The sequence below is a fragment of the Tinamus guttatus genome, unplaced genomic scaffold, assembly GCF_059628265.1.
Source record: "Tinamus guttatus ecotype Peru unplaced genomic scaffold, ASM5962826v1 Tinamus_guttatus_pri_ptg000240l, whole genome shotgun sequence".
In the NCBI taxonomy this organism is placed as follows: Eukaryota; Metazoa; Chordata; class Aves; order Tinamiformes; family Tinamidae; genus Tinamus; species Tinamus guttatus.
Genome location: NW_028288774.1, coordinates 1 through 133,342, shown reverse-complemented (window position 1 = coordinate 133,342; position 133,342 = coordinate 1). Strand labels below are relative to the sequence as shown.

The 133,342-nt window shown below is 40.9% G+C and overlaps 5 protein-coding genes across 6 annotated transcripts; 2 read left to right on the top strand and 3 right to left on the bottom strand.

Annotated features, from left to right (window-relative positions):
* The first annotated feature begins 77,130 nt into the window (after positions 1-77,130).
* Positions 77,131-94,434, top strand: C1QTNF4 (C1q and TNF related 4). Its single transcript, XM_088525709.1, has 2 exons — positions 77,131-77,187; positions 92,895-94,434. Exon 2 carries the CDS (start codon positions 92,903-92,905, stop codon positions 94,001-94,003), a length of 1,101 nt encoding a protein of 366 aa, XP_088381835.1. The 5' UTR covers positions 77,131-77,187; positions 92,895-92,902; the 3' UTR covers positions 94,004-94,434.
* A 2,392-nt stretch (positions 94,435-96,826) lies between these two features.
* On the bottom strand, positions 96,827-100,347 carry FAM180B (family with sequence similarity 180 member B). Its single transcript, XM_010218320.2, has 3 exons — positions 99,772-100,347; positions 98,064-98,143; positions 96,827-97,503 (listed from the first exon to the last, which is right to left on the bottom strand). Exons 1-3 carry the CDS (start codon positions 99,887-99,889, stop codon positions 97,051-97,053), a joined length of 651 nt encoding a protein of 216 aa, XP_010216622.2. The 5' UTR covers positions 99,890-100,347; the 3' UTR covers positions 96,827-97,050.
* A 3,363-nt stretch (positions 100,348-103,710) lies between these two features.
* On the bottom strand, positions 103,711-109,949 carry NDUFS3 (NADH:ubiquinone oxidoreductase core subunit S3). Its single transcript, XM_088525691.1, has 8 exons — positions 109,903-109,949; positions 108,521-108,758; positions 108,196-108,274; positions 107,561-107,658; positions 107,138-107,287; positions 105,704-105,829; positions 105,210-105,329; positions 103,711-103,981 (listed from the first exon to the last, which is right to left on the bottom strand). The coding sequence occupies exons 1-8, from the start codon at positions 109,947-109,949 to the stop codon at positions 103,814-103,816; spliced, it is 1,026 nt and encodes a 341-aa protein (XP_088381817.1). The 3' UTR covers positions 103,711-103,813.
* Positions 108,543-113,778, top strand: KBTBD4 (kelch repeat and BTB domain containing 4). Of its 2 annotated transcripts, none has more exons than XM_088525707.1 (4): positions 108,543-108,556; positions 109,919-110,539; positions 112,016-112,122; positions 112,654-113,778. In XM_088525707.1, exons 2-4 carry the CDS (start codon positions 109,948-109,950, stop codon positions 113,512-113,514), a joined length of 1,560 nt encoding a protein of 519 aa, XP_088381833.1. In that variant the 5' UTR covers positions 108,543-108,556; positions 109,919-109,947; the 3' UTR covers positions 113,515-113,778. The 2 variants fall into 2 exon arrangements, with proteins under 2 accessions (XP_088381833.1, XP_088381832.1); XM_088525706.1 differs by having other exon boundaries at positions 108,554-108,584.
* A 696-nt stretch (positions 113,779-114,474) lies between these two features.
* Positions 114,475-116,038, bottom strand: PTPMT1 (protein tyrosine phosphatase mitochondrial 1). Its single transcript, XM_088525930.1, has 4 exons — positions 115,866-116,038; positions 115,700-115,780; positions 115,415-115,606; positions 114,475-114,735 (listed from the first exon to the last, which is right to left on the bottom strand). Exons 1-4 carry the CDS (start codon positions 116,034-116,036, stop codon positions 114,595-114,597), a joined length of 585 nt encoding a protein of 194 aa, XP_088382056.1. The 5' UTR covers positions 116,037-116,038; the 3' UTR covers positions 114,475-114,594.
* Positions 116,039-133,342: the final 17,304 nt, after the last annotated feature.

Here is a 133,342-nt window from a genome sequence, read left to right as displayed (position 1 = left end):
AACACTTTCAATTTCCAGCTTAAAGCAGATGAAACCATAACAAATATTGCACAAGGAATGTTTATCTGTATCCAAAGCACTTGAATAAAGTGTTTATATAAATCAGTGTAAACTTGTTCTTTCTTGACACTTCCACTTTTACGATGCCTCACTTTGAATTCTGATTGGTTTTGATGTGGCATATAATTTTGCTTCTGACTATGTATTGGTTTTATAGCAAGCAAAGCCTTAAAGGTCAAAAAGTGTTAAGTGCAAATACTATTAAAATGAGCTGGGCAGGTCATGTAATCAAAAAAATCACATTGTGGATGCTCAATAAATATCAGATATCTGTGGTTATGTGGAAGTTATTGCTGTCTAGGGATATTCTTTCCGACTGAGTGAAGCAGGGGACAGCTTCACTATCACAGCAGCAGCTTCCTCGGCAAACAGAGATGATCAGTTCATAAATTTGGAAAGACAGTATTCTAAATACAAAGGTGAAATTAGTTTCTGTATATTTAATTGCAAAATCCAGCTACAAATAATAGAGCTGTGTAAACATAAGCATTTGCCCCCATAGATGAGTAATTAAAGATAAATTATCCAAAATGTGTGTTTTGAATAATCTAAAATTATGTGTAATAAAGGTGCTTCAAGTTTAAAATTCAAGAATACAAACTGCACTGCAAGCATGGCTGGCAACAGTGCAGACTCTTGAAGTCTGCCCAACACTTCCAGTTTTAAGAATCTGCTTCAGCTGCTTATTCCAGAAACACTTGATTTTGTTAGCTACTAACAATTTTGACAGGCATTTTCAAACGTCCATCCCTTTTCTCTGAAGTGTCTTAAGTTTTGGATTAAGAATTTCAAATTTTTCAGGATTACTCCAGTGATAAGAAAGTGCCTTCGTCTTTTCCTCTAAAAATCTTCTTGTATTTAGCCAAGCTATTCTTATAAGGAGCAAGGGGCATATGTAATTTTTAAAATCAGATTTTTCACATACTCAGAAGTATCATATAAATAAATCATATGTTGCAGCAGTGCTTTGCGACTGAATTTCCCAAAGTCATCAACTATACTGCATATGATCTACTCCAATTTGAGCAGGACCTCATCTGAAACTGATTTTCTGGACTGGATGTGTAACGAGTATAAAAGAAGGAGGTCTTCCCTCTTGTATTTTTGATATTTGCCCTACATCTGTTACATCTGGAAAAGTTTACACATCCTTACAGAGAGATGCAATTGTTTTTCCAGTCTAAAAGACTAGGAGAGACAGCATTTCTAGTGTTGACTAGCAATTACAAAAGTCTAAATATGTAAATGAGGGATTTCTAAGATGTCAATTGCTGCAATGTTTGAAAGTTTTCCTTGCTTAGCTTTTATTTAATAACCAACTACAAGACACTCAAAAGAGTCTAGTGTCTACATTATTTGTAGACTACATTAAGGCAATATTAATTTTCTCTTCTAGACACTATTTTCCTCTACAAAATAGTGGTGATGTGTTTGCTCCTCATCAACACATTTTTACAAGAAAATTTGCTAGCTTTATTCTACTCCTGCTTTTGTCAATAGAGGGAAGGGGGACGTGAAATTTATTTTTGAATGCTTAGCTATGCAATTATGTTTTCTACGTAATTTTTGTGTTTTGTATATGCCCACAAGTAAATAAACAAAGCTCTTGGGTATTCAGTATTTTTGTAAGCAAGCTCACCCATTTTCTTGCTAACTCCCAGTAATTTTTTCCACATTGATGGTTTGGCTTTGCATGGCACTGGACATTATAATTCCTACTGTGGGTTTGCTCTCTGACTCAGACCAAGTTCTCTACCCCAACAAATTCTGTTAAATAAATTTATCATTTCTTTGTGCAATTGCCCATTGGACAACAAGACCTTATCAGAGAGCGTCACCTGCGTACGTGCCGGGGTGGGGTGGCTCCATTAGTTTTCCAAACAGTGGATTTCCTGTGAAGGTAAGCTTACGCTCAAGAATGGCCTGGTCTGTTTTACAACCTGGCACAGAAGCAGAGGACACTATCTGTGGCCTATAAGGAAAAAGTTGTCACCTATTCAAACAATGCCCCCAGCTGTCCTCTTTCCCAGCATTGTCTTCCCAAATGATTTATGCACATACTTGCCAAGGATGATGAGCTAATAAAAGCTTTGCCTGTGAAAAGACATCTGTAACACTGGTCCGGTATTGTCACATGAAGCTCTGGTGAGTTCTGCACACCAATGCTTCTGGAAACCAAAATCAGGCAAGCCAAATACTTTTAATTCAGTTAAACTTTTGTTATTTTCTTTTGCTTTTGGCTAATTTCAGTGCAGTTATTACATCAGTAGCTGCAGGTGAAATAGTTCTTAGATTTCCCACAGGCAGTTCATTGTTACTACATCTACCACTGCTTGGCACAATAGGAGCAAAGCAAACAAGCAAGTAAAATCCATTTATCAGAACCATTTACTTATCAGCCCATCCTAGAATCACACATCCCACATATAACCTGAATGACCAGTTTTTCCTTCCTTTGCCAAGTACGTTAAGAAAGTGGATCTACCTCCCAGCAAGAACCAGATAAACCAGGTGATGTATCCTACCTGGAAACTAAAGTCGTACGCAGGGATTTCAGGTGGGTTTCATTCCTGTTTCTAGCAACAGCAGCACAAAACAAAGAAAAAAAATATGGTTAGAAAGACAAGTAAAAAGCATAACAGTGTATATCCCAAAATAAATAACCTTGACACAATCATAAGGCATCTGTCAAAAGAAACACTTCTACCAGCAGGAACTACAGCAGGCCCTTCTCCAGCAGCAAGGAGCCAGCTCAGCAGCTGATCCTCCTGTCAGCTGTAGCCTGGCTTAACTAGAGCATTTGATCTGTCTTCCTCCAAGAAGCAAAGGGGAATTCCCAGCACTAAAATAATTCCAGGTAATTGAGGTAAAACATCCACTTGCAACTCCGGCAATGGGTCTTCCTACCCTGATAGACATATCCAGAACCTTCTTTCTTAATTATTAAGCTCCTTTCTCCCTGGAAAAAAACTCCAGCTAGTTCAAAACATTCCAGACTCTGCTGGGAACCAAAGGTTGTTATGAGCGTGTCACTCCGGTACGCCCCCTCTGTGCTGGCTCCCTGCCAAATGCCAAGGTTGTTCAAGGGTTTTTCTTCTAACATCCAGCATTCCCACTCTGCAGGAGCTTCCTCTGCCCTATTCCCTGAGCTCCCATGGTGCCCTGGGGGAGAAAAAAAACACTTTTCTCAGTAATGATAAAGAACTCACTTCCACCAAAAAAAGAAAAAAAAAGTCACTGCAAGTCACTGCACTCTTATCAGTTTTCAGAACTGACAATGTAATTTCTTAATTTTCTCTGGATTCTTTTCATACTCAGCTACTTGTAACCTTAAAGAATGAAAAGTGAGATTCAAAATAGTAATAAATGCCAAATTACTCAGACTTCTGTCTAGTAATTGGGAATTAATTTTCTTCTGCATAATTTGAGGGACTGAAGCTGATTTTTGGCACTAACCTTTACATTAACTCAAGTTATGACTTCACAACACTTGTGACAGACGGCCACAAATTTTTTCTGTATTAGTAATCTAGAGTTATTGTTCATAGTTCTTAAATAAACATTTAACTATGTTTGTATCTTATTATTTATGCTGGTCTTAATTTCTTCTTTTTTGCCAGTTATGTCATATTAAGACCACTTGTTGCAATGCCTTTTGTAACATGAAAAGCAGCAGAACATGAATTCATTTGGGATTTCTGATTACTACCAAAGGTAGTTACTGATTTGGCCAAGGTTAAAAGAGGGCTAAAAGATCTACTTTTTCTTTCCAAACAAATGTGGATTTAAGTAGTGTACTAATGGTTTGCTGATGAATAATAAGTTCTCTACTCCACAAGGCTTTCTCAATTCTGGATTAAAATCTAGATTTGAATATGCTTAAAAAAAAAAGAGATTAAAATGCATTGAATCAAAAATGGTAGCATAAAATTTTGGTTCGTATAGAGAATCCTGGGAAAAGCACTTTATTAATCTGATGTCTATACATCAAAGTGTGTGATGTGAGATTTCCCTGCTCAGAATGAGGGAGTCCCTTCTGTGCTCTTCTCTTCCCTTGCATATTGCAAGTGACAGACTGAGCTAATAACACAGAAAGATATAATCCATCCTGTTTTATATTAGCAAAGCTAAACCAAAATTCTTACCACCAGTTTCACCAAGATGTATTTTCCTTGGCAGAGTGGCTGCAGAACTGCTAACAGATGGCAACACATTTTACAATACCTCGAGCAAAGCAATCTTAAACAACCAACATGGCATCTACTTATATCATATTCATATGAGACTTGCCATTTGTTTGAACTAACAGTTGCCTCCAGGGAAAGGTGGAGGGCAGCTCTGTCATAGCAGACATCATAGATGAAAAGTTTCTGTAATCTTTTACAAACTTAATTTAAAACCAATTATTATTTTCTTTTGATGTTTCTGCTTCCCATTGAACCTATGGCCAAGTTCATGTGCGATAATAGAAATAGGAGTGCCAGGAGAGTGGACTGGTGGAAAGTAACATATATATAGATACAGCTTCATCACTGAAAAGTCAAAAGTGTTTTAAATGGCAAAACAGATTTCACGGCAGCAGCATTTACACAGCAGTTTTTAATCATTAAAAGATTCCTCTACAGCTACTCCCTGAACTATCATCTCCATCCAGAGGGCTTCAAACCTCCTTTTATTAATATGAGTTTTATTTTTACTCCTTCTTTCACAGCTGTGCAACATACAGAACTGTACACAAATAAAATGTTGCAATTATAGAATTAAATAGTACACTTATTTCTACATTCTACATACTTATAAACAGCACATAGTCAAGACCAGAAAATGATCTGGAAGCCTAAGCAACAAAGAAATGTTTTCTAGAAGTAGTCAGAGTCCTAGAAACTTCTTAACACTTCTTAGGAAAAAATAAGCCTGTGCCCATTCTGCACATCCTGGAACAGTGAATCAGTTTCTCTTCCCCCCTAAACAGAAAATACAAGTCATGTCTCATGTGCCAGTGGCTTTATCTGAGCTCTGTGTAGCAGGCAACCAATACCTCATGCTCCCACCATCAGCACAGCCATAAAAACACATATGAACCTTTGACTATTTCATCTCCTGCAATGATAGAGCCATGTCATAAACCAAATCCTTTCACACAGTTATAAAAATTCTTCATCAGAACATGTATAAGGACATTTCAAATCTCTATTTTTAAATAGTTTCAAATGATTCAAAATATCCACCCACGTGAACCAAAAAGCTACTACTACCAGTATTACTATTAGTGAGCAAGTGGAAAGAAAGAGTCATGCCATTTTGCTATGCAAAGTGTCAGTCGGCTCCTTCCTGCAAGAAATGGAACTATGTGAAGTGTATTTTGCAGGATAATCCTACAAATTGTGTTTTGGTTAAACAAGCTGCTCAGTGTAACCAGAGCATGTATTAGCACCACCAGCACTGTAAAATCGACCAAGAAATCCTGGCCTAACATACTGTTCTAATACACTCGAATTTATTCTGCCCCCATTCTCCATTCACTTTTGGTTTCTCTTGAAATATTGTACAAAGCAACTGGTAACTCTCAGCTTAATTACTTTGAAGAACGTGTGACTGATACTATGCCAGAGAAATGCAGTTCCACAGGACAACCCCTTCTACCGACTGACACGATTTATGCAGAATATAGTCACCTAACAGGGTGAATATGTTAGAAATACCTTACAGATTGTTCATGATTACAGCTGCAGTAGATGAACTGAATAAAGCTACCTTGTTTCTCCTACCAGCTCTGCTGATGATTTGTTGGGTGAACTTTGATAGCCAGCGTTATTACTCTGTTCGCCACGACTTCCTCATGCCCTCGTCTCCCCAAGGGCGAGATAACACCCGCCTCCCAAGCAGTGAGTCAGAGCTTGCAAAAAAGCTCCCTAGCTGGTGGCTCTCAGAGGACAGCAAGGGAATATATAAGCCGTGACAAATCCTGCTAGTATAGTTTCTTTTGGAATAACAATGTCCATAGGATTTTTGACACAAGTTATTGCAAATTCTTATTTCTGTTAGCATGAAAAACTTATTTTTTATTGGTGTTTTTTCAATTGTATTGTTTTTTGTTTGCTGTTGTAACTTTTACTGGCAACTGTAAATGGAGGTGAACTGCTTAACTTTTGCAAGAGTTCCTTGTCCTTTCGCAGCACATCAATTCTTTGTGACTCTTAGCAGACCACTTGCTTCAAATTTTATTTCCATAGATGTTGTATTGTGTGGCAATGCCAACTTTCTCTGGTTCTTACCAAGAACCCACACTATGAAGGCTGTGACTTTAGGCTTTATTGCATGGGTGGAACATTTTTTCAGCTGTAGAATGCAGATGTTACTTATTTAATAAGCCTCACGCAGCACTAGGTAAATGACACTTGTGTATTATTTTGGAAAAGGCGCTGGGATCCTGCAGGGTGAGCAGTTAAAAATATTAGCTGCTGCACAGATGGCATTACGTAACAGACCTTGGGAAAGATTGAGTCAGTTTAGAAGTCAAAATAGAATATAAAGCTGCTTTTCCCAAAATGCTGCTGCGCGCACACCAAGGGAACCCCCCTGGCTACCCACTCTCCTAAGGAACACGGCAGCAATGTGGACACAGAGCAGTGAAGGTACCATTCTGGTGTGCCTATAAATCCGAGCAGCATTGAGCTCCCTGCAGCTCATTGCACCTGGCACACCATGCACAATTTAAAATAAGTGCTCACAAATTAAAGGATCAGGTACCTCACAAGGTGGTTTATTCGAGAGCTTGGGCCCAGCTGGAGGTATGTTCCTGGCAGGACTTTGGTAACGAAGCCGTCATGTTCTTTGACCACGAAGGGGAAGATCTGGCCTGGAGTCCACACTGAGGGGTGTGTTTGAAAACGTGTTTGTAGAAGTGTAGTACTCTGTGCCAACAACAGGAAGGAGGAAAACTCACAGAAAATACTCTTGTTTCTTGCATATAGCTCATTGCCTAAGCAACTAGTAGGATCCGTTGCTCTGCATATATTGTGACCTGCCCTGGTCTCATGCCATTCCTTGTATTTGCTAAAAGCAGTGCAGCTGTCTATATGGTTCCCTATGAAGCTGAGACTATTCAATCTACTGTAAGGAAACACACTTCTGCAACACAGAAATATACGTGATTTCTCTAAGCTGCACAGGAATTGCCTGCCTTCAGAGAAGAGCACAAGAACTGCAACTAGCTGTTATCATATAACCTGCCACCCAGGTTGATATATTAAGTGATTCCCTTCAATATTCATTAACTATAGACAGATTTAACCACTGAAGTATGAGAGGCTATATCCCTAATAAAACTTTAATTTCAGGGCTTACATAAAAGCGTCTTATTACAACTGAACCTTTGGATCTCTGAATGAAAGGAAAATACAACCTATCAGCAAATTCTTCAGGTTGCTACCTTCTGTCCTAAATTTATTGGCCTAAAGTAATGCTAAATTCTTTTTCATAAATGCACAAAATCTGACTGGAGAGGCAGCCATGCCTCAAACATCAAATATAGTTTGGCATGAGGGAGATTGGAATGTAAAACTCAGCTGTATGACTTGTTTCTGGTTAAGTGCTATCTTGTTCAGAATGCATAAGTAAAAAAAAAATTTTTTTGTTGCATGATTGTCCTGGATGATTCATCAGAACTATGAGGAATGAGCATGTGTAGATCAGAGTTAATATTTATATGTTGAATTCATGCAATAGGAGTGTGACAAGCCTTCAAAGCAAAGCAACCCCAGCTATGCACTCGTCCTGTTGATCAGTTAGCTGGTGCCCGTCTTATTGCAACATTCACTGCAATGTTGTTATTCCCCGAAGCTCTAGCTGGCAGTTTTAAGGCATGATGTAACACGCCTTGCCTGGGTGGAATGCTGCCCAGCTCTGAAGTAGTTTGCTTGGTTTAGTTTTCACTTACTGTGACTTCTGCATAAACAATCTGCATGTTGATTTTTACGACAGCAGTTAGGAGAGCAGGCTACGCCTATGCCTTACCCTGTTTCTTCCTGAGGCTCCTTGTATATTTAGTTAGCTGTACTTTCCGTAATTTACAGTCTCTTTCTTCAGATCATTTCAGACCAAATCCCCATTTACTTTGAACACTACTGCATGTCCCTCCTAAGCATGCAAAATCTAAAGGACTTTTTATGTATAGTGTTTACTTGCCCAACCTGCAGGTACAATGGTTGCCATCACACTGTTGTTGACATAGAAATATTGGGTGTTCTTGTACTACCCAAGGAATTAGCTATATGAGGCACTATTAGGAATACACTGTTTTCAACACACAACTCAAAATCGGACTTCTCACCAAAGCAGGGATATTGGACCAATTTCAACTGAGAACTAGGCCTAAACTCAGAAAGATTAGAACACAGCTATACACTGTGTTACAAACTTCTTTTTGCCATGCTGTTTTTACCATACCTTTTTACCATATCATTACCACTCATCTTGAGCATTTTAAACACTGGTTATTTTTAAATGAAGTTAAAAATCTTCAAAAGAAGGTAAAAACACCTCCAAACACCTATCAAATTTACTTCACTGATGGTAAACAAAAAGACAAATCCCAGGTCGTAGCCTGATATAGTCTAACCAGATATACCTTCTTTGAAATCAGCAGGGGTGCAGATTTACACCAGAACGAAAGCTGACACAATGGCTATATAGGAATATACAGAAATTTTATGTCTTGACTCAACAGAAATTGTGAGATTAACTGTTCCAAAAGCTACTAAATAAATTATATTGCCAAAGAGCAAAAGCCATTAATTTAGCAATAACAAAAAAAAAGCTAGAGGAAATGCTTCAATCTGGAAACTGCTTTAAATTAACTTGGACACTTCAGTCTGGCAAAGAAAAGCAGCTGACAGGAGCCAGGTTCAAAGCAAACAAGAAAGGCAGCTCTTCACGTGACAGGAGGTGGCCCTGCACAACTCCTTGCCAAAAGATGCTGTAGATAATAACAGCCTACATGAGTACATGGAGACATCCTCTAGAGACTGCTAAATACCTCCAAGCCACACTCCGCTCAAGTGCCAGACCTAAAAGTAGTTGAGAGTGCAGGAATATATTAGGGGGAAGGATTAAACCTGCCTGCCTTGTTCCTATTCCTCCCCAGGCACCTGTGGATGGTCCCTGCTGCAAGTGCAGGCAGCCAGCTTCTGTGCTTACCCAGACTTCTCCGCACAAGCTCTTATGCAAAACAAAAGTATCCATGCTATATTTCTGAGAAAACAGATGCTTAACTCCTTAACTCCTCCACTTCACCCATTACTAGGCTTAACCACCTTTCTCTGTTTAGATTAGAGCATCATACTACCAAATAAATCTGTTTTTCAGTTTGTTGCTAAATCAGGGCCCCCATAGTCATAGCATAGTACATCTTGAAAACTGTTGTTTTGTTTTGTTTTTTTAAAAAAATCAAATGAATTGTCTTCAATTGCTACTTTGAAATACTAGCAACCTCCCTGTCTAACACCGTTACAGTCTAACGGGTTGATTTCTAACTAATCCCAAAGAGTTCATCATACTATATATGACACACAGATTACACAACAGTTTAGTATTAAAAGGCATCCTCACCTTGAATTCTGCTTAGTCACATTAGTCATGATGGAATTATGCAATTACACAAATGCTCATAAAAATTTGTATGATGGTGTGGTATAAAATTATCTTCACGTGCTGCCAAGAGAAACATGTGGAGAGAGAGAGAAATCATTATTCTAGGATTTTATTTATTTATCTTTTATGCACCGAGATCGAGTTTTCCAATTGCTTCACTTATGAAGCCAGGTGACTGCATTATCACTAGTTTCACTGCAGCGTGTTTAGGGGAAACTATAAAACTAGCTAAGGACAAGTGATGGGCTTGTCCACCAGGGGTAATCATTGCACAATAAAGCATGAGATAGCTTCCAAGAGTGCTAGCCAGCTTGCAATAATTATTCTGGTATATTCTAACATACAGGCAAAACCTAATGTCACCATGTCTTATGTCTGATAATTTATGCTGTTCCTGAGTCATAAGTAAATGCCAAGCCCTATGAGAAACATCATAATCTCTCCTTTCCAACTGCCAAATGCCTTCTCTCTATTGCTTAAAAATCATCATCTTTAGTCACATAAAGTCTTTCCATCTTCATGCACAGGAAAAAAAATGTATTTTCCTGTACAAACAGAAGTTTTTTTTTGAGAGGGAAGTCCACACATATACAAGAAGCTTTTATTGTTTGGTAAATTTATTTGTAATTATTAATAAAAGTTCAGGGAGATATGCTACTTTAACAATCTGAATGTAGATTTCCTTATATTTACCTCATTTTCTGTGGGATATTCTTCCACAACTGCACTTTCATGCGAAAATACAGTGGCTCCTTGGCTAGTAATCCCGGGAGGGGAAGAGCAGTGGAGCCTCTAGCAACAGGACCACACCGAATTTGCATCCCTAGGGGGATGCAGAAAGACCAGGCAAAAGACCAGGTCAAGAGCAAGGCTTTGTTGAAGAATTTGTTTTTGCAAGAGGTCCTTCAAACTCCAGATGAGTTTTCAGGAGAGCCTCATACAGATTTGCATCTGACATCTTAATGAGGTAGCAACAGGCATGCACGTGCTCTGAACAGGCAGACCTCCTGCAGACTCCGTGATTCTTCTTGCAAGTGCCATCAATAAACTAACTCCCTTTTAAATCAGGGCCTCATCAATTCAAAATTCAATTACACAAAGCAGATTCAGTGGCCTGAATGGCCCCACCACAATCCTACCTTCCTCAACAGTCCAGACAAATCTAAAATGAAAAAAAGTATGAATTAAATCCGTTGCCCATATTCTGGTACAAACTGGGTCAAAATCTCCTTCTATAATAAGAATATCAAACCATTTTTCCCCTTCAGGCAGTGTCCATTTGCAGATTAGCTGCACAGTAAAATCAGTTCTACAGAAGAGATTTAGCTAAGAGTCTGTGTGCAAACCAATACTATGTTTTGACTATTTAAAAATGCTCAGGTAGTATCTGTTCTTGCTCAGACCATGAAATAAAATAAGAATGGTCGGGATGCTGGGATGAGGATAAACTTAATCCCTTATATTTCTCTTTTTTGCAAGGTGTTTCATCATTGTAATTCACAGACATATATCCTATTTGCAGATGTTGATTATTTATAGACAGCCCATTGTAGGATTATGGCCCAGAGAAGCCTTGTTGTGAAAAAGGTGTGTAACATGCAGAGAGACAATCATAAAAGTCATAAAAGACTGACTTTAATGACAAACACTGTTGTCATTAAAATCACCACATTTGGCAATATCTTTCAACAACCTGGGTTTCACCACAGTAGTCAGTAGACAGATTATTTGTTAAATTGTATTACTATATTAGTGTTATGCTCTATAGCAAAGCAGAAAAGATGACAGAGAAGAGCTAATTGCCAAAAAGAAAAAAATTAACAAGTGGGGAGAAAATGCAGACCCTTGGTCATATTTCTGGACTATGAACAAGAGAGATGAAGTGCATATATACACCAGAGAATAAAATGAGGTACCCAGCCTGTGTTAGTTATTAAAAGCAGAAATTTTAATAACCAGCCTGGAAAAGATTGTATGTGTAAACCAAAATTTTTGTACATGCTCTAAAATAAAATATGAATAATTTTGCAACAATAATTTCTGTCTTCCTCTTGTGTGCAAATTAATTATTGTGAGTGCATTTGATTAATCAATTATTCATAATATTGAATCTGGAAAACATGCTTTTATGCAATAACATGGAGTTCTAGAGAAGCTTGAGATCACAATTACTTTAAGTTCAACATAAAAAGGTTTCATTCCATTTTAATTTACTGTTCAGAGTTTTGCTATAATTCTGTGCCAACAGGCAATGAGGGACCACTAAAATGCAACTAGTCCTGCTGGCAGAATTCTGAAATGAATTCAACATAAAGGTCTGTTCCTCTAATGCTAATTTAGTGAAGTTATAAACTGAAAGCAGAAACAGATTTTAATGAGATAATGGTGGAGTTTTAAGCTGCTTTTATGTTCTGCTGTTGGAGATCTGAGGCAAAATATTCCACCTAAGTGATCTCACTTTACCTGATTTACAGGAGAACTTCTAGTGAGGAAAAGAAAGTCTACATGTTTAAAAGTAAATGTTAGCAAAGTGGTACCAAAAATAGACTTTGCTGAAAATAAGTACATAGAAAAAGTGAAGGTAGGTTTGGCACTTAATCCCAGGGCAATGAAATTTCTGGGGAGACATAAGCATTTAAGATGATAGGGTGCTTCTAAAATGTTTTCACTAAAGTGTCTGTGGTCAAAGAATGAACATTGTGATAATTTATGTTCAAAACTGGTGCTATCTAGATGAAATGAAGCAAATACCTTGAGAAAAGTGTAAATTAATTCAGGTTGTCTACAATGTCTGTGCCTGGTGAGTTTCACTTGAAAAATTCATATTTGGAAGGTTCTTATTGACAAAATAAGTAGACATTTTTTAAAAACTATGTTTAAATGTACCCATAATTGCTTTCTTTTTCCCCTGCACTTCACATAGTTAATGTTTTCTAACTGAAGCAGGCATTTTTAAATTACTTGTCTGCATAGTCTCTAGAAAAATGGTGACCTGGTGGACTTCTCCAGACTTCATCACAATTACTATTAGCCTAAATTGTGATTGACTTTCACAGGCCATTTTATCTTGTACAATTTCATATTTCCCTACAAGCAACGCATACAAAGCAATTGTTTCATAACAGCAAATAATCGTTTGACCAAAACACTGAATTTTGATGGCAAATATGTAAATATATATTTCCTTGACTGGGAGCAGTATCCTTCAAGGCTAGGTAATATAAATTTCAAGTATAAATGGCCATCTCCACAATAAAATTTGAAATATATGTTGAATAATTTTGAGGGGAGAAGCTTTCTCGTTTAGCCTAGGTATGGCTTGCAGACTAAAGTCCAGGTAACAAAACTATTATTTCTAAACTCTCCACATTTTAGTCAGAAGTGAGGTTATCATCTTCTTTAAGTATGATGTGCTTATTTCATTTTGGTGCAAGATTTACAATTTCATATGATAGCACTCAAGTAAACAGTATTTTTCTTTCTCCTATTTGCTTGTCTTTTTTTTTTTTTTGCTCATTATAGATATGAAATTAGCTGCCACACTTACTATTACTCAGCAATTTTACTGATTGTTGAAATGAAGGTTTCTTTTGCGTGATATTTCTGCAGTACTTCACAGTGTTGACTGAAAATTACTGAAAAAAATTTACAATGGAAATTGCTCAGGGCAAAATCAAGCTCTCAGTACAGCATCTATTGTATAGATATCATGCAGCATTTCAGCATCCTAATTTCACTCTTAAGGAGGCAGCTGTGTGGGGGATCTTTAGGATTTTTGAAATTTAATGATTGAAAACTCTGCTAGAAAGAGGGCTTATGTGCTACTGGATTGAAAATGAAGAGCATCTCTCATAGGCAGGCTCACAGGAGAACATTTTTGTTCTCTACTTACTCTCATTATCCATCACACAACTATAAAAGGCTCCTATCCTTGATCTCCTGCACCAGGTGTGTTTTTATTCTTAGGATATAAGAAATTCTCTATGCAAGTATGTGATTTAGGATCTTACTTATGAAATTTTCAGCTTTATCCATTTTTGGTATTTCTGAAAGAGCGTGGTTGGATGTCTAGAATGAAAGAATAATTTATCCTGCTTTTTTTTTTTTTTTTTTTTCCATTTCTCTTCCTGCTATTTTTTATTAACCAGAGGACTCTTATGCCAAGTGTTGATATTCTTCTAATCACATGGCCCCAAAATATCACTTAGTAGCTAATATTTAAAAAGTTGTTGAAAGTAAAATAGGCAGAATAAGGAGAGCATGACTTGTAAGCCATGCAGCCTTCTTATTGAATAAACTCTAGTGCAGAACAGCTCTAAGTGGTTCAGAAATGAATTCTCTCAACCTGTAACAAGAGAGATTTGTGTGTTTTGGTGATTGGATCAGATATGAAGATTTGTATGAAGATTTACCAACCAAGGCTATCAGATGGGCATCTGAATTTTTATTGTGGCTACATATTAATTTTATGAAATTTCATCATAATATTACCTTCTTTCTAGAAAAATGTAATCAATAGTCTTTCTGTTTTTTGGGGGGGGATTTTGTTTGTTTGTTTTTTGGTTTTTCTGTCTTGCATTTAAAATATTTTTTTCAGTTAGAGAGGTCAAGAATGCAAGGAAAAGAGTGTTCAGATATGGTGGTAGTGCCCCAGAGCATCGAACTGGAAGTCACATAAGAGCCCTCAGATAATAGCAAACAAAAAGGATCAACATTAAGGAAAAAGACATTCTATGAATGAGAACTTGAAGAATGGCAGAGCCATATTTTGGAGGACACTAACTCAAGAGGCAGAAAGAAGGTCAAACCAAAGTTGCGTGACTAAAAATTCCTACAACGCATTGTGATTAATGAAGTCAATCAAGATAAAAGAAATTTGAAATAAAAAATAAAAATAGACTTCAAAATTAAGTAAGCAAGCAATGGACAGTAGATCATCACAATGATCTTGAATCTCTTCAAACCATGATGATTCTATGATCACATGAAAGAGTGAAAAATGTGAAAATCAGTGAGCAAGAGTATTCCTTATGCCTGTCTTTTTTTATATATATAAAAAAAAGAGAGAGATTTGTGTCTCTTGATCTGATTTTCTATTGTCCAGGAAAATGTGAGCTCTGACTGAAGTTTTTCCTGGTGTTGAGCTTTAATAACTACTTCTCTGCTTCTCACATGCTGCAGTGCTTCCTTCAGCCGAAACAAGTACAGAGCTTTCTTCTCCAGACAGTCATCAATGATTATGAAACTTCTGGGAAACTGGTACTTTTAAGACCTTTACACTGTTGTCACTGAGGTTGCAAATTACTAGTGGGTTCAAAAAAGGGTCATTGGGTTTGAATGCTCACATAAACATACACACCAGCTGAATCAAATAAGCCTTAAGAAATAAGACAAATTGGGTGGAACAAATTCCAAAGGAGGAAGAGTTGTGGTCATTGAGTGGAAAGGAGATGAATGAGGCAAGACAAAGAAAACTGACTATGTTATGGCTTCAGGACAAATGGTTAAAGAGGATGTAAGATATACTGAGACAGTATTTGATAGAAAGAGAGCTTAGAAGAAGGTAGAAATAAGAGATTTATTGAAAAGCAGGAGGGAAGAGACAGGAAGTTAAAAGAGACTGGCTTGAAGACTTCTGAAAAAGGAGCAGGAGAAGGAAAGGGGAGCTGTAACCGAGACTCCCCAAAGACAGGCAAAAAGAAAAGAGATGTTTAAAAGGCAGGAGAGATCTCAGCAAAGTGCAGGAAGAGATATGAGATAAGACAAAAAGTGAGAATAAGCAGCAGCGGGAGCTACGGTAGTGCAACAAGACTGAAGGGGCAGAAGGCCACAGCTGGCCAAGGACCGAGATGTGGATATGGCAAAAGGGAAAGTTGACATGAGGATGGACTGTGTGAAGAAGATTCAGTAATGGGCATTAGATCACTTCTGCCTTGCAACTGTGTGCCAGAGCCCAGGGAGGAAGCCTGGAAGGGGCTGGCAGGCCCGCTCAGCTGTTACAGGCCGGGGAAGCTGCCACGGGGCAGGTGGAGCATAACGAAAATGCTATTGAATTAAGCCTGGTAATTATACAGCAAGAGAACTAAAGATAATGATGTGTCTGTGCATCAGCATCTTTGGGAGTATCAATTCATCACTGTTCCAGTCCAAGCTGGTTGCAAATCCTCCAGTGAGGCAGAGTGTCATTGGAGCAGGCTGGTACTCTGGAATCGGCAGCTTGGATGAATCCTAGGGCAGCATTCCAGGGGCTCGCCAGATATCCAGCTCCCACACACAAGGGAGCCAGCTGGCTCCAGGGCCCAGAAGCACTGAACACCACAGGGCAGCCCAACAGGCAGACCCATCCCAGTAATACCTGGAATACCTTGGAAGACTGGCAGACCCTGAGTAAAATTAACACAATTGTGGAAGCCACAGCTGCAATGCACTATTCCAACTTACTTTAAAAAAAAAATCTTTCCCAGTCCAAACAAATTTTGATATATCAGGATTTTCTACAGACCAATAATGCTAAGATTTGGCCAACTTTGCCAGCCATGTCCTGCTTGCTGGATCACAGGTTTTCCAGTCCTGTTGAATTGTTAAAAGGCTTTGACACTTGGTAATTTGTGCATCATCCTCCCACACATCACTGGTTTGAAAATGGACATAAAACCTTTCTGCTGTGAAAGGAGCCTTTTGAAGTGAAAGACCTGTAGAGGGGAAAAGACTCTCTGCCTGGCTCTAGGCCACATCACCAGAAGTGCAGAACAGACAACCACTAAGTCGAGAGTCTGCAAATATTCAGCACTCATATTCAGTGGATGATATGTGGTGCTCAGCTAGGATAGTTTTTGAAAATTTCAACCAACAAACTTCTGTACTTCAATTTACCGTTCTGTACATGTGGAATGGATTTCTTCTCTCTGAGGCAACACAATTTTAATGTAGTCATAAGCCCAAAGATGACAAAGTATTATTTTTGCCTGTGAAAGTGAGCCTTTTCTTCAAAACAGTATTCAACAAAGAATCCTTCTTTGGCTAGACAAAACTTACATTAAAAACCAAACTTCCCAAACATGCAAAAGACATCACAGGAAGAAAAATGGTGATTTTTCTTCTAAACTTTGCTTCAGTCAATTTGTCTCCCACTCCCTATTTATAGCCAGCCATTTTACTTGCCGTACTGACATGTTTCTCTAGCCTGACTTTACTGGAATGTCCTGTTCCTGACACAGCCAGAGTTTAGCCACAGCAATGTTACCAGAGCCCACATGAGAAGGAAAAACAACAACAACAACAACAACAACAACAACAACAACAACAACAACAAAACCAAGCAAACAAACCCTACAGACTTGCCTCTCTGTCAGCCACCACTGAAACAGATGTTAAAAACTGTTTTAGACCATAGGGATTTATTTCTTGTTGTGACAAGCTGCAGGAGCTCTATTGCATATTCCTCCTCTCAGAAAGAGGTTAGCTGCTTTAACACAACCTTTCTTTGTTGTCGTCTTAATTGTGCTTTCAGTATCTCCGTGGCGTAGACCAGGTCTAAAGTTCTTATCATATTCCACATGTTATGGTTTAAAAAGAAATATTTTTATTGGAAGATAAAATGCCCTACTTCTCTATTTTTTAGGACGGAATAAAAAATGGAAAACAACAAAACAATCAGATGTTCAGTTGCAAGTACTATCTAACTGTAAGCTAATCTTTACTAGTACTATCTAGAGATTCCCCTTATATCACATTTCAGGTGTCCACAAAAACAATCATTCTTATAGATAGAAACATTTTCTGCCTGTATTATTCATATGGATAGTGTTATATCCAGATGAGCTTTGGAACCGGGGATTTTTACAGCAAATTTCTTGTCTATGACAAAACAGAAATAAAGTCCAAGCCTACAGTCCCTTGCTCCAAGAGGTTTACCTGAAAAAGATTCATTTGCTGAAATAGCCACTTGTGCTCTCATGGATTTCATGAACAATCCTAGCAAGTCTTGATAATCCTGTGGTACGTAGCCTTGGACAGGTAGCTTTCCAAGGAAGCTATTTGCACCGGTCAGTCCAGAATGGTATGAGAGAGGTACAAAGGATGCAAATGGACTAATGACAGAGATATTTCAAGTATAACTGTACAAAAGTGTTCCACCTGCCACTGACTCTGCTCTTTTTCTTCCTGTTCCCAGCAGTGTGAATCTTTTAATCAATAGATAGCTAGGACTGTACTGATCTTTCATCTTCAAGAAGCACACACAGCTGTGCAGGAAATGGAGGCAGAAAATACAAAACCCATAGCTAAATAAGATTATGGCCATTTTGAGTTAAATCTCTTGCAGAAAATCACAAGTAACTATTAAAAAGCCCACAAAATTAAACAGGGAAACAGCAAGAGCCAACATGAAAAATAAAAAGTATGTTAGAAGAGAAAATGATGGCTAAGTATAGCATAGTAGTGTCCTGCTGCTACGCATATTTTTTCTCTTTTTTTTTATGACTTTATCAGCTATAAATAAACTGTAGCAGTTCTTGTAGCACACGCAATTCTGCAAAAACAATTTGCTTGCCCTCATCGGAACAAAAGATGTGTTGTGCAAAGGTGGAGAGGATGGTGTGACAGTTGATATTTGCTGAAACTGAAATCTGCCACGTAACCACAGAACAGGTGCAGTGTGGCAGCAACGGTACAAGCATCTCCCCTGACTCTGTCATTAGCGTGCTTCTACTTTGATTGCTCATAAAGCTTTCCACATTCTTAACTTCTTGGTTACCAAATGTGATATTCATACTGGTCTGCTATAATTGCATTGACTAATCAAATACAAAGATAAATCGATACACCCTTTTAAGTGATGTAACCTGCTGGAGGAAACGGCACAGGTAAGGAGACAGAGAGATTTTCCAGGAAGTACAGGGAGCCACTCCCAGCAATTGGCAAAAATTACTCAAAGAGAAGTAGGTTTTACATTTACTTTTACAGTCAGGGCTTTCTGTTATTCTCTTGCCTAGTTGGCCTTCATATTCAGCTCCCAAACAAGCTCCCCTAATCTTCCTCTGAGAGCCATGATTGTCAGAAGCAGTGCATCTCTTTAAGGCTTAGTTTCTCCTTAGCAGCATATTCCTGCAGTCATGAAAGAGGCCCAGAATTTGCATTTCAGGTAGCTGAGACTTCAACAGTGACTTTTACCTTCATCAAAGGAACAGTAATGCTTTTTTTCTAACTGTATTTTAGGACAGTTCAGAAATCAGTCCTCATTTACCACTTCCTACTCTGTTCAGCCACGTGATCCCTTGCTATTGTAGTAGGCTGCCTCCACCAGCACAGGGCAAGCGATGCTTGGCCTGCTCGACACTGTGTCAGCCCTCAAAAGCGGCCTTATTTACCACACTGTCAGGTCCTCTCAGGGACATGGGAAAACAAAAAAGAAAAAAGAAAAAGAAAAAAGAATACAAGAGACCACACACACACACCAAAAAAAAAAAAAATGTGGGGAATAATAATTCATAATAATTCTAGCCAAACCTGGAGTACACTTGGTCTCTCACGACAGCATGTAAGCTGTCAAAGCACAGAGCATTAGCACTTCAGTCACAGACATCTAACTAGGCAAAGACACCAGCATTTCATCTCCCTGCTATCTGCCTCCTGCAGAAATGCTCAGATTAGCTGGAAATGCAGAATTTGTGTTAGTGAAAAATTTTACTTAAGCTCTCATTTATTTTTTTTTTGGCGCAGTACAATATTGACAGTTTAAGTCTAAGGCAAGTCAAGAAAAGTGTCTTGAAGAAGCATAGATACTTGCTTTTTTAAAAAATCTGGAAGAACAATTAGTTGTTGCTCGTTCCAACAAGCACTTTTTGCAGATCAAAGTGTTCTGTTTTCACAACTACTTTGACTATGATGAAAACAGAAGACACTGATCTAGAAAAGAGATAAAATATTTCAACGATTACTAAGCAGTAGTCTTAATTCATTCTTTTTTAAATATATATTGCTGCTTTCCAAATCCTGGCACAATGCATTAATAGTATAAATTGTTCATTACTAGTTAATATTTTTGTGTTTTTTTCTAGCCTTTAAGATAAGAACATCCTATACTCAGTGAAATTTCAGAATTCTGAAATGAACTTATTTCAAACTAGCTTTCACTTCACATTTTCCTGTGAACTTAAATTTCAGTGAAACTTCTCAAAGAATGTTCCTTGGAAACATCCTTTTTTTCCCTGCCAAATTGCACTTTCTGAGTAATTCTATCCCTTTGCAGAATTCTCCATTCTTCCTTCTAGAGATTTTTACTTGGAGGGTCAGATCCTGGTTGGAACTCGAAAAACCCCTATTCAGCTTTCTGAGAATGAAAGGACTGTTGTATTGAAATAACAGGTTCTGAATGTGGATGTTGGGCATGGCAGTAGAAGCTCAACAGCACTTTCGTCTTTTAAGCACAAATAACCAGTAGAAACTCCTGCTTCACACCAAGTTCAGAGAAACTGGGGAGCATCTACTCCCTACATACGCTTCTCAGAAGAAAAAGCTCCCAGACTTTGGTCTTGCACCAACTCTTCTCTGTGCCATTTCATGAATGCCTCCAGCCTTAGTAACCATCTTGCAAGTCAATGGCCTCTACTTCAGGTAAAGAGAAGCATGATGCTATTACCTTTCTGATATGTTAAACAATATATTGGGGTTCTAGCAGACTAATGATCTTGATGTTCTCCTCAGAAGAGAATTTCTGAATTTGGTATCACTTGAAAGCTAGAAAGAGATGCAATCTTCATACATTCTCCAAGTGCACATAAGTCGACCAAACAGTAAACTGTCTAAGTGTCAGGACATGGCAGAAAAGATGGTACACTTGGTTGACATTCAGGAAATGTACTCATGGATACTTGTATCTATCTTTCCGTCCCATCATGCCTCATCGATGCTATATATCAAAATGGCAAATAAGTTCCAGGTACTTCTGAATCTCACTGACTGCCCTGAGAGCTGGGCAGAATTTTCTATACAGAACATTACAATTGAAAAATTCTTACTCATTGATCCCCAAATGCTTCACTTAACATATTTCACGCTTGACAGGTGCCCACCAACCAACATCTGGATTCCTGGCAGTCTTCAAGTGGTCACAGAGCTCCCAGATTCACAGTTCTGGAAGCAGCCAGCCTTGCCAGAGGTTGGCATAGCCATACCCATAACTCATTTCCCAGATCCCTGACGTGTCTGTAAGCCTTGTGTGCTCCAGCTCACTTCCCAGACTCTGTTGCAGAGCTGACTCTGAGCCTAAAAGCCATGGGTTAGACTCCCAGATTTCATAGCCATCTCACAGGTCAGGCTAGACACACACATTCCTGTAGACTGCTGGTCAAACTGGTGGGCCATAGGAGGCATGAGGATGGAAGGTGAGTATTTTCCAGTCCTGGGATATTTGCAGGGAACACAGTTCCAAGATCAGCAGCCCTAACAGTGGCTGAGTGGAAATGACGTCTTGTCCCTTACAGATAAGCTTATTGCTACGAAGGGTTTCAGTGACATTACTGCTTCAAGTAAGATACATCTCAATTTTTCTACATTTTGAGTAGCTATGCTAGCAAAACTAGTTTATGGTTTAAACCAAGCCTTGCTTCAAAGCAGAAGCATGCTACAGTCATCCAAAGACACCCAGGAATTGCATGACATTTCCCAAAGGCTGCGTGCAGCTGCTTTCTTATTATTTCTGTGTGGGAATTTCTGCCTTCATAAAGATCAGTGCAGCTTCTATGTTGTGTAATGACCTTTACAGAAACAATGGCAGAATTGCATAAGGTCAGGAAGCATTCTTAACTTTAACACTTCTGGTAGAGTTTTACAATAGACCAACACAGCAATTCAAGAGACGAGAAAGTAAGACGATAAAAAACAGTATTAGCCTAATAATGATCACCATTCAATGCCCTTAAAACAACGTTATATGTGGTAGGCTAAGTAAAGTATTACTTTCACTGTGAAAAGAAAGCAAAGCTAAATGGACTTTTCACCCATGAACTTGGAACAAAAAATTGTGGAAAAAATAAATAGATGACTAGATATCCTGCATCCAAGGGTTTTATGTTCAACTAACATACCTCTATTAATGAGTTTACAACATTTACAAGAGCACTTTGTATTGTTTTATTATGGTATTACTAATGATATCGTTCAAAATTTGTGTTCACTCTATGAACACAGCATTACTTCAGCTATCCAAACATCTCTCACACCTATAAAGTAAATTTTCTTTCTGTTAACCTCTCATTCACCAGGCAATTGTTTTCTATGCTATTTCACAAAAGAAAGTCTCAAATTTAAGACAGTCAATTATTCTTTATGTTTTGTAAGTAAGAACTTCATATCAGATTGAAAATATATTACAATATTTCTGTACCAAAAGTATTTATTATTCACTTATTTTGATCAAGAGTTAACCTACTTTCAGTTCATAACATCCCTATTACATTTACCAGTGCAAGAAGATGAAAACTAACACTTAGGTGGGCCAATTGTTCCTAATGTTTTGAGTCTGCTGTGGTTGGATTGGGATGCTCTAAGCTAAATACTGTAATTCAACACCAGAATTATCTTATTTGAATTTCAGTTTACTGAAGCTGAAATGTGAGTGTACAGTGCCTCTATCCATCTGAAAGGATTCACCTTCACTAGGATTTAGAGGTTGTATTGCCTGACTTTCTGCTGGAAAAGGACATTGTCCTATGAACCTCAGTTGATAAAGGCTACTGAGAAATTACTGAAAAATGCCCTTCTTAGTTTTCCTAGCCCTGCTCAGTTCCAGGCATTGCAATACTTTTCCTGCTTCCATGATATAGTGCTGAAACAGGGTGGAGTTCATGTAATTCATGCTCCTGAATGAGGTTTTACTGCCTCAGCCTTTCTCTACAGTATATGTTGACAGAAGTTGACTCAAACAGAAATTAAATATAGTTATGCCTCAGCACGACCATTTGCACATGTGAGGAAGGTGATGAAAAATGAAATAAAAGTACTTTATAGTTATTTTACTTTTTAATATATTCAGAAGATGTCTCCTACTGATATTCCCCTTTTTAAAATTCAATTGAGAGCCAGAATTTTTCTCATTGCTTTGTATTTTCACCAGAAAAATACTACAGTGATTATAGAGTAGGATTCTGCAACACTTTCAACAGCTTTCAACAGTGCAATTACAAGGACATTGGTGAGAATTGGACCCAAACACACTGAAGCCAAATGAACTATGCCAATTTACCCAAACTGATTACCCAGATTTACTCTTTACCTAATATTTCATGTCTCTCATGTTTAAGCTTCCCAAACATATTGGGCTGTAACTGGCTGACAAGTCTACAACTGAATACAAAGCATCTTTTCATTTGAAATCATATCAGGTTAAAAAAAAAAATCTTCTAATCAGCCATTCTAAATGAGCACAAAGAACTTAATGCAAAGAAAATTATGAAAAGATTTTGTCTCATCAACGTAACTGGCATTTGAAGACAGACCTGTGCTTTACTACTACTATGGTGATTACTGCTCAATGCTACATATTTTCATGTCAGCTTTCCACATACTTGTGATGATCTTTGTCAATTGTGATTTACCAGAAATCGGTTCCAAAATACTAGATACCAATAAAGTTGAGTGTTCTTTGTCCATAAAAACATTTTCAGAAGCTTTTTTCCTTGTCAGTGCTCACAAATCCTACTTGAACAAAGCTTCACCCTTATACATAATAACCGACAAAATAAAAAAAATGCACTGTCTCTTTACAAGGGAGCTTAGTAATTTCTCAGGTAAAGCAGTAGGGCTTAATTTTGATATGACATATACTGGTATTTGTATTGCTTTTCTTGTCCCATTTCATTCAGGGGCAGGGGACTTGCTGTCTGAGGAAGGAATGGCAACATGATGTTGACATTTCTTATTACTCACTCTCCCCAAACCTCACACTATCTGGCTTGCATAGGAATACACATGACTAATAATGCGGGCTAGTTCCAAGAGATTAAGAATGTGAAAATGGTATCAATGACACTGATAGCAGGACAAACCCAAGCAGCTAACCTGTTTGGCAAATAAATACTCTAGAAACAGAGAATCAGTCAGATATAGTGAGTCTGCATGATTTCAAACAAATGCCTCTGAACAACCACACCATACTTTAAGCACAAAAATTGAATATTCAGAAAGCAAGGCTATTAACTACTAGAATACTTTAGGAGATATAATCTGGCAAAGAAGAAAACAACAGTTTGTTGTGCCACAGAAGCTAGTACGAAACAGACATCAAAAGGTCTAGATTTTAATAGAATGAAAGAAGAACTAACCAACCTCAGCAATAAAACTGAATCACAACAAAGAGGAGACACTAACAAATGGATATGCTGGTAAATACTGTAAACTATTTAAGATAAAACCAGTCTTCTGGTTATAAGAATATTTCAGTCTCCTTTAATGACAGAGGTTTACTGATGATCCCTTATCTCAACGATGCAGATTCAATACTTAAACCAAAAGGAATTTATTAAATCCAGAGTCCTAGAGACCTCCCTCTTTAGTGTAAATGAGAGATTCTGAATAAAATGCTGTCATCCATTTTGGCAGACAATTCTATTTACTCTAGCACAAGAACCCACAGCACATTTTCTAAAATAAAGAAGCTCTTTTAGGTATTATAAAAGAAGATTTCTCCATGTGAAGAAACACACCTTGTACATGAAGAATATTTTGAAGAATTGATTTTGAAAGGCATGTTTAAATGAGGCTTGAGATTATCAATAAAAATTCTCCAGCCAATTCTGGAGTGAAAAAAAGAAAAACTGAATTAAAATGATAATATGGGAGAACAAGACAAAAATATTCCTCATCTCTGATGTTTGATTTAATTACAAGATTATTATTAATAACATTCAAAGACACTGAAGAAACTTAGGAAATAAATACAATGACAATAGAAACTACTTTTTCTAAAAGTTGTAAGAGTTGACCTAAAAGCCCACCCTATGAAGTTTACTGTACACATACTCCAATGTCACAGACTCTAATTTTGGGTCCATAAAACGTTTAACAGAACAAATGCTTACTGAATGTAGTGAGAATTAAAATGAAATATTTAATCAGTGATTCAATGTTTATAGTGAAGAATAACTTCAATGAAATATTAATGCCTTAGCTAAAAACAAATGTAGAGGCTCAACAGATGGTCACTTTTATCTGATAACATTCGAAAACTCAGAAATTAATTTCTTGCCCCACCCTGGTCAACACCATCAAACCAACAGATTTGGCCAAAAAATCCGGAAGATTTCTATGGCTAAGAACCAAACATAGTAATCTAGAATATGTAAAACGGAGAAGGGGTAGGATGGAAATAGCACATTTCAAACGATATGTTAGGGTCACATGTGCTGGACCCTCTGTGGGATGGGGGATGCTCTGTGGCAATAAGAGGCAATCTTTAGTAGATAAAGACAAATCATAAAAATCACAAAACAATTCCCATTATCCTCCAGAATTTTGACACCCATGAAATATCACCTGTTAATTAAAATCACATTTACTAATTGGTCATATAGGAAACAAGCCATCAGGTTAAAAAAACAGAAGTGTCTCAGAGTGAAAATAAAATACTTTGACTGAAGGAGTGTGTTAAGGTAAAGTGGAGTGGGGTGAGGTAGGACAGAGCATTCAATAGAAATGTATACTGTTTGCTTACATTATTAATAATATTTCCAGACAAGAAACAAACTAGGCCAGCTTTATTAGAAAGTATAATGCAAAAGCTGAAGTTTCCATGATCAAGATTATGTATACAATATATGATTCATGGCTGTTTTTAAAAGACAAACTGCATAAAAGCTATTATTTAGTCTAGACTGTAAATATGAAATAACAGAAAAAGACAGAGAAGAGATCATTCAGATGATAAATATGGGCTCCCAAACTAACCAGCACAGGAAGATGCAGTACTACCTAGTTTACTGAATGTGTATTTCTCCATTGTTATCTCACAAAATACATAATGTTGCCACAGATGTCTGTATGAAATGCAAAATAGTCTGGTCTGCCTTCATACATACAATATGGGAATAGTAGACAGTAAAAATATTTTGAAAAATCCATTTTGAAAGCAATAAAAAAGTCACCAGAGACCTAGCTTGAACAGGACTTGCAGACATGTGCATTGGAATTTGGTCAATTCAGAAGATTTAAGATAGGTGGAAGAAAGCTACTCTGGTTGCTGCTCTTCACAGGAAAAAAAGTCTTAAAACAACGGACCCAGGCAACAGCTCCCACTATATATATCATTGGAAAAAATATTAATAAAATATCTTATAATGAAAGATTTGGCATATTTTGTGGTAATAGTGTCAAACTCACAAAACTGCGTAGAAGTGGTAATATACCTTGCAAAAAATAAAGCAACACAGCAGAAATACTAAGCTCATGGAGAAGCTTTGATACAGGTATGATAATCTTGTGAAATAAAAAGCAAAGAAACTTCCAAGGGAAAAATAAGTGAATTTTATTATCATCCTCTAACTTCCTTACTGCCTTTTCTTTCCAAAGCATTTCCATCTCCTCCATACTAGAAAAAAGTCAGCTCTGCAATAAAGAACTTAGAAAGCTAATGCAAATGGTTAAGTGCCTATATCAAGGTAGGGTTTTGTTCATATTATTAATCATGTAAAAAAATATGACTTAATACCTTAATACCACAGCAATTTAATCTGAACTTTTTTATTGTGAATTTCTAAAACACATTTTCTGTTTTTATTTTGAAAATCTTTTTCATTTTTTAGCTGAAGTATTCTTTTCTTGGCTTCTCTTTTTCTTCTTCCCACTGAAGTGCTTAAACTTACAGAACACTGGTAAATAGCTAATACGAAAAGCAATGCAAAGAGAAATTAACTAAGTGGTGCAGAACAAAACTGGTCTGTCCCACTGGTCAAACTTTACATAGGCACAAGGTTCTTATATATGCCAAAATTTATACTTGAAAACTGCAGTTTCATACATACTTTCTCAGGAGCTTGTACAAGTCAAGTCAGTAAAAGCATCACAGCAACGTATGAAAAGCAGATGTTAAATGAGAATAAGGATGCAAACACAGGCAAACACAGCCTGGCCAGAGGACTGGACATGGGGCAGGGGAGGTCTCCAGTTCCTCTCTTCTCACCAAGAGAACAACTATTTGACAGAAACTTTCATTAATCTTTGCTGAAGTTATACTCATTTTAGGCCTAGCCTTACACAGTCTGATCTTCCCTTCTTTGCACAGCGAGAACAAAGTCGCAACCTTGTCTGTTAAGAAAGTAGAGATGAGCACAAGCGCCCTGTACCAAGTTCAGCCTTTCTACGTGTGAGCTTTGCATCCCAATAGCAAACAAATTAGAACAGGGGAGGTACCTCTACTCTGCAGCACTGGCCCATGCAGGATAAATGCCATGTTATTGCTATAACTGCCACATCTTGTCATCAGTGAAAGGAGCTCTCTCTCCCCGTCTCACACACATACACACCAAACCACCTGTCTGCATGGCTCTGACAGCCAAGGAAGTTCAAAAAAGCTTACAAATTCTTCTGGGATTATCTGAACTCTATCTTGCGAATGCCTCATTTCAATAGTTTTATTACAAGCAGAAGGATTTATGAGTGCATAGACTATGTAGAAGGTAACATGCAGTTTATCAGAAATAAAAAAGAATCAAAAAGATTTATGACATAGCCATCATACAAGTGTAGTGCACTTCCCAGCTAAGCACAGAACTTTGCTTCAGCCAATGAGATGCATGCTCTGAAGTCGAGAGCACCACATCTCCCACCCAAAAAGGCCAAGAAGGTAAAAATTGGCATGCACGATGGCTTCAAAGAACAGACAAGGTGTCCTTGCCTTACATTTTGTGTTACATGACACAACAGTGCAAACTACACTTTAAAAAAACAACCCTGAATTAGCCACCTTAAGACTCAGTGTATCAGTGTCTTTCCCGTCCAGTTCTTCTCTTTTAATGATTAATTAAGGAATCCAGTATCATCCGCTTCTCCTTCCTATCACCCCCAACTCCCAGAATACAGGCCACCATCCTTCATGAAAGCTATAAAAGCATCTACAGGTGATTCTGTTCTATAGAGCTCTCACTGTCTACTGCTCTCTGCCATCTCTGTAAACCAGCAGGCAAAGAAGTGCAAAATGTTTGTTTTATCTGGTTCTAATACATAGGTTCATCCAGCATGTTATTGAGAAAAGGCAAGCTAATGCAACAGACTGATTTTGGAATGAGAAAAGAAGACTGTGATGATCCTACTTTTTAGAAGGATTAATTCAGTAATTCCAAGCTGATCTCAAAGAAAGTCCCTTTCCCATGTATGAAGACTTTCATGTTCCTACATAACTTTTCACAGCAGAAAAATGATGTTGTTATTTATGCCCCTTCTATAGCAACCCACTGACTGTCCCAAAGTCCAGGAGTGCCCTTAAGGGTCTAAAGTCCCCATGAGCCCCAGCATCCCTGCGCCAGAAAATTTCTGCATTACTATCAGTTGAGATAGAGAACGGGTTTCGGTGCACCTGAAACAAGACAACACCTTTCACTCAAATAAGCATGAAAGAAAGGGATAGCTGTGAGTTATATTCTATGAGTCCAACATCTGCAAGGAAAGAATGAATCCTCCTGAACTAAGGGTTAAGGAGAACACTTGAGGGCTATGTACCCTCAAATAGATTATGCTACAGCTGCCACTACAGCAGCTACTCTTCCAAGTGCTTTCTTCTAGCCAATCTTTTTTTGGTCCATCATCACCTGTCTTGATAGGTTTAGCGTCACCCAAATACTCTTCACCATGACCTAACCCTTTATAAGGAACAGACCACTGGAAAAAAAGCTTGTACATCATTTATGTATTTGTAACTGTTTGCAGAGAGTGCACATGCTCTATCTTTTGATTCACAAACAGAAGTTTGTATAGAGAAAAACATTAAGTCCACTATTTTTGCCGTTTGCTTCTTTATAGCAACAATTTTTCAAAAGACTGCAATTTCAGAGAAGCAAGGCCATTCTTGATATACCAAACTGAATTCATACACAGATTAAAAAGATCCAGAATAATCTCTAATATAATGAATCTAACACAGCCTCCTCCTCCCTCCAACCATTCTCCAGTGCAGAGATGAGCATAAAAGCCCTTATTATAGGACTGCTTCAAGAGAATTGCTCAGTAAGAGCCCTTTTATAGGGCTGCTATAGAGGTAATATTAAAGATGAGGGGAAAAAAATCACTTCTAGCTAATAGATAGAACAAAAATAAAACAGAAAACAGTTTTTATTTTCTTCTGCAGTATCTTTCTGTTCAGAAAAGGCAGTGACCTTGGCAGTAGGGCTCCAGCCACACTAGCAAGAGCAGGTTTCCATGCCCAGCTTCTGATGAATAATTACAAGATGTAAGAAGTATCTGCTGTTGCACAAAGATTGAATTTCATTAACATGAAACAAACAAACCAGGGTTCAGAATGCTGCAAAATAGATCAAAAGATCCATTCTTCCTTTGACGAAACAAGAAAGAGCTTTTCATACTTCGGAAGAGCCACAATGATGACACTAACACAGAATTGCGAGTTTGTCAGTCACAGCCTGAAAGGTGATAGTATTAGCCACTTAAAGGAGAGCTGGGCCTGAGTCCTGACTAGTGATAAATGTGTGATAAAGCACTTTCACCAACAAACAGTAGAATACATAAAATGCATGGAGATTTCCTTGTCAGATTATCGTATTCTCAAACAGAAAAAAAAATAGCTCTCTAAAAGCTAGCTCTCCCCCATCACCACCACAAGTTTTCCTAAATTTACTCTAAGCACTAGTAAGTAGTTCTAGAGGTTTCTTCATAGCTCTTTTGTCTACATTGCAAGAGCATTTATTGATTAAAGGAACTTTTTAACTCATCTCTTTCTCATTTGAACACAAGCTAAGGTAATAGTCTCCAAGTGAATTAAGGGCTGGACATAAAATCATTTTCTCTTTGGATATTCTTCTACAAAACCAGTGCTTTCGTTTATTTTTTCACGGAAAACCCTGACTCTTGAAATTGATAGTCTAATAAAATTCTTTCTCTCTTAAAGTGAAGTATTAAATGCTTCAGTGTTTCCAAAGTAAAAAAACAAACAAAAAGTAGTTTCAAAACATAGAGCCCAAGCAAAGTATTTTGTTTTGGCTCAGTGTAATGTCAAAGCATGACTCTCTGAATAAGCACATGCTTCACACACACACCTTGTCCTGTACATGCTGGGCTCTCAATCAGCCTACATCTACTGTGAGGCATGTCAACCTCCCTTCTTGCTCTTCTCCATAATGCAGGTACTATTAACCTTGATAGACAATCTAGGGACTAAAAAGAACTTCCTAAATATATCTTATTGCCAATGAGGAGAAGAGGGAAAAAAAAGTTAACTCTTGGATTTTTCTTCTCTTATTGAAAACCAGAAAACCATCTGCAAAAAGAAACTCTCAAAATTTGTTTGGCTAAAACTCTTCCCTTCTTTTCTTTTTCTTAGCCTTCTAGTTTTATAACACTAGTATGAGCTCTGTTTAGATATGGGATTTGATTATTAAGCTATCTGAACAGCTGAGGAATAGCACAAGACAGCGGGGAATTCTTTTACTAGCACGCCAAGCTCTTGGTAGAGAGGATATTTAGATCTCACATAATAAACAAGGAATCAACTTGTAAGCTTGCTCCTGAGACAGCTCTTGCTGATTCCTGAATGCTTCATCGATGCTTCTGAAAAACTGCTTCTGTACTTAAAGCATGTTATATGTTCCTACTGTGCCAGAAGGCAAATGCAAAGGTACCTGCATTTTGGAATTTGTTAGTCACTAGTCACACCTATGGTTTTAAAGCAAGACAAATCTCAGCAATTTTATCTTAAATGTTTTTGTTAAAGCATTAGCTGAATATATCAATAATGCCAAGCAAGAGAAGATGCTCCACATGTTCCATTCCCCACTGTCCAAAAGCTCTGTAGAAGGTCTACAACAGGCAATATGATGTGCGAGTAAAGGAATTCACTTGAATCAGCTGAACATGTGTTTTTTTGTTTGTTTGTTTTCCATCAAGTAATTATCTGCAACAGTATTTGACTGATGCTGTATCTTTTGTAAATTCCTATTGTCATTACTCTCAATCTGACCAACGCTATTTAAAATGTTGTGCTATACTGCAGTTTATTGCACTGGATTTTTAGATGCTGTAGAGACACAGTGAATAGCATCAAACCTGCTCTACTCTATGCACTTTGCTTTAATTCATCATGAATCCTGCATTTACATATTTTGAATTAAATACTAATGGTATTAATAATAGTAATAATTAATTATAATTTAAAGAAAAACTATGTAAAGCAATGAACTAAACCAGTTTCATAAGTGCAGGTTTGAGCTTCAGCCGAAAGATTTGCCAAACTGCCTTAATGGTGACTATGGGAACAAGTGATGGATAAGAGGTGATAAAGGCTGTGTTACCAGTGCACTTAGGAGACCATTAAATATTAAGCAATGCTTTCACAATAGAACCTTTTTATTCAGTCATTCCCACAGGCAGCTGGAGGCCCAGAATAACACACCCATTTGATGAGGAAAGGCAGCCAACAGACTCGGGATCATAGGAGCTGCTCTTTTATACTCTGAGGATTCTCCTTTTGACCATATAAGAGGTACCACATATTGGGAACTGTAGTCTTTGTAAGCGACATTTCATCGACATAGCAGGTGGTGTCATTTGCTTTATTTTTTTTATGAAAATATTAATTCTTACAATGTAAAATTTTAGTGCATATGCTACCTGCAAATCTATGAAAAGATACAGAAAAACAGTCTTGGATGATTACTTCTCATGCTTTGATATTTCTTGGGTCTAGAAATGGCTGATACTATCATGCAGAAAGCTGTTATACCTGCATGCACTTTCATATGTTTGAATGATCCCCACCTGCAAAATGGGACCAAGATTTCCTTATTCCCACTTTTAGTTAGACTGTCTGTCACGGCAGCATAATCTCCAGCATCTACTGTAACAAAAATCCAAATTCTGTTGCATCTCCTTGGCAGCAATTTAACACAGTATCTAAGAGCTGTATTCTCTTAATTGCAATATTCCCACCACTGATGAATTGCATTTGTATACAACACTAGCATAACATTTTGAGAATAACTGCAATCACTTACAAGGAAACTTTTATTCTATCTTCATTTTTATCATCAACTTTGAGTGATTTTACCCTCTTTTAGTACAGCTTAGTCAAATCCCTAAAGGTTCATGGTCTTGTTTTATTGGCAGCATATGTCAGCTAACATTAGATCTGATCAGTTTAAAAAGCATATAAAATAGAGCTATCACATATCTTTTTTTTTAATAATCACTTTCAGCCATTGGGCTATCACAATCTCATATGTGAAAAATATCATATAGGCAAAATCATGGCTTTGGCTGATTTACAGCCAAGTACAAGTAATGAAAGTCTTTGTCACTTTAGCCAAACTACTGTCTCTGCAGGTGCTGTTCTACACAAAATAGGATCTGGTTCTGAAACGAAAGACTCTGGCAGAGTGCGTGGTGCCACTGAGCTTATGCTATGCAGGGGAATCAAGGCAGATAATCAGATTTCTAGCTTTTAACCCTGGATGAGCAGAAGTCAGTTCCAATTCAAAAAAAAAAAAAAAACACTTTAGGGCACTGCTTATAAATTCCTTACAAACCAATTTTCTAGCCTGCAAACACTAGACTATGTTTTGTTCTAGTTCGCCCACCCTACTCCTATCTTCAATATATTCCTGAAGCCAAAGGCAGGGATTAGATATTACAATTATGGTGCTTATCCATGCAACCATGGCACAGGAACCAGAGCTGACTCACATGCCTCTACTCTAGTTTAAACAGATCTTATCAGTGACTGAAAACCTGGCCCTTCATTTAAATGTTTTTCCTCTTGTGAAAAAAAGCATTTCCAGGTGGAAAGGTTTCTTACCTAGATCCTGCTAGGATCATGCAAACAGATCAGACAAAGAGCTTCTTACCCTAAGAAGGGCTTAGCTTGAGCATGGGATCTTATCATGCCCAGACTGTCCCAAGCACCTTGCAGCAGTGACACAGAGCAGAAGTTACAGCTGCACACTACACTAAGCACAAGCAGCGATGAAGCAGTGGGGAGAAAATGTGACAGGAAACAAGAGAAATGCAACAGTAACACCCAAGTTACAAGGCAGGATGTGGGCACAGCAGGGCTTAGTGCATCGAATGAAAGGAAATTGAGCTCTGGTTGCTTCGTGGCTGTAGCAGGTTTAGTTCTCATGGAGATGTGAACATGGTAAGTGACAGCAGGAAAGTATTCCTGCCACACTGAGTGTATAGCCAACCCACTGATTACTGTATAGCCCAGAAATATGTCAAGTTTAAATCTATGCTGGATAGAGCTAGCAATATTGACTTTACACAGTGGAGGTCAGAACAGGAGCAAACCCAGCTAAGGAGATGAAAAACGAGCCCAGGCTGGGCTATATGTTGCACTGGACCAATAGCAAAATAAACCAATTTAAAAGTAGTTAGAACATCTCTGACTCAGGAGCCTTACAAAAAGGGATCAGCAGGCTAAACTTTAGCAGGTGTTACTAGCCAAGGCAGAGATCCATACCCGTTCCAGAGCTAGCACTTATATTATGGACTGGAGACCATGCACCACAATCTATTGAGAAGCTTACGTGCCCTTAGAAGCTGATAAAAGGGCATCTCTCCCTGCACACAGGACACCATTTTCTCCAGCAATGTTTGTACAGATTCAAGGAGAGTCATCTTTCAGAGGGACAGTAGGAACTTCTGATTTTCTACTGTTGCCTGAGGCAAGGTAGTAGATTATTTCTCTAAAAGCAAAATTATCCAAACTCAGGTAATGCCATCATTAATTCAAGTGGACTGTGGGGAAAAAAATGTGGCAATAACAACAAACCATTGGACTTAGCATTGGCCTCTGATTCTATGAGGGGTTGCCACATAAAAGTAGCATGGTCTTCATTGCCTAGATTTCTGAAAATATGAATGCAAGTTACCTAATATTAGCCTTTGACTTGAGAGAGTATTACTCTTGGACTGAAATCTTAGAGGCATAAGCAAAATTCACATCTTGCAGGTGAAGTATTCGCGTCTGGACATTTCCCTCTGGCTACTGCACACCCAGTAAAAGCATTCTATAAGATTCCCAAGCAATAGCACTGAAGGTTTTTTACTGATTAATTCTACAGGGATTGAAGGCTACTGAAGAACCACAAAGATTACAAACCCTATTAATTAGCATCCTGCCTATGTCTGCCAAAGAAGAGATTAATGTTCTTCGTTCCATTTTCTGGAGTTTGACTCATCCACTTTTAAGACAGATAAGATCCCATTATATTGCAAAGAATTCCAATTCTGAGCTCCATCCACAGCATTGCAACTACCAATTGAGACGTGGTGAAAGACACAGGGGTTCCAGGGAAGTTGTATCTCTTTCCTGATATTTCTCTGTTTTATTTCTTGTTCCTCTTCATTTCTGTGATCTCTTGCATGAGATAACAGGACGTGCTGCTTACTACTTCATCTGCTCCTGTGACATAATCCTCTGCAACATCACTACTCACAGTTGGAATACCTATGTGACAATGAAGATTCTGGCAGCAGGTAGTGGGCAGCACCAGGAATGAGTGAAATTGAAAAGAAACTGAGCAATATAACCATTCCTTCTAGAGAGAAAGAAAAAAAAAGAAGAAGGAATGCTGATAAACCAATGGGAATGAATATCTTTTCAATAAAGTGAAAGAATTTGAAGCCATGATTTCAAATCTGTCCAGATCTACCTGTCTACCCAACTCTGTTGCAGCACTTTGACCGAGCCATTTAATTTCTCCATATTCTCAGCTGCAAAGTGGGAGAATTGTGTTCATGATGAACATGTTCCATTTCCACCTTGAGACAGGGCTTATAACTCACATACTGCTAAAGCATTTTAAAACTTCCAGAACCAAGTTTAGAAGTAAAATAATTTTTTTCCTTAATATAATGTGCTTCCAACAGTGCTCAGTATTTTCTTAAAGGGCCTTTGTATGATAATGTAACATTTTACAGTCCACATGCAGACAATTGAAAAAAATGACCAACTTTTTTTTTTTTTTTTTTTGGTGGGAGGGGAGGGAAAGGGCAGGGGAGGCAGATGGGAGAAGATATTCTGATTAAAACACATTTCTGGGGGAGCTGAGATCCAAGAACTGAGTGTGGATACAAAGATGATTCAAGAGCTGGAGGTGCTACTGAAGTACTAGAATTAAGGCCTTAACTAGGCATTCAGGCAGCATCAGTACTAGACTCCAACACCAACGAGAACCAGTATAGCCTGTTTCATCTGTAAAGTACTTATCAATATCCCCCAGAACATTTTCCACAACATGCTGCATCATGGTTCTAAGTGAATGACAGCAAATAACAATCAAAAAACTCACTGATGCTGCTTAACTTCTCAAATGTCACTTGTCCCATTTTGTAAACAGGACATACAATATTGAATTTTAATAAAATCTGTTTATAATGGCTTGTATGCAAATTTGTTGATAACTAGTGCAATGAAGCCAGCAGAGTTTTAACCACCACTTTATTGGTAGCAGTAAGAGGTCTTAACAAGGTTTTGAAATTGCAGTCTACAACGTGCAGATTCATCTCCGACCATAGCACCTTTGCTGTTTGAGCAGAAATACTTCCTGTGATTTAATTCACTGGCACCAAGTATATCAGCTGTTACATATACAGCTTTTCCATTTATTCTATGCATGGCATAAAGTGTGATATATGACAGGCAACAGGAGATGAGTCGTATCCCCAAAACAGAGATACAAGAGGCAATTCACAATCTCCAAAACAGGACTATATCCAAAACAGGTCTATGCTACCTGTATTCACAATCATTCCTACCAAAACAATTGTTTTTTCAACATACATCCCTTCAGTTATAACCTGACACCCATCTACTATCCATGCAGTTCTGCAATAACACCAACAAAAGGACAAATTTAGGTCCCCTCAGACATTTCACTTCATCACTCCTTCCCTCCTCTTTTCTACATAATAATCACATTTATAGAACTATGGTTGAGAGCTTTTGCCACAAAGGATAAGGAAGCAGGAAGACGGGTTGGGCAGCAAACTGAACAGACACTAATGGAGATCTGTTCATGATTCACCACTTCACTGTCTATGCTGTAAGTCACTGCTTTGCAACTAATGCTTTCTCCATCTGCTCCCCTTGGTGTGAAGTCCAGGAGCCTTGAAAAATACAGGTATTTAAAAAGCACACAGAAAAAAAATCATATCTAGCCTATTTCCGAGACTTAAGCTAGAATCATGTGAACATAAATTCCAGCCAGTCTTTGCAAGCTGAAGAAGAAAAAGGGAAGAAAACTAAAAGTCATTTTAAAGGAGTTATTTTTCACTTAGACTGAAAATGCAGTCTGCTTCTAGGCAGCTCCCTTCATGTATGCCTTCGCCTGTAAGTACCCAAGTCAAATACAGTAAGACAGTTATTCCTTCTCCTTCCACCTTGCATTTCTTGGATGCTGTATTCCTTAGCACTGTCCTCAAAGATAAAACATGAACCATAGAACAACCAGTGATTCAAGCCCAGCTGTGTTCCTGCTCTACCAAGAAAGTAGGTTACTCAGCTTTGTTATGGAACGGTTTGCTTCTTCCTGTGCATAAGGAGAGCCAACCAGGTTGACAGAACAAGGACTTCAGTGGAGAGCAGCAGGCTGCTTACATGATTTCCCATTACCACAGAGTCTGTCAGAGCAGTGAGATGTTTATTCTACTGGAAAGAAAATCAGGTCTGATGATGCTCTAACCTTCCAACTGAATTACCTACAACATAAGAAATCTATTCCCCTAACTGCTTTCGGTTTGGGCCTGTCTTTCGAAGGAAATCAGTTGACATATTCATACTGATATGCATCCATTCCAAAAAATCTTACCAATCAAGTTTATTAGAGACTATTGATCTCAAAGATCTTGCTAGTTTTCACAGAATCACAGGATGGTTGGGGTTTGGAAGGGACCTCTAGAGATCATTTATTCCAACACCCCTGCTCAAGCAGGAACACCTAGAACACATGGCACAGGGTCGCATGCAGGCAGGTTTTGAAGATTTCCAGGGAAGGAGACTCCACAACCTCTCTGGGCAGCCTGTTCCAGTACTCTCACCCTCACTAGAAATAAATTCTTCCTTATATGGAGACGAAACTTCCTGTGTTTCAGTTTGTACCCATTACCCCTTGGTCTGTCATTGCCAACCATCGAGAAGAGTTAGTCCCCCTCCTCCCTACATTCTTCCCTAAGGTACTTACACATACTGATCACATCTCCTCTCAAATTTCTCTTCTCTAGGCTAAGCAGACCCAGCTCACTTAGTCCTTCCTCGTAAGATAGATGCTCCAGTCCCTTAATCATTCTTGTTGCTCTACGCTGGGCCCTCTCTAGAAGCTCAATGTCCCTCTTATACTGAGGAGCCTAGAACTGCACCCAATACTCCAGATGCAGCCTCACCAGAGCGGAGCAGAGGGGCAGGATCCCCTCCCTTGACCTGCTGGCAATGCTCCTCCTGATACAGGCCGGATGCCATTGGCCTTCTTGGCCACAAGGGCCTATTGCTGCCTCATGGTTAACTTGTTGCCAACCAGAACTCCCAAACCATCCTCCGCGGAGCTGTTTTCCAGCAGGTCAACCCCTAATCTGTACTGGTGCCTGGGGTTATTCCTCCCCAGGTGCAGGACCCTGCACTTATCCTTGTTCAACCTCATGAGGCTCCTCTTTGCCCGACACTCCAACCTGTCTAGCTCCCTCTGAATGGCAGTACAGCCCTTTAGAGCATCAGCCACTCATCCCAGTTTGGTGTTGTCCACAAAATAGTCCAGAAAAAAAAAAAATCACAAAACTGGTTTTGTGAAACTAGTCAGTCAGAGAAAGAAATGCTGCATTGTCCCCCACTAATGGGTAGGTAGCAAGAAGCTTAGCTTCAGCCATTACAGACAAAGGGTCTATGGGGGAGTTTAAGACAAAAACCTCTGGGAAACCAAATTTCATTGGTTTTGATGCTGCCGGAGAAGCAAAAGTTCGACCTTTTCATGTCAGGTGAGAGATAAAAAGACTGTTAATGATCCCTTTTATTGCATGAGCCTATTATAGCCTTCTCATAAATCGATCACAGTCCATTGGAAAACAATTTATATTTCTTATCTCATATGCCTGTTCTTAAAGGCTGCCCCAGAACATCATGGTTCTGAATATCAGAATTCTGGAAACTCAAAGGAAGTAGTATGAAATGGCTAAGAACAAACAATCTGCTCTTTAGCTGGAACATCTCTCACTTCTGCCTTTCCCAGGCCCCATTACCTATTTCTGGAACCTATGCCCTCTCACTCTTTGTTTACCTAGGCTAAGGCAGACATGCTCTCTTGATTCTCTCTGATGCCATGCATTCTCAGCTCCCCTCATTATCTATATTGTTTTACTTCTTGTCTCCCAAACACACTTGTTTAGAATTCTACAATCCTGTACCGCAGTATTACCACTGTGTCTCATCTTGCTTGATGAAAGTCCTAAGATTGGATCTATTTTTTTAATGGTTCTGCCACACCAACAACTCAGTCATCCTGTGTCTTTGTCTTCCTTTGTCATTTCCAACTCATCAACTCTGAACACGTTCCAAATTTTATGGTTAGTAATTCTATACATGATCTTAAACTTTGAAATATTAAATATCAACCTGTTCCAAAGGCTCAGATCCTCAATGTCATTTGGGTCTTTCTGTATCATATCCTATTTTGTCATCCAATAGTATCACTGTTCTTCAGGTCACTAGTAAGTTTGGTTAGCTTTCTCCAGTTTGTGTTAACATTATAATGAAAACTATAAATAGGATTGGTCCCAAAACTGAACCTTTAGAAGCTTTCTTACTAGTTTCCCTCTAGCCTGGTTCTCCATCACAATTCCTCCTTGTCCTAATTTTGATGGATATACAGTCCTGTTAATCAGTCTCCCTCATGGCAAATTTTTCCATATTCAAAGACTCATGCTGTTTTCAGTGTTTCCACTTCAGTCCACTACAAATTACTCCTATATAATAGATAGAATAATTCCAGTCTATATCTTAGGATTACATTAGTCACAGTGGTCAGTTTTGCATTAATAGGATCCAATACAACCAGCTTGCCAGCCACAAATGATAGTTAACATTTTTCACCTCCATAGACCTTGATTGTACAGTACAGACTAAGAGGACCCTAAGGCTTGCATTCAATGGGAGTGATTGCTTTGGGGAAGAATGGTTTAATCTGAGCATTCTTTCCCATAGCTTCATTATTGTCTTATCTAACTTCAGCCAGAGCCAGCTGTTCATCTCTTCAGGGCAACTGAGAGCTCTGCGATGCTAATGGTTTCAATTATTGCCAGGCAATCTAGAACAGGGTTTCACCTAAACAATGCTGGAATTTTAAGCCTTCCTATCATCCCAGCATTTTTTCTGATGGATCCATACATACACTTACAGAGGAGATGAGCTTTCAGGCTACACATATAAAGAGAGAATATTACCACTGTTCTTGAGCTTTCAAATTCAGAATCAGAATAGCATGATTACTGCAGCTCTGTTCCTATGGGTTTGTAGAGAAGACTAGATGGATGAGAAACAGAAAATAGAAAATTTTAAGTAGTATTTGACTACCTAAAAAAAAATGGAAGTGAAAATAGATGAAGTGCATGAAAAATAAATCAATTAAAGAATACTAAAAATAACTCTCCTTCTACCTCATTCAATTTTAAGAAACCTAGTAGGTGCTTATTAATTATTATTGCTTTGACCCCTAAAAAGAAGAGTGGTGTTTTTGATGTTATGACATCCTTTAACCAAAAGCTCAGTTATCTGGCAAGTTAAGTGAGTAACCAATACAAGTACACTTCTCAAAATAACACAAGAGAAGGAAAAGATAAAAGATTGATCAGACTTCCTTTGATAGCATTATCATTCATCAAAAAATACACAAGTGTTTCCTCTCAGTAGTTTTTCCTGAGAATTCACATAATAAAATTATGAAAAATAATTATCTTTAATACTTTTAGACAAAATCATTTTGATATGGTATTTGCAATGCACTTTTCCAACAGACAGAGAGCCATAAATTTCCCCAAAAAGTGTTGTTAGCACCCAGCTTCTATTTCAATCCATGGAAGTTAACAACTATCCACCTTATAAAATGCAATCTATTCATGCATTTCAGAATGAACTTAAAACTTTCCAGTAAAGTATATTTTGTACAAGTTTTCAATGATCAACTTATTTATGATCGAAACTAAACCACAATTTTTCAAAACACGAAAACAGACAAAAAGATAGAGGAGCTGGGGCTCTTTTATCAAAAATGCTTCTATAAATATAGGAAACAATTTTTGAAAGTTATCACTGTTACCTTTTCACATTGCCCAGTCAACTACTGCCTTCAAGCTCACTGAGCTTGTCTTTTGGCCTAAGTGGAAGACACATACTCATTTGCAAACACTATCAAAGACAGAATATCACGCTATATAGAGTCTTATTTTGACCTACTGTACCTGTTGTTATATTCTTATGTTTATATTATTATACACAGCATTTTACATTTTGATACATGAGGCTCCATCCCAAAAGTTGACTGGAGCAGGAAAAAACATTAATTCTGGAATGTTGGTGTAACTACAGCAATAGCTTCTTTGAGATGCAAGATGGTAGACTCAAACTCTATTTAGCCATGCAAGTTACATTGCTTGTCTGAGGAATTAACACACTTGTAACTTAAACAAAGCCCTCCAACTTATGTTCTATAGAAATCCAGATTAATATTTTACGTTTTATTACTATTCTTTTGGTAAATTATTCAAAAGCATAGCACTACAAAGCACACATGAAGTCCAAAGTGTCAGGTCAATTAGTTGGTTAAGCATTAGGTAGAATTTCAAATATTTGTTTCAAATTACATAGGAAAAACGTTATGATCAGGGAGCAAAAAGAAGGCAGGTTAGACATAAATGTTATCTAATTCATATTATTTTTAAAATATCCACTTAAATCAAATATTTGAGCATTACCATCCCAAGTGTTTGACTATACTTCCCATAGCAAGTAATGTTGCTGAAACAGAAATGTAGGCTACTGTGTGCTAGAAGTGGGGGGGAAGATGACAAGTAACTGAGGACTTCATTTCTGTAAGCCTTTATTATGATTGGAGGAACAAACAGAATAGCTTCAGAAGCTACTACTTTATTAAAGATTGTTTAAAACTCGAAAATTTTGGGCAGCTTGTAATTTTAGTGAAAAAGCACAATTTGCTGATGCAGACTAGATCCCTGCTATTGCTAGGCTCCTCTCTATTGAAGATTTTCAATTGATGCCTCCAGACCACTGAAACTTTTTAAGTCCCATATGTAAGGAACAATGTTTCCCTTTGAGGGCTCCTTAACAACACAGCAGAACGCATCAGCAAAGACAGCCAGCCCAAATATCACTCTTCTGAACTGAATCCTTCTTCAGTTCTCCCACTCCTTACATAGTTCCAGTCATTCTGGCAGTACATACATATCATTGCAGCATGTAAACATCCTCAGCATCCTTAGCTCCTAACTGCTCTGTCAGTTTCACTATACCTCTGGGTGCTCCAGTTTAGGGATGAAGTGTTTCAGTATTTCAATGGCAAGTGGCACTGTACTTATTCACAATTTTCTTTAATGACTATTGATACGGTCCCCTCATTTCTCCTCAGTCCTTGATTATTCCCTTGCCAACATTGACACACCTAGCCACAGTGCACTGAACAGTTAATAAATAACCCTGAAGCAATAAAAGGGAATGAGAAGGTAAAGCTCCTCAGTGTCATCAGTCAATACTAAGATTAGAATCCAACCTATTCATCCAGGAGCTATTTAGTGTCCACCTGTGCAACACATGTGCTTTTGTCTTTTCTTTTTGGCCTTGAAAGAAGCAACTTAATCTTTTAAGCTATGAATCTAAAAAACCCTGACAATGCAGATCAAATGTATTAAATCACAACCTCTTATAATGGCTACTCACCACCACAATCAGCCCGCGTGAATCTCAGGACCCTGCTTATCTTTGCAGAGTTTGATACCAGTCATACCTAAATCAAAACGTATATTTCACAGCATCCTGGGAGCTCTTGGCTCTCCCAAGCTTCAAAAGTAAGAACCTTTGAATTCCAGTCCCCCGATAACATCTTCTAGAACTTTACTACTTTTAGAGAACTCAGGGAGAGACAGCCACTACTCCTACAACCACTCTGTGGGGGAGCACCCAGTCACACTAATATAACCTAATTACTCTAATTATCTAATTACCCTCACCTTATTAGTATAATTAATTTAACCATGGTAGTGCCAAATGGTCCTGTCCTGTCCTGTCCTGTCCTGTCCTGTCCTGTCCTGTCCTGTCCTGTCCTGTCCTGTCCTGTCCTGTCCTGTCCTGTCCTGTCCTGTCCTGTCCTGTCCTGTCCTGTCCTGTCCTGTCCTGAAATTGGGTACTTTGGGATTGCAGCATAAAGATATGCCAACAGTACAGTTCATGGACTAACTAAACAACTTCCTGACATATTTTGAGCAAGAGAAGCATATAGATTTCCCATCATTTTCCACTCCCTTTTTTCAAGAATGTTATATCTTGTTCTCCAAAGCATTAGGTATTGACAGAGCTAAGGACCAAACGGGCAGTGCAATGATTTGCTGAAGTATTTCACATAATAAATATTTCTAGTACTTGGCATTTCTTCAGTTATTCAAGATACTCTTGAAGTTCTTCACGTGAAGGATGAAAAAAAAGTTCACAACAAATAGGTAAAGTACAAAAGTCCCTCCTGCACAATTGGAAAACAAAGGAACACAATGCTACTGTCTCTAACCACAGAGTAAAATAGTAGCATCATCTGGATTATACATCTACATTCAAAGGCAAAATCTTTTATAGTCATGTTCCCGGATAGCAAGTCATAGTGCCAGTTGCCACCACTAGCAACTTCTGAGCCGACAAACTTCATGCCACTCTGACATGACTCACTCCATGCCCGCTGTCTCTCAGTCTAGTATTTCGAACACGGGCAAGAAAACACGAAAACACCCTCTATGAGGTATACAATGTGACTTTAGGATCCAGTGTTTATGCTCTCCCCAGGCATAAGCCCTAAAGAGATATTTGGTTAGCCACAAAAATGTCACTGAAATATGGAGTCTTGCGGGCAATCACTGATTAGTTAAGGGAGCACAACAAAAAGAAAACAGACGTTCTTATGAGAACCTGCGTAATTTTCCTTTACTTCTTTCAGAACATTTTGACAAGCCACACATCCTTTGGCAGACTGCTTTCTGTTTTGCGCCACTGTGAAACATAAACATTAATCTCTGCTCCTCAGGCATCTTTCCATACTGTGGGAAGCAATAGCTAAGAATACAGAAGCCTCACTCTGGCACTGCTCTATTTCTAACTGCTATCTGGAGGTGAATTTATACATTAAAAGATGGTGTAAACCACAAAGATGATGACACTATTCCCATCGAATTTCATCTTCTGAGTGTCCTTGCAGAAATCTGTATGCTGACAGCTTTGGTCAGGTTGTGGGTTTCCTTTTTCTTTCCATTGCCTGTGCTTGTAGGAAATTGCATCCTTTTGAATCATTTAATAACACTGTCTAGTACTTTGAAGCATTATCCATTCTCCTTTTTGGCACATGCAATGTCGCCAGTATGCCAATTCAGCAGCTTGGCTGCTATTAGATAACTGTTGTTTACATGTCCTTCTTTACTGCATTACATATGACAGTTTCTTTAAATGAAACATTTCTTAAGCCATAATGGAACATGAAACAACCCACTGGAATGCAAGAACAAAGAATCAAGTACAAAACCCAGCCTCTGCCTTGCTGCACTGCTTTATTGCTACTACATTATGCACCAGTGTGATAGACCTGGGCCAAGCTGCAGTGTGTTGTGTCCCTAAAGCAACCATCCTGCGCCAGAAACACAGTAGGCACTGCTGCATAATATCTTCTGCAAACGCTGCAGGGGATTGTTCTACTTAGCCCAGAATTTCCAGGCAAGCTTCCTCTAACTACCCCAAAGAAGGACACAGCTTGCACACTGCATTTTATCACATTAACATTTCTAGTTGATTCTAATTGCTCTGTGCCTTACAAAAATAGATGTCAGGCTTTGGGGAGACCTGTGGACCTTATTTCTTCATAATGGTTCACTGTAGCTCCACAAGGATGCACAGCTTTCCCAATAGAGTCAGGGTACTTAGCTTTGCAACTCCAACATTATTTTGCATGGGAAATTCATATCAAAACAAAGACTATATATGCACAGATCTCATGAAACTATAGTAAAGCACGATAGCAGGAGGAGTTTTCCAATAAATTAAGAGGGATCAAAAAACAATTTCAAAAGTCTATCAAAAACTTTGAAGACTCTGGTGCAACAGAGTTTAGCTCCAAACTTTCACTTGATTTTCATTTCACAAGAAATAAACCTGATTGAGGTTCTACAAAAGCCAAAACCACATCCTCCTCTCTAACAAAAAGTCTTTGGAGTAATTCTTAATGCTCTTAAAGGGAGACTGTCAACCTGACCTTCAGTGAACTTCATGTTGCAAATTCAAGTACATTTCAGCTATTTCACTGATTCCTCAGTCTCTCCATTAAACTTCTGGCTTTACTGTTGTTTCTTTCATTAAGAGGCTGACACAAACAAAAAAAGTATAGTTCAGGTGCCAAAATTTGGAAGAGAAGATTATAGGGGGTAGTACTTTTTAGCTATAACCTTAATTTTGGGCTGTACTTGTGACACAGGCAAAAGTACTCCTGTTCATTCAACAGGAAACCACACAACTACTTCCTCACAACAGGAAAAAGCTAATGTACATCCAGCAGTTATTTCCAATTTATTCCAGACATGCATGTGGCAAAATAATACAGATGACCTCCTGGTAGTCTCCCTGCCAGGACACCTCCTCAGGAGGAGTATCATCAGCGTGTTGCTGGCAGGGTGCTCCACACAGTCTTGCGCTCAAGTTTCTCATGCTATAAATTCCTCCTGGAGCACTTCCCAGCATGTTCTCCACACTCCCAAAATATTACATACGGCTTTGAAACATCTGTTATGAACTTTCTCTGACAGGTAGCCTAACCATTTTGCACTTTAGCTTCAGGCTACTGCTTGTTGTCCTTCCAAATATAGAGGCTGTGAACAACTCACTCCTGTTACTCTGCTTTCTCATGCATGTGTCACTTTAAGCATACATGATGGTTTACAAAAAATAAATGCAGTCCTTTCTCCCACATTACAGACCACATGCACGAAGTTTTAGTTCAAGGATACATTCAGGTATCACAAAGGAAGCAAAAAGAGTAGCTGCTGCTTTACCCCTGTGGAAAGATGTCAGTTTTAAAGAACAATTGTCAGGAAAAAGTGATCACATTCTGCACATATATGTGTGTTTGCATGCGTGTGTGCATACACCATGTGGATTTTGGAAGCTCCACTGTGTCAGAGAGGAATCCCACCACCAAGTCTTGTGTGGAAGAGGCACAAAAGAAGCAGTTCAGAGACAAAACTGGCAAAGAGAGCATGCAGTCCTGTGGGCAGAAAAACGTGTGGGCAGAGTTGTTTACAGCCTTGAAGGCGAGGACAAGGAATATGAATTTGATGTGGAATTGAAATAAAATATATTGAGTTTTTTTGCAGATATTTGGCTAAAATTGTTAGCTTCTTCTACCCTCTAATCTCTTTTAGACTGCTTGGCCTTGGCATCTTCTAAGTTCTTAACCTTGAAAAAGTCAGTGACAAGAACTAATACAAAGTAGGAAGCACTGCAGTGGAAAGCCCAAATCCCTGATACATACACAGGCAACTCCATATGCAGAGATTTCCTAAGCAATATATAAGTCAGTTCAGCTGATCTCTTACTTCTCATGTTATTTTCTAGCAGAAATATATGGATACATTTTTGTTAATCATACCACAAGGCAGGTATCAGAAGGATGAATGACAACAAGCTATTCACCCTTAAGAAAAGCACTTGATAAAGTTCTGGAAACAACAGCTCAATGTTCAGTCAGAAGGGTAAAAGGTGAGCTGCTGACTCATGGAAATAAGAATCAATCAGGCAGAGGATGCCAATCACATTCCTATTGCCGCATTCACCTTCTGGATAGTAAATAATGCAAAATTACCAGCTAATTCTATAGCGAAATACAATGCCACATCAGCAAGGGAGCTGGGAGCCATCCTCGAGTTGTACATGCTGCTCCCTGGCCACGGGGCACCAGACCCCAAAGACAAATATAGACCTCCATTATTCATCCAGACACATGATGCACCTGTACCAAGGTATTTGCTAAAGTAGCGAAATTACTCAAATCTCTACTAAAAGGGGCATAGGTCCATATACAAGGAGTCCTAGTGAAGGAAAATGTCAGGAACAAGGTTGCAAGCAATAAAATTCTTCTGGGGAGGCTGAATCTCAATTGTAAGCCATTAATTGCATGTCTTTTTGTCAACTCAGTGCTGAGCATGTTTTTCCTGGTTGGCATCAACCAGTCACACAAAGCTTCATGTGGAACTTTTGGTGCTGCAGTTTGTGGCCACTACCTCCAGTTCTGTCAGTGGCCACCAGTGAAAAGAGGCCAGCACCATCCTCCTCACTGCCTCCCTTGAGGTACTTATAGACACTGATTAGATCCCCTCTCAGCCTTCTCTTCTCCAGGCTGAACAGGCCCAGCTCCCTCAGCCTCTCCTCATAGGGCAGATGTTCCAGGCCCCTGATCATCCTCGTAGCCCTGTGCTGGACTCTCTCCAGCAGCTCCACATCCCTCTTGTACTGTGGAGCTCAGAACTGGACGCAATACTCCAGATGCGGCCTCACTAGGGCTGAGTAGAGGGGCAGGATCACCTCCCTCGACCTGCTGGAGACGCTCTTCTTAATGCAGCCCAGGATTCCATTGGCCTTCTTGGCCACGAGGGCACACTGCTGCCTCCTGGTCAACTTGTTGTCCACCATGACACCCAGGTCTTTCTCTGCGGAGCTGCTCTCCAAAAGGTCAGTCCCCAGCCTGTACTGGTGTCTGGGGTTATTCCTCCCCAGGTGCAGAACCTTGCACTTGGCCTTATTGAATTGCATGAGGTTTTTCACTGCCCAGTTGTCCAGTCTGTTCAGGTCCCTCTGGGGTATCAGCTACTCCTCCCAGTTTGGTATCATCAGCAAACTTGCTGAGCGAGCACTCTGTGCCTTCCTCTGTCCAGGTCATTGATGAATAAACTGAACAGGACTGGACCGAGGACTGACCCCTGGGGGACCCCGCTAGCTACAGGCCTCCAACTAGACTCTGCACCGCTGATCACCACTCTCTGAGCTCTGCCATCCAGCCAGTTCCTAATCCACCTCACTGTGCACTCATCTATCCCACACTTCCAGAGCTTGCCCAGGAGGATGTTGTGAGGGACGGTGCCAAAAGCCTTGGTGAAGTTGATACAGATGACATCCACTGCTCTCCCCTCATCTATCCAGCTGGTCATTCCATCATAGAAGGCTGTCTAGTTAGTCAAGCAAGATTTCCCCTTGGTGAATCCATGCTGACTACTCTTGAGCACCTTCTAGTCCTCCATGTGCCTGGAGACAACAGCCAGTATGAGCCATTCCATCACTTTTCCGGGGATGGAGGTGAGGCTCACTGGTCTGTAGTTGCCTGGGTCCTCCTTCTTGCCTTTTTTGAAGGCTGGCGTGACATTGGCCTTCTTCCAGTCCTCTGACACCTCCCCCGTTCTCCAGGATCTTTCAAAGATGATGGAGAGCGGCTTAGCTATGGCATCTGCCAGCTCCCGCAGCACTCTGGGGTGCATCCCATCAGGGCCCATGGATTTGTGGGTATCGAGTTTCCTTAGGTGCTCTCTGACCCAATCTTCCTCTACCCAGGGCAGGTCTTCCTCTCCACCAGCTTCTTCCCTTGTCCCTAGGGCCTGGGACTCTAAAGGGCTGCCCTTGGTAAACACCGAAGCAAAGACGGCATTCAGCAACTCTGCTTTTTCTGTGTTATTTGTAACCAGGGTGCCCATCCTGTTCACCAGCGGACCCACGTTTTCCCTGATCTTCCTTTGGCTGTTAATATATTTGAAGAAGTTTTTCTTGTTATTTTTAACATCTCTTGCCAGATTGTGTTCCAACTGCACCTTAGCTTTCCTTGTCGCATCTCTGCATTCCCTGAGTACGTTCCTGTATTTCTCCCAGGGGGCCTGTCCTTTTTTCCACATTCTTTATACCGCCGCTTGAGCATTGCCACAAGCTCCCTGCTCATGCACGCAGGTCTCCTGCCCCCTCTGCCTGACTTCTTACACACAGGGATGCACTGTTGCTGGGCATGGAGGAAGTGCTGCTTGAAAACTAACCAGCTCTCTTGGGTCCCCCTGCCTTCTAGAGCTCTAGCCCATGGTATTCTTCTGAGGAGGTCTCTGAAGAGGCTAAAGTTGGCCGTCCTGCAGTCCATTGCTGCAAGGCTACTTACAGCCCTGCCACCTCCTCGTTGAATCCTGAACTCTACCAATTCATGGTCACTGCAGCCGAGGCTACCCCCCCACCTTCACATCTCCTGCAAGTCCCTCCCTATTTGATAGCACAAGGTCCAGTAGCCCGCCTCTCCTCGTCGGCTCCTCCACAACCTGCGTCAAAAAGTTATTATTGACGCTCTGCAGGAACCTCCAGGACTGTTTGTGCCTGGCTGTGTTGTCCTTCCAGTTGATGTCGGGGTAGTTGAAGTCCCCCAGGAAAACCAAGGCCCATGACCGTGAGGCAATATCCAGTTGACTATAGAAGGCCTCATCAACCTCCTCGTCCTGGTCAGGTGGCCTGTAGCAGACACCCACCACAGTGTCTCCCACATTAGCCTGCTCTTTCACCTTTACCCATGAGCTCTCAACTCGCTCATCATCCACTCCCAGGTTGAGCTCCATGCATTCCAGCTCCATGCAATAAATATTTTTGCTTTGTACCATAACACTGCTATGTTTTCGTCTCCATAGGAAAACAACAGAAAACAGATGACAATTACTTTTTAATAGAAACTCATTTAGTAAGAAGCAGCTACATCTCTGAATCTCACATCATTTGAAACCACTCTCTTGGTGAGCCTGGTTTTATTAACAAATTTACAGTAGACTAGCTGAAGCCATTTCAAAGCATCTACTCACTCCTGGCTGTTCAAAGGGATTCTTTCTGAGTACAAATTATCCTATTCCTGTAGTGTCTCTCAAAATATACTCCCATTTTCCTCATAGCTGGGCAAGGTTATCTGCCACACTGAATCAAGAGCACTCATTTAATCCCAGCCTGGCGTGCTCAATAGCCAGGGAAAGGTGAATGGTTTCAATCAAACATTACTAGCCCTTTACAAGGGCAGCAAGAACAGTGACATTATTTCAGTGTCACAGCGGATGCAACAAAAAAGCACACCCGTCGCAGCCATGAACTGCAAATCCCAGCAACGAGAAGAAACCTCCATGCACAGCCCGGCACAGCCAGCCGTCCTGTCTCAGTTCGGAGCCGTCTGCTCCAAAGGCAGCACGGGGTGGGGAAACAATGATGGAAAAGTTTGTCTGTATCTCTAATTATGTCTGTTCCTCTCTCTGCCCACCTCTTCAGAGGAAGAGTGGGGGATTTCTGGGAAGGGGAAGGGGGTGAGTTAAAGGGTCCCAGAGGTTCCCCAGAGTAGAGGTTCTGGAACACGCCCAACATATTTTGGTATCATCACAGAACCACACCAAAATGTTTCAACATTTGTGCATGGAAATTTTTCAGAATTTTCTCCTGCACAAAGAAAACCCACACTATTAACAACTGTTTATCACAGTTTGAGATTTGTGTGTGTGTGTTTTGAGTTTTTTTTTATTGCACCGGAATTTCCCATAGGTTAAGAATCCCAGTTAGAGCCTCTGACCCATTTCCAAGGGCACTCTCCAGCTCCTGGCTGTCCCATGCACCCTGGTACCTTTGCATCCAGAGGAAGCTCCAAACATTTTTAGCTCATTAAGCAGGGCACATAGGTAGCCTGTTCTAATTGCTGGCATTTTAGAGTTGAACATCTCATAACACTTCTCTTATAGACTTATCATTCTTTGTAGAAGACAAGAATGAAAAGTATCCCCTGCACCAGTTAATCAGTTTTCTGGGCAGTTTGCATTCACTCCGTGTAATGTAATGTTGGCTCTTCCCCATTCTCTGATGGTTGTCATCCTCTCTCCAGAGAATGTTTTACCCACACCTATACAATTGCAATGTCAAATTCCAGTTCTCAAAATACCACGCTTAGCTGTGTGATATATGGCAAGACATCTAAAAGTACATACATCATCTCTGTAAAATCTTCCCAGGACTAGTTCTTTCAGGCTTTAGTGTCCTTCATTAATATAGACTACTGGTGGCTGAAGTTTTAAATACGGATTGTTTTCCATTATGCCAATGGAGACCAGTCCACTTTCACTGGTGGCTTATCTACTAAGTACTGAATCTTTTGCTTATTTTTGAACTTTGGGAGTAATAGAAAAGATTTCTTCAGTTAAATATTCTTTAAACTAAGGAACTCAGTCATCAAAAAAATCAAAAACACTGGCCTGTGGGCAGTAGAACTTATTAATATGGTATTTGACAGCCTGAAAATTCATCTAAGTTATAACTGTCCCCAGTGTAACTGGAAGGTAAGCGACACAAACAAGCAACAAATTCTTGGTCAGTCAAGCAATGTTACGAAAGGGTCAGAGTATGATGTATGCATCCTACTACAAAATTCCTTAAATTTCTGTAGGAGTAGCAGCTAAGGCATCAACTGATTATGTTAAACTCTTTCTACTGGGCCTATTCCTCCAAGCAGTAGCTATTGGGACTTAACATTCATAGTCAGCTTTTTTTCAGTACTGTCCTTGGAGTGAAAAATGATCTTTGGCAAGAATGTGAAAAGACAAACACAGACCATTGGCACTTATTATAGCTTTTCATATATTTATGCAGTTACATAGTTAGCACTTTCACTGCAGTTCTTGCAATCTCTTCCAAGAATCTCAGGAATTTGCAAAGTGGGTTGCTGTTTCTCTTCCTACAGTCAGGAGCCTGAGGAATTAAGCATCAGTTCTTATTCCCAGTGTACCTAATAATTCTTGATGTTCTCAATTAAGAACAATAGCTGATGTTACAATATTTAGGCTGATCCAAGATTTTTTTAGTCTCTCTCCCTAAGCTGCTTGTTTGCTTTTTGATCCATCGCCTACCAATAATGATTTAAGGTGGAACCAAGAGTTGGTTTCATCCAAATTTAAAAGAATGGTAGAAGTATCAAAGATAATTAAGTTTATACATGTATTGTGTTAGACATTAGGAAAAAAAAAAAAAAAACAAGGGAGAGGCAGGAAGAAATGAATCATTATATGTTAGCGCTGTCAGCAAATGACTCCAAGCCCATGGGTAGCTCTGGATGAGACACAGATTTTGGGGACAGCTAAGGCTATTGCTGGGAGGAAGAAGTACTTAGGGATATGAAGTACACAAATCCACAAGAAAACTTGGCTTTTTATGTTCTGTGGCTCTTGGAAAACCATGCTATAATTCTGTGCTTTACAGAATGGTTTGGTATATGTGCCAGGATGAAATTTCTGTGTCTTTTTTTCTTCTCTTTTTATGTGTACATCTAGTATATGGAGGTCTCATGCAAAGTAAAACCCATCTTCATCTTCCAGTGCTACACAAGAACAAATCTGAATGTTGTATTGTCATGCTCAGTTTTCTTTAAGAGATGTTGCCCTCTCTCAGCTTTCTCATTTTTCTGGGGACATTTTGACAAGGAAGTGATGTGCTTAAACCGGCAGATCTTACTGGATGTCTGAAACTCTGCCTAAGAGTCAGTGCTCCCTGTCAGTCCTTGGACCCTTCCAGTTTTCCAGCCTTGCAAACTGTGGTTTGATCTTTAGAAATCACCATTCCATAGTTCTGACAGCTTCATGACTTTAGAGCATAATTCAATTAGCCATAGATATATTTCTTTGTCCTATTCAAAATAAGCCTCCTATCCAGATGATTTGTGTAGGAATTCATTACTACATATCAGCTCTTTGTTTATTCTCTTCAGAAGAATTTAGATGTATCATAGTGAATTGCCCTGTATCTTATCTGAGTGATCCTTTCAAGTGGAATGAAATACTGCTTCTCATTTGATTACATTTTTTGTTTACCTAGAAGGCTAGTTTATATGTCAGCAGTTACTTCTTTTTTCTGTGCTGCTACGATAATCACTCTTTCTTCTTTTAGCAAAATGCCTACCTGAATAATTTCTTCCTTAAGGTGCTGACATGGTATCAGTTTATGCTCTAAATCTCTGCTTTCTCCTGACCAATCCTATAAAATTTCAGTTTATGCTAAATAAAATCCCCCTAAGTTCCAGTGTGAAATTCTGCTAATTTTGAAATTATAAAATGAACTTCCTTCACTACATAAATTTTGTACCCATCAATATCTCTTTCATGTAGTATTGATCTGTTTATCACCCTACTCAAGAAATCCATATTTCTTGCCTTATTTATATTCTACAGAAAAATCACATCCCCATAGCTTCAGCATCATGTGCACAATTTTAGCTGGTGGTAAACAGGAAAGTTTCTTCAGTGAGAGCAAATCTAGAGTTCTTGCAGGCTTAGTAGGTATACTTCAAACAACCAAACTGGAGACAGTTCCTGCTAATTCTTTTTCAAACCACTGATAGTTTCTTGCAGAGCAAAAGCGTCATCAGGGAATACACAACTGAGTGTTCTTGAATAGTGTTTAGATTTTTATTTCTAGAAGATTCTGTTGCTGAGAAGTACACCTAACAAAAGCAAATCCTATATTTACTTTTTGCTAATATGTTAAAGCACTCTCTGTCTTCCTAGTGTCAAAAAAGCTCTTGGTGTGGAATGGGAGGCTTTCACTTGACGTAAGCATGTGAAGAAATAATTTATGAAACATGCTTATGAATATATAGCTCATAATAAGATAATAAGTTCATAATATCAGATAAGCAACAGTTAGCCTTCCAGTGCCCTACATTTATGCGATCAAACGCTCATGGAAGGAAGGACAAATACATATTCTTACCAAAAAAAAAAGTTTAGAGACTTCCATCAGTGGATTACACCATGTGGGACTGACACTCCTGCTTAAATTAAGGACTGCTTAAGGACTCCTGCATAGATCAATCCATTTCAATATTATCTTTTGAGGGTTGTTTTTTTGTTTGTTTGTTTGTTTTTAACTTTCACAAGCAAAAAATATTTAAGCAGTAGGGTTTTTAGCTGCTGCTCAACTACACAGAGTCTTCTAAAGTTACTTTTGCTCCTTGGATTCCTCAGGCAGAGTGACTTTAATTGAATGTAGATGTTTCAAAAGAGTTTCTGTGGTGCTGTCCTTGTGGTGGGAACCAACTGAGTTGCAAAAACGTCGAGGCCAGCTGCAGGGCAGGCAGGGAAGAAGGTGAGAAGCTGTGCTGAGCTAATAAAACAGGAGAAAAAAGATTTTAAATTTAATCACCCCCTCTTACCTGCAGCTTTCTATTACTTTCCCTTCACAGCATGCAGAAAGCAGCAAGCAGACCTGAGAGAAGAGATACTGCTCCAGGCAGCCCCTGACATAGTTAATTTTAGATCAAACCTATGTCTGCATCATCAGCCTTTGCCCATCTTTTTCTTCAGATCAGAACTGCACTTGTACACAAACAGACATTTGATAAGCCATTTATAATAGCCTGAGACTCACAGGTGTTGTTGCCATTTTGATATACCTGTCTGGATAGGTCCCTATTACACAGCCAAGTTGCTACCCAAATCTTAGCATTTCCAAGCCAGACTGAAGATATAATTAATAGCAACCTGGAACTGAGGCCTAAATTATTCTGAGTGAGATAAAATTCGGGCTCAGTAGCATCCAAAGAAGTAAAAATTCTCATGCAGACACTTCATCTGACAAGCCAGACAAGCACAAGAAGTCAGAGAGAATTTTAAAATATATTTTACAATTTCTCGTTTGTTTTCTTTTCTTTGGTACAATGAAATAACATAGCTACAGGGAGCTGACAGCCGCTTTTGGGTGATATTTTAAAACAGTATGTTTTGGTAGAATGCCAAATCTTTAGTTCTTTAGAACCCAAGTATACAGAACAGTATTGGGGAACCAGCTCTTGCTCTGTAATTCCAAGGAGAATGTAATGTGAATATAATTTTCAGGATTTTTCTGCTGTGTTTGCAACCTATTCAGTGTGGCCTTATGCTAATGCATAAGAACAGAAAAGTGAAGTCTCAAGCAAAAATGAAACTTATTGGTCTATTTTCATCTTACAGTACCCAAAAATGAATGAAATGCTAAATCCAAACACTGCTGATGAAAAGTAAATCATTTTCTTTCCTACAGTACTAGATAGTGGTAAGATTTTAACGTTTTAATTTGACTTTTATAGTGGTATCATTCCTTTAAAACAAAATAATAGCTTATTAAAGAGTAAACATGTCCATAAATACATGCATAAAAATAAATTGCCCCACATTTCTCTGTGAGTGAGGGGAAAGCAGAAAAATAATATACAGCAAGGAGTTGGCCTGTGTTGTTTTGATGAGTGGCTACAAGGTTGAGGAAGAGGAAAGTGGCAGCACCCATGGCAGTGCATACGTTTATATCAAACTCCATGGAATAATCACCTATTGTAAAATAGTTAATTGAACCAGATTCTCATGGAGCTGGGGCTTGCATCTTTAACAGAAATAAATGAACTCATCTGACATGAATGTTTGGTGAGGATGGAAAGAATGCAAGGGCTTTTTGAGTAATCAGGGTTTAAGCTTACAGGAAACAAATGTTCAGTTTGCCTGAGGTCACTTCACCTTCCTATGACAGGCATTCACTGCAGAGAAATCAGGGTCTAAGCAGTGAGAAACAAACATTGGAAAGGAGTGAAAGGCTCCTTCCATCAACCAGAAGCCCAAGAATAATCTCAGCTTTATCTCAGCAAACAAACAGAAGCTGTTTGCATGTAAGTAGACACTTAAAGATTTTATGTGAAGGCAGTTAGGCCTTGGAATTGAAAATATGAATATTTCAATATCAAGGAAAGCGAACAGGCAACATAACCTTATCATGGCAGAACTGGAGAGAGGCCATGAAAAGATCTCCTGACAACACCACGGTTGACTACAGAAATGACCTGTTTCTCCCTGTTGGGGAGAATCCAGGAGAAGCTTACAGGCAATGAAATCCTGGGAAACAGATGGGGCAGTTTCTGAGCTGGAGGGAAGACAGCCTGACTGCATGGGAGGGGGGCAAGGCTTTCAAGCACTGGTTAATTAATCTTCCTTAGACTCATGCAAAAAGATAAATGTAATAGATGAACACAAGTTCAGAACATTAGTGGATCCAAACTAGGACACAGCTGAGTCCAGAGTTAGAATGTTGAGTCCCTGCTTTAACTCAGATCAAGGGATAATGATTTTCATTCTTGTTAAACTTCTAAAAATAAATTCCAGTGAGCTGGAGACTATCCCACCAAAAGTGAAATTAGTGCCAAGCAAAGGCTACTGCTAGAAATCCCTGGAGATTTTTGTTTTTCTCAGGTACAGGGTAGATACAAGACAAGAAATGTCACAGCCTATTTCCCTGTCTCAGATATGGGAAATTGCCCATGAGCAAGATTTAGCTGGGCCTTGGATACATTAGGCACAAGCCACGAACTGTATCTTTACCGATCTCAGTCAAATCTGTACAGCATTCTCCTGCCCCAATACACAAGTGTCTGATCTCTGGTGCACCTTGCTGTCCTTGTGTTCCTGTGAGGGCAAGTTGCAGCCTCTAGGAGCCTAATACTCACATCTCTGCTCTTCTCCTACTGTTTTGTCAGCCACAGACTGCAAGATCGGGGCTTTCAGAAGGACTAGAGAGGGAAAGGCATCGCGAGGACTCCCTATCAGCTTAGAAAGATGCCAGGCTTTCCCTGCTATGGAAGCAGAGAACGGTGTTTTAAAGCTGCTGACTCTTTCCATCCTTTTGCAGGTGAGAGAGAGCTTCCCATTTCCTCCTGAGGGTGGAAAAATGGTTAAAAAATTCCTGTGTCACAGTATTGAGATAATACCTAAGACAAGAAAAAATGACTGGGCTCTTCTAAATCTTCTGTGTTGCTCAGGGCATCAGGAGTGTATCCAACGCCTCTGAGCTAAGGTCAAGATATGGCAAAAGAAACACTTCAACAAATACACCGTGGTTCCCTGCAATTCCCCTGGCTGTGTCTCTGACTGCTCCCAAGCAAGCCAGCTTGAGTCTAAGCTTGACATGTATAGATTCACTGAACATCTCCATGCTCTGCTATCCCCTGGTAATTCTGTTTAGCCCTCAGGATGGCAGGGGTCCTCCCAACATGCAAATTTCTTCAGCTTTTAAAAATATGCTGATACGGTGAGACCACCTCTAAAAGCATGAAAAAACCTTTAGTCTCCAAGATGTGCTTCCACTCTCTGCCAGGAGATGTTATATGCCTAATTAATACCAACTTTTAAAACAGATTTCAATTGAGAAATTGTTCAGTGACCTGCCAGAGCAACAAAGTGTGCAAATCTAATGGAAATTTTTCTCTCCTTTCTTTAACTGTTTGTAAGTATGGCCTTTCCTGTCCCTCTGAGATGATGATGAGAACGTGAGATGATTTGCACAACCTCTAATTACTGCTGAAGGAAGAGCAGAAAGCTTTCTGAAACCACAAAAAGTTGAGAAAATGTAAGGGAACAACAGGTTCATTCATGCACTGGCATATGAATTGAAAGTACAAAAACTTTCTGTAATGCACAATCACTATTCTCCTCTGATGGTAGTGTTGAATAGTGCACAGTGGCAAGAAGAGCCAAGATCCCAAACTTACCAACTGCTGTTGGATAAGACAGAAAATCCTGAACAGGACTGCAGTGGGATTGTAACATTTTAATGATAGTCTAGATACACAAAAAATGTCTGAAGTGGGGATCACTAATCTCCTATTCATTCTCTTGCTATGTGATTAGCAGTCCTGTAGGAGACAGAAGCATAAAGTGAAATTCACCCATTAGCCTTTCAGTCTTGGAAACATAGATCTAAGGAGCTTTTAAATCACAAATTGTTTTTACCTGAAAATTATGTAGTGACATTTCATTTTGTTTCTACAAGTACACTGTACAGATTTTGGCACATTTGATGGCCTTTTCACTTCTCTTTCGCACTGGCCGTCATTCCTAACCTTCTCTTTAACAACATATCTCCCAATTCTGCTGTCTATGGTGAGATATTCTGGGCATCAAAAGGCTCTTCTGTTTCCTCTAAATTACATCATTCTGTTGTTTCTTCCCCCTATTTAATTGTTCCTGAACCACTATTACAGTTCCTTTTGTCCTTTACCCTGTTGGTGTCAGACAGCCCTACTCCTCCTGTTAGCAACCCCCATTTTGCACTGGACAGCCAGTCCTCCAACTCAGCCACGGAGCTGGAGAGAAGATGGGAGGGAAGCAAAGGAAAAGGAAAATGAGAAGAGGACAACTAAGAAAGATGGGAACTGAGAGTGCAGAGAGATGGTTTCGCTGTCTGTAGAGGCTGTACCACTTGAACTACTAGTATGGTGTCATATAATTTAATCATGCATACCTTAACATATGTAGATCTTTGGATTAATTTAAGCCAAATGCCACAGTAGCCAGCCCTTCTTTTTGTTGTTGTTGTTTACCATCTTTTTGTGCTTGGTAAATATCCTTCAACTAACAGCTCCAGCAGGCAAATGAGTATATATCATAAGTACAGATAAGAAAGATTCTGGATGAAGAAAGACAGAGAGAGAGAGAGAGAGATCTCATCTAGACTACGGAAATAAGCTGTGTTAAGAAATGTGATGTTTTGGTACAGCTGACCCGGAGTTCCCTTCAGGACTCATTAAAATACAGGTTTCAGTATTTCCACGAGGGTTTTAAAAAAGTAAAAGTAGTTTTTCTTGTAACACTTTTTAAAATTATATATTTTATTCTGGCAAACTGTGTGGTTTTGATGAAGTAGTGAAGCACATCTGAGGAAGGAGGTCAGACATATATATGAGCTTCTGAGAGAGCATCTGTAGCATGAGAGTCTGTTTGGAAACAGTCAGTTTGCCTTGCCCAGTCATACCACAAGATTGCTTGACTGAACTCAGGAAGGAAAATGTTTTGTAATATCTGCTTTCTTGGTATACTTGCATAAAAATTATTAAACTGAGATAACGGTACCCAGCCCGCAATTGTTTAAAGTAACCAGATGAATGGCATGAAGTCTGCTCATCTGGACGAGCCCAAATGAACTGGCAATGAAAAGAGGTAGTACCTGTTGGGCCAGGCTGGTCTTGACCTATGCTGAGTTGTATATAAAGAGTAGCGATTCACTGATGGTAGGAGAATAGTGCTTCATGTGCTTGGTGCTTCCGTTCCAGCTTTCCTCATCAAAGAGCTCTCACTCCAGGCCATCTTAATCTTCAAAAATAAGAACCAACAAAATGGCCCACATGTCCAAAATGGTGCTAGCGCTGTATTCCTACGACTTAACTAATGGCTTTGACAAGCGCTTGCATTTTAGTTGGTATTGAATGAATTGCCTCGTAGTTGAACTTTTGAGGCTCCCTAGTGCCTCATTTTTGCAAGGGCCCTCACCACAGTGGTTCCCCATTCATGCTAAAAATTGTAACAGAGGCAGTGTGAGGATTTCAAGGAACTGAGAGGTTTGGGGGAGATGGCTCCCGTGTTTGAAGAGAGGATGAGGGAATCTGCGTTTATTTCTTTGATTTTGAGAGTCAAGCTAGTCTGAAATTGCCAGAGGCCTGTACAGCTTTGTTAGAAGAGAGACGCTGCGGAGCTGTGAGAAGTGACTTTTAACCAGTGCCTCCCTGTAGGACTCAGTGTACCAGAAAGAGGCCAGTAATTTCTTGAGTTTATAAATCACTAAATATATATATATGTATATATATACATATAAATTAAATGGTATAATAAATGCCCCTGTCATTGATTATATGTCTCAGGAGATATATCGCCAATATGTTTCAGAGATTTTCTGAGGTCTCTCTTCAGTTCTATTCCACTGAATTATGCCTTTCTTGAATGTTTCCTCAGAGCATTCTCTCCTCTTCTAAAAACTCACACATTCTCTGACTAAACCTAGTAACACACTGAAGATCTAGTATTTTATCATATGGGAGACACAAAAGGCCTATTTCCCCCCCACAAAAAAAAAATGTAAGAGGATGAGCAGTCATGTTTTGAAAATCAATCTTTTGCTTTCTTTTGCCTATATGGAATGTGTTGTGGGAGCTGGGAGCGGAAGTAATATCAGGGCACATAGGGCACTGTCCTTAACAGCAAGGGTACAAGCCATCATCCTCAAGCAAGGGGAGCAGGGGCAGCCAGATGACACCAACCAGGACCAGGATTAGTCCAGGATCAGGAAGAGCCCAGTGCCAGAAAAGTCTGTAGCGATGAGGAAGATCCAAGATCAAGCCAGGGATCAGTGGATATGCATCAGCAAGGTGCACATCTGCAGCAGAGCTTGTGCAAGAACCAAGGCCCTGAGCATAAGGGGAGGCCCCCAATGAGACTCCTCACTGCTCTCTCTCATAACACTCTTTCCACAGCAGCTTGATCCCAGGTTACAGCTGAGCATATCCGAGCTGGCCATGGGCACAGGCAGTCAAAACCATACCGGAGCAGAGAGGCTGTGCCTACGGCCCTCACAGCCAACATCCAGGAGGGTTCACATAATAGATTTGTTTATCTACAAGGGTACACACACATTTAGCAAAAAATGAGTTGAAAATTTTTATCTTTAGATGTGGAAATTATTTCTCTTCAACTCCTCATTCACATTAAACCTGATTTATTAGTTAAGCTTGCATTGGCAGATTTACAATAACAGTCAGTCCTCAGATAATCAACTCTGATGAGAACTTTTGTCTATTCATATTAAACAGGGGTAATGGTAGCTCTTCCTTTTAGTTAGATGTTGGTGTGAATCATGGCTGAAATAATTAATAATCCAGACAGTGAGAGCTGGAAATAATGGCATTGCAGTAGTTCCAGCTTCAGTTAAAGTAACATTAATTTTACTCCCTGTCTGGTCCACATTTTCACAGTTAATTGCCTGTTCTCTAGTATCTTAAGATGGTCCAGTAGCTACAATAAAACAGAGAGATTCCAGTTTCTGAGGCCATGTGGTTATAGATTCTGTAGGAAAGGAGCTGCTTCACCCTTTCCTCTCCAAAAATTCAGTCTTAAAGCCACTGATTTCATGACCACAGCTGGGGTGTTCATCTGCTTGGGCAAATGGCATGCACTAATCAAACACACTTGTCTACTCTCAGGAAGCAGAAATGGCCTGGTGTGTTGCATAGTCCCTGGACTACCACTTGGACTACGCTGTATTCAGAGAAGAAATTCTCATAATCCCTGTTTGTGTTTCTCTGCCAGATCCTTTTGGATGTCATTAAGATATGAATGAAAACTAATTCTGAGAATGGACCATTATGTTCCTCACATTCACAAGCTTGCTCATTACTCTGTTACTAGCACTCACTTTATTGTACCTCACCTATACAAATCAAAGAACTCTTGAGATGCAGTCTATAGCATTTTAATTGACAGTTAAAAAGCTCTAAAGGAAAATATTAAATATTTCAAGATAACACTTTTCAAAATATAGTCAGAAAATAGCATTTTTATTGAACTTTCTGGGTTTTTTATTTTGCATGTTTCTGTTTCAGTTGATTGAATATTTAGGACTATGCTCTCTTTGCTTAATCCTGATTTTTTTTATTTCTCTTTGTTATCTCTTAAGCATGTTTCTTTTCTGTTGCTTGTAGCGTGACTTATGGAATCAGCTGCAAATAACACAGAAGTAAATACTTCTTATGTCACAGAACCTGACTTCTAAATATAATGTAAGTAAAGAAACCTATGAAGTATCTCCTAAATTTCCAATCTCATGAAAGAATATGAGGTATCGACACAATTTTGAAAGACTAATATTTTAATAACACAAGTTACATTAAAAAGAAATAAACCTTGCAACAAGAGAAATATTGGTGTGCATTAAGAATGTCCAAAAATGTAAAAGAGTCATTGTAAGTTATTTTAAATTAAACATGAGGATCTAAAAAATCTAAGTTCTGATCAACTTCTTTCCTGCCATAAAAGTTGCAATGAAATTTTTTGATTAGCTCCTGCCATCTACTGCACAGTGGAGGAAATACAGCATAGAAATGAGAAAACTGTCAAATACGGGTATTTGCTGACAGTTCAACAGAACAGAAATAATCCATAAAATTAGGGCTATTTTTTTTTCTTTTTTTCTTGTGTGTGTGTGTGTGTGTTGAAGATAGGACACAAAGGAGGAGGAAAAACATTTGTTTTGTCTAGTGAGCTGATGAAATTTGATTGCAAAGATCTGGTTCCAAGAAAGCTGCCGCAATGTACTTTATACAGCTTTGTAGTATGCCAGCTATTAAGGGAAACACTTACTAAATCAGTTAATCACTTGCGTAAGGAAGACTCCTCACCACAAGAAAGGCACTGAGGTGCTGAAGCATGTCCAAAGAAGGACAACAAAGCTGGTGAAGGGGCTGGTGCACAGACGTTATGAGGAGCTGCTGAGGGAGCTGGGGTTATTTAGTCTGGGGAAGAGGAGACTCAGGGAAACCTTATCGCTCTCTACAACTACCTGAAAGGAGGTTGTAGTGAGGCGGGGTCGATCTCTTCTCCAGAATAACTACCGCTAGGACAAGAGGCAATGGCCTCAAGTTGCGCCAGGGGAGGTTCAGGTTAGATATTAGGAAAAAATTCTTCATGGAAAGGGTGGTGAAGCCGTGGAACAGGCTGCCCAGGGAAGTGCTGGAGTCTCCATCACTGGCAGTGTTCAAGAAATCTGCATATGAGGCATTTAGGGACATGGTTTAGCAGCCATGGAGGCGACGGGTTTACATTTGGACTTGATGATCTTAGGAGGCCTCTTCCAACCATAAAGATTCTATGATTAACTAAGTTAGTAGTTTGCAGTTACATCCGAATCGAGGCTCTGTTCGGCACCTCCCAGCTGACTCCTTCACCAGCAAATGCCTCTTAAATGGGTAAAGGATAAGTGACAGCAGTCACAGAACCGTAAGAGTTTAACTTAGTGGCCTCTATCTGGATTATGTCATACAGGAATTTGAACCTCTTGCATCAAATGGAGAAACCTTATGAGATCTGTATTTCCTCCCTTTCTGGTAAATTCCTGGGGAAGTTAACATGTTTAAATCTGGGGTGTGTTGGGAGAAACACAGTGAGGCAAATCCTCATGTTTGCGCTTCATAACACTCAAAATGTTGTTGAAAATGTTGTTACTCAAACTATTATTTGCATGAATAAGATTTCCCTGTGAAAGTCAGCACAATCCTAAAAGATTAAGGAAGAGTGCAGGTCTATCTGCTCAGTAGGGTTTTGTTTGTTTGTTTTTTTAGAAAACTTACTTTTCCCACATACCGTGTTTCATCTGGCCGTATAGAATGACAAAGAATATTAATTGGAGAAGATATTTAATATGTGGGAGGAATTATGGCCATTTTATGTAGCTGTGCAGGGCAGCAGGGAGGGAAGGCAAAAAGCAACCAAGGTTGATGGGAATCTTAGCCTTTCACTTACAATATACTTACACTATACTAAATTATCAGTATCCGATGTCACATGTCTCCATTTCCCATGTTTTATGATGAAAGATGACTGTGACTGAAAATTTAACCTGAGGATTCCTTCTAGGAAGTTTTCCACTGGTCTTGCATCATGCACTGCAAGCTTGGGAGAGATCTTAGAATTTTTAATTTTGTGTTGCAGCTCTTTGTCCTGCATCATTAACGGGTGATTACTATGTAGAAGAGATTTCCCTCACCTTTTAGGAATCTGAAATCAAATGTCATTTTATACCTGTGTTTCAAGATGTTTCTCGGACTCTATTCCTAGGAAACAGTATATATAGGCACTGGAAGAATATGCCTGTATACATCAGCTGCACAAGGGTAACTTCTCTTTGGAAGTAGACATGATGAAATTTAATGATAATTTACCTTAAACTAACTTGTGCAAATGTGTTCAGGGAAATGTTTGTGAATGTAAAAATGCAAAAATGTTTTTCATATTCAAAATTCAAATGATTTTAGTGATTCAAAGCTTACCTAGCTGTGAGTGTATAGCAATTTTACTTTGAAAGACCTCACATTTGAATAGGCTTTTTGCCCAGAGCTTTGAGGATCTTTCCTTCTTAGATTGCTATCAACATTCCTGGTATTTTTTTGAACTTTTGCAACCTATCCCACAGCTCAGTTTCTGATCAAACTCCTATTTTCTACAACTTATTTAAGTCTTATAAAGCTATAAGATCTGTAGTTGTATATCTGTTGTGTACAACACCTTATAAAGCTGCATAGCTGTATGATGATACCAAATTCCTCACCAATGGCAACTCTCTTACGGAGAATCTTTCAAGAGACCTTATATACGTCTTGCGGAACGGCTCTCTTCCCACTTTGTTGCATTAGATTTGATTCCTGACAGGCCTTCACTCATGATATTAATTCCTGGTATATATTTATATGCTTCTTTGTTAAGGAGAAAGTACATCTTCGCTTTCAGATTGCTTCCTGGGTTCCTCTTCACCATCCAAAAGGAGAGAGCAGAGACAAATGAAGGAAGAAATGATATTACAGACCCATTTTGTTGTTGAAGAGGCTGAAATACAGAAGTTTGATTACCCACAGGCTCTTGGAAAGTACAGTGTAGCATCAGAAGTAAAGTTTGTGTTACCAAAAATAAGTTTATGTACATGACTGAGTCATATTTTAAGAGGTTAAAAGCTTTGACTCTAAAAGCTCTTTGTATCAGAAGCACTGCCTTCAGCTCTATTTTTAAATTGATTTTTTTCCTTCAAAGCACAGGAGATTACATATCCATTATATATATCCATTATAGCATTTCAGTCTATGCTTGGGGCAAGTATGAAAGTTTCATTCTCTGCATCTGATGACACAAAGTCATTCCTTTGACTGGTAAGTCTTTGCCTTGACATGCTCAAGAATCAGGGCAAACAATAACTCAAGCCAAACAATAACTCCCTGGATTAGCTTTCTTTGTCTCTCTGTCTCTCTTTAGCAGCTGATAATTTAAATTGCTGCAGAAATTTTCTTCTGAATGATTTTGGTCTTCCAAATGAACAAATTACTGGTTCTTTTGGATGTCCACAGTCATTCTCTTTTTTTTCTTTTTTTTTTTTTCTCTCCTTAAAAGGAAAATGAGAGGCATTAGAGGTAAAGCTCTACGTCAGATGGACAGAGTAACCATCTGTCTCTTTTCTGACATCTAAAACATGGTCTGGCTCTGACCATCATGGTTTCATGAGTCATTGGCCGGGGAGTGTGTTAGTTAGCTTGTGAGCCTACATATCTGACAGAAGGTTACCAATCTGTTTGAGTTGTTTTCACTTCTGGACTGAAAAAGCCCAAAGCGTTTCCCTGCAGGAGTGAAACACTGCATGTGTTTCACTGTGCCTTACCAAGCAGGCAATGGTGAACTTTACTCACCAAGTGTTCCAGGGTGTCTTCTAGTCAGATCATTCTCTCTTGTGGCACTACATATGTACTTGTTATATGTATATGTACTTGTTATATGTTATATGTACTTGTTTTCTGAATTAAACACAAGATGAGAGAAAAAAAGAGGAACAGTTATACATTTTGAAGGCAACAGCTCTGTTCCCCAGATGCAAGAAATGCAGCTCTGCCATGTCTGACAAAGGAACTGTCACCAGATAGATAGAACCATTGGTAGAATGCCCCTTCTTTTTTTGTTTCCTACCCTTTTTAGCTGAGGGCTATTATTAAGATTGGAAGCTGTTTGAGAAAAAAAAAAAAAAAAAAGCAGGACAAAGGCATAGTCACTTTTCATGTTCTTTCTTATGCTATTTTTTATTTCTTGTTCCTTGATATATGTCTTTGTAGCGCTGACTAGATGGACTTTATTAGATGGATGGAGGCAAAACAACCAAAGTAACAAGCTGCAAGGAATACTTGTTTTTTTCAGACAGAGGATTATGTTTTCACTGAATTGGAAATCAAGAGTCATAGACCTAGCAGATTTTATAAATCCAACTAGTAGTCCATTGGCACCTTCGGTAAAAGGTGCTTTTGATATCTGTCTCATAATAACTCTTTTCTTGGAAGGGCAAGGGCAATTAAAAAGAGGAGAGGGCAACAAAGAAATAAAGAGGCAATGTGAGTTCTCAGAGTCATTCTTTATGAAGCTTCATGTTGAAACCACACTGAAAATTGGCAATGTTTCCAGGAAAATTTAGCACAGGAACAGCTTGCAGTAATCTAGCAACAGGAGTTACTATGGCAATAGCTGTACACTGTGAGATTTAGTAGATATAATTTTCCATGATTCACTGTATATTTTTAGCTATTTTTCTTTTTGTTCTCTCCTGCTAATTGCCTTTCTGAAGAAAAGGAAGGACTGAATAGTTAAGTTGTGCCCTCAGAAAAGATAAAGAACTGTCAGCTGGTACTTAAGTAATTCAGCCTCAAATGATCAACCCTCCTGAAGAATTCTTAGGGCCTCTGCTCCAGCCTTATCCGTCTTGTCTTGACCCTTTTAACACTACCGAGTATTCTCTACTTCTTGAAATCCTTTCATCCTCTGCTAGTCTTAATTTCCTTCTCTAGTGCTTCTCCCCACTAATTCACTGTCCAGTCCTTATGAATCACTTTCTGTTTTTGTTATTTTTTTCAGTAGCATCCAACAGAATTCTTTTCTATACTGCCACCTCTTTGTGCTTTCAGCTCAGGAACCTACAAATTTATCTCCCATCTTCTGACCCCTCTCCCTCTGTTCAGCACTCTGTAACCTCTTTGTGGCTTGTTGATAGCTTTAACTGAACAAGACTTTAACATTCCTCTATTGTCAGTCATATTGGTCCAATTCTTGGCGAAGGTCAGATAGACCTTTATACATGACAGAAGGATCATGTAAAAAAAAAAAAAAAAAGGTAAAGATTATTTCCTTTAAAGATTATTGGGGAGGGGGATTGCCTTTTTTTTTTTTTATTTTAATTTTGGAATTCACATGCCACCTTTGTAATGTCTGGGCAACTAGAAAACTACAATAAAACACAGGTAGTCACCATAATATTATCATTTGTCCTTTCTTATTTTTCATCTCTAGCCATTTGTTTGTTGAATCCACCTAAGTCTTAAATAATGACAACACTATTGTGGCTTTAAATGTTTTAAAGTTGGGACTGTTTGCCTACAATATCCTTGTCCTGAGCACAGCTCAAGAAATTGAGGCTCTATGAAGCCTCTAAGAACTTTGGAAGGAATATATAAATAGGCATGGCAAAAATGCTGACAATAAGCAAGTTAGTCAAGGCTGGAGAGGTTTCCAAGGATCTCCAGAGTACTTAGTAAAGGGCCAGAAATTGGATACCAACTGTTTTCAACTCTTAGGGATTTCAGCACTAGCTGCTAGGATCAGCATAACTAAAATAAGCCCACACAAAAATAAGAAAATGTATCTACAAATTAAAGTTAAAAACATACAGACAAATCAGCTTATTAATGCCTAGAATAATTATTCAGTCAAATTTCCAAACAAAACATATAAGAAAGGTCTAAATGTCCATGTATATTCATTAGTAATTAAAAGGACCATAGTGCTTCATTTCAAGACCCAGCTGATTAGTAGCTGGGACTGTGGTGCAATGTTATATGACATAGGTTTACGACTTCGTAAGGCATTTTCCTAACCAGCATTTCTGGGTTTGTTTGTTTTTCCCTTGTTTATAAGGTAAATCATTTCAAGGAAATATTCTTTAAAAAAAAAAAAAAACTTATGTAGGACTTACTAGATACATTGATTTATGTCACAGCAGACAGAGGATGTCCTAATCCGTTTTGTGATATTATCCTTCGGTTCCTTAAAGGTTTTTTTTTTTTTTTTCAGGTTACTCATCCTCCATGAGCAATGAGAACATGGGCATAACGCAAAATAAAAGGAAAAACTTCCAAGTTCTGAGGGTCTCCCCACACATGATTAAAAAGGAAGGATGAAACACTTCATCCCTCAACATAAGCTGATTTTGGACAGATGATTAATACAAAACCTGAAAAATGAGAATTCTTGTCATGAGTATCAGCAGTATTTGGACTACACTGTCTTCTTCGTAGTGCCAAGAGTAACTCCTGTTACAACCTGCTCCGCTGGATGAATGAGCTTCTGTGTTCTAGTGCAGCAGATGGTACCGCAGGACTGTAACTCTTGTTCAGTCCACTGCATGACTTCTCTTCATTGAGAAATAAGGCCTTCTGCAGAGAACCAAAGCACTGCTCTTGATGAAAATTTCTTTAGAAATAGTAGTAACAAATCATTTTTATCAAAACCTAATTTCAATTATCTATCATAAATGTTTTTGATTTTCAATTCGTTAACTTTCAGAAAGACTTAGAACAATATCTCTAGAGTTCTACCAATATTCTTAAAACTGTTCCATGAATATGAACAGCATCTGTCTTTCAATCCACCAAAATAAGGCCCAGCATCCATTGTCAAGAGATTCAAAACTTCTATTTCCCACTGGGTTCTGTTTTTTTCTGACTTGCTCTGATTTCCCTTCTAAGTTGATAGGAACTGTCATCTTCTAACTGTGGAATGTTTTTCTGAGTTACTTTATAAAGATGCTCAAAGACCTTTGATCATTAATGCAGATTTTTTTAATGATTATTGATATTATTGTTCAACAGCGAGACACCTTTTAGTAAATGTCACATATGTAAATAAATGCAACAGTGTAACCTGAGAAACAATCACACAACACTTTCTGCTTCAAGAAACAGCTAATATTCAAGGCAGAAAATCCCTCTTTATTCTCCTTGTTTTATCAGGATTCTGGAGAAAGAAAATACAAGATGTTCTGCCTATTTTGGATAGTTTGCTAAGATACAGTATTGTTATATAGCAAACAGTATCATTTACATTTTCTGAACTGTATTCCCTGAATTATCCAGCAGATGATGCTGATGTATTGCAAACTATTCTCTATTCAATTTTAGTCAGTGGGAAGAGAATCAAATTTGGTTTTGTTTCAGACATTTTTTAAAATTCCAATTGCCCTTTTTAATTCCTGTCTTTTCTAGTACGTATAATTCTGAGCTTCACAATGTGTTGTTTTTTAAGCAGAACTTCTGTTACTAAGGGTTGACTCTTTCAAACACCTACCTATCAATTTTTCATAACTCTCTGGCGTTCTAGTGAGCTTTATAAAACTGTTTCAGAAGTCCTATAGTTCCTATCTACTTCATCAGATGTTGTATTATACAGCATTTGGTTTTGTGATGTTAAGTACTTATTCTTGTTTTTATACTGCAGTAAATATTTGAAGCCAGTTCCTTGTTCTTGAAGGAAAAAAGATAGACATATCAAAAGTAAATATTCCATTCCCATAGATAAAGAAAAGGACAGACCTGAGTCTCTCTAAATATCCCAGGATAAAGAATGATAAGTAAACCTCAGCTCTTCCAATTTTTCCTTAATGTAAGCACATCTTAATTATAAACTATGTGAGGAAGCTTTATGCATACTTTTACTTTGCAATCGATTTGTGAGTTTCTTACTGAGAGAGAGTTGCTCCTAATTTCACAAGAGGCCTCTTTAAAGACCCTGGAATTACTTGCAGAATGAGCATACTACTAAATATACATATCAGAGTCCAAGCTCTTTCAAAAAGAGCGACAGTGTTTGCATGGCATTTATAGACACTGCTTATAGTTTGCTGACAAAAGGAAACCAGGATATAAAGAAGAGATCTGTCAATAGAGATAGAGAAAAGCTTGAGCTCACTTGACTTGCCTCACTCTTGACCTCATTTTTGGAAGCGGTGGTGCCTTAGCGAGCCCTAACCAGAAGCTAGGTAGCTAATTAATATTTCTCTTATACTAGTAGACTAGAATTTGTCCTTCTGGCCATCAGAACCCCTTACAGCTGTGGTACCTGCTTACTCAATTGCTGTGTGGCTAGAAGGAGAAGAGCCAAGAGGAGCAAATTCCATGTTCCAAGGAGGAGAGAAAGACTACAAAAGGGGGAAGTGAGCTGCCTTTCTTTATCCTTTCTTTCTTCCTATCTCTCTTTTTTAACTCTGCTTCCTTGGGAAAAGTGTGGGCACCCGAAGAGCTGGAGAAAGAAGTCTCTTGCTTCCTACAGCTAGCAGGTCTGACTGCCTGTTTTTTTCCAGACTGTGAGGCTGAGACTAATTAGACCATTTGGCTTTTCTTAGACATTTTCCTGCAGGAAGGCTGAGTGGTGCAAGAGAGTTGAAGCTTCTTGTGTCACTCTAAAACAGGCTCAAGGACAGGCAACAACCATTACTGATAGTTGTACTGCAAGAATTGGCAGCATAAAGGAGGTCTAAGAACCGGTAGCCCAGCTGGCAGACAGAATATGAAGCAGACTTAGGAAGAACATAAAATGCAGGATTCAAGGTGTAGGCCTTAGATCATGTATCTCAGTAACAGTTGGGGGAGAAAAAAAAAAAAAAAAAGTGCCAAAATGTGCTAGTAAACCAGCAAGAAATCATTTTAGCAGAAGCATATTTAGTCATGTAAGTCATATAGGCAGGCTTCCCAGGTTGGTCATTGTGAAGTTACTGAGCAAGGAAAATTGCAAGCGAGCAGCAGGTCAAATACTGTTTGAAAAAAATTTCTTTGAATAGAGAACACAGTCATCATCCTATCTCTTTGTATTTCCCTACTGTCAATAAAACCAAACACCTGTGTCACTGTGTGTGAGGAAGAGAAGAAGGGAGAGAGAAAATAGAATGCTTTAGCCAAACATGTCTTCTCTTCTGGACAGCAGTCCTGGCCAGCAGTCTGCCTTAAACATGTTTTTGTGATGTTTGGGTCCATCTGGATGTATGACAGCTTCATGCAAGTGTAACAAAAGATTCTGCATTAGTGTTTTGGAGGCATAATATACATAATAATTTGCACTGAGTGTGTCAAATGGGCTTCTCTAGCAATCCAAGTAAGGCCCTGTCACATGAAATAGCAAAATCAGTAGTGCAAAAAAAAAGTCTGCCTTTCTCCACATGTATATTCCACAGTAGGAAGCCATAATACAGGAAGTAACTTGATTACTGTGCACAATACTTGCCTCTGTGAAACAAGAAAGGAAAAAGCTTCCTATAGAAATTTGAAAGGATGGGAAAGGACTGAGAAAACACACATTTAGAGAGGTTTCTTAGCCTCTGGCAGGCAACAGTGCCATTGAACTGAAAACAGAAATATTGGAGAATTGGATCTGTTTTGTGTTATTTTGAAATTTGGTACAGCCTGGAGAGGAACAGATTTTTTGTGTAATTGAAAGGAATTTTAACATACAAGTACAGCTGGATGAGGAGAAAGAAGCTGCTGGTTGCTGCAGCTTAACTTGATAGAATTTGTCAGAAATGACTTTGCTTGCTGTGGTGAGTGAGCACAGGAGACATTTGATTGCTGCTGCAGATGCTGTTTTTAATTCTTTGGAGACGTTAGTTTGGGAGGCTGAGCTTTATGGGGTCTTGTATTTAAGTAACTTGGAACAATAGTTTGGGATGTTGTTGGGAAAGCTAGATTTGGAGCGCATTGATATGTGCTCCAAATGGAAGAAATGTTGAAGTCAGCCTGTGTAAAGTGTTAGATGGCATGTGTGCATTGAGACTGGGTATTTTTTAGTTTAGTTGAATAGATTTGCATTAAAATGGTTTAGATTTGTGCATACAGTCACAGGTTCCTGGGCTGTATGCTTGAATGTGGGAGACCTTCCTTTTTAATAAAGATCTAGCCAAAGGTGATAGATGGTGAGAAATGAAACGTATATTTCCAAAAGATAAATGGGAAGGCAAACGTCCAAGAGATGTCACCAAGAACGGTTAAGAACTCCATAATGAGAAATCAGTTTCTCTCAAGGTGTTATTTAAAAAAGAAAAAAAAAGAATTTTTACAGAGAAAATGTTTTATGAAAACATCCAGTTCATATCACTGTCATTTTAAGCAGTGCACATTGAAAGCACACACACCTACGACTTATTAGTATGCAATCTCTGCTTCTGTAAATAGCTTAGAAATTTGTTTGACTAATGATTTGGGACTGCATGATACATATCTGGGGTTGGGAAAAGTTGAGACTTTAGGGAGTTTGCAGCAATTCAGATAGGAATTAAATATTTGAATATGATGGCTGGGAATACTGGGAAGGATTATAAGTATTCTAAACAGTTTAGTGCACAGGAAATATTATGCACAGACCTACAAACTGCCAAATAGAAAAATCTGATCAAGTGCCATTTTCTTATGGATAAACAAATTAAAAACATAATACTCTTTTGGGGAATGGAAAGGGACAGTATAGCGAAAGTAGGGCATGATGACAGTTTCTGTCCAGTTATGTGGAATATTTGGAAATGAATGGCATACACATTTCACACTGTGTTATTTTTGCTTCAGTGACTAATAGGCAAAGTAAAGTTCATCCTATGATTTCAGCTATAGCTGATCTGACCGTCATGGAAATATTTTGATTTCAATAGTGAAGCCCTTTGTTTCCAGACAAAGGAGCTGGCATAGATGGAAAAACAAAGGTGCTTTCTTTACCCTCTTGAGGTAAAGACATACAACTTACAACAGAGAGCAGTTGTGTAGGAAAGTTGACAGGGTTAGATAATGGAACAAGAACAAAGAAAAATATTGAAGAGAAAAATAGTTAATGAAAAATTAAGGAAGGCTTAGGAGATTTTTGAAGGCAAAATAGTTTGAGTAACAAAACAGACTTGGAACCAGCTCCCACAGCACCCAAGTTTCAAGAATGAGAGTTCCCAAACGTAGCAGATGTCTTTGAGCAATATGCTATTCTTCTGTTCATAGCAAATATGCAGTTGAGGAGAACACAGAGTTATAGCAGATGCAATAAGTGACAGCTTTCCCACAGTATGTAAGATGACACTGGCAACATGAAGCTTTTTTGATCTTTGAATATTGCCATACGGTATGCAACTTCATGGGATAACTATTAGAAAAAGGAATGCAATACAATTTTACAGCACCTATTCAGTTTTCAGTTGATGATGAGCTTTTAGCTCATGCCTGCTAGCCTAATATAATTTAGCTCAGCATGTGCCTGTTAGCCTAATATAGTTGTAGCAAATTCAACATAGCCTTCCTTAATGAAGAAGATTTTGGAGAAAGATAATGCATGGACAGCTTTTCTTCAAAATATTTTGCCAAGCTGCACAAAAATTTCCTACTGAAGTTATTTTCTGCAGTTTTAGTGAACCAGTGTACCATGAAATTTGTCTGCTTGCTACTGACATTTTTTTGTATTTTTAAAGGAGTACCTAGTATATTTTTACTTTCAAATAAAAATAAACAGAAAAATGTTAGCACCACAGTAACTCCAGGGGTTATTACTGGAATGGCATGTGCTCCTGTGTTTGCTCTGTGTATCATAAAGTATCACAGAGGACACAGAAAATAAAGTCCAGATAGAGAAACAGTTTAAAGCAAAGGGATAGGGCCCAAAGGGAGCTGAACTGAAATTCCTATTGCACTTTGATTTGACAGGTCAATGTTTTTCTACCAGGCCTAATTTTAAGTAATTTGCATGGCACCAAGGAAGTTTGTATACACTATATAACAGACAATCTTTTATGAGCTGTCGTCTTCCACTTAAATTTTCCTGATATTTGTGAAGTTCTGTTGAAACGACTACTGCGAATAAAGAGCTAATCAGAAAATACAGAAACAGGATCAGAGAAGAATTGTCTTCAGTTTATTTACATGAAAATTTCTGGATTTTCACGGAGAATTTCAGTGAATATGGCTTTTGTTTTTTAAGATCTCCTCTAAGTACAGTGGAAAACAGTCTACAAAGTGTTGCAGTCATATGATTATGTATTTGTCTATAGCTGGTCACTGGTGATGACTGTATACAGCTTTTATTTCTGGCTCTAACCTGTGCAAAATGAGGCAGTCAAGTATGATGCTGCCCTATGATAACTGATTCTATTCAGGAACACATATGTAATGAAGGATTATGACTTGTTATGGAGATTTGGGGTTTGCAGTCAGCAAGTGAATGAATCTGGTATTTTACAGCACTGTTTGAAATTAAAAATAGTGAAGAAAGCATCTCTCAAGAAATGAGCATTTATGATTGTTTTGATGAGTGGGCAAAGTAGTATGGAGCAGTAATATGGGTGCCTTATTGCAGACACTTCTGCTATGTCATTCACTCAGAAGTGTGTGACTTACTGACTGGTAGCTTATTTCAGCAGGTATAGTTAAGCATTAAACTTAGAATTGTGCAAGCAAAAGATGCTGTCTTGAAGAGTTGAAGTGTGTATGCAAGCTGATCATTGGTCTGGGATCAGATTTAGAGACAGAGGAGATATGCAAACATGTAAGATGTTTTAAAGAACTACTTAAGCACATCCAGAAGAATTATATAAGACTTGTAAGGAGACCTAAAATTACATTTGCAGGAGGTTGTGTGTGTGTTAGTTGACAAGCATTTCTTCTAATGATAATGATGCCTTGCACGTGCCTGATTTCTGACAGATGTTGCTCCCTCCCTGGTGTGAAGGAGAAAGGGTAAGAGAATACCTGGAAAGGTGCTGTTTCCTTCTTTCCTAACTGGACAGGAATCAATTGTTAGGAAAACTCTTTTAAAGCAATTGTTGATTGTTTGTGGGTTTACAGATGACCCAAGCATATGTGATTGTGATGACAATTTATTCATTGATGGGTAGGTACAAGGCCTGTATATGTGTCTGTAGGTGTCCCAGTGGAATTCAGAGCTTTATGATTTAGTTAACTGCATCCAGTATAAGGGAGAATACTTAGTTCCTCTCAGTAGGATTTTTGACTTCCCACTCCACTTTAGTCATAGTGGAATGTTTGATAGAACTTTAAATTTTGTGTGAGATTATAATCACACCTTCCTTCCTTCCCTGCCTATGTGGCCCTTCAGTATTCCAATCATGAAAATCAACCTGACATTGCAGAGCTCCCAGTTATATTAAATTCTCTTTATCATGCAGTACTGACATTTTTGTACTTGTTTCCTAGGTTTTAGGATTAGGAGATTAACAAATGAAATTGTTTTTCTTTTAAAATTCATTGACACATCATGTGTGTCATACACTGCGTTCAAACACATTTTTTCTACCTACTGCTGTTGCCAATTTTGTGTCCTCGTGGCTGCTTCTCCAGTGAAAGATTAGCACTCATCTATCAAGTACAGCAAAAATGCAGCAAGCTGCCCTGTTATCACTATGTGATTGACTTAATCTCTGCTTTTTCTCATGGAGTCACCAGCAGCTCACCTTCTTGCAAGAGCTCCTATCAGGAATTTCCTGCAATTTTCTGTTCCATTTTGCCAGATGTTCTTCAGTAGGTGGGTTGCTGAGAGTCTAACACCTGTTTGATAAGTCAAGTGTTTTCCAGGTGTCTTTTCACCTCATGTCTTAAACTGCCAGTCTGCTATATAGATTGCTAGTCCTTCTCCCTTAACCCCTACCAATGATGCCTGAATCTAGCCATCCAAGGAATATTAATTTGCTCCTATTATACCTAGGCCTACACTTCAATTCCAAGAACGTATCTTAGCCAGTACTTCCATTGCCTTGTGCCCTATGCACACAAAATCTCTTTCAATTAGCAAAGACGAAAACAGCTCATCCAATGCTGGTCACAACAGTTGTTCCCTCCTTGTTCATGCACATGGCAGAGAGCTGATCTTAAGTGGAAGGCATCACAGTTCCCCTCCAACATACAATGCTAGATGCTTTTACTCCAGATTTTGACACACCAACTTATGCAGAATATCTGCTTTTCTGCCATTACCACACACACCAAGCACCAGATCTGTCAATGACTCCAAGGATCAAGCTCTGTAACAATCTTTTCCTCCAAAGTCTATGACATACAGGTTGCTTTTACATGGACTATTCAGAATCATGGAACCTCAGCCCATGAAATGAAACAAATCAAATAAAAACTCACCATATCTCTTCATTTCCAAGTAGAGGATCTGCAGCTGGGCTCTCAGAAAATCCTGTTAGCTGGGCAATGACCCATGATGGTCGCTGATGATATCTTTCCTTTGCTGTTGACAGGCTTCATTGTAAGTCAGGTGATACCATCTGCTAGCAGCTGATCATTTTGTTTCCAGATTAGTAATAAATATACACACGAGCAGCAACCTAATACAGAATATTGAGGCACATAACCATTACACAAGCAGTGGAGTCTGCTTCTCACCTCTCTGCTTCCTTGAAGACAGGGGGAAATTGCAAATTGTCTCAGTGGGAACTGGTGGGGAAGAGGCACAGGTGGTCTAGGCAGAGCAGAGCTCATCTGGATTACAGAGGACAATGCAGAGCATTTGCCTAGTTTACGGATACTTTTATAATACTGGAGGATCTTTGTACTCAATCATCTTGGCCTCAGCAGCAACATCTCTAGAATTGCAGCATATAATGCTGCTAATAAATTACTCTTCACTGCTCTCATTGCTAGATGATTAAAGGAACACATTTGTCTGGACTATGTTCAAGATGAGCATTCTCATCTCCTGGGAGGCAGTTATCCATTCATTCTTCTAGGAACAATAAATTGGGTGGTGAGTAATCTATCCTTTGAAATGTGTAAAGAAGCTGTTCAGACAGTACAAAATATGTTTACCCAGCAGCATCAGTTGGATGCAAGCCAGGTTCAAGTGGCATTTGTTACCAAAGCCACATGAAGGTTAGCCTCTAACTCACTTGTGTCTCATTCTGCTTGTCACCTTTCCCCTTGGTTTTGCTCTGTAGGAGGGCAGAAGGAGGAGGATATAGCACACAGGTAGATGCAATCACTGGTAGGGAAAGGGTTAGGGTGGATTTGCACAGTAGCATATATTTAATATGGTGTGTGTACCATGCGAGACACACTGGGGGGAAAGATAGAGTCAGATTTTGTTATGCTATAAATCACATGCTTGTAGTGAGAAAAAAAAAAAAAAAAAGTTAATTTCCGGCCATTCCAGCCCTCTTCTTGTCTTTGAGGAAAACTGTGGCTTTTTCTGTTCTTGGCCTCACTGTCTAGGGGTAGGGGTCAGCCTTATCCCTGTGAGCTCTGGCACCTAGCAAAGAGGGGAACAGAAAGGTGAAGAACTGTTTCAAACATGTCGGTACCATGCCTCAGCCTCAGCTAGCACAGGGGGAGATTCTGGTGCCTGTTAGAGCAGGTAAGCGGGAATGGAGATTGGAAAGAAGCATGGGCTAAAGGGAGGGCAGCAAAGGCCCCAGCATCCTTGCCAGGGACCCTGGGTACATGCTGAGATGGATGAACTGGCATTTGCATCTGCCAAATGGGTGCGCATAGGAGAGGGAAAGAAATCTAGTGTTGGAGAGCTAGGACTTTAGTCATTCAAATCTTTACCTTTTCTTTCTGGAAGTTGACCTCAGGAGATTTTACTGGATTAATAACAATAAACCTGCTTTCAAATACCACGAGTTGTTGTTCAGGACAGAACAGTAATGTGAAAAGCCTGCTTTTTGCCGCCAGCAAAAATCAATGCAGACCTTCCTGGGAACCAGTATTAACCTCCTTGCTCCCAGCTGGTGATCTCAGGCAAGGCAAGCTGTCTAGAGCGAGCAGAGCTTTTGTTAGACCAAGCAATTCAGCCAGTCTGGTGACAAGCTTTTGCACTCACGGATCTTCCGAGCAGGAGCAGCTCAGACCTGCACAAGCTCCCCAGTGCTCACGAGCCAGTCTTTTCCCCCGGCCGCACCGTTCAGAGCAAGCAAGGCAGTTTTCTCTCCTCCATAAACTCGCTCGAGGAATCCCGGCGTGCGGGTGCCTCGGCGCGGCGCTTCGTCCGGGCTAGGAGGGCGCGGAGCTGCCCCTGCCCGGAGCGGCCTCCCCGCAGCGCCCCTCGCCCCGCCTCCCTCCCGCAGCGCCCCCGGGAGCCGGCGCCTCCGGAGCGCCCATTTGCTGCCGCCTGAGGACGGGGAACCGAGCCCGCCGCCCGCCCCCCGGGCCCTCCTCCTGTCACTGATTCGGCGCCGGAGCCCCGGGTGTCTGAGCTCCCCCCTTGGCCGCCCCGGCCCCGGGCCGAGCTGTCAGTGCGCAGACAGCGCCGCGGCTCCGCGCAGAGCCCCGCGCCACCAACGGCCGCCGAGCAACGGCCGCCAACCGCCGTCAACGGCCGCCGCGGAGCCGCCAGGTACCGTCCCGGGAGAGCCGCGGCCGGGCGGCACCGGCAAGGGAAGCCACGGGGCTGGGGGCTCCGCCACGCGGGTGGAGGGGGCGCCCATGGGGCCGGGGGACGGCGGGCGGGCGGGCGGCCTCCCCCGCGGCGGCGCCGGTGCGGGGGGAGGCGGCCGGCACCGAGCGGCTCCGGCACCGATATCGGCCCCGCAGCGGCGGAGGCGCCCGGCGCTTTGTTGTCCGAGCCGCAGGCCAACAGGTTAGCAGGAGACTCCTGCGCTCCCCAACCCCCGGCCTTTTCCCTCTTCATCTCCATATGAAGCGGTCAGCGCTCATGTGGAGAGGATAAGAAATTGTGGTCCCAGTCTGGACCGAGAGTACTTTGCTGGGGCTGCCATGGGAGAGGCCAGCCTGGAACATTTCCTGAGGTGCAGTTTCTCAGGTGGGAGCCGGCATTAAGATTGCATGGATGCCTGCCTCGCATTCCCGAGGGAAGGCAGTCCCTCGGGTTATCCGGAGACTGGTGAACACAGCCGGTTCTGCCGAGTACAGGTAATCCAGGCTCCGCTGACTGCTTCCCAGTGGCCCTGTCATCTCCTTAGCCCCCTTCTAAGAGCTCTGGGGCCAGACCTTGGGGAGCGTCTGCCCGGCCGGCTTGGCTCGCAGGCAGCACCGGGCCCCCAGCTGGGGCACGTACTGAACGCGCCTTGCTTCAGTTACTGCCTTGCTTCAGTTACTGCCTTGCTTCAGTTACTGCCTTGCTTCAGCTACTGCCTTGCTTCAGTTACTGCCTTGCTTCAGCTACTCATCCGGGCGCCCTCGCGGTCTTCCGCGGCTCCTCTCCTCCAAGGAGATGATGTGTAACACGGCTTCAAAGTACTTTGCCATCGAGGCTATGATGCTATCTAGGCACATGGCAGCTGTTTGCTCAAATAGCCATCCTCAAGGGTTAATTCATAACAGTAAAAGGTATGCCAAGGAAGAAAGAGGATTCCCCATAGGGCAGCATTACCCTTTACATTCTCTGTGTTCCCTTCTACAAAGCCATAATGCAGCTAAAGCCAGAACCTTGAGTAATTATTATACTCAGTTTCAGAAATGAGATTCATACCTTCTGTTCGGAGGAATTGATGCCCTCTAAGTACATGTGGTCTCCATAGTGGAGAACCTATCCCTTCAACATGGGGTTGTTTTAAATCTGATAATTTGTCAGTATGGAGAACATTTTCTGTTTTACAGATGAGGTGACAGGGGCAGAAATGGAATACACTGGAGACAGAGTTGGTGGCAAAACTTGGCATCACATTTGTCGTTATTTATGTTTTGTTAGTGTGATCGTCTGTCGGTTGTACTGTGTACTCCAGTGGCTCCAGAGACCCCCCATTGATAAACTGAGAACCATTCACATTTCTAATCTTCATGAAGATCAGAAGAAAAAGATGCTAGTACTGGTGTAAAGTCAACGTGCACTGAGCCTCCAGGTGTTCACTGTCATTGTACCAAAATTTCCGTGCTCCTACTGTTAGAGGCAGAGTGTATTGAAATAAAGTAATCTGATAGTGGCAGCTAGTGCATTTCCAAGACGGAGAGTATCTTTGAGAAGTTAATATTCTCAGCTGGAAAAAATATCTCCCACCAGGAGATTTCAGGTCAGGATTTCATTATTCCTTTCAACTTTCTTTTCTGTTTTTCTTTGCCCTCCTGTGAAAGGAAATTTGCCCAATGCCCAGATGAGATCTGCAGCTGCTGTGCTGCTGCCTCTCTTGCCAATCACTCGCCTTCCCCAGAGTGCTGTCTTCCTCCAGACAGGTTAGAGAACAAAGGAGGAATTCCTGCTGCATGCAATCAAAGGTCTGAGGTCTCCAGCAGATGTAACCCAGCCAGGGTCAGGATCTGATCACAGCGCAAAGCAGTAAGTTGCTACTCTAGAAGTTGGTAATCAATCGCTATCACCCCATTGGGAAACAGTACAAGTTGATAAAGTCCTGTTTCTCCCCTTTCCCCATCCATCTGATTCAACCATTCCATGAGTATTTTCTGATGTGTCTGGATATCAGCCACCATGCCAGGAAAACCTTCTCTGTCTGGGGTAAGGCACCTGGGATGGCTACACAAGCAGTTACTGAAATGAGAGCCAGAGACAGATGAGAGATTCAAGCCACAGTTATTAAAAGCCATTCCAGGTCATCTTTATTCCTTTATTGTATACAAAGGGTTCCCTATCTATTATGTGCCTGCTTGTGATCACCCTGATTGATGTCTTGAGCTCTGGGGACAGGACCTGCAGTCCTTTGCTCAAGGACAGATGCAAAGGAAATATTTGAAGCCCTCTGAAATCAACCAGGTGCTTCAGTGCATTCCTTCCAGTATGTGCTGCTGGTATAATCCACGGGGAGTTTAATAAAGTATGACATTTTTAATATATACCTAAGTCTTTGAAGAGACCTGGTAACAGCTTTCCCATTCATTGTTTCAGGATTCCAACAGATTCTGGCAGAACTCACTGAATTGGCTTATGTTCATTTTATCTATTAAAAGGTTTCTTGTGAAATAAAAGTGAGAGATTTAATTTGTTTTTAAGTAAAATTTGAGATTCTCCATTGTGGTTATAATTTCAATATTTGCCATGGTGAGGTGCAGGTCATAACAGGTGGAAGAGGCTATGGTCTGGATAAACATGATTTTCTGAAAAAGAAAATCTTCCTTAAATAAATATTGGAAGAGTCACAGCTTCTTATCTGTGTATTTTTAGGTTATTCAGTTCCGTCAGATAGGCCACAAGCTACTTTAAACTGTTTTGAAAGCTATATCAGTGTGTCCTGGATTTGCTCAGTGTTTTCTTGGATGACCCGGATGGCAGTATAAAGAGTGGGTGTATCAGATTTGCTGTGATACGCAATAGTGAAACTTGGAGTACAGCAGAGGAAGAAATCAGAATTCAGAATTATTCCCACAAATTGGAAGAACTTCTAGGAAAATTAGCAGGAAAAAGAAACAAACAAACAAACAAACAAAACAAACAAAAAAAAAAACCCAAAACAGCAAGGTAGGAATAATCAACTGCATAAGCAGAAGAGAGAAGCAAATGACTAAGTGGCAAGTCTGCAGAGAAGAATCTGAGGTTATAATAGATCACAAGCTGAACATGAGTCAATGTCATGCTGCTGCAAAGGAAGGCAAGCATCTTGCTAGGATATGTAAAAGAAATATAGCCTGGAAGACACGTGAAGCAACCTCCTGTTCTATTCAGCACTGCCAAAGCCTCTGCTGGAGCTATGTTATGTTTTGGTTATTACATTTTGAGACAGGTATGGAAGAATTGGAGAGAGTCTGAAGAAGGGCAGCAGGACTGATCGAAGGTCTGGAAAACATGACCTGCAAAAAAGGTTTGAAAGAACTGAGTTGTTTAGACAAGAAAGCTGGCAGGAGAATATAGCAGGAGGTAAGAAATAGCAGAAAGAAAGATTATTTTAGGCTTTAGGGATAACCTTCTAGGAGCTAGGATAATAAAGCTGTGGAATATTTTCCAGGGACAAGGTGAAAACTCCGTTATTTTAAGAACAAGTTAGACAATTATCTGTGAAGAATGAAATCAGGGTAGTGATCATGGCAAGATACATTGGACTATTTGACTTACTCAGTTGCTTTCCAGATGTATTCTTTTATCATTTTGCAAAGGCAACATGCTCATTTGATGTAAATGAAATAAAAGCTACCCGCTAGCCCCTTTTTAATGTCTGCCTAATAAGTCAAGGGTAACACAGCCCCTATGCAACAGTGCGGCACTTTGTGAAAAGAGCCTGAAAGAAAAGGAACAGCTTATTGGAATACAGTTAAAATAACTTTTTGAAGAAGACACAGATAATAAGGCATTCTGATTTCCCTGGAGCAGATGCTTGACTGACTCTTATGAATGCTGAAAAGGACGATACGGAAAAAGAACAACAAATGAGGCTTAGCTGTTAGCAAAATGATGTGAACTGAAAATACAAACTCTTACCTTAATTCTAATATTTTACTTTCTGACTGAAAGATTGTAATCCCCTCCCACCCAAAGAAAATAGAGCTGAAATAAAATAACACCATTCAGAACTAGAATAAAATGAAGCATGGTTCTACAATTGATGTTTTTAGACATCTCTTCAGGGAAGGAAAATCTAGGTCTTCTAGCAGTTGTGGTTTATCATATATTGTTTAATATAAATGGAACAGCTGGTCCCCTGTGCACAGTGAAAAAAAACAAATCCCTTTGAGGAGACAGGTAGAAAGAATAAAGGGAGCAATAATCATCTCTTTCGGATGAGGTAGTGATGTGCTGCCCATAAGATCCTGAACAGAACACACTTTGAGTTCAACCAGAGGTTTTTTTAATCCTCTGAGGGGAGCAAGATTTCTCTTTCTGCCCAGTCCTTACACTTTTCTACTCAGACAAAAGAAAAGGCCTGAGAGAAGCTGCGGATGTATGGGGAGGAGCCAAAGTGGTTTTACACCATCCAGGCAATTGAAAATCTTTTATATAAAAACAGATCCTCTCTGGGACCAAAAGGCTGCAAAGTGACTGCTAGAAAGAATCTGTGTTTAATGAACAAGACAGGAAAAAATGAAGAATTAGGCCCTGCTGTTTAGAAGGCTGTTTCCAGCGAGCTGCTGCTCAATGAACTGTAGCGTATTAGCATTGGAATCTGGCGTAGTTTAAGTACACTTACACTGGAATTACATACATAAATTGTTCAAAATCCTCATATTTTGATTTACTTTGGGATATGTGAGCACAAAGTGTAACACTCTGTAAGCTCTGATGGCTCTTTTTTCCACCCTCATCTTTCATTGGTACTTGAAAACTTAGTGAAAAAATAATTTATTTAGAAAGCTGGTCACTTGGTGTCTCAGATATTTTGGATTAAATTCACATGCCCTCCACCCAAGGACTCACTGGTGATTTGCATTAGCTCTTACTGTTTTGTGTAAGTTTATTTTAGCTCTCCCTCTCCCATTCTTTGCTTTGCTTTCTTCACTTTGCTTTCTTTTTTTATGATTGACAATCTTTATCTGAGAGAGGGAAGATGTATCCAAAAGAAAGCCAGCTGAAGCCTGACTACATTGAGCTTTGGAACAAGGTGGTTCTGGAAGTAGAGACATGAAAATAATAATGTAAAATAAGGCATTTTTTACTAATAGGAAGAGGGAACAGCTTGGAATGTTTGTTCCCTGTGGAGCCTGTGAGAAAATCTGTGAGACAGGCTGGGCAGAAAACTACTGAGCAAGTTAGAAGGGGTTCTGCAGATGGTAATATGCTGTTGGAAAGTCTTGAAAAAGTGTTAATTTTCTTATTAGGCAGACATAGCTAGAAGGAAGATGCAAGACTGGAAGAATTTGAGTAGAGAGAGTACTGGCTTGGAATGTGAACTGAATATCAACATTTGATTCAAGGTGCATGGCTGAAATCTCCTCATGTTTGAGAGGAAAATGTGTAGGCTATGGCAAATGGCACTTCTGGCAGTATACAGCACATATCCAAGCCAGCTTTAAACAAGACATCTATACAGCAGTTTAGAGCAGGCATAGTCTTCATGTTAATTCTTCTTTTTTGTTTCTTTTATGGTATGACCAGCTAGAGTGTAAAATAAGGTAAATCATGCTACTGTGTTGCTGCCATCCTTACTTTCAGTTTTCTAGCAAAATTATTTCTGTGAGAGAAGAATAGAGGCATTAGCTTCAAGCAGGCAATGTCATTTTTTTCTAGGAAGAAACTGGCTGGTCTCACATACGAGGCCGGAGTCTGTGAACACTTGACAGGCTGTAAGCTCTTGCTGCCCCTGAATGAGGAACTGATGAGTGAACAGCAGGGTCCAGCCATGCTTTCTGATTGCGGTGCCAAAGCCAGCAGTAACCCCATGCAGGTTTTACATAAATAGTCTCACAAACATTTCTATCACCATTAAGAGAAGACAGGCCTTTTTGAAGCACTGGCAATAAGTAAATCCAGAAAGCATATATTGGAAAGCTTTGTAAAATTATATGTATGCTTTGAGGAGATGTTCAGCAAATGCTTTTCCCTGATCCTCCAGCCAGGGCAGTAGACTGCGCTGTGGCTGTGGGCAAGCTCAGAGAGTGGAACTTCATCGCTTCCTGTTCAAAAAGATGACAAACTAGTTAAACCTGTGGAGAAAAATATACTCAAGAGTTTCAAAACTCTTCTTCTTCCAGGAACTGGAAGCAGAAACTGGCATTTTCCTGAAGATATCAGCTCCTGATTCACAGCCCCAGAGTGTCTTATTTATATGTCCAAAAATTTGAAGGACCTGGGTTCCAGCTTTCTGTAGATATCCCTTGGGTCTCATGAAAGTTTTCATTCCCCAGAGAGGTCTCCTTAGAGGTGATTTGGCAGGAAAGACCATGGGAAATGGGGAACTAGACATTGCTGATCATTGTAAACAAACACTACAACAACTATCATGAAGTACTGCTTTCCTGCTTATGAGTCTGTGTATGTGAACATAAAAGAAAGAGGACCTACTAGGTCCAGGCTGCCACCTTAGAGTTTGGTAAGCCTGGTTTGTGGAAAACACCTAATGCTGAAGAGTTGCTAACCAAGAACTGCTGCACCATCGCAGGGGCAATTCGAGCCTCAACAGATCAGCTAGTGGCAAAAATGGGAGAAGTCACATGCAATGTCTATTCCTTAAATGGTTATTTATTGATCGATATACCAATTTGCTGGGTTTGAATTAAAAACAAATCATTAGTGTATGTGAACTTTCATTGACACCTCTCTTAAAAACAGCTTCGTTTGGCAGAGTTTTCATTCTGGAATAATATTGGTCTCTGCTTTGTGCTGAGTCCAGGATGGTTGTTTCTTAATTTTCCAGCTTCAGGTCTGTGTCCTGCCCCAGCAGCAGGAGCAGAAAGGAAGATGTTAGAGCAGAGATAGAAGTAGAGTTCATGGAAATGTACAGACCTTTAGTACTTCTGATCACCTTCACTAAACCAGAGCTCAGTGAATTTCCAAATTGAGATGTTGCAGCATGTTGGCAGTAAAGAGCAGCACTGCAGTGCAATTCACGGTGTTCTCTGAGTATCTTCACAGTAATGAAACAGTAGGCTATGAAAAGGAGTGAAGGTGATTTTTTTTTTGGCCGAGCGCGATGGCAGATGTTAAGAGACAGCATGCCTTCTTGCCTAACCTGTCAAGACAAGGGAAAAAATATCCCAGAAAAGCAAAAATCCTGTAGGCGAATGCCTCAGTATAGGATAAGGTTTGTCCAAATGCATTTGTGAAGCCTCATGTCAGAACAGCAGTCAATGATATGTGACGTTTTCTTAAAGTACGTTAAGTGCAGCATTTGGTGGATCAAGAGACCAAAGCAATTATATTTTCATTGATGAACCATAGCGTTACAAATTGGTCTGTCAAGCTGCTCTTGCTGCCGTTAAAGGGGAACTGAATCTGATCGCATTCTGAAAGTTTTCTGTTAACCGCAGATAATCAAGGAAAGGACCGTAGATACCCAGTCTTTGAGCGACATCTTTGGTTGCAGTGCTAAAGAAACTCTTAGCAGTCAGTAAGCTCAGACATTACTAGGATACAAAAGTAGTTTTATCATCTTTGTATGTAATCCCAGCTATACGTTAGTTTCCTTAGGGGATGGTTATTGTACTCCACAAGCTTATCCTACCTTGTGATCTGATATTCAGCCATCAGGAACCAACACACCCTCTGCTTTTATCCCGGTGAGCGATGTGGCAGGTCCTAAAGCAGAGACCAGAGGGCAGCCTTCCAGGAAGGTGCGGAACAGATGAGCTGGAAGCAACTGCAACAGACACAAAGATCCAGGAGGAATGAGCATTATGTGCTCATCCGAATGTGAGAGAGAGACAAGAGAGAGAGACGAGAGAGAAGAAAGCAGACAAGAAAAAATCTAAAACTTCTATTTTCGCATAGGATTTACTTTGCAACTTACATAGCAGTTAAGCTAAAATATTGTCTTGGCTGATACCAAGTAGATGAACACAGTTAATGGAAAAGAAATTGAGTATAACCACTCCAGAGGATGAAGAACAAACCTTATGCCACAAGTTCCAACATCTCGTAATGATATCACCACAGCCTTCAAGAGGAAAGTGATTCCTGAAATCTAGAGGCAGCTAACAAATAGTTTTCCTGTAAATTTTTAGGACACCTTAGTGGGTGGCAGAATTTCACAGATTCCCACAAGTTCCAGGACAAATAAATCTCCTATTACAGTTGTTTCGTTCTTTCTGAAGGGATGTAAGGTTTACTGTGAACTCATTTCCCCTAGTTGCTGCTGCTGTACTTGGCATATCTGTTGTTGGCTGACTGAGAATATGAATGAAAATGGCAATAAGGAACATAAAGTAAACTAATAGAGCCTGCATCTAAATGGAACAGTTACTGTCATTGTGGCTTACTTTTATGTTTATAGGCATTTGTGATTGAAAGAAAATTGACAGATGGGATAGGATTTCAACTTTGAGAACAGAATATGAACTTCCCTTTTTGGTCTGCATAGTGGGAAGATGAGGGTGGAGAAGCTGAAAAGATGTCTTACTCGGTTGCATTGAAGGAAATCGCCAACTAGACACAGAGAGAAAAGCAAGGTTAAGAAAATAAAACAATAGCCAAAAAGAACTATGTCTTCAAAATGTTGTTAGACTTTCACTTGTTAAGAGAAGGATTATCTGAGAGCTAAACTTTCTTTCACTGGTGAAGAGTTTATTTGAGACAATGACCACAATTTAAGCCAAAAAGGCTCTAAAGGTGTAGGAATACTGAACCATGGTAAATGGCAATAAAACAGAAATATCAGAGTAAGAATCTGAATTAACTGATTTGAGGATATAGATTGTAGTGTTGATCTGCATACTTAATGTTTCTATTTTGTCATGGCTCAGGCTTGTTTGAAAAAACCTTTGAGGATGAGTGAGCTGCAGTGCTACGTCAGGAAACCTAAGAATTATCTTCTGGTTAGTGTGGCTGTCTAAATAGCTTTTCCTTTTTTTTTTTCTGCAAGCCCTGTAAAAGTTCCTTACTTCTTTAGTTCTTGAGAAGAACATTTCCTCATTTAAAATCATTTTATAAGGGAACTCTTAATCTCTTAAGCGAGTCTGTCATGGTCTCTGTGCAGCCATTACTACCTTCTTCTTCACATTCCTCCTTTAACCCTGCTGTGGTACTGACAAAATCTTACCTTTTGATTCCAGCTAGTCAGATCATGAAATTGAATTGTCTTTTCAGTCGAACAATAAGTTCGGAATTGTTCAGTTGAACAATATGTTGCAGGGGCAGTTTCTTGGGCAGCCTCCATGTGCCTCATATGGTTTTACCTCTCAAGGCAAAGCAAAAAAACAAAGACTTCTATAAAAAAAAAAAAAAAAAGATTCACCTTGTATGTGACTTCAGCTCAGCCCCTTGAAACAATGATGTGACCCTCTGCTCTTTTCTCTGTGTGCCTGTAAATCCCTTTAAAGCTAGCTTCTGCTCTGGCCAGTTTGCCTTTTGAGGCTTCCCTCTGCCTCTTAGCAGAAGTCCTTATGGTATTTACTCTCAGAGTGTCAGTTACTTTCTTCCATCTACTAAAATGCTGGCATTGCAGGTCAAACCGTATCCGTTAATCCTTTATGCCAACATGATCTGCCTCCTGGTGCACCAATCCAGGCTCCTTTGCAGAGATGGAAGCTTCAGCAAAGCCTAGTTTCACAGCCTTAGTATGCCTTGTGCATGGTAGGAGAAGGAAACGCACACATAAATCTCGCTAAAAAAGGAAATTAGGTTTGGGGGTGGGGAAAGAAGCTTTGGCACTACTGTAATTGCATCCATGCAAAAAATCCTATTGTTGAAATGGTCTCAGCATTTTTTTATGTCTAAAGGAAACGGTGTTAAGTAAACACTGTATGATAACAGAGATTTATGGCTTTCTGGGTCTGTGGTTCCCAGTCTTCTCTGCCCTATGCTTTTACCACTGAATTCATTCCAAGCAATGGCTAGTTTTTTTGCTACTTACTCCTGATTTCAGCCACAGTTGGTTTAACTACAAGTGAGGAACATCTTCATGGTGTTCAACACTTATTTTACAAATGGCAATTTAGTCTAATGTTCTAATAATGTATTCGTTTTCACTTACTGATCAGCGTCAGAGTACATTTCTTCTCATTTAAACTTGTTTGCTCTGAGAGTGTTTATGTGGTGGAGGTTGGATTTGCATAATTTATTTATTTTAAAACTAGCCAACATTTTAAAATTGGTAATACATTTTAGAACCTTAGTCATTTAGTGTAATTCTTGGCTCCCATCTAGGGCATGTTTTGACCATCTTTGTTAAAACAGCACTTTGCCCATCTAAATTAATATACATTTACACATATGGAAGCAGTCAAAAGAAATATCACACTGTGTCAGCCTGACACTTCCAAGTGTGTATACCAAGCTTCCCAGAATGGTTCATATATATCATCTTATATATCATATTCTAGCTTAAACAGCCTTGTTAAGCCTTTGGTTGAAATGTAGCAGGTTTCATTAATATTCTAAAGTGCAGGCTAACATTAAAATTTTCTGCCAAAATACAGTCTCTCCATTTCCTTTTCCTGAGTATGCCTGGAGTTGGGGCATTTCAAAGAATTTTTGTCTCTCCACAGATCTTCAAGTACACAGAAGCTGGTGTATTATATTAACAAATTCCTTTGACTCAAGGACACATTTAAAATGAACTGTATATTTTAGTGCCCTACAGTTCTGCAATTCAAAGTGTTGCTTGTAATTTCAAGAAAAAAAAAAAAAAAAGCATCCCGAATGCTTCAGACAATCTTTTATCCTTCAGGATTGTTCCAGAGTTCAAAAAACAAACAAACAACAGAAAAAAAAAGCCCGCATTCATCAAAAGCAAAGAAAAGTGAAAGCCATAAGTGAATCACTGAGTTTGTCACACAGTGCTCTTTATACTGATTTTACTTTCGAGGAATTAATTTCTCCTTGATGTTATAAGAAGTGACGCGTTTGCATCATTATCTGATGCTCCTTTAGTGAGTGGGACAGTGTGTAGTGTCTGGGAAGAAAAAAATCTTGCTAACCAAAGGCCAAGAAGGCTGCTCATTACACAGGCTTTTACTGATTAAAATAATTGCGGCACTTGCAGCTGTCCTTGAATATTAGAGTAAGAGCTAGGAGGAGGGCATCCCTTTTGCAGCTTACAGGATTCTACGAACTTTTACAATTAATCCGACTGCTTTACTTCGCTTTAATTTTATATCTCATTCTTCAGTGATCATATGGGTAAAACTCTCACTGAAATTATTAATTATGACTGTAGCTCATTAATATTGAGCACTGGGTCAGCAGAGAGGATCATGAGTTTTACAAAAAGATCTGGCCTCTGAATCTAGAAATGGGGTCACCTTTCTATTATTGAAAGCACCTTTCTAAATCTGTGCATTTCAGTGGCAGGATAAAGCTAATTGTCTTTCCACTGGTGGATTGATTCTGTTCCAGGACAGAAAAATCACCTCCAGCCAGCACAAAGCTATTCATTAAGTTTCCTGGGTCATGCCAGGTGGTGAATTCTCTCTTTCTTTTCAAATAAAAGGTTTGCAGCTTCGATCTTGCTGTGTGAGGCACTGCCATTTTAGTCCCTTCTTTTTGGGTCATTAATTTAATGTCAGTGCCTTTGAGAACCATTTAATTCCTTCATCTGCTTTGCGCCTCCAAATCTAAAATTAGTTTCTTCTCTTCTTCCCTGTAGGCCACTGCCCCTGTTGGCAGAGCCTGGTGTAAAGGCCCTAGCATATCTTGTTTATCCCTCGGGTCTGCTCTGTGGACTTCAGCACTGCAGGTGCTGCCATGATTAAGGAACAGCAGGGTCGGGGACAAAGGAGTAGCGCAGCTGCTGTCCTTGACCCCTGTGCCACCCAAGCTGAACACCAATTTCCCCTCTGGCCCAAGTCTCTCCCTTCATTCTGCAGTTTCAAGACTAATGCCAAAGTATGAATTTAAGGCAGATACACCCTTGACGTTACCTGTTTCTAGACACTCCCTGCAGGAAAGTAGCCACAGTAAAAGACTTGGGGAACAGATGCAGCTGCTGGAGGAGCAAGACAGCATTTTAGAGGCTGTATCTTTCAATCTTACTACGTTGATACTCAAGCTCAAAAGTTGTTGTGAGTTGCTTCTGTTTATAGCACCATCGTAGCTATCCGAGTTTTCTAAATGATTGACAAATTATTCTTAAGCTTATTTAGTGTGAAACCTGTCTTTAGATACTTTTTTACATTACTTCAAATAGTTCTGAGTGGTGAGGGGGAGCTGCCAAGGAAACAACACGCTAATGGCAACAAGCATAATTAACTGCCTTATTTAAATGCCTTTCCCATGAGTTATTGGGAAGAGCTGATAAATAAGGGCCTCTGCAGCAGCAGAGTCTTCGTAACTGTAACTGGTAGATCTAACCTTTTTTTCAAAGTGACCTTATTGCAAAGAAATTAGCTTTGGAATTGAAACAAGGGTAGCTGTCATTTGAAGGAACATTAGGTCAGATTCACTGAAGAGTTTATTAAATTGCTTTGTCTTTTTGCATTTGTTTGGCCAGAAGAGCTCTGCTTCTGATATATTCCCCAACTCCCAGATACACTGAGCAAGCCCCGGAGCACAGGCAGTGCTTTAGAGTGGCCGGTTAGAGTGGCTGAAAACACAAATGCCAAATCCTTTCCTGTCATTTCTTGTCTCAAGAGCATGCAGCAATGTCACAGTCATCCTGGTGCTCCGTGCAGCCACACCGTGGTGATCACTGCAGTAACAGTGGATGAGCATGAGTCAGAAACATCTAATAGTCCTTTTAAGTTTGCCTTTAGGGCTTGATTTTCCACGCTGGGAGTTGAAATAAGCCTTCAGTGCTGGATATAGAGTGCTCTGCAAATCTAATTCTGCTGAAGCAGAGGCTGAGTTCCGAATGTGACTATTTGGGATTTAGTTCTTGGTGGGATGTTAGGGCTTATTAGTGTTGTTTAAACAGCAGCAGTGGCCAAATACTGTACAGATGGAGGAGAAGAGAGAATCTTTGCCCTGAGGAGCTTACAAACTAAAAGACAAAGAGAAGAGAAATAAAGACCACAGAAGTAAATGCACGTCAATTAGCCATTGCTTAACAGGTCCATTAAAAATGCTTTCTTGGATTAATTTGCTAGATAAAAAGATAGTCTCCGAGCTGCCTTTAGCTGCGTTTGTCATGGGTAGGAGTTAATAATGTGGTGGATTTGCAGTTCTGAGAAGGCAGAAGCTGTGGGAATCAGCTATTATCGAACCAGGAATTACGTCTCTGGAGGTCCCTGATCCAAGCTCTTGTTCGAAGCAGGGCCAACACTGAACGCAGATCAGGCTATTCAGGGCTCCATCCAGTCTGGTCTTGAAACCTTTCAAGGATAGAGATTCCACAGTCTTTCGTAATAAACTATTCCAATTGTAATTATACTAACAGTGATTTTTTTGCTTATACCCAGTGTAAAAGTTCTCTTTTTTATTTAGGACCATCCTCCCTTGTCTTCCCACCATGAGCCTCAGGAGCCTGGCTCTGTCTGGCCAGTGACATCCTCATACTGGAGAATTATCTGACACAGATGAATTAGCATTCTGTTTCCTCCTCCACGTCACTGATAAAAGCATTAAATAAGATATTTTTTCTAAAACAAGTAGTTAATCATGAACTTTTGAGTCTGACCACCCAAACAGCTTTTCATCCATCTAGTCCATCATCATGACCGCCTACCTAGATTGAAACATCCCAGCTTGAATATGAGAATGTGTTGGAGGATTTATCAAGAGCCTTGCTAAAGGGTAAATAGCACCCACTGTTCTTATCCACAGATATAGTGACTTTATCACAGAAGGGAATCAGTTTGGTTAGGCATGATTTACACTTGGGCAATCCATGCTGACTGTTCCTAGTCCCTTAATCACCTCTCTCACTGAACCCAGTCTTGGGTGTACCAAGACCTGCTTCGTGATGTTCCCAGGGATCGAAGTGGGGCTAGCTGGGTGTTAGTTTCTCAGATGTCTTGCTTGCACTCTCTGAAGATGGGTGCAAGATTTGACTTTCTCCAGTCATCAGGCACCTCCTTTGACCTGAGCAGCCCTTCAAAGATGTTACAGCAGCCTTGCTATGGCATCAGCCAGCTTTCTCAGCCCCTTTCAGTGCATCCCATGAGGTCCAATGGATGTGTTCTGGAGAAATATTTTAAGGCTGGGAAAGCATTGCAGGAGCAGGGAGATGTTTGTGAGAGAAGTGATCTAATGTAAAATCAGGTCATGGATGGATATTTCTTTATATATGGTATGTCCTTTTCATGTAATCAGTTTTATTCTCAAGTATGAAGGAGCAAGGACTGTAGGTCAAACTGAATTCCTGCTAATGAATTATTTTAGCAAGCACATCTTTCTAATATGGGATCCCATTGCCATTTCATGGCCTAGTGGATTCCATCTTCTATTATTAGGTCATCCCAGTTCTTTCAAATACTTACCCCTTTATCCTTTGTAATTCATGATTTATCTTCATTCCTCCTCCAATACGTAGCGTGTTTTACTCCCGTTTTGCTAGCCTGTGAATTCATTGTTTGCTGCCTGGCAAGGCGTCAGTTCTAGGGTGACAGATGGGGCAGACCACAAACCAGGCAGTTGCCTCCCAGCCTGAATGATATTTTAATAAGCAGAGAGAGGTGACAGAGAGAGAAGCTTCTCACTGGAATGACTGGCAGTTTTGTTTTCACCCTGAAAGCGCTAATAGATGAATTTTGGCCTTACTCCAGAAAATCGCAGAAACTGGAGGCATAAAATCCCATTAGCTTGTAATGTGACCTTGCTTTGTAAGGGTCAAAGATTTTTCTCTTTCTCTTTGGTCTACTCTGAAGATAGTGAGTTGTTTCCCCATTTCTAGTATTTCAGTGCCTCTTTTGAAATACTGTACTTTGGAAGACTTCATAGTATCATAGAATCATGCCTTTTATCTGTCTTTTATTTTCCTTTTTTTTTTTTCTCTTCATTTTGTTTGCTTTCTACATTTTCACTCTTCCTCCCTAAACAACCCTTCTTCCCCCGATTTCTCTACACCCCCCACAGATCTACAGTGAACCTGGTTAAAAGGCATCAGTCTGTGTGAATAATGGGGTCAACCAACTTTGTTGGCTTCCAGCTTCTACACCATGTGAAACAGCGAGTGCAGTGCCAGGCAGCAGCATCTGCATGGGAATCTCTGGAGCATATGTCCTTTTTTCCCTGCCCTTCAGCTGCATCTCAGCTGCATAATGCAGGTTCTGTGTAGGGATTTGTTTCTTTCTTGGTTGTATGAACAAAACTATTACAACAGGCAGCTTTGGCAGAGCCCCAGTGTGCTCTGAGATCTCTCTGCATTGTGAACAGTGCAGTTCTCTGCTGACAAAATCTAAGATAGCCAGGATGTCAAAAGAGATTTTCATTTTTTTCTATAAGCACAGGATGAAAAAAAAAAAAGGTCCAGCTATCACTGGGGAAATTTCAAAATGGTGTTGCAATCTGAACTGAGAAATGGTCCCAAACACTTACCAGAGAATGCCTTTGAGATTTCTCAGTCCTTGACCTAAACCTTGATGTCTGTTTTGCAAGATTCAGGTCTGCGTCTCAGCTGGTATATGAGCTGGAGATTAATGGGATTCCTGGTAAACTCTGCTTCTTTTTTCTTCTAGATACAACGATGACTCCGAAGGTTCAGCTCCTGTTTGTCTTCCTCTGGTGTGTGCTTTTTCTGCCTGCAGATGGCTTCCCAGCTGACACCAGTACCGAATTCCGTTCTGCTTTCTCTGTAGCCAGAACCAGCAGCATGGAAGGGAGCTCTGAGATGGTCATTACATTTGACAAAGTGTATGTAAACATTGGCAATGACTTTGATCCGAAGACGGGGTTGTTCCGATGTCGAATCCCTGGAGCCTATTACTTCTCCTTCACTGTCGGGAAGTACCCGAAGAAAAATTTGTCTGTCATGCTGATGAGAAACAAGAATGAGGTGCAAGTGATTGTGTACGATGAACATCACCGCAAAGAACGGAAGGTCGCCAGCCAGAGCGCCATGCTGCAGCTTGACTACGGTGACACAGTCTGGCTGCGTTTACATGGAGATCCCAAGTATGCTCTTTACAGCAACGTGGGCCCCTATACAACTTTCAATGGCTACCTAATCTATCCAGACACTTCTGCCTTCTTCCAGAATGCTCTGAGCTCTCAGGAGCTAGGGCCACCCCATCACACCATTCAGCAACTTCCAGGAGAGCAGAATGAGGCTTCACAGCGACACATGTTATCTGATCAACCAAACAGGGAGCAAGACCCTCGCTCTGCGTTTTCTGTAGCTCGCTCGCAAAGTCTCCTCGGGACAGATGACAAGCAAACCCAGCATGAACCAATCACATTTGACACGGAGTTTGTGAATATTGGTAAAGATTTTAACTCTTCTAGTGGCATCTTCTCATGTCGTATACCTGGTGCATATTACTTTTCCTTCACCATTGGCAAAATGCCCTTTAAGACCATGTCAGTGAAACTTATGAAGAACCACAATGAAGTGCAGGCCATGATCTATGATGACAACCACTCCAAGAGGCGGGAGATGCAGAGCCAGAGTATCATGCTGCCCCTGCAATATGGGGACACTGTCTGGCTCTATAGCCATCAGCACGATGGCTATGGTGCCTACAGCAACCATGGCAAGTACATTACCTTCACGGGCTTCCTCATCTATTCAGATGCTCAGTCAAAGCAGCTTCCGGGTGCCAGCTCACCCCAAGGGTCAGAAAATTAAATGTGATGTAAAAGGAGATTAAGAGAAGCCAAGGTGCCATGTACTTGGGCCAACTTGTACCAACTCCTGTTAGGTGTCATCTTCTACTTTGAGCATGCTAACATGTGTCCAGTGCTTCCCTAACGCCACACACTTGTGCCATGGCTGCAGGGCCGTTGTTGTGTCTGCCATTCATCCATAGAAAGGTCTTTACAGGATGTAAGTGTGTGTCCTGTGTTGGTGTTTGATTTAAGTGTAAAGCATGAGGTAGTTTTGGGGTGGGGTGGGGCAGTATGGTTAGATGCCTAGGATCAGAGAGACACTGCAGTAGTCTGCAGTAGTCTGAAGAACCCTAGAATCCAGAAAGCAAAAGACTTTTTCTGCATATCTGGGGAGGGAACAAATGTAATGCAAATGAATGTAATAAAAATACAAAACAAAAAAAAATAAAATTTGCTGATATTTGAATTTGTTATTGCCTGTGAAACCCGTGTGCTTTTAAATGCCTGAGATACTAGTTCAGGAGAGGAAGAAACATGGTGACTAAACGAGCTGTGGTATGTGTTACTGAGCCAGTCTGTCTGCGTGTTCTGTGCAAGATCAGATGTGTGTGTGAGGTGCTGGTACCTCTTATGATTATATTGAGAGTTTCACAATACTTGCTTTTCTTAATCTGAAGTTGCTGAAGTCAAGAAAGTGTGTTGGAAAATCTCAGCTTCCATTTAATGAAAATAGTAATACATTCAAAAATAAACAAACAAACAAAAATACATATCTAGCCCTTGTAAAGGAGGAAGGCCCAAATCTATGAACTGACCAGCCTCTGAAATCTCCGAAGCAAGTAAGAGAAGCACAACATGTATTTTATAATCTTTTGTGTGTGTGTGTGTCAGGTGCAGGCTCGTGAGTATGAGCGAGTAGCGTGTCATGCAGTAACAGTATATTCCCTCGCAGTGATCTCCTTGAATACAAGGATATGGCTGACCACCTCACACCATATGACTACTCTAACCAAGACATGACCAAAGACACCATTAAGTGATATTTTTAGCACCTAGGTTCCAGTGTTTTCCTATCAAACCATATTCCTTGGAGCCTTTGGAGTTTGGTCTGGTACTATACTCCTGCAGGATGGGGAGACAGCCAGAGCTTGAGGTGGACAATGGGAAATGAGTAGGCTGGTGATTTCTTTATAGCTGATTGATCAGTGCACTGGTCTGTTCAAGCTGGGCTTGACACTCAGCTAAGCTCTGGTTTGTCTTTCAAATGGCATAAACTGCAAAAGTACCCCATCTTAAATGTGAATGCAGATTTGTGATATCATCTGGCTTTAGTTTGTAATCTACTCAGTAAACAGCAAAGCTCCTAGTGAAATTCTGAATTCAAAGCAGTACTTTTGTATATGATTCATCAAGCCAAAGCCTCGCCTTTATCCAGGGATTCACAAGGCTCAGACTTTATATTCTTTAACAAGACAATATTTTCATGAACTGGTGCTATCCCAACTCAGGCTCTAAGTCAAGTTCTCTTCTCAAGGTAAATTTGTCTGCAGTCAGTCTCTAACTAACTCCATTGCCCCTGCATATCCTAGACATTAAAGACTGAAGACATATTAACATAAAGCATGAAGGGTGGTAATTGAAGATATATATATATATATATATATATATATATATATAATGGAAGTCCATTGAGATGTTAACTTGGCTGTCTTGAAGTTGGAATTTAAAAAGAACACTAATCTTAATTCCTACGTCTTTTGGAAAAAAAATATACCTTGTAGACTCTATAAACCCGTCCCTCCTGTTATAGTCTTAATCTGACCTATAAAACCATTCCCTGTGACACCTCGCTTCCAGGCTTCTCCTTCCTGTCTCACTGTTTCTCCTCTCCATCTGTTGGGTAACAATAGCACTGAGAAAACTAAACTAGGTCAGAAGGGAGCAGTTGTTGCTTTGAATGTCATACATTTCTCTTTTGTTGAGCCTGGGAAATTAAAAGTATATTGACACAAAGGAAATTAAGGCTCTCACCATGCAAGGACTGCATGTCCAAATTTAATGGGCCTATAATGGCAGCAGGAAACCAATAGAAACAAACAAAAAATCAAAACCCTCCCAGGTAGTTAATTGTGTTGCCTTAATTCTTCGCTACAGTGTGCAAGACAGAGAAGTGTAAATGCTCTTGTTCTACAAAATAATTACATTCCTGTTTTTGACAATAGAGATTGTGTATTTATTAGATTGGGTTTTTAAAGTGCCATAGCTGTTGAAAAAGACCTCACAGAAGAGGTAAAATCTACAGTAGCAATAACTAGGTCATGACCCATAGGAATTTAAATGTGATATAAGGAAGTGTATTCCAAACTTATAACAAACATATAACTTATATACAAAGCAGCATATGTATGCAAATGTGATATACATATACTAGAAAGCTTCACAGAATATATACATTGGGATGGGGGGGGTCAGTTGTTTGTTTTTTTTGTTGTTGTTGTTAAGGAAAATGAATACACAATATGGGAAATTTATGTAGATATTTAAAATGGGATGTCACATGACCAGAGATCTGAAATTAAATATATTGCCTTTATGGCGAAACACAACAGCATCTACCTAGTGGATTCCTGCAGCGAAGAAAAAGTGCTGCATTCAGCTAAATGGATGAGAATGAATATAAGGAGGCAAAACTAAATTACTGAAGATGAATTCTGTTGGTACACTGGTGCTAACATCCTGGAGAAAACTGTCAGGATATCCCCTTTTTAAGCATCAGGGGTTGAGCCGGGTAATGCTTCTGAAGAACCCAGCCCCCTCTGCACAACCCACTTCAATAACACAGAGGAAAGTGTGAAATATGCTCTGCAGCTTTGTCCTACTTCATTTAAAACTGAAAGGCTGTGGATAAATCCCTCAGAGGTTGGCAGCACAGCGCAGAAAGCAGGACCGAGAAGGGGAGGTGCTCTTGCACAGCATCCTGCATCATGTGTAATGACTGCCAGCACTGAGAACAGCAGAGCGTGCAGCTGAACTCAGACATGTCCTTGGTGAGGGCACTTCCCCTTACTAAGTGTCTCTCTTGGTCCTCGCCAGGTTGGAAGGATAGAACTGCTTTAACAATGCTAAATGTTGCGGCTTATCCTTCCAGGGCCAGAAAGCCAGGAGGAGGGTGGAATTTGCAGGGCAAACGCCTTTGCAGAGATCGCGAAAGATTTCATCAACTAGCTGTGAGAAAAGACCGATCCAGCGATTTTTATCAAGACCCTGAATGGAGCGAATCTGATAGGCGCAGTAAACACTGGTGAAAAGGAGACGGTCAAACTCCTCTATGGGCAAAGTGGTATCAGTCAGTGAATAATATTGCAGTTGCTGCTCGATCTCTGCCGGTGTTTTGGGAACTTCACTGTTGAACACCTGGAGGAACCGCCGTGCTGGACGCAGGGAGGCCAGCTCTTCGTCTCGTAGCCAAACTGCCGGCCTCGTCCTGTTGGCCTCAATCTCCAGCCCTGCCGAGAGCATCTGGAAGAGAAGAGCCGCTTGCCAATGGGAAGCCCTGCACAAACCTTCACGGAGGTGCGAGGCCATCCACAAATCGGACAAACCCCAGGCTGGACTGAGAGAGCTGCCCAGGACCCTCCTCACCCTGACTGAGTCCATCCCTGTGAGCCCCAACCCCCTGCCCTGCACCTCGCCTTCCTTCTGGGCAGCGCGCGAGCCAGCGAGGTGGCCAGGGGCCCGGCGGGAGGCAAAGCGGCCCCAGCAGGCAGCTCCGAGCTCCCATGGGCACTGGCCCTTGCCGGGATCAGTATCCTCCAAGGGCGAAGCAGAACCTGGATCGCAGGCACCCGGCAGGTCACCCCTGCACTTGGGCATCCTCCCAGCAACATCTGTGGCGGCCATGAGGGAGAGGAGGGGGTGGGGAGGACCCCTGTTTGGGCAGGGCGAGTGCAGGTGGGATTAGATCATGACCAAATGGCCCTTCCCATGAAGGGGCAGCCATGCGGTGAGCAGCACGGGAGCTCCTCCGCAGCGCAGGGCGGGAGCAGCAGGAGCTAGCGGAGCCCCGGCCCACAGGCGACCTCGAAGAGCACGGCGGCGTCCTCCGGCCGGCGATGACGCACGCTCGCCCCAGCACCGTCCTGGCTGTAAAGATGCTCATCTGGAAAACATTAAACAGAGCTTGGGAGAGCACGATCCTGGCCCTTGCTTGTTTTTGTTGTCGCTTGTCAGTCATGTCTTCAGCATTTTTGAGCCGATGCTCGTATTTTACCAAATATGGCAGATGCTGACCACAGGATTTTGGGTGGGCAGAACAGGCTCTGGGAGAGAAGCAGAAGTGGTTAACAGGGACAAGTGGAAGTTTTGGGGATGATGAGCGTGCCTGCTTACAGAGCCAAAGCCCATGGGAGCCAAGGCACCTGCTTTGCTGGACAGTGAGGAAGCCTCTCATGCTGAGGGCTGGTTAGAAAAGGAGCTTGCACTGATGACTTTGGTTGCTTCCTAGTTTTTTTGAGAGGTAATGATGCTCTGGCATCTTTGTTTGAAGGAAAATAAAAAGCAGCCTCAGGTGAGGACCCCAAAAGGAAGGCTGTAACCCTTCCCTTTTCTGCGCTATCAGGGTAGTCAGGTAAGCAAGACCGTCTTCTACAGGTTAGAAGCTCATCCTTCAGGCCAGGGAGATGAAACAGAGGCGAGGCAGAGAATCACAGTTTGAACCACAGACTGGCTCTGAGCATGAGGAATGAACCACCAAAAAGGAAAAAGTTGGCAAGAAATAGTAAGCTCTCTGACATTTTATATATATAGTATAAAGGCTTTTTAATATAAGAAAGAGAGAAAAAAACATACTTGAGAGTTAATGTCAGGAGGTGCTTATATATACAAAAAAAAAGGTTAAATTGTGCATGTGTGTGGTGACTACTACAAATGCACTTCTAACTTTCCGTCCTTGATTAAAGCTTTTCATGGAGATGTGCAAGCCGCCTGGAGGAGTGTCCTGCTCTCCCTGCTGGCTAAGGAGGTTGTTTCTCCGAACAGCTGCAGGCTGCCTGATCTAAGGCAGCTGCATCTTCTGGAATGTGGGCTGGGATGCTGGCTGCTGTTTCCTCCTGCACTCGCAATGTGCTATTAAGGCTTATAGCTCAGGTAAAAACATGTCTTTATCTGAATCTTCTGGGCTTCTCTCTCAGCTACTGACCCAGATTTCACCCTCCTGTAGCTAAGTTCACAGTTACCTCTACTGAAACACATCTAATTGGCTGCAAAGTCAGTGAATTTTTTGAAAGCCAGCGAACTGCTCTTATTAAAACTTAAACATAAATATATGCAGTCTTGGATTTTTTTTTTGAAGAAGTAATGAGAAATTTAAAGAAGGCATACCAAATAATATATCAAAATAATAACATAAAAGTCCTCTGGACATGGAGAGACAGGTTATTTTTTTTTTTATAATTCAACAGGATTTTTTTTAAATCATTTGACAGGATCTAGAAAATTCATAAACACTGTTGCAGAGGCAGACATTTTCAGCAAAGACCTAAGATAACTCTCTCTCTGACACCAAAAGTTGCATGAGTCTCAAGACTCCGTGGAAATAAACTCCGTATTTTTCTTCATTAAGAGCAGAATCCAGCTGGGACTTCAGTTAAAATGCTCTCTGCCTACGTCAGCACAGCTTGCCAATGAATTTGACTGTATTAGAAGAAGCAAGCAAAATGTAGCACCACTGGAATTGCACAAGCACTTGCCAAACCAAGAGGCCACATCACTATGAGATGCCTTTCGTACCTGTGAGCCTTGGGAATGCAGCACACGCGTACAGGATCAGCCAGGCGCTGAGCTGCACCTGGAGCATGGCAGCGCCGCCCGGCCGCGGTTCGCAGCTGCCCCACAGACAACGCTGCATGCAAAGCGTGAGATGTTTGCTGTGCGCTCCTTCCTTGCTGCTTCTACTCCCAGCAGGCTCTCTTGGAACAGATCCATCTTTCTCTATTTCTGCGTCCAGCCCTGGGAAGGGCTTGCAATTGAACTTGCTGTCCCCAAAAAATGTTTTCCATCATATTTTGGAAACTTGAAGACTTTGCTGTGAAAGTTTTGGCAGAATTGTTTAAACTCTTCCACAGGATTAATTTTTTTTTCACTGCTATATACTAAAGAAAGTTATTAGTTGCAGCCAAATGTACGAGCAGGCAGAAGAAATGTCACTTGTTCAGTTATGTAACAAACCTTCTAAGGGAGAACTTAATAACAAACAGCAAAGACTGGAGCCATCCAGACTTTAGCGCCTTATCCTCTGCTGGGACAAGACTTCTGGGTCACAGTGAGCATGGTCTGCTTTAGGAATTGTGAATTATACAGACAAAACTTCATCTTACTGCATTCACACCAGGTATCTGTCCTAGCATAAGCCTAATCTGCAATGGAAAAAGGAAGCAGCAGAAACCTACACCTTTATGTGTGTGTTTAAATTTGAAAATCAGAGAGACCTGAACAAAGGGTAATGAAGTAAAAAGTGTGAACAAACAAAATAATACCTCCTAATGCAAAGAAATAATGATCAAACTGATAATCCACGTATCTTTGCACTTTTATTAGTGCCTAGGCCCCACTTGAGCTGTTCTGTATTTCTACTGTGGGGCACACTGATGTCATTGGCTCACCAACAGGTCCTTGGCTGCTAGTTATACAAATAAGTGGCAACACCATCTCTGTCAGGTTAAAGGTATCCCTTAGGGAAAAAAAATGTTTTCTGATTAAAAATACATGGTATAGCCTTGGCTAGTTTAAAGTGAAGCTACCTTCTGTCAACTTTGATTATTTTCTGCTACTTCTGCTTTAGTTACATTCCTTTCTTCAGGATATCTTTTACTGAACTGTGAATATGCTATTCAAAAGGAAAACTCTGATGACCTACCTGCGCAGTGAGATTGACGTGTCTACTGCTTTGTGCCAGAGTCCCCTGGCAAGCCACGCTGTACATGACCCTGTCTAGAAGTCACATTGCGAAGTCACATTTGACTTTATTAACAGGAGTATTTCCTAGGAACAGCATGCAACTAAAATGTCAAAAGGAAGATACTTTGTACTTATGTGACTGGTGCAGTGCCACTCAGAAGATGAACCTTAGTGACAGATAGTGGCTTGAGCTGGGGGAATTTGTAGATCTGCTGTGTCTCTCACTATTCCATATAGGAAGGTGATTGGAGAGTGTTCATAAACATATCCTAACCCTTACTTGTTTGCAAAGCAGCAGTAATTGTTTGGGAGTTGCGCACAGAAGCAAGCCTGGGTTTCTGCCAGCAGCATATTGCCCCAGCATGTCCAGTGTTAGGTGGTGCACCTGCTTCTCCCAAGAAATTTCTGTCCTTACCAGGTATTCACAGCTGAGTGGGCACAATCCTGTCCCCTCCACACACCCTCTGGTCATACCGTCTGCTGCAGAAACAGCTTCGAAGCGACGTCACATCACTCCCAGTTTCTGCAGGGGCACCTTGACAGGTTGAGCCTTTTCTACTATAAGTTCTTGAAGCAGGACGATGGGAAAGGAGAACAAGATCTGCAGCATCAAAATCTGCAAAAGCTGCTTGAGTGTTGACCCAGACTTTTTTTGCAGATAGCTGAAGCTTTGCCTGGGACAAGAGAGAGTGTACCATGGAGCAAGGGTGAGAACAGCCCTTGGAGCACAGACGTGGGGTCTGCGGGGGTAGTGTGCCAAAACCAGCAGTACTTTGCAAAGTTGTTTGGCCCCTAGTCTCCAGGGAGAGTATGTCTGGGTGAGTAAATTGCTGTTAGAGAAGTCTGGGAGTTTACAAAGTGCACGAGATGTGGATCCGTTAACAATTATTCTGCATATGAAAGACCTGCTGGAGTCCAAGCCTGTCCCATAGGCCTGGCTACTCATACTTGAGTGCTCACCTTTCTTTAGCAAACCTTGCGCTTTGTTTAACTTGGCATGGCATCGTGTCTAACATTTGTCTCTCTTATGTCAATCAAATTCACCCTTTGCATACATATTATGTTCAAAAAACAGTTTTTCTTCTGTTCCAGCTATCCTAAGTCTCCTGGCTTATCACAGTGAGGAATACATATTTTTATGATACACAGGCCACAAATCTTGCCATTTTGCCTCAAACAGCCTGGGATGAGGGAAGAGAAAAAGCAGAGGAAGGATGTGCTTTATAAAGCATTTTCACAGTAACAGAAATGACAACAGAAACTTTTCTGTCTTGAGCAAGAGGCATTGGCATGAAGGAAAAGCCAGTGTACCAGAAAACAGAATCAGCTGTTGGAACATGCAGGAAAGACCCAAAGTGCATTTTCCTACTTACTCAGCCAAAATCTGTCTGCTCCATCAATTAAGTGGAGCTAGGAATTGTATAAAATCGAGAATTTCTGTTAATTTCTGTGTGTTCCCTTCTCCTTCCCAAAAAGAGCTATAACTTTTAAGGAGGGTGACAAATGATTTTAATTTTAAATGGAAAATGTTGCTTTGAGTATCATCAGCCACAACAGTCTGAAACAAATTAAGAGGGGAAAGTATTGAAGTAAGTATGCTTACAAGGCTAGGGTGGAAACAAACAAACATGAAGTTGATTTTTTACCATACAATTCAGCTCTAAGATTTTGTTTTGTTGCTGGAAAAAAAAAAAACCCATATCCTAGTGGAACTCATTAACTGCCCTTTTTCTTCCTTTATTTGAAATTCTTATTGTTCTATCCCTTCCTTCATCCCCCATCTAAACTGTCCCAGATCCTTTTTTTTTTTTTTTTTAATTTGTCATTTAAAAAGCCTTAAGAAGTACTGTGATGATTCAGGGGATCTCTACAAACAGCTGGTGAATTATTTTATGAAATTTCATATATGATCATTTTCACATCTTAACGAAGGCAATCAGCTTTCAGATACACAGTTACATCATGCATTTTCTAGACTAGAGACAAGTGGCATTATTAATGGATGACTACTGTAATGAAATCTTGTTTAAACAGGTGACGGAGCAACTGAAACTACAATACTTCTCCTGCTTTTTTAAAGTCGGGGGTTTCCACAAGAGCAATGATAATACTATGGTGTCACAGAACTTAGAAGATTTGAAATATTAACAAAAAGGCTTTAAATCCTTAGAGAAAGGGTAGATGTTTCTGACTGCAGAATAGTAGTATGATCAGAGTCTGGAAGGAAAGATTACTAGATTCAAATAAAAAAAAAAAACCCAAAAATCAGAGTGAAGTAGTGACATGTGAGAGATTATCTGCAGCTCCTCCTTGTGCCAGCAGAACAGACACTGACCCAATTCCCAAGGAAACAATGCAAACATTGCCACAGTTGTTCCAGTCCACATCCATGTAACTTGTGCTGTCCTAATAGCGGCTGTATTACAACCATTTAGAAAACAGGCTCTGCCTGTTCATTGGGCTGTTGTGTACCCACCTCAGAGCCGAAATGCTGCTGTCCACCGGTCAAGCTCCACAGCTGCTGCACCACAGGCTCCTAGAGCTTGCACTGGTGAGAGCTGGGATTTACATCTGCAGAGACAGCTAGCAGACACAGTGTAGCTAAAGTATCCTAGCCACAGGAAATGCCTGGATTCAATGTGCAAGCCAAACGGACACAAATCCAGTGTCTTGTGACTCAAAACAGAGGTCCAATTGGAATATGTTTATCTGTCAGGATTGTAAATTACACTCCTCTTCCTGTGCTCTTCAGACAGTTCAATACCACCACTATTTATGCGAACATGACAGGCAAGAACATCATATCACCTTTTATTATTATAAATACTATGGCAGAACAGAAAGGATAGTTCCACACATCTTCTTCCTTCTGCCACTATTTTGCATCTTCTTTCTTGGTTCCTGCTTCTATTTTCAGGGTTTCTGGAGCAGGACGATAGGCAGGAAACGTCTCCCAAGGACTATTCAGATCAAACTTCCGAAATTCCTGAGACAGCTCCACAGGTTCTGCCACCACCCGTTTCACCTCATCATCATACCGCACCTGTAATAGTGCAAAGGACACAGGCCAGTTGTTATTATACAGTCCCCAGACTTAGGAGCTCTACCATTAGCTCTACCCAGTCATGACATGCTCCCAGGCCACAGGTTCTTGCACCATACACAGGCCACAGGTCTTTGCCATAGTTTCAATCCTACCTATTATTTAAAAACAAAGAACAACAACAAAAACACCCTCCAGATGCCACCACGACCTCTGAATGCTCCAGGATAACCTGTATCTTTATTATCATGCACCCCTGCTGTCCTGGCTAACAGCCCTGACTTAGGAGTACCCAGGTTATAGTCACATGCAGCCCACTGGGAATAATGTGGTCAGTTCTCCTGAGCCACTGCAAACCTCTGGCCCATTCCTGGCCCACACCTGGGCACCATTCTCATGAATCATCACAAAACTTTACTGCAGCAGTGTCTTTGTTTTCAGTTTGGCTTCTTTGAATAAAGCTCAGAACATGGGGCAAGAAGAAGACCTGAATGAAGGGTAGGTTAGCTCAAACACTTCTGACAGGCTTAATTTGTCCTCATTCTGTCAGTCAAGATTGCCAAAAAAACATCTTAGGAGATGCTGCGTGATCCTCACTCACAGAATTCCCTGCCATTTCTGTTCTCTTAAAGCCCTCTGCTGCCCTGCAGCATTTCACCATCTTCTCCTGAGACTCAGCTCAGTCTTAGAACCGCACCATGTATCAGTGTTTCTGCAAGATGGTCATTTAAAACTAAGCAGAGACCGAACATACTTATTGCATTCATGATCATAGGGGTAAAATTTGATAAACAGGAAAAGTAAGTGCAACTGAGGAGTTTTATAACCTAGGCACTTGCCTGTGAACATCCCACAAAGTGAAGTTACAGCTGCATAAAGATTGACTCGGCCCTTTAAACCTCTGGGAATCTCCACATTTTCAATGGAAAGCTCAATATCCAGATAAGACACTAAAACCAGAGCTTTCTTTGCCTGACAATTCCCCTAGGCTTGTATATAGCAGATGAAATTCATTCAGTGTCTCTGGCCTTAGGCTCTATTGTTATGAAGTCCTTTGTCAGGACTTTAAATGTCCATGCTAGAGGTACATGCAACTCCTCTGGAAAGCAGACACGTGAAATCTCCTTAAGGCCTTTTTGACCAAAGATTATAAAGTAGTCACAGCTCTGTATTAAAGCTCAGATAACTGTGAGAGATTATTCATTTCAGACATCAGCATGTCTCCTACCTCCACATAACCAGAGAGTGGAAAGTCCTTCCGGAAAGGGTGGCCCTCAAACCCATAGTCTGTGAGAATTCTCCTTAGGTCAGGATGGTTGGCAAAGAAAACACCATACATGTCCCAAACCTAAATAAAAATAAAAAAGAGCCAGACAAGTTGAATTAGATACATTATCACCATTTCAATCTTCCCAGCACCCCTTGGTTCCCCTCCTCATCCAGAGAGGCCAGTGCAATCAAGAAAACAGAGGGGCCCTCAAACACAATGCCAAAGGTAAGGTTCTTATTCAGAAAGAGGAGCCCTTTGTGTATTATGCCAGAAAAAAAATCAGTTGCCTGCTGAGTTTATGCAATGTCTCTGCAAATGATTCAGGAAATCTTCCAGACAAATATCTAAAACATTTCTTCTCCTATTCCCGAAAACAGACAGTAGGGATCAGTTTCATCAGGAAAACCACCTCTTTCCACAGGGACCCCACTTCTAAGTGCACTGCAGCTCACCTCTCTTTCATACCAGTTTGCTGCCTTATGCACAGACACTGCCGAATCAATAGGTGTCAGCTCGTCAGTATAAGTCTTCACACGGATCCGACTGTTGAACCGCAACGACAGGAGATTGTAAACAATCTGAAGCAAAGCAAAACAAAAAAAAAAAATGATTGGTCTTGTATAGACTTTAAAGATCTCTTCACAGGATAATACTGGATAAGCAGAGACACATGGATGCTATTTCAAATAATGTTTTTTTCCAGCAAAATCACATCAGTACTTCAGATCTGGGTGCTAAAAGACACTCTACAACTGAGGCTCCAGTAGCTTATCCCTGATTTTTCCTTAGAAGTGTAACAAAAAGGATGAGAAGTATAGAAAACATGACTTACAAAGAGCTCAAAAAAACAGGGATACATATCTTAAAAAAAAATCAATACTGAAAGGATCTGTCACAAATAAAATAGCTAAGCACATAGTGGGAGAAAGATAAGAGGAAATCCCCTTAAGTTTCAGCAATGAAGTAGAATAGCAGGGGAAATTTCAATCATTCTGGTGATAAAAATACCAATAAAATCTGCTTACAAGGATTATTAGAACCTCTGATGGAGAAAAAAACCCACATACTACAAGCAGACTTAACATATCACATTTGCAAGGCATCACATAGCATCTTTGACTGTCTTTATGCAGGTAGCTGAAAAATTCTATGCTTTATTATCTTGATTTATAAAAGAAAAATCCTAAATTCAGAAATCTTCAGCTTCCTCAGAAGACTGGACAGTTGAACAGAAAGCAAAGAAACTATGTCGTCTCTGCAGCATTTTAGCATAACACAACTTATATTACTAATGTAACTAACTGTTAGCTGTTAGCAAAGCAGAGATATATTTCAAAAAAACAAACATCCTCTGATTAGGGAAATTCAGGTAAGGTAAGCCTGTCCTTTGCTAACTTGTTTTATGAGCAGCATTTGGTAAGTGATTTAACATCACAGGATAGACCAAAACAAGAGAAACAAATCAGCTTTTCATCATCCTGGTTACTTACTGGGAACCAAAAGCTACCCTTATGCTGCTCACATTTTCTCTTGTCTGAACCTGAGCCTGTTTGGGTCTGCCCGAACTGGACAGAGAAAGGACATTTCTTCAGCCTAAACCATAATCAGCCTCCTACAGAACATGAGCCCCAGGTTATCTTCTCCTGGTTTACATGTCTTAAAAGACTTGCTAATAGAGCACAAAGGGAAAGCCAAACCCATCGAACCGAGTGTGTCAGTGCCACGTCTGTTATGGTTCCATGATCAAAAGGATAAACAAAACGAGCATTTCAAAGTGGATCTGCTGACTGTCAGAAAGCAGAGCCTGTAGTCAGAGCTGCAGCAGCACCCAAAGCCAGCAGCACATGTGACAGTTTCGGAGTCCTGCACCTAGGAGCCAGTGTCACCTCAAAGCGATTCTGCCGGGACGGGACATCAACAGCAGTCAGGTCAGCCAGCGACTTGAACTGAGCATTGGTGTGATCGCGAAGGAAGGTCAGGACTGGAATGATCCCATCTGGATGGATCAAAAGCTCCAACTCATTGAAGCAGGTCACCTAAAGAAAACAGTAGGAGGAAAAGTAGCTCGGACACTAATGGGATTAAATCCCACACTGAATCCAGTGGACACTTCAGCACGGAGAGGATAGGGCACAGCAGACGTGCATGACATCAAGCAAAGAGACTCCGTAACAGAGGTAACTTTCACCTAATTCTGACAATCTGTGTTCCCCAAAACAACTTTTCACATCTACCAAAAACCAGCACACTCATTTGTCCCTCCTGCAAGAATGGACAGATGGAGCTCCCCTCCCAGGGATAGCACCTACCTGTGCTTGTTGGATATACTTGGGCAGAATCTCAGCCACATACTCCCCGAAAGCACAGAGCTGCTTCTGCTCTACTTCATTTTTGGGCCTGACAGTAGCTAGAGAGAACAACAAAGTTCCCAAAGTCAGAACAGGGTAAGCTCCAGAAAGAACAGCAGCAGCTCCCATTCCTAATTACTTAGGAAAAACAGACAAACAAATGAACAAGCTTTCAGACACTCTGTTTGCCTCCCAGGAGCTCTGGCACCACTGGATACCTTCAGGTTCAGGTAAGCTGAGAGCTACAGAGACCGGCTGATATATGGGACATTTCTAACTAAATGTAACACATACAAAGAGTGGCACATACAGTGGAATATAGCAGAGATTGGACTGTATGAGCACGGGCAGCAGACAGCACAGCATAGAAACAGAGACCTTCATAAGGCTGTTTGCCCCAGGGCTAGGCCGTGCGCTCAGGATGACCTAGAGAAACTGCTCTCAAGCAGGAGAGGCGGTTCTGCACGCAGGGGGCCCGTGCGGAGGCGCCAGGTGAGCGGGACTGTATGGGGTGGCGCAGGGAGCCCCGGGAGAGCCCCGAGGAGCGGGGCCACCCCGCACCCCGCCGCGTTCCCGCCGCCGGGCCCGCTACTTACGGCGCGTCTCTCCCGCGGAGCTCCCCGCCGCGCGGGCCTGCGCCGCCGCCGCCGGACCTGCGGAGAGAGCGCGACGCGACTGAGCCCGAGCCACGGCCTCACCCCGCAGCGCGACCGCGGCCCCGGCCCCGGCCTCACCCCGCAGCACGGCCGCGGCCCCGGCCCCGGCCCCGGCCCCGGCCCCGGCCCCGGCCTCACCCCGCAGCGCGGCCCGCAGCGCCCCCCGCGCGGCCGCCCACATCGCGCCGCGGCACGGACGCGCAAGGGCACGCGCCGGAAGCGGAAACGCAGCGCGACCGGGAGGCGGCGGCGGCGCGCGCCGCACTGCGCGCGGGCGCTTCCGGGTCGGGAGCCGGAAGCGGCGAGTGCCTGGCGGCGCCTGGCGCACGGTGAGGGGCGCGCGCAGCCCGCGGCGGCGGGAGCGGGGGGGCCGCGGTGCCGGGCGCGCCCCCGGCAGCGCCTGTCCCGCCAGGCTGGGGACGCGCCTCGGCGCCCTGGGGCACCCTCGGTGTGAGGGGTCGGCGGCGGCGGGAACCGAGCTGCGAGCTGAGGTAGCGAGAGGCCTGCGCTTGCAAACCAGCCGATAAGGGAGTTAGGAACCAGTTCCCGTGAACAGGGTTTCAGTTAAAAAGCCCTCTTGTGCCAATGGCAAGAAAGTGCCCCTGGGCAAAATACAGCCCGGAAGAGCAGCTGCAAATCTCCAGGAGAAAAATCCTTTCTCTGGGTGATGTTGTGTCTTAGTTAAACTGATTTAGTTAGTCTTAATTAAACTGATTTGTGCTATCAGTCACCATGGCTAATGGTTGAAGTTAAAAATAAGTTTTAATGTGAATGCAGGTAGTCATCTATTTACTGCTAATGCTGTCAAGATTCATGTGAAATAAACTCTTTTGTATAAGTTCTTCTCTGAGTCATAAACTTCTTTGTTACTGGCTGTTAGGAGCTCTGCAGACAAGCTCTGCTCCCTACCAAGAGTGTTATCCTGCTAGCTAAATTCTCTTTGTTGCTTGATAAACAATGCCTAACAACGTGTAGTATGTGCTTTTACATATTGAAGATACCTGGCACGCAGGCAAACTGAGTGTGACTGTCAGTTACTTGGCAGGCTTTTCATTTGGTTAGTTTGAAGGCCTGGTGATTATTTCTGGCAGGCTCTTTTATGCCTCTTTTATTTATTTTTTTTTCTTTTGATAAAAAACAAGCTCACCTTATTTGATACTGCTGCACAGGTTCATGAGTTCATGATGTGATGATAATTGACTCCTACTGATGATTTGAACTGCTGCCTCTGCTCTTTATTAGCACAACCTGTAGTCCTCCTTTCATCCACCTACTGCAGCTGCCCTGCTGCAGCGCTCGCTTTGCTTGCCGGATTTTATGTGTGGCCGCTGAGCTTTCCACCTGAGTTACTATTGCTGCATTTCTTTGTGTCAGTGAAACGCGAGGCGGAAAGACGTGTTTGTCGTCTGATTCTGCCGGGTTGTGATGCTGACTGTACTGGAAGCTTGGTATACTTTATAATTTTAATTGTGCCAACTTCTCCTTTGTTTTAGCTATTTGGGGTTCTGAAGCTCAAGCAGGAGTTTCTGGCAGTGCTATTTATGTTAAATATAAAATATGCTGGCCCCTTACCAATGTCCTTGTTTTTTCCCCTTACCCTGGACTACTGCATAATCCTGTTAGTGGAGGAAGGAAGTCTTATAAAACTGTTGTGATTTTCCAGATTGCTGGAGGTCTGATCCGTGCAGCGCCATGGACTCGTCAGAAGAGACCGGAGGCTCCTCCACAGAAGAGAACTACTTTGTGAATTACACCTTCACAGATCGCTCGCACTCGGGCCGCGTGGCGCAGGGCATCATGAAGCTGTGCTTGGAGGATGAGCTGTTTGCCGATGTTACAATATCCGTGGAAGGCAAAGAATTCCAGCTGCACCGTTTGGTCCTCTCGGCTCAGAGTTGCTTTTTTCGTTCCATGTTCACGTCCAACTTAAAGGAGGCCCACAACCGAGTGATTGAGCTGCAGGATGTCAGCGAGAGTGTCTTTCAGCTCCTCGTGGACTATATTTACCATGGGACTGTAAAGCTGAGGGCAGAGGAATTGCAGGAAACCTATGAAGTGGCAGACATGTACCAGCTGACTGCCCTTTTTGAAGAATGCTCCCGTTTCCTGGCCCGAACGGTGCAGGTTAGGAACTGTCTGCAGGTCATGTGGTTGGCAGATCAACACAGTGACATGGGGCTCTACACAGCTGCCAAACACTGTGCCAAGTCTCACCTGTCTCAACTTCAAGACACAGAGGAGTTTCTACACCTACCTCTACGCCTATTGACAGACATCCTTACAGGTAAGGAGTTTCTGAGGCTAGTTAGACTGTGAATGTGGAAAGAGACTTGAGACTGCAGTATGAGTGTTGCAGGGATTGAATAACCGAGACGGGTAGAAAGGCACAAGCCTTCGTAATCACTGTCTATTCAGGAGCTGAGCAAAGCAAAACAAAACATGGTGCATAATTTCATCAGAGAAAACTGCTAAGCCAGGGCTTTAAGACCTGTCCATGATGCTTCTGTACAATTCCATTTTTGTGGATTTATGCATCATTTCCTGGGGAAAGAAAGAGTGTAGATGAGGCTTCTACTTTCATACATGCTGGATTTGGGACTCCCAGAGCGGTCTCCTTTCTTTTTCCAATTAAAATATAACCAACAAAAGCTTCTGAAAATGGATACATTGTTACACTTTGTGTCACATGCACTTTATTTGCTGTTATGCCTGTAAACCTGCTATGACCAGCTTTTTTGGAATATTGGCAAATTTGTCCTTGAGACTTAAAATAGCCTTTAAAGTTGATGCTATGTCAGCCTTTACAGATACAGATCTGTCAGATTTCCTTTGCATCTAAAGACTGACACAATCAAAAACCTGTTGAGAGTATGCACTGATAACTAAAAAAAAAGACCAAAATAAAACCAGAGGAATTTTGGTGTCTGTTCCTGGTTTTGTGAACCTAAAATAGTCAAAGCTGTGGCTTAATTAAATAAATTCACAGTTGAAAATAAAGCTGTAGTGGCCAGTCACCCGTAACTTTTTCCTTTGCTTATGCCATGCAATAACTATCGTTTTAAGAAGACAACTTTTAGTGTTTGTGGTCTTAAATTAAACTATTTGCTTAAGAATTTTTTCTATGCATTATCTATTTCCTTATTTGGGTATGAAATAGATTCTTTTTTTTTTCTCTTGCAGTTCCTGTGTGTTGATTTAGTTAATGTACAATTAAAGAGAGTCTGTTAAGTGTAGAATGTTCCCTATTATCACACTGCTAAGGAAAGCTACAGTAGCTCACCATAGTACATGAGCAAATATCCAGTCTTGAGGGTCAGCTGTCTGATGAAGGGGAAGAAAAATTTGCTAGATTAGCTTGCAGGAGCAGTCAGTGATCCAAGAAATGCAGCTGCTGCAATTCTTAAATAAGAGAAACTTTTTGCTTAAATGAGTGTTTTTCAACTTCACAAAGCTTGCAAAGTCTCTTTCCTGCCCTCTTTCACTCTGTCATACGTTCCTTTGTTGAAATTCATCCAAAATATTTAAAATCTGGCAACCCTATCTTCTGATATTTCACCAAGCAATTGGATGTGGATGCCTGGCTGGCAGTACTGATTATGTCTGCCAAAATCTATAAACCCTTGTCTCTCTTCTTCCACTCTAAAGGGGTAGGGTTTGTGGCTGAGTTGGAGTAGGGGTTGGAGAAATGGAGGGCCATGGGTGCAGGTATCTTTGATTTTTGTGTAGATCTGATAAATTCCTTTCTGTCCCCGGACCGCAGATGGCGTCCCATGCTCTCAGAACCCCACAGTTGCCATAGAAACCTGGATCAACTTCAACAAGGAAGAGCGAGCCGGCTTTTCAGAGACGCTGCGATCCAGCCTGAAGGTAGTAAGAGACCTCCTGCCCGGGGCTTAGTGCAGTCCTGCAGTGGCTCTGGGCTTCCGAAACGTGAATTGCCATTGTGTTTCGTGGTGCTTGTGTGAGCAATACGGAAGTCCTAAATAGAAACCCCACTGGCAGCTGCTCCACCTTCATGCTGCTGTTGCCAGCAATTGCAGCCATGCCATAAGTAGCTCATTTCACCAGATGCTCAGTTATTGAAGAGCCCATTCAAAAATCCTAACAGTTTGGCATTCACCCCTTAATAATTCTACTCACTCAGTGATGTGACCAGTTTTTAATTAAACTGCAGGCTCTAGGTTTCAAGTGAACAATGTTGCACGCTCAGACATGAGGGGTGGCTGAAAAAGGCTTTGAGGCTCTGAATCCTGAGCGCTCTAAGGTGGCAGGTTTGGGGAGCAGGTCACACACTAGAGGCTCACAGTGGGTCCTAAAACACTAAAAGATTCAGTCTTAGACATTTGTATAAACATGCCTGGGTCCTGTTGTGGATGTCACACTCCTCCTTTCTCTCAGGTGATTGGAGAAAATGTTCACATCTACCTGATTGGGAAGGAGTCCTCACGTACACATTCACTCGCTGTCTCTCTGCATTGTGCTGATGATGACTCCATAAGCGTGAGTGGCCAGAACAGCCTGTGTCACCAGATCACTGCGGCCTGCAAGCACGGTAGTGACCTATACGTTGTCGGTGGCTCCATTCCACGACGCATGTGGAAATGCAACAATGCAACGATAGACTGGGAATGGTGCGCCCCTCTGCCCCGTGACCGGCTCCAACATACCCTTGTCTCCGTGCCAAGCAAGGATGCTATCTATTCACTGGGGGGGAAAACTCTGCAGGACACTCTCTCTAATGCTGTCATATATTACAGAGTACGAGACAATGTGTGGACGGAGACCAGCCAGTTGGAAGTGGCTGTGTCTGGGGCTGCAGGTGTAAACCTTAACGGTGTCATTTACCTGCTGGGAGGGGAAGAGAACGACTTGGACTTCTTCACCAAGCCCTCTCGGCTTATTCAGTGCTACGATACCAACACGGAGAAGTGCCACGTGAAGCCATATGTACTGCCCTTTGCTGGCCGCATGCACGCTGCCGTGCACAAGGATGTGGTGTTCATTGTAGCTGAGGGTGATTCGCTGCTGTGCTACAATCCCTTACTGGATAGCTTTACCCGGCTATGCTTGCCCGATGCCTGGAGCTCAGTACCGTCCCTCTGGAAAATCGCTAGCTGCAATGGCAGCATCTACGTCTTTCGCGACCGTTATAAAAAGGGGGATGCAAATACTTTTAAACTTAACCCAGCTACCTCTGTGGTAACAGTCACAAGTGGCATCAAAGTGCTGCTCACTAACCTGCAGTTTGTCCTGGCCTAGGAGGGAAAAACAGGCCCACTGGTAGAAAGGGCAGAAAAACTTTTCCACCGTGCTCTTCGGAGGTATCCAGCATCCTCAATACCGGTTCCACTCACTACGAACTCACAGCATCCAGTAAGCAGCCCGTCCTCTGTACCTGCACAGAGGAAGTGCCAGCTGCTCAACTGTGGGCTTATTCTCTTACATAGCACTATTGAACTGCTGCATCTTAGGTTTCAGGTGGACTAAATGCCATTACTGTAATCACTTGATAATAAGCTGCTTGTGCTCGAGGCCAAAACTCCAGCAAGTGGCTTTTTTAGCCCAGAACCATCCACCCATAACAAACCCTATAGCGTATGGTCAACCTCCTCCTTGGCCCAGACTGCTAGTTTTAACTGTCCAGGAGACTGCATTGCTGCTCTTGCCAGTCATGGAGAGTAGATGTGCTCTGTCTGTCCTGCAGGGAAGTCTTCATTTTAACATGTTCTTGTAGCAGCAGGAGGAACTGACATAAATGATATTTACAGGGGACAGATTCTAGAGCTGAGCCCAAACGGTGACTGTGTTTATGCTTGAGCACTTCTCCTGGAGGAGTGGTAATAAACTGGGACCCTGCTTTCTGCTCTACTGTCACCTAGCATAAAGAGGGAGATGATTCTTGAGAGCATTGGCTTTCTTGTCTGTACAGGGAATCCCAACTGTAATCATAACATAGTGTTGGTGAAAGATGGAATTAAGTCCACTTCTTCCTACCCCTCTCTCGCACTGTAACCCTTTGGGTGAGAAAGTGAATAAAGTCTCTGCTGAGACACAGTTTTCTTTTCCTTTGCTGCAAATACAACAGCAGGCAACGGATGGCAGTTTGGCTCTGCACCGATACTCTGTGTGTGGAAAAAACCTCTGGGGCTTTAGAAGAGTTAAGAGACAAGCCATAAGGAGAAAAGCATTAATGAAACAGTCACTTTCCCCTTCCAAGTAGTGTATTGTAAAAAACTTCTTTATTGATGGCCAAGAAATACAACACATGAGCCTTTATTAGTTCATTAAGATACATTTTTGTTTTGTGTTTTTCCAAAGGAGCTGAGATTTTTATGGTCCTTACTGACTCTTTGCAGCTGTGCCAGCAATTATACTCCTGTAAAATTCCTCCAGGACTTGTACCTGTTTGTGCCGAATGAGGATGTGGGGACGGATCTTGGCAATAGCCTCTATTGCTTCCTGAGGGGTCCAGTGATGCAGCTGAAAAGGCAGAAACACTGCACATGAAAATCTGTTCTGCTCTTGTAAAGGTTAATGGAGCCTTCATGGAGGCTACAGATGTGAAAATTCACTTAGAAAACTTGCTCCTTTTGTCCCTCCCAAGTCAATGCAAGTTCATGAAATGCGTACCTCAGTTAAAAAAAAAAATAGTCTAGTAGCCCCATTTTTGCTTTTTCTTATTCTTCCAAGATGTAGTTTCCTGCCCTAATCCCATCAGACTGGGGAAGAAGGATTTTTTTAACTTTTTTTTTTAACCTCTTCTTTAGTACTCCCCTTGCTCCTACACTTTCATGTATTACTATGGAAAGATTTCCCAGGGAGCTTTTAAGAATTCCAACAGAAGGATCCTCAGGTAGGATTTTGTTTTCAGCAGTAGTTTAAGCAGTTAGATCTGCAGAGCACCTCAGAAATCACTTCTCATGATCCTGAATTACATTTTGAGTGGTGTTTACAACTTTGGGCAATTAGGAGAAAAGTCTGAACGAAACAAAGAAAAGGACGTTTAGCTGCTCGGTTAGTAAATACACCCTCATGCGAGTGACTTGCTCTTCCCAACTCAGTCTGTTCAGGTCTGTTGCAGTCGCAGAGGCTGGGCTGTCCCTGCACGCAGTTGCCCGGAGCACGGACAGGCCCCGCATTGGCCCCGCACCGTCCCTACCTGTACCAGGTAGGCGGCCACCATGGTGGCGCTGCGGGAGCGCCCCGCCTTGCAGTGCACGTAGACGCTGTTCCCGCACGCCCGGTGCTTCAGGATGAACCGCACGCCCTCGTGCAGCTGCTGCAGGCTGGGCACGCCGGTCAGGTCCACGGTGCTGAGGCGCAGCTGCTCCACGCCCATGGCCGCCCATTCCTGAAACACGCGGGGCAGAGCGGCTCGCACGGCGGGGCTGCTCTCACCCGTGTCCCGCCCGCGGCGGCGGGGCCGTTAAGCGGCCGCGCTCACCTGCGCCGAGCAGCAGAGGAAGCGGGTCTCGTACTCCTCGTTGAGGGTGAGCACGGCGCGCACCCTCTCCTCGGCCACGAGCTGCGCAGGGGCACAAGCACCGTCAGGCGGCTCGGTTCCGCCCGGCCCGGCGCGGCGCGGCCCGGCCCGCGCCGTCCCGCCTTACCGCGCGCCCGCGCGCCCGCAGCGGCAGCGCGCCCAGCAGCACGGCGCCGTCGATGCGGTGCAGCCAGGGCCGGCGGGCGGCGGGGAGCCGCGCGCGCGCCACCGTGTACAGCAGCGTCGGGTAGAAGAGCAGCCGCGCCGCGCCCGCGCCCAGCGCCGCCGCCAGCCCCATCGCGCCGCGGGGAACGGCCCGGCCCGGCCCGGCCCGGCCCGGGAGCCGCGCGGGGGCGGAGCGCGGCGCGCCGGCCCCTGCCCTCAGGCCCGCCGTGGTCTCTCCCGGAAGCGCCGCCATCTTGCGGAGCGCGGGGGAGCGGAGCCGGCCCGAGGCGGCGCAGGGAGCCGAGCGGGGCGCGGGCGGATCCGCGGGGCAGGTGAGGGCGGCGGCCGTCGCCGCCAGGAGGAGCTCGGCCGGGCGGGGCGGGCGCGGGACGGAGCGGGCCCGGGACAGCGCGGCTCGCCCGCCGCAGGTAACGGATCTCGCCGCCACCCCGTGCCGGGACCCCGCGGGCGCCCGCGCAGCGCCGCTCCGCGGGGCTCGGCCCGGGGCGGCCCCGCGCCGCCCGGAAGCGGAGGCCGCCGCTCCGTGGCCGCCAGGGATCCGGGCGGCCTGGCAGCGCCGCAAGGCGGTGGCGGGAGCCTGGCAGCCCCGGGGCGGGTGTGGGGGCACCCCGGGGCTCAGCCCGGCGGCCGCGCGGCGGGGCCGGGCGGGAGGAGCGGCACTGGAGCGCGGCCTCGCCCCCCGCGCGGGGTCTGCGGCCTGGGGCGGGAGCGGCGAGCGCTGCTGCGTGCGGTGAAGACGGAAGGAAAATAGGGAGATATATTTATCTATGTATAAAGGCTGAATATCATATTAATGTTAAATGCGTAAAGGAGAAATAAGAATTAACAGCAGAAGGGTTTCCTTTTTATAGAAAAACTGCTGAAAAGGAAGTTCAGCGGCAATTTGAGTAGGGAGCCATCCCTCCCTGGAATTCCCAAGGAGTGGTGGCCCAGACGGGCTCACCCTTGGGGCATGGCCGTGCGCCTTGGCCCAGGGAGCATTTCTCCGGGGTTGCAGCTTTCTCGTGTTGTGCTTCTGCAGCGTGGTCAGTGAGTGTGTTTCACCAGCCACTCACTTGGTGCAGAAAAATGTTTGCCTGGGTTTTGCATCCTGAAATACGCGTTGCTTCTGATCTGCAAGAGCTGGGCCTTGGAGTGTCTTGCAGAGTTTGTGGTGTGTGTGTCCATGCCTCTCCAGGCTCAGCTCTTAGAGTTAGCAATCACAGTAATTGCCAAATTCTATCTTGGAGTCTTTAGTTCTCTTTGCTAATTCTTTTCTGTTCCTCAGATAGCTTATTATAGCACTGGCGTGGTATTGCATATCCATAATGCCACCTTTCTCCCAAATCTGACTTGAGGGGTTCTGCTTAATGTCAGATACTGTTTAATAATATTGCTTGCCCGCTTGCCAACCTGAGAGGAAACTTGCATGTGGATGTAACTTGCAACTTTATATATCCAGCTGCATCTCTTCTGGTGGAAGCATCCTCTGGGTAGCAGCATGACCCTTTTATCTGCCCGGGGATATAGATGCACATATATGTACTAGTAGAACTGTTTTTTTCATCAGGGATTTTGATATGAACATGTTGCTGAGGTTTTTTTTTATTATTATTTTTTAAGGAAGCTTGCCACTCCTCTTCAGCCTGTACTCACTTTCTAAATTATTGCTGATGCTTATTCTGGGAAATTATGTGATGTTTTGTGGAATAGATTCACCTTTTCCAAATGATACCTCTGAGCTCCATGTATTTTGCCTTTCCTGTCTGAGTTTCTAGCATTATATTGGATAAAATGAAGGCCCAGATCCTCTCATTTTAGTTATGTGCTTGACCTTATGTATCTTGGTGTGCTTTGTAAATAAAGTAATCTAGGGATTTGAGAGCCTGTTTAACTTGGGAACTTCATGCACCTAGAACAGGAGAAACACAATATTTATAGAAAGAAGTTTTAATATTGTCTTAGTTGAAAAGTGGCAGTCATAAAATCATGAATAGAAAGAGCACCAAGATGTGCATGTTGAGTGCTTCCTTTTGAAAGTGTATAGCCTACAGTAATCAAAAGAATTTATCCATCTTTCAAAATGGAGGAATAGTGAAGAATGCCATGGTACTTTTACCTTGTACTTTTTATTGTGTCTGCTTATTTCTGCTGCTTCTTTCAAACTGGATGCAGTGATCAGATTATATGATAGGGAGAGGGTGTCTTTGACTATTGTTTCTTTGTCTAAGAGTAGGAATTCCAGAAGTATATGTTGCCTAGCACTATTCCGCTAAAGGGAAAAGTAAAGCAGGTGACCATATCATAGATATATGAATTTATTATTAGTAAGGTATACAATTATTCCGTAATTTACAAGTCCCTTGAAATAAACCTTTACATAAATTGAATAATTATGCAGTCACATTTTCCATCTCACCTCATAACATAAAACTTGAGAAGCATTTTTTAATATAGTGTAATTTTTCTTTCGTAGTTATAGCAAGCAATATTATGCTGATCAGTAGAAGGTCATAAAAGCTTAAATGTTTACGTGAATCTTGAAAATATTTGCAGTTGCAGTCAGTAAATAAAATGTTGCCTGTAATGCAGTCTCTAACTTAAATTAACCAGAGCTTTATCACTAGCAGGTTGTTCCTTAGCTCCTTCTTGCACCTAGTTTTGAAATGTGGGTACTGATTATCAGCTACTACTGCTATTCTTAATTTCATCTGTCTGTCTTCTGGCTTTTTTTATCATAAGCCTTTCCAAAAGGCTACTGTAAATGAAATTTAAAGGAAATTTCCCAAACTGCTTCCCAAACTACTTAGGAAGTGTCATAAATTAGCTCTTTTTTTGTTTGTTTGTTTTTGTTTTTTGGTTTTTGTTTTTTTGTTCAAGGTTTCCCGGTTGTTAATCTCTCAATCTGATAATCTAAGAAGAACCCATTCTTCAGACTCTTGAGCTAGAGACTGCTGTTTAGTGACGAAGTCCGTGAAGCAGTCCAGGTTTTCAAGTCCTAGTGTGAGATTTGCTAGCAAAAGAGCAGCCATAGTCAAACAGACTCAGAAGATTTATGTTTCTGGATTCTTATTTATCACTTGCCATAAATAATGTTTTATTTCAGCCTAACATTTTTAAAAGTTGCTTCTTGTCTTCTAGTTTGCCATTCAGTAGGTCTAGGTGCAGATTTAATCATTGCCTTAGTAACTGCCCTCAGGCAGGAGGGTATCATTTTTACCCATTGATTGATTATTTGGTAGAATGAGAGAAAAAAAAAACATAAAGCAGTCTAAAATGCCTAAGAGTTTATTAGAATGGGAGTTTCAAACTGAGAGCAGTTATCTAGGCCTTACAATAGGTATTTTTCTTGGAATGTCCCAAGAAAAGATCCTGAGTCGTGATTTCATCACGAGGTTTAGCTGAGATAAGAAATTATCTTCTTTAGAAAAGGTAGCCAGTAGTTTTAATGCCCTAGCTCCTGTTGTTAAAGTTGGTTGTTTTATGTAGAAAAATCCAAGATGCCCTCTTTTTCTGCTGTTGCTGTGGTTGTCCTGCCAGGAGACTTTGTATATGAAGGCATTATAGTGAAAAGAGAGAGCTTTAGGATTCACATTTCATGAGGAAAATTTCAAAAATGTGACAAAATGTGAAGGGGATTAATTTTATTTGTACCTGATACAACATTCAAACGTGTATAGGTAAAATATGCATGAGGTCAAAGCCGGAAATTTTCATAGCACAAGGGAGAAAACATAAACTGTTTTAAAGCTGCAGGGCAGGTTACTCAGCAAACACTTAGCTGCAGGGGTGAGTAGCTCCTGTCTGAACTGGGATAGGCAGGGCAAGGTTATTGCAACACAGCTAAAGTCTTTCTGACATCTTGGGTAGTCTGGGAACTTCAGTCTAGCTTGGTGCATTTTAAAAGAAAAAGCATTTTTGCTAACTTAATTCGGGATGAACAATGAGCAACTAGGTAGGTGAACAGGAGGCTTCGACATCAAGCTAGCAGTTTTCAGCTCATTAATAAGCATACATGTGCCACAAGTTCTATGACTAAAACTGTTTTTTTTTTTTATGTGCATTACGAGAACCTTATCCCAAAAATGGGATCATGGTACATTAGTTTTCATTCCCATGTACACCTGTCATCCTACCACCCACATTTGTTCAAGAATTTCAGAGAAAGGTAACTGCTGATGTTAATGGTATTTTATCATTTAGCAGTGTTATACTTCAGTCTTCTCAATATATCATGGTCTTGATTTTTGCTTTGCCTCCCTGTCAGAGACAGACTACTTATGGCAATGGTGATTACTTTCTATTGATTTAGAGTGGACTTATAATAGGTTTAATGAGCTGGCTTGCGGTGATAAAGTTACAGACAAACTAAGATGCTATAAACTGGGTTTGAAGTTATGTATCTGAGATTTTGCAGTCATTTAACTAAATTATTTATAAATTTAATTTGGAGTGACTGGTTTAGATGAGGGCATTCTCTTCTCATTTCTCTGTCATTCTAGCCTTGCTGGCATTCAGGCAAATGAGCAGTGACTTTGGGTTCTTTTTACTTGCTTTTTGTAGCAAATATCAAGGTGGTCTTAAATCAGCATTTGAATAAAAGGATGATGGCTGCTGAGTATCACAGTATCTTGCTGGTACTTCTAGCAGGCTTTTCTTTGCAGGCAGTTTCTTCGTGGTTGTGTATTGAGCATTCTCGGAATGAGTTCTCCTCTTTCTCCTAAGAACTGAGTTGAAATTCACCAGTCACTTATGTTGTTTTTAATTTTTTTAATCATCAGATTTGGTCTTCCTATATTCTTACACTTCTATCTGCAGATTCTTACTGTGCCTTTCACAATAATAGTGTAGTTATCTACTGTGTTTTTACTATTATATATTTTAAAGTAATATGCTGTTTGTTTCCAACAGTTTTAAAAATCTTTTTTTCACTGAATCCATGAAAATGTCTTGCTTCTTCCCCTCAAAATGTACAGTTCAAGAGAAATTCCAACATATGCAGCATATCCATGGATTTGTCAGAATCTGTTGGAAGAGGATCCTTCTTTTCAAAGCAAAGGAAATGATTGTGTGTGAACTATGCAAATCAGATGAAGTATTTAACAGACAGTATCCAAGTCCTCTTCTGAAAATAATTGCATCCTCTTTAACTTACTACAGGTAGAGATTTGCAGAATGGAGACCAGGCTTCTTAATATCTTTGGAAAAATTTACAAATTGGAGCCTGGCTAGATGATGCTTTTTTTGAGAAGACAATGACATGTTTTCAGGAACAGAAGATGCTCTCAAGGTCATGTCTAGCTTTTGTGTTTTCAGTAGGCACAGTGAAGGGTAAAACCAGTTCTTCTCTCCATTACAGTTCTGCCTTCCCCAGCATCTTTCTCCTGCTCACCTCCATCTCCTCATTATTTTTCATCCAAAACCAACTGCTTTCTATCTAAACATCTAAATTAGAAGGTAACTCATGGTGACAGGTTGACTACATGAAAAAGCATTTCTTCTGTTTTTTTGACTTGCCTGTCATGGTATTATGACTGTGCAGTGCCTAGCACACATATAAAGAAATTATTCTTTAAAAAGTCATCACCTACATTAGATTTTTTGTTTAAACATGATCAATGTGCAAAATCTTTAGAGAGAGGACTGCTGCTTATTTACTTCTCCAAAGCATAATTTTGACTGCTCAGAAAACTGATCATAACTTAGATATGACTTAGGAAATAAATGAGAATCTCCTGATATTTATGGAGCAGAGCCCTGCTTACTGCATTTTGGATTGTGCATTCAGTGCCTGAATTTGAATCTGGATATAGGTAGTATTATGTATATTGCACAGTTAAAGAAGCTGCTATAATATTGATTCTGTGCTGCAGAACTTGCTTCAAAGAATATTTGATTTTTTTAAAGAGCTTTTTTTTTTTTTTTTTTTTCCTTTTATTCCCCCCTCAGCTGTATGAGGCTTCACAGGCGTCTCGTGGCTAAATAAAAGGGCAGCAGGACTAGGACATACCCTTTTCATGAGGAAAATTTTAAAGATCTGTCTGATTGTTGCACTTCTCATTCTGAATTAGTTACTGTTTTCCTGGGGTACCTGAAAGCTTCTACTTTTTGCTTGCTTTCACTTACTCATGTGACAAAACTTGTCTGATAACTGTCACTACAACTTGTAGCATAGTAAATACAAGAAATGGCAGCAGAATGTAATAAATCCATCTCATGGAAATTACCAACTTTAGTATGTAAATGCAGCTGCTTTACACTTTATAGCACGCCACACTCCTGTATTGAAAAAAAAATTAGGAACTAAGCCACAAGACTTGATTTCTTTTAATATTTAGGGATTTGGGTTTTCAGTAACACTAATTGTTGCTCCCTTTCTATCCCAGAATACCATAAGGAAAAATAGCTGGGGGTTATATAGAGGTGATTTTCTTCTATTTGATTTTAGGAAGGGTGTATAGAAAATGACTGTGTCTGTGTTTAAACACTACAGTAGTGGACTGCTGGGAAAGCAGAGTTGGGATGTATCCAGTCACCATGATAGTTTTTATCAACTAACGGGAAAATTCTGCTTACTGGCTTAGAAAAACACTTTAAAGGTTTGGGGATAGTAGAGGCAAAATGATTGCCATAATTCAAGTAAAAAAATCAAACCAACAGCCTAGTACATGGATGTGTGCTTCCAAAAGCAACAGGGAAGATCTGGCCAGTTTAGTAATTCTTGAAATGCTGTTGAATGTGGCATTCCCTGGAAATGATATTTTGTCCTGTGTCCAAGCGGCTGCCTGGATTCTGTTGGATGGAGAGTTGGAAGTTTCTTACAAAGGGGTACTCGAGCAAAATGGACTTGGAGCTTGTTTCAAACCAGTAACTCTTTCTTTAACTTTGTGCACTTTCTTCCCCAGTACAGTATGACAGGGAATGAGCGAGCGTGTGTGAAGGAGCTCGTCTTAGCAATGGTCTCTCTCAGAGACCATGTATGGGTAAAGCAGTTGGGCTAGTTTGGCTCCCTGCTCCTCCCTCCCGAAGAGCGGAGCAGAGTCTGTTCTGCTGAAACGCTTGTTCCACTTTGTGCTTTCTATATTTGTACAGCAGCAGCACACTTGCTAGCGAGGCACCGCGGCCGCCCCTGTGTGCCTTCAGCGTTCACTGGGCGCAGTTGAGAGCCAGGGCTTACAGTCTCTGTCGTTACGTCCGTCTGTCTGTCTGTCTCTGCGTCCCTGGGAAGGACTGGCGTTCCAGTGAAAGGTGATCTGTTTGTGGGTGGTTTTTGTGTGTTTTGTACATTGCAGCTCCTCCAACTGGGGAGCCAGGCCTGGGAGTGGAGGAGGGCAGGCAATCATCTCACAGGGAGAATATGTAGCAGGTCGTAGGAACATCAGAAAGCTTCAGTTTTAGCCTCCAGAAGAGCTGCTGGCTTCTGGGATGAGGGTTTAATGCCCTTGCCTGCATTGGGGAATTATTAGCAAGGGCCTAGATCCTGCCCTTAAAGGTCTGTTGTTACTGCCTGCTGTGAGGATTAATGAAAACTAGATCCTGCGAGTGCTGTCTTCCCTTGTTATGGGCAAGGGGGATTAATGAGGAGCTAGACCCTGGCCAGCCTAGTTTGGAATAAGGAGCTGGCGCTGGGGGATGGGGCTGCAGGGAATACCTTATAAGGAAGAGCTGGAAACCTGTAACTAGGATTTCCCTAGCTGTATATTTGCATAAGCTTCATATTAAGGTCCTGCGTGGGGTGCAATGACTATTCAAAACTGCTTTTCTTCAGCACTAGATCAGGTGAAAAAAAAAATTGTAGCCTAGTGCAGAAAGTCATCTGCTGACACGGTAGTAAACTGTGTTGATAAGACATTCCTTGAGTAGTGGAGAGGGACTCAAAATAGTGGCAGCAGCTGGATCTGTTCTTAGCATTGGGGAAAATGTTCTGGGAAGCAGAAGAGGGAGAAATGGAAAATAGGGACTTTTTCTGTCCTTTAGGGGATGCTGCCCATTTACCAGTCCTGCTGCATCTTGAGCTCCAAGTACGCAAATAATCAAGCCATTTGTTTCTGGGTTTTGAGCTAGAAAAACATTTATTTGAGAAATAGAAAGCAGAATACTTGCTAAAATCTTCCTTGAAGACCATTTTCTAAAAACTATTATTTTCCTTTTCTGCAACTGCAGTGCATCTAGCCTATTTTCTCTTGAGGGGGAAAATATATATATATATATATATATATATATATGTATGTATGTATGTATATCTTAAATTTGAAAGAAGCATTTTTTGGAGGCGAATGTGGGGGAGGATCTCAGCCTCCCAAAAATATCAGGATCATACTTTGTCTACAGGCAGGGAACTGTGATTGATGTGTGACAGAGGGTCATTTCACTCTGGGGCTGATTACACTCAAGTGATGTTGTTGTGTGCCTGGTTTCTGATCATCCTTCATGCACGGGGACCCACTAAGATAATTGTTTTGTCTTCATCTGGGAAACCTGTGAAATTCTATGTGAATATGCAGCTTCTGGGATATTGCACTCTGTCTTAAGTGTCCTGTTGTCTTTTACAATTCCCCCATACTCCCCAAGATCTCAGCCTTTTCCTCCTTACTTTTCCATTTCCTGTCTCCCCTATTTACATCCTTCTATTCATACTGGCCAGAAGAGAGTGACAGGATTAGTCTGAACTGTTCCTAACTTGCAATCAGTGATTTAAAGCACACTTAGGCATTTTTACATGCTGATGATTGCGGTTACTCAGTTCCTCTACTTCAACGTGTTTTCTAGTAGCATGCTTAATTTTTGCTTGCAGTGTCATAGCAAGAGCATGATTAGGCATTTTTCAAAGGCCCCTTGAAAGAATATTCACAGTTTTGTTTTTAAAATGTTATTTATCCATTCTATGAAAAATGTCATGGTAAACTGGGGGAGTGTAGAAGAATTTTTTGTCACCAAGTGCATTAAGCAGGTGAGGGAGATAGAGCCAGGCTGCAGAATGACAACAGGGGATTTAAATCTGTCATTCTGAAAAAATCTTCTTACAGACAGTATGCAAGAGTTACATTGTTTAAAGCCAAGCTGTCAATTATGTTTCTTGAAGCCAAATGCTTTATCTGTGTAGTAAATCTGTCCTGTACCTATTGCCCAGTAGTGCAGAAAGAGTGATTTGTTATTCAGCCTATTTTCAGTTTGAGTGATTTATGTGGCATAATATAATGGTTCAGATATTTATAGACAGAAAATCCTATTGGATGAATGTACTTTGAGTTTAAGGGGGAATGCCCATTAATCCAGTCAGGATTGAGTGCATTGTTGTCTTGTTTGTAGAGACGATTTAAGCAAGGCTGGAGACAAGTGAGAAGTTAACTCTTATCTGGCGTTCTTTGAAATGCAGGCTCTGGAATTTCACAGAAGGGGTAACTTCCTGCCTTCTTACCTTTAGTGTTTTTATTCTTTAGTTTTTTTTTTTTTTAAAAAAAAAAGGTTGCTTTTTTCCCCTTTCACTATCATAATTATGTGTTTGAGTAATAATGTCCAGCTAAGTGCTTGCATGTGGGAAGATTGCGGGCATTTGGAATTAAGTCTAGGGTTTGTTTGATGGTAGTTACAATTATAAACGCTGTTCAACTGCAGTTATGGGTAGTATACTCAATGAGGGAAAACATGAAAACTGTAAGTTGAATAGGCTTTACTTTTCATTTACAAAGCTAAATCTTATATGCTTACCAAGGATAGGAACTGAACTGTCTTCAAATATTAGATGCAGTGCACTGGTAAAGAATCAAGAGGCTTAGTTGTCAGTAGTAGAATGCATCTGCAAAGGAACAGTATAAAGGTGATTGTGTGAAAGAATATGTACACATAGATCTTACAAAGCATGTTTTTCTTAATGGAAATAGGGGAAGCCTTAGCGCTTGGGGACTTTGAAACTAAGAAGAGTTAATTGCTAGAAAATTAATTATGGGACATTCAGTGCTAGATATGATGTAGTTCTGTGAGTAATTAGAAGGAGCATATGCCAATATTGCTGTGAAAGCTGCCTGTTCCAGCTCTTGTATATTCCCACTCTCTGTGCTGCCAAGAGCACTGATGTGGTTGGACAGGGAAGTGAATCTGTCAGAATTTGTTCCTGTTACTGTTTGTAGGCTAGACAAGTCTGGGTCATTTTGCTCCTTAAGCTCATGGAGCAGAAGTGGGAATGGATAGCCAAAGGAGGGACGGGTTGGGCTCTACTCTTTTGGCAAGACCACTAACTTAAACTAGATCTGCAGTAACAGACCCCTTATCCCCATTTCTATCTTATCTTTTTAGAAAGCTTGCACCCAATCTTCTCTAGAAATAAAACCTCAAAAACTGAAATAAGAGTTGTTTGCATCTGGTGTGCTATGGCTCTCTGAATCTGGTCCTACATAGAGAGATTCTAGATTTGGTCATAACGTATTACATTATGAATTCAGTAGTTGATACTTGACGCAGCTGCACAGAGAAGCCTGTAGTCCTTCTGGGGAATAAATTCATGAACTCCTATGTGAGGACAGAGGGAAGAGAGTGTGGCACACAAATTGCTTTATGTGAGGTTTCAGTGTCATTTTCTTTATCTGGATATGTGAAGTAAAGAAACGCCAGGAATTCAGCAAGATATATAAAAACATTTTGTCTGTTTTGATTCCTCATTAGGACATGCAGCCAAAAAATGTATTTATAGTACTTGTTTTGTCATAAAGTTTCTGGAGACTTCTGCTACCATTGGAAGCCAGCTGATGTCATACTGTGCCTTCCAGGAAAAGGGAATGGAAAAAGCGGTTGGAAACATGCACAAATGTAGAACATCAGAAAATACGTGCGTGAAGCTAAAAGCGAACCCAGAATATCTCCAGTTCTTGGCAAAGTGCATTGACACTCTTGTCCTCAAGTGCAGCTGAATCTAATGGTGCCAAGTACCACAGTGTCTGGGTGAAGAGCTGCCTGCACCACCTTCCTGCCCACCCCAAAAGGTCTTGGGTCGAGCTGGTGATGGAGCCGTGCACAGCACGGAGGACTGCTGGCCCTTGGGGAAGAGAGCAACGAAGCTGCTCTGGCAGAGCTCTCCGTGAGCATTGATTAATAAAGATGAGCAGCCTGGGGTGGGGGAGTTGGTCATGGACCCCAACAAGGGTCAGGAGGCCCTCCAGGAGGTTTGTGGAGTAAAAGGCAGCTGAAATCAGTAGGGAGGACATTCACTTCCATTTGTCTTTAGGTGACTTTTAGATGTTTCTGACTAGGGTTGAAAGTTATTCTTGGGGCAAGCAGGCTCCACTAAAGAGTGTCATTAAATGTATGAATGATCTTCAGGCAAAGGTAGTACCTCAAGATGCTGCATAGTTTTTATGCATTCACATGTTTTCAGTTGCATTAGGTTATGAATTAATGCAAGAAATGTATTTTTCTAAGTTTTTTTACAGTAGGTAGCATACTTCAGATGCTGTAGAAAAATGTTGAAGAGGGTATATTCTGCATGAAAGAAACTGAACTTTATAAAAATGATGAGAAATGATGGCAAATCTTCATAGAGCTTTGGTGCAGACTTAGGAAGAACTCCTTTTCCATGCAAGTGGCTAGGTTTTATTTCAATTAGATTTTTGAATGCAAATTGGGACATTTTGAAGTTCGTGTTTCCACAGCAATGCCATAGTGTTTGAAGAAAAAGAAAAGGGTACTAAATGTTTTGAAAGCCCACAGTCTGCACACAATATTTGCATGTCTTGAAGTGTTAATGAAAACTATTTGTTTTCATTATTTGTTTTATTTGTTTTGGGAAGTGATTGAATCGGTGTTCAATCTTTAAAATAGAGCCTTCACCCTAATTCTTTGCTGATGTCAATGAGTATAATGAAGGGTTGTATCTATTTACTTCTGCAGAGACTTGAACCTTATGCTTATTTTTTAAAAAAGGCATTTTTTTTGTTGTCTGATTTGCAAATGCAACAATGGAAGGTTCTGCAAGGTTCATGGCAAGTATTTGTCTCATATAAGCCAAGAAAGAGGCATATAGAGACGTACAATAAATCAGTATTTTAAGTTCTTTGGAATGAAATATAAGTATCTATACTTTATCACTTATCACTTGTGAACTAATTATAAGATTATATTGAATTGTTAGAATTTTATATCTGCTTGGAAATTTTTATTCTGTAAATTGTGATCTTTCAGAATTTGAACACTTCAAAATTATTTTCCCTCTGAAGCTGGCAGTTGATGCTGGAAATGGTCCCATGCACTGTATCCCCTACGTCTATATGGTGTGTAGCAGTACAGAGTGACAATGGCCTTGGTTTGAGGATCGTGGTGTGGTGAGATCTGGCATAACTTTCTTCTCTCGTCGGGGTTGATGCTCTTCTCCTCTGTGCGGTCAAAAGAAAAAGGTGTGTAAGCACATTAGAAAAGGCTTACTTCAATGCAGAGTTATGCACATTGTGCATTTGAACACAGGGATCCTCTCTTGCAGGTTTTGCCATTGGGGTTAATAATAGGTAAGTGAAAGTATGTTTGAATCTTTCAGCTGAGATGGATGAGGTTATATAAAACCCTTGAGCTAGTATTGTTGCCTTGGGAAGTAGCCTCAGAATTTAAACTCAGAACATTTGTTTCTGTTCAGTACTGCTAAATGTAACTTTATCCAGAAGAAACTATTAAACTCTGTATTAACGTTAATATGTTTTCCCCTGGGGTGTGCAGTCCATAAAGAGAAAAGCGTGAATGTGTGAGTTGTGAGGCTGTTGGATTCTCCTTCAAAGAGTAAATACAATGTTGCATAGGTGTGTAGGTTCTGCATTTGCGACTGTTCAGATGTTTTGTGTCCCTTAATGCAATAAATTGGAAGGATATAGCAACCTTATCTCCATGTTGGTGAGGTACTTTGCTTTTCTTAACAGACTAATATTTTGCAGAAACTTTTTTTTTTATGAAGTGCAGCTGTGACAATGTGATTATAATCTTTGGATTCCATTAAATACTTTCTATCAGTACTCCTTAACATAAGTTTTACAATGAAAACAAATCAGATGATGTTAATGTCACACAAATGGAAATACTTAGGATCATGAAGTGATTTGTCTAATGTTATTCAGTCCCACGGTTAGTAATAGCTCTTGGGTCGTCTCAGCCCAAGTCTATATTCTTAGCAGTAGACTACAGGACTGATGCACATTCTCAAAGTGTGTCTGTTTAGCGTTATAACCCATAAGGAAAGTGTAATGTTTAATCTTTAAACTGTTTAAGCTATAATTGTTGACTGGGCATGGAATAGACATTGTAGATATGGACTGCATCACAAATCTGCAGAATTTTGTGATATTCTAGTTACCTGAAGCATGAGGATCAAAATGCTCTTAGCCTTCCTTTTTGTTTTAGTCTGCAGTAGTCCCAAAATATGCACTTTATTCTTCATTAATTTTTTCATATTGTATCTGTAAGCCAGAGTGGAATAAAACTGTCTTGAGAGTAGTTTAGCTGATTCCTTTACTAGCTATTCACGTTGTCTGTTAACTTGTATGTGCATTGGTGCTTGTGCCTGGGATGCTGAAGAAAACACTATTTGACAGTTCTGTCCTCAAAACTAAAGCAAGCAGATGCAGTGAAGAGGGGCAGTTGCCCTGAATGGAACAAGTTCCTCCTGATGCTGAGAGGTTTGGGTGCTATAAAGATTGCAGTGACAGATGGGAAACGCTCACATGGGAAAGTAGAGCCATGTCTCCTTGGTGTTATGGGAGCCTCTAGTCCCTGTCGGCTTTCTCATTGCCACTTTCATTGTCTTGTTTTCTCATAATATAATATTGACTAGAAAGCAATGCACTTCCCGTGGGTTGTGGCCTGAGGTGTGGAGTAGCTGAGACTTCCCCTTCTGTAAGGGCCTCCTTTTCCACAACCTGGTTTATGCAGTGCAATTGCTCCTTCACTCTTTGGCTCTTTTACTTGCTCCAGAGAAATGAGTATTTTTGTTTCCCTGTTTTTAGCTCTGGCCATATTGAATCGATCGAATTAAGTGTGTAAATCTGCATCGAATCCAGGCTTGCATTGACTCATCAGAGAGACTTTTGCCTCCAGGATACATATCTGAACCAGAGAATTGGGGTCTCTGTCACCTTATTTAATTGTAAATGCTGAGCCTGGCATCGCACAAACGTTAATTCCTGGAAAGTGCAGTCGGAAATCAGAGCTAACTTGTCTAGACAAGTGCTGACTGCCATAGTAATTTCATTGATCGGAATCCATTAAATGAGTCAGTAATTTCTTGCAGATGCTCCCTGGAGGGAGCTCCTGGGAGGGACTGAACTTTTGCCACTGAGAGGGGAATAGTATCATTAGATTTGTTTGGCTTATCTCTGTTGCCTTGTATTTACTGGGCAGAGCTGCTTGTTTTCATTACCAGCCACGGTCCTATTTGTACTGTATTGCATGCTGAAAGTTACAGCTGTTCATTCAGCAGCGGCAGTCTTAAATCTAGCGGGGCTAAGTGCTAAGCTCTCATTTTTCTGCATGGGATTGTCAGGTGGTGTCCAAACTCCACCCCGCTCCGTGTAGGAACTTGGAAGGGACTTCTCTACTGAGAGGCAGCATTTCAGTCAGGGTAGGAGAGGTGTCCGTTGCAGAAGCTGCAGTGAGGTGTCACAGTTTGCACCTTTTAATTGCTTTACTGTCCCTGGGAGGAATGCACACCCGTGCGGACACAGCAGCCTCTGATGCCAGCGCGAATACGCAGCTTGCACAAGACCTCTTACCGCGTGTGTTACTACAGAACTGCTCTGCTGCGTGTTGCTAGCAGCATACCAGCCATATATCCCTTGAGCTGAAGCATCCAAGTCCCTGAGTTGTCAGATTCTTTGGCCTTTGGGCCAAGTCTGTCTGATATATAAACTGCATAAAGTATTCAGTGTATTTATGTTCTGGATGCAATTAAACCAAACAATATTGTTTTAAGAAACATTTGTGGTTTAACAGCATTCTCTCCGGCCTCCCTACAGGTGGTTGTCTGATTTGCTGCTTGCTTTTTTAGAGCTTTTATTGACTTAGATTTGGCCTTTGATTCAGAGAGGTATATATTTTTCTCTGGGGTATCCAAGAATTATGGGTTCCTCTGGCTGTGCTAACTGTACTTTAGTCATCTTGAAGTTTTTAAATTAATTCTCAAAAAGTGGTTTACTGTATATTCTTAAGTGTTTGAAAGACCAATGTGTTTTCGTATTTCACATTTTACCGGAAGCTGAATATCATGAAAGCTTTTGTAGCAGCTCCGTAAGGCTTATAAATACCTGACAAAGTTTGGGTTTTACAGGGAAGAAAAAAATAAACATATTTATTACTTGATGTTTTGAAGCCAGGGCTGCTAGCAGGCTTTTGAGACCTCTTTTTCACCATAAACAAATACTCATTAATTAAACTTCAAAAAAGCAAAAGAATGTGGGTGAGGTGGAAGATGATGTCCTCCAAGGTAAAATATTGCCTGAATCACTAATAGGATCTTTGTAACCAGGAGTGTTACTTTAAAACAAAGTAAATAAGGAGTATATAAAGTGTTTTCTGAACAATGATCGGTTTTCTGTAATACTTTAGAAATAAATAAATGAATTCACATTTTTAAAATACTTATTTCAGGTAACTATGAGGTTCCTGGGTGATTTTTTCTAACTAATGTTGTGAAAATTCATTTGTTTTAGTTTTGTTTAGGTTGCTGTGCTCAATTGAAGGGTGTGATACTTTATTAGGATAATTGAACAAATTGGAACACATTATTTTATAGTCATTTTCAGTTGCAATGATTAAAAAATCTCAAGACACCACCCTTTGGAAAAGAGATCATGAATGCATGTGATAACACGTATTTTGCCAGTGGAGGGGTTGGAATGGAGAGGAGAGGGATTGTGTATCCCTGGCTTCCCAGAATATAGAACAAAGGCTGTGAAGGGCCTGAAAGGTTGGAAGGACTGGGATCTCCAGCAGCCGTGCAGATAAATGCAGCGCTCCTATAAATGAGCGGTTACCCATAAGTGACCCGTTACCTACAAATAGGTACATGGATTAGGGTTTTCTCTGTAATACTGCTAGACAGTATAGGGGTAGTTCTGCAGAACTGTGTGTGACTTAGAGAAGAAAACCTTTCCAAAATCCCCCTCAAAATTTGTGTTTAGATACAAATTGCCTTGTGGGTCAGCTACTGAGGCTTTCTGCAAAATAAGAACCCTGTGTCACTGGATGTGCCCCTTACTTATGAGGTGCAAGCAGATGTTTCTAGTGCTGTATCATTCCTGACTGGTGGTTTGCTTAAGAAGTCAAAATAACACTTTTCCTTGTATTGTTAGTCACTTGTGTTTCACTGTAATTCAGAGCTTTTTCATACGTTTCCATTCATACTAGGCTACGTTAGGCTCATCATCCTCAGGTGCATTGTCATCCTTTACTGCTGCTGTGAAAATAATATGATATGGATGTTCAGGATTGTGGGCAGTGCAGGCAGTAACTCTGGTTCTTCCACGGGGCACAAAAAGCCAAACAGGTGGCATAAATCTGCTCAGGATTGTTGGAAGCCTTGAGACTTCCTTTTTTTTTTTTTTTTTTTTTTTCTTCCACTTTTGCGCATTCCATTTATTCTCCTTATTTTTGAAATATATGACTTCGTTTTCTAGTCTAGTGAGGATGATTATCGCCTCATAGTGATTTTTTGTTACTAGAGATATGGTTCACTTAGTTCTGTGCCTTTTGTAAGATAAAATTCCTGTTACCTGATTTTAACTCTGCAGTCCTCAATGTCTGTTTTTCCTTGTCTTTTAGAGTGAAGACTGGAACTGCTGGAGGGAGGTGCATAGCTGCAGGTATGAACTGATTACAGTTCATGTCTTTCAATTACTTATGGAAACCTCCTTTCAAAAGTCTAGAGAAAAGTTCAGTTTCAGTGATGAACATGAACATTTTTCCCTGCAGTGAGCAGTGCTCCCTGAACCTTGAGCTCTTGGCAGTTTCCTGCCTTTGTGCTGCTAAAGAGGGTTGAAAGTGTTAACAACTCTGGATTGCGAATACTGGATAAACAGGCTTTCTTAGCTCCATTTGAGATAGGTCTTTTTTTTTTTTTCTGAAATTTTACAACTATGAAACAGAAATGTTTGCCTTCACAGAAGTTTCTTGAACACAGCAAATCTCAAGTACTTGATAGTGCATGAAACCTGTAAGGTGAGTATTAGTGGAATAACTTCCTACATGCCGAGACAGATCAAATTGTGTAGCATAATGGAAGTGTGGTCTAGGGTGAAAATACTTGGAGCCAAATGTGAGTATCTTTTGGTGCAGTTTTGTTAGTAGCTGAAGTCCAGCAAGGGTGCAGTTTCACCACACGGCAGAGCCAGCCTAAGGGCTTGAGGTTGCCCTCTTGCCTTTACTCAGTTCTCAGCTGAGTCATTCAGCTTCTTTGGTTGTGTGTGGCTCTCCTGG

Excerpts from the sequence above, each read along its gene's own strand:
- C1QTNF4 (XM_088525709.1), top strand. The coding sequence starts at position 92,903 with ATGACTCCGAAGGTTCAGCTCCTGTTTGTCTTCCTCTGGTGTGTGCTT.
- FAM180B (XM_010218320.2), bottom strand. The coding sequence starts at position 99,889 with ATGCAGCGTTGTCTGTGGGGCAGCTGCGAACCGCGGCCGGGCGGCGCT. Across the intron at positions 98,144-99,771 it reads TGCATTCCCAAGGCTCACAG|ATGAGCATCTTTACAGCCAG; the intron begins GTACGAAAGGCA and ends AATGTTTTCCAG. Across the intron at positions 97,504-98,063 it reads ACGCCGCCGTGCTCTTCGAG|ATGCTCTCGGCAGGGCTGGA; the intron begins GTCGCCTGTGGG and ends CTTCTCTTCCAG.
- KBTBD4 (XM_088525707.1), top strand. The coding sequence starts at position 109,948 with ATGGACTCGTCAGAAGAGACCGGAGGCTCCTCCACAGAAGAGAACTAC. Across the intron at positions 110,540-112,015 it reads ATTGACAGACATCCTTACAG|ATGGCGTCCCATGCTCTCAG; the intron begins GTAAGGAGTTTC and ends CCCGGACCGCAG. Across the intron at positions 112,123-112,653 it reads CGCTGCGATCCAGCCTGAAG|GTGATTGGAGAAAATGTTCA; the intron begins GTAGTAAGAGAC and ends CCTTTCTCTCAG.
- NDUFS3 (XM_088525691.1), bottom strand. The coding sequence starts at position 109,949 with ATGGCGCTGCACGGATCAGACCTCCAGCAATCTGGAAAATCACAACA. Across the intron at positions 105,330-105,703 it reads CAAACTGGTATGAAAGAGAG|GTTTGGGACATGTATGGTGT; the intron begins GTGAGCTGCAGT and ends ATTTTTATTTAG. Across the intron at positions 103,982-105,209 it reads CACTCTCTGGTTATGTGGAG|GTGCGGTATGATGATGAGGT; the intron begins GTAGGAGACATG and ends GCACTATTACAG.
- PTPMT1 (XM_088525930.1), bottom strand. The coding sequence starts at position 116,036 with ATGGGGCTGGCGGCGGCGCTGGGCGCGGGCGCGGCGCGGCTGCTCTTC. Across the intron at positions 115,781-115,865 it reads TGCGGGCGCGCGGGCGCGCG|CTCGTGGCCGAGGAGAGGGT; the intron begins GTAAGGCGGGAC and ends GCCCCTGCGCAG. Across the intron at positions 114,736-115,414 it reads TGGCCGCCTACCTGGTACAG|CTGCATCACTGGACCCCTCA; the intron begins GTAGGGACGGTG and ends CTGCCTTTTCAG.